The 144,179-nt window shown below is 35.3% G+C and overlaps 6 protein-coding genes across 6 annotated transcripts; 4 read left to right on the top strand and 2 right to left on the bottom strand.

Moving 5' to 3' along the window:
- Window positions 1-30,108: 30,108 nt before the first annotated feature.
- On the top strand, window positions 30,109-58,033 carry Smp_082370 (putative nadp transhydrogenase; the record flags this gene model as incomplete). Its single annotated transcript, XM_018798747.1, has 16 exons — window positions 30,109-30,312; window positions 32,647-32,910; window positions 34,119-34,284; window positions 35,676-35,863; window positions 37,843-37,998; window positions 38,316-38,529; window positions 39,586-39,653; window positions 41,977-42,232; window positions 44,019-44,438; window positions 45,717-45,900; window positions 48,535-48,716; window positions 50,360-50,557; window positions 51,291-51,527; window positions 53,553-53,732; window positions 54,968-55,179; window positions 57,890-58,033. 16 exons carry the CDS (start codon window positions 30,109-30,111, stop codon window positions 58,031-58,033), a joined length of 3,273 nt encoding a protein of 1,090 aa, XP_018653658.1.
- Window positions 58,034-63,856: 5,823 nt separating this feature from the next.
- Smp_166670 (hypothetical protein) lies at window positions 63,857-71,567 on the top strand (the record flags this gene model as incomplete). The annotated part of the gene is made up of 4 exons (XM_018798748.1): window positions 63,857-63,907; window positions 66,397-66,496; window positions 68,868-68,980; window positions 71,394-71,567. The coding sequence occupies 4 exons, from the start codon at window positions 63,857-63,859 to the stop codon at window positions 71,565-71,567; spliced, it is 438 nt and encodes a 145-aa protein (XP_018653659.1).
- Window positions 71,568-76,095: 4,528 nt separating this feature from the next.
- Smp_166680 (putative sorting and assembly machinery (sam50) protein) lies at window positions 76,096-93,896 on the bottom strand. The gene is made up of 8 exons (XM_018798749.1): window positions 93,674-93,896; window positions 93,485-93,634; window positions 92,457-92,626; window positions 91,043-91,137; window positions 84,487-84,665; window positions 82,346-82,531; window positions 77,585-77,894; window positions 76,096-76,512 (listed from the first exon to the last, which is right to left on the bottom strand). Exons 1-8 carry the CDS (start codon window positions 93,776-93,778, stop codon window positions 76,262-76,264), a joined length of 1,446 nt encoding a protein of 481 aa, XP_018653660.1. The 5' UTR covers window positions 93,779-93,896; the 3' UTR covers window positions 76,096-76,261.
- Window positions 93,897-100,967: 7,071 nt separating this feature from the next.
- On the top strand, window positions 100,968-103,167 carry Smp_166690 (hypothetical protein; the record flags this gene model as incomplete). Its single annotated transcript, XM_018798750.1, has 4 exons — window positions 100,968-100,971; window positions 101,515-101,583; window positions 102,330-102,611; window positions 102,896-103,167. The coding sequence occupies 4 exons, from the start codon at window positions 100,968-100,970 to the stop codon at window positions 103,165-103,167; spliced, it is 627 nt and encodes a 208-aa protein (XP_018653661.1).
- Window positions 103,168-115,913: 12,746 nt separating this feature from the next.
- On the bottom strand, window positions 115,914-120,292 carry Smp_166700 (hypothetical protein; the record flags this gene model as incomplete). Its single annotated transcript, XM_018798751.1, has 2 exons — window positions 115,914-116,006; window positions 120,188-120,292. 2 exons carry the CDS (start codon window positions 120,290-120,292, stop codon window positions 115,914-115,916), a joined length of 198 nt encoding a protein of 65 aa, XP_018653662.1.
- A 13,752-nt stretch (window positions 120,293-134,044) lies between these two features.
- Smp_166710 (hypothetical protein) lies at window positions 134,045-140,515 on the top strand (the record flags this gene model as incomplete). The annotated part of the gene is made up of 6 exons (XM_018798752.1): window positions 134,045-134,091; window positions 134,763-134,831; window positions 135,680-135,955; window positions 136,245-136,505; window positions 140,416-140,466; window positions 140,499-140,515. Exons 2-6 carry the CDS (start codon window positions 134,822-134,824, stop codon window positions 140,513-140,515), a joined length of 615 nt encoding a protein of 204 aa, XP_018653663.1. The 5' UTR covers window positions 134,045-134,091; window positions 134,763-134,821.
- Window positions 140,516-144,179: the final 3,664 nt, after the last annotated feature.

Genomic DNA, 144,179 nt, shown 5'->3' on the forward strand with positions numbered 1-144,179 from the left:
CACTTGGTTGTGCAATGGGGTGAAGTATAAATTCACTTAGCATTGCTTTGTTTGAATCTTCCCATTGATGTTTAGGACTGCAACTGGTATATGTGCATATTGTGCGTATTGCCTCGATATAGCCCTAATTCACAGATCAATTTAATTTTAGCTATTTTTTTCTCTTTATTATGTAATACACTTGCATTCGTTTACACATAAACCATGTATTGTTATGTTGATGAACTAAATACCTTTTTTTTCTGTATGAAGCTTAAAGGTGCTAACCACTTTGTTTAATCCCCAAAAAAGTCGAATAAAGAATCATTAGTTTTAAACTTAATCACTAACATAAATCTACATAAGGATTTATTACACTTCACTTTAATCAACAATTATAAAATGGGTAATAAATAATCTATTAGAAATACATAAGAGAACAAATACTACTACAATTGAAGTGGATTCATTCAATGATGATGAAAACATGTTCTCTATGGGGGTATGTATGGGTGTGTGTATGTGTTTAAACCTTTAATGATCAAGTCATTTTAGACTTTACAGATAGTAGAGTAAGTGAATTTGGTAATTGATGATAGATTTTATAGGTTATTTAATTGGAACAACAATAAAAAATAGACTAAAAATGTCAGAGTATTCATTAAAATACAACGAACATCATTAGAGAATGATAATTATAACAAGTAAATAATAATTGATGATGTGGATACAATAAGACACAGCAGATCTATAAATATTCATATAGAAGATGGTATGCAAGGAAAGTAACAAAAAAATACACATTTGAGATATTTAACCTGTCGAATGCATTGGTGGTGTTCTCTCCCAAGGGCGATGGGATTGTGGATGACACGAATGTTATGTGTTAGAATTTAAAGAAAGTTGTATACTGTCTTAATGTTTTTCGTTTTGTGATTGTATTGATTCAAAAGGAACGATTGTTTAGTGACTAAAACCTTACATTTTCAGCCATTAAGTTGTAGGCTCGAATTCCGCTTCACGTGTTTCAGTTTAAGCAACTATGTTGTATCACTAGCTGTCAAATATAAGTGTGATCAGAAACCAAGTACACTAATCTGTGCTTAATAATAAGTGAACAATAATCATAATAAGGAATGTAAAAAAGAAACACTGATTTGGATTAATTAAAAATGGGATAGAGAATGTATGTATTTTGATTCAATAAATTATGTTTATTGAGAATGAAGTATTCTTTGACGATGTTAAATCCATCTAGTCAAGAAAACAGAGTTAAAATTAACAACGATAACAGGAATTCCTTCAGAATGTGTAATTTATTATCGTTATTCTATTGCATTTCATATATGAAACATTATTCAAAGGCAGGAACGTAACTTTTTAAAGAGACAGCCGTCTACAATAAAATAACGGCCATGGAACTTCTAATACTCACAACAGCAGCCAAAATAATATTGTGTGAAAAATATATTGAACGAATTCAGGATATGTATAAATTGAAACAAAGACTAAACATCTGTTCATTACTTCCTTTTCTATGAACAATTTTTAAAAACCAACTCTATCAAATAGTTATCGTATATTTACTAAACTGGTTTTCTGATACTCTAGTGAAAATCTATAACTTCATAAGTGAATGAAGTTGGGGATAAACTAGTTATTCAGCCATACTATGAATAAAAATTACCGTATGCTACAAGTAGACTAATGCTTAAACTACAACGAATCATCTTAGAGATATGATGATCATAGACAAATCTGAAATAACTAAATTTAATCTTACTTAAAGTCATATTTACACACTAGGTAATGAGAACTAATAGGTTAGAATAAGATAGCTATCAGTGTTATCCTAACCCAATTATAATAATTCAGCTGATTTACCTTAGTGAAGAAAATCATTAAATTTATTGACATTAAAAAGTCAGGTCGTTAAGAGGAGAGTATTCTATTAAGAATGTGATTAAATCATTCATACTAATTAGAATTTATCGTAACAACCGGAAATAACAACAATTTAAAAATACTCAACAATCTCCACAACACCATACTGATAATTATCATGTTCTCACTAGTGACTAGCTTTGAGACGAAATTCTCGGAGTTCTACTGAGAAGCCGTAACCAGTGGAGTTCCACTATATCGAGTGTGAAGCAGTTACCCACCGAAGACAATGGATGATAGTCGTACAATAGCGTGTATCGGTTAAAGTTAGCCAATTAATACAGTTAAATACAGACTCAGCGGTCTATAGGTTAAGCGGTCGTACGCCATTCTCAAGTCCTGGGTGTGAGACCATGTATGCGTACTTCTAAGGAGTCCTGTAATAGGACGAAACGGTCATTCAGTGCTTCTAGATAATCAATGGTGATTTAACATTGATCGGTTCATTGTCTCAATGAAAACAATCCCATGTTCACAAAATATTATTTTGATCGTTTAACTGAAAGAAGTAATTTGTTGAATGTCTTGTTATTTTTACAAGACACATACGAAGTTAATGTTAGATATAACTATTGAATCATATTAGAGGATTGGTATCCTACCAAAGAACTAAACAGACAACATTAAACAGCCAATTACAGTAAGGATATTAACAATTAGGGTAGAAAATCTTTATGGTGAAGGCATAAATTAGTACATCGCTGAAAATTACAAAAACAGTATGAAAATATTTCCGTGAAGAATCCCATTCTTAACACTATTTATATGTTTACCGAGCTGGTAACTTTATTATGGAAGGAATACTTTAAACAAAAATTGATGACTACAAAGCATTTATTGAACGAGAATTTGATGAAAACAGTCATTTAATTATATGGTTCAAAAAAGAAGTCAGACAGTCACAACGTAGAACTTTGTACGTACGTACGTACATCAGTTCGAGTTACCATATCACATGGATAACAAGCTTCAATATCAATAAGAATTTGTAGTAAAAGAAAATTTTAATAAGGTTTTTGATTAAGAGTGATCAGTTTTAAAATATCAGTTGAAATATTGAAAGAAGTAATAGGATTTTAGATATAATCAAATGATAAGAAGTTATTGTAAGTTCAAGTTAATTCGTAAGTCTCAGGACTACTTAATTTGTACTCTTATAGTCATAAATAGACTGGTAATAAAGTCACAGAGGAGGCAGTGAACACACTTCAAGGTTATTTTTTGTTTAGAATGAGAATCAAGCACAGAATAATGTACAAGTTAATCGTCATTATATACAAACGGCTTAGCTGTGCACGAGAAATAATTACTACTGTGTATTTCAGATATGATTTGTTATGAATATCCAATAATTGTGTAAAATAGACAAATCGGTGATAGGTTAGGCGAATTCAGATATATTACGTGCCGATTATGCAAATTGTCAAAGTTTATCTCAAATAACTCAGGGATATATTTACAATTGATTGATCACTTGGTGGTGATCAATGTCATGTATGTCAGGTCCTTTTTAATGCAGATCGAATCCTATCGATCAAGTTGCAATGTGGCCACTTGTGTAGGTGACTCGACACAAGGTGCTACATTATTTGATACGATTTCAAGATAAATGTTAGGAAACATGTAAGCAGTAATCTGAATTTAAGTGAAAATGTTGATGTGAAAAATGATTTATGAAATCTTTCCATAACTGATGGATCTTCATTGGTTAAACAGGTTTATTTCATATTTCCCGGACTATATATTATTAATTAGATCAGCATCGAAAAACCGAGAAGCACTAATCATTTTTATCGTTCTAGTACGACATTCCTCTGGAGAGTGCATCCACAGGCCAACAAGGTCTCAAACTAAAGACCTACAAGTCTCATGGCAAGTGCCTGACCTTTAGATCACTGACCCGCTATTCAGTGGTGTACATGTACAACTTTATTCAATTAGCAATATTATGAGTACATTGTGATTGCTGTTATTTGTCTCACTCCAGTCTTGATTGAACACTATTTGTATCTCAGCAGAACTCTGGGAGTCGACTCTAAAAGTAAGTAATCGTTCAACACATAATGATTCTTGTTACAGGATCTTGTGGAACAGACCGACTTTCAATCTTTACAGTAGAAAGTAGGTCAGCATGTAACACAATATAACAGTTCTTCCATATCACTGGTAAATATTTATCTTAGTTGTCAAAGCAGCCGAAATTTCAAACCATATTTTTATCGAAAAGCTTCTAAAAATCTTTGTCTATATCTAGTCTATTAAAGATTCATTTAGATGCCTTAATATATTTCTTAAGTTAGTTCTTTAGATCTTATCATAGAAAAAAAATTCCAAACCACTAAAAAAGATAGAAGCTTATTATGTAAAAACAAATTTGAATCTTTATCAGAAGGGGTTTGGTGGAGATTTTAGTAATTTTATAGAGTTGAGATCAGGAGTCAATTGAAGCTAGACCACCATGAAAAACCTAGCGCGAGACTGGTAGGTCTTGGGTTCGAGTCTAGCGAGGCGGGATCGTGGATGCACACTACTGAGTAGTCTCGCAATAGGACGAAACTGCCATCCAGTGCTTGCAGTTTTCCATGGTGGTCTAGCTTCAATTGACTCATGATCTCAACTCTATAAATTTGAATCTATTTAAGTGATTATAGTAGTGTAAAGTCGATATGTATACACATAAATACACAAAATAATAGAAAATATGAACTATGACAGATAGTCATACTACTTAGATGTTTTTAAGTAAGTATTTTTAATATAAAATAGGGGATAGGAACTATCAATAAAATCAAAGATGGGAAACAAATTTAATTCGCATTGTTACAATTGTGCTTTTGATAGTTCTACATTAGACAAATGTAACAATGAGTGAAAACACAATACCCTATTCACAGTCAGATATACATGAACAATAAAGAATTTCGTACAAACATTCAATCTCTTAAGATGAACATATTTAGTCTTAAATTCTCTTGTTTTTGATATTAAAGTCTCTCTATTGACATATCTGCATCTTGAGAGAATCGTATCAATATTATTTTCAGATTTTAACTTGTTTGGATTAACGAGAGCAGTATGATTGAGGAATCTTCTAATTTCGTTCTATGTAGGATTTCCTCACCTTACAATGTTGGCCTTTACACTAGGACTAGAAGTCAATGCCCATTGCAATAAACAATAACACGTTATCCATCAAAATTCTTTTAGATTACACCTCATTATTAGAATATTTTACCATCTCAGTGAATATCCCTGACACATTAGATACTTTAACTTTGAATAATTAGTTGTGACAATGCAGGTACATCCAGCTGACGAGTCCCGAATAGGACGAAACACGCGTCCTGGATTCCACTGCTAGCCACTATCCATCTTTGTTTACCATGGTTGTGACAATGGTTTAAATAATCTTACAATGATAACGATCTACTTTAAAAAGTAATAGTCATAAAATTAATACCTCTAATTACTTCATAGGTGCATTGTAGCCTTATGTATGATTATTTTTTCGTTCAAAAGAAAACAAACTAAACTGTACTTCTTTTATAATGAAGTAAATTTCTGTACAGATGACCGGTTTACCATATAATTTAGTTATATCAAAATACCTGACTATTTTCAACTATGGTAGAATAAACAAAAGACACCGTTTGGTTGTTAATAATCAGACTACATAAAATAAGACTGATTATGGTGTACTGAATTTTATACACAAATATGAGTATTAAAGTTCAAAACAACAACAGTCATAGTAGGTGAATCAATACAGGAGTGATTTTTATAAAACACCTTCACACCGAAGAAGAAGAATGTTTTTACCTGAAGACAGCTGAACAACAAATGAAAATCAGAGAGCACTGGACAGCTATCTCGTACTTGTTGAAACCTGACGGAAAATGAGTAGCAACTATCTTCAAGCTTTGTATGGCTAGAGGGTTTTTATTCAAATCACTGAATCAGAATCTAGTTTTGCACCGTTCTTAATATATAGATTGACGATCACTCAATATAAATAGGTCGACTACTGCCTCATTCTTGACAAGGTACAATCCCCTCTGTCACAACTTCTTGGGAGACCTCTGTGAATCTAAGTTAGTAAATAGTAATTTGTGTTTCTTTCGAACCGAATCTTCCGATATTATGGATGATTTCAAAAAAAAATTCAGGTCGAACCTTGTGAACAGAGTTCACAAGAAGTTCTAATATTGAACTGCTGATTGATTTACATTCACCTTTCGAAAACCACGTGGGATAATGTTGGGTGATGGATTTTAAAAGCACTTGCTTTGGACGGCCTATCTAAACCTCAATGTCAAACCTCTATCAATCGCTCTATATCCGTTGAACACGTCAGAAGGTACTTGAAATCAATAGCTCACTTGATAACAAGTTAAACACTTGAAATGAAAGGTACTCTGTTCTGGTTCAATGTAAATATCGACACTGAGTTCATTTGACGAGTACTAAATGAGACGAAACAGGCACCCTACATTCTGCTACTGACTGCATTTTGTTCTGAATTTTTTCAAGCAAGCATACATCAAAACAGAATAATCAACTTTATAAATAAGATGAACAGCAGTAAAAAAAAAATATAAAGATCAGTTCTATGAGAGGCTTCAATCAATCGTAGCGAAGTGCCCGAGAAAAAACCTCACTATCCTAATAGGAGACCTAAATGTTAAAGTCGGACTGGACAACACAGGGTATGAAGATATAATTAGATGACATGGACTAGGAGAGAGAAATGAAAATGGGGAGAGACTTGCAAATCTATGTGCATTCAACAAATTGGTTATAGGCGGAAGAATATTCCCACACAAATGCATACGCAAAGCTACTTGGATCTCACCAGACCACACCACAGAGAACTAGATAGATCATATTTGTATCAACAAGAATTCCGAAGGTCAATGGAAGATGTGAGAACCAGGAGAGGAGCTGATATAGCTTCAGATCACCACCTGGTTGTGGCCAAGATGAGACTGAAACTAAAGAAAGACTGGACAACTGGACAAACAGCACTACAAAGGTTCAATATAGAAGGCTTCGGGCCACAAGAAGTATCATCATAAGGGATTGATCTTTATGGCAACCCTGGAAAAGATTGAAGAAAAGAAGAACAAGAAGACTGCAAATAACAGCAGACGATCAAGAACAGCGAAAGCCAACGCACAAGCTGAACACATAGAAGCAAACAAGGAAGTGAAGAAAAGCATTAAGGCCGACAAGCAGAAATACATGGGAGAACTAGCAACGACGGCGGAAAAAGCTGTGAGAGAAGGGAATATGAAACAAACATATGATACAATGAAGAAACTAGCAGGGAGATATAGTAAACCAGAGAGACCAGTCAAGGACAAAGAAGGAAAGACAATCACGGAGATTCAAGAACAGAGGAAAAGATGGGCAGAATATTACGAGGAACTGCTGAATAGGCCAGCTCCATTAAATCCACCGGACATCGAAGCAGCTCACACTGACCATCCTATAGATGTCACTCCACCAACGATCAAAGAAATAAAGATGACCATCAGACAAATCAAAAGCGGGAAAGCAGAGGGAACTGACAATATACCAGCTGAAACAATGAAGTCAGACATAGAAGTAATTGCAAACATGCTTCACCTTCTATTCAAGAAGATTTGGGAAGCAGAACAAATGCCAACAGACTGAAAAGATGGATACCTCATCAAGATACCAAAGAAAGGATATCTAAGCAAATGTGAGAATTACAGAGGCATCAGTTTGTTATCAGTACGACGAAAAGTTTTCAACAGAATATTGCTAAACAGAATAAAAGATTAAGTAGATGCTTAAATTTGCGATCAACAGTCTGGATTCCATTTTAGTTTCATACTTGAGCATCAAATTCAACCAATCTATCATAAACACAAACCTACATATCATTTTTTTTACTCAAATGATAGCTCATTTTTTTTATTAGACAGTAACCTACATGTCTCATGTGGAATTATAAATTATATATATTCAATCTTTAAATAAATGTCAGCGTATAAATGATTAAGAAATTGGTAACATTATACTCTCATCTATTGTCAACTGTCATGCTGTAATCATAAATGATAAGCTTAAACCATAGAAAAACCGTTTTTTTTTAATTAAAAAAACAAACAAAAAACCCACAATTCACGAAAGTAATAATAATGAAAATCTTTTTTTCTCTTTTTGAAAAACTTGCCAATTAATTTTTTAGTTTACATGTATTCAATAAAACAAAATGACCACATGATTGATACTTGAAACAATTAAGTTCAAATTGAAGGTAATACAAGTAATTTGATTTTTTTTTAATTTAGGAGGTATTCTAACTATATATTAATTTCATATCAGAAGGAGTTTGTTTAGTGGATACTATAGTAGTTCCAATAGTTGAGATCATGAACCCTGGATTCGAATCTTGTGAGGTGTGATCGTGGATGAGCACTGTTGAGGAGACCCACAATAGGATGAAATGACCATCTAGTGCTTCCAGGTTTTCTATGGTGATCTAGCTTCAATTAATTCATAATCTCGACGATTGAAATTACTATATTTGCTATCATGAGTCCTGGATTCGAATCTTGTGAGGCGGGACTGTGGGTGCGCACTGCTGAGGAGTTCCACAATAGGACGAAAGGGCATTAAAGTGCTTCCAGGTTTTCTATGGTGGTCTAACTTCAATTGATTCATAATCTCAACGATTGAAATTACTATAATTGTTTATTTATTTGTGAAAACATAATTAGTTTTATGAGAGATCTACGATTGAACTAAATGGTTACATGTATTTATATGTGAACATTTATTAATTACTATATGGGGCATGCATAAACAAGCAAATTGTTTATAACAAAATCCTATTGTTATTGATTTATAGAACAGTACTATAAGGTAACAGTAATCTATAAATGATATACTCAAAAAATATGAGGAAAATTAGTGACCAGATTATTTTATTTTTGTTGTCCTTGTTGTTGTTCAAATGAAATGCGTCGTCATGGTAATTCAAGGTTATCCATTAAAGATTGAATGAATAAATAGGTAAAAAAAAATTGTAACTTTGTCATTAATATTAAAAACAATTTTTTTTACTAAAAGACTGAAAAACAGTTTTAAATCAAATAGTATTGACTAGTCATTCATGCTTCCAAACAGACTATAATCATTATATATATAATTAAACTTGTACAGACACATACTGAGTCAAGCCTTGAAAGTTTTATAGATAATGGCTTGGCAATAAGTAGATTATCAGAAGGGGATTTAGTATGATTTAGTATTTTCAAGGTGGAAAAGTGTGAGTCAATTGAAGCTAGATCACCGTGGAAAACCTGGAAGCACTGTACGGAGTTCAAATCTCGCGAGGGGAGGTCGTGGGTGCGCACTGCTAAAAAGTTCCACAGTTGGGACGAAATGGCCGTCCACTGCTTCCAAGTTTTCCCTGGTGGTCTAGCTTCAATTGACTCACGCTTTCAACTATGAAAATAAGTAGATTATTGATTTCCCATTTTTAATGAATCTACCATAATAGAGAGTATTATCTACTTATAAAAAAATATAAGTAAACACTTGTTGGATTTATATGATGATAACATTAAATCGTTTAGCTTTAAAATTGTTGATTCGATTTCAGATGAATCTATTTAGTCACATATCTATAAATGAATAGCGTTAAGTTACCAATGTGGTGTGGGTTACTTATAAGTAACATATAACGATGGTCAGGCATAGAATGTATTTCAGTAGAAAATCGATAAAGAAAGAACGGGAACGAAATGCATTTGGTATGAAAATGTATGAACAATAAATCTTCTGTGAGGTATCATAGTCTAGTTTACAACTCCTAGACTTGAGATCCGATTGACAATTAGGCCAGAACGTGTAATTTTAAAATTCCAGTCTATTAATCAGCAGTTTAGTGTAGTTTATCATGGAATAATATATTGTATTGAATATGAATTATTATTCAAAGTTTACAACAAACACTATGGAGTTGAGAGCTTATATACAAAAATATCTTTATTATTCAATTAAAATGTACATTAATAGAATATCCGTTTGGTTAACTAAACCATCTGAAAACTGATTACCGTTGTCATAATTCGTAAATACTAGCAAATTCACCTTTCAAGTAGATATCATAACAAAATATCAGCTTTAGATTCCAGAATCAGTACCCATGTAATGTGTGCTACTGATGTCGACAGATATAAGTAGTATATATCATCAATTGAAAGTGAAATATCTGGCGATAGAAGGTTAAGAAGATCGAAGAAAAAAGAACGAGAACAGAGAATAATTGATGCAGAAATGCAGGAAAAATAAAGTCTGAGACAACTGATTAACATTTTGAAAATGAAGTATTTATTGTATGGTTCACAGTTTTTTAATAAGAGATTCTGTAATGTATTACGTTACGTTTGATTGTTCCCACTTGTGTTCTCATTCACTACACTCTCATTAAATACAGTCAATAAGAATACACACATATTACAGCTTAATGTCTTGTTAAACTAATCATCTGAATCAGTTTATCTTTGATACAATATTGAAGAAATTAACTATTATATTGACTAAAATGGCATAGAAATGTTCACCAAGAAGGTTGAAATCAATCCAATTAGTATAACTTCTATATCCAAGAATGGCAGTCATGTGATAAAAGTATAATGTAAACAATATGTACAAACCTTAAAGTAGTTTTATTATTAATGTTTATACAAACAAATATTTTAGAAAATCAGTTAGCTTTTTCATGAAAAGATATATACACAAAGGCAGTACATTCATATATGCATAGTATTACATATTTAGAACAGAACCCATCATATTTGAAACCATCTTATACGATTGTAACGTTCACAACTTTGGTATTTAGCTAAATAAGTTTAGTTCTAGTGAGAAGCAGTGACCAGTGGAGTTCAAACCACGTCTGTTGTAAGATAGGAACTCAATGAAGACAATTGGTGAACGGTTGCTCAACTTCGTGGATCAGTTGAAGTTAGACATTAAAACCATTGGATGCCGGCTCAGTGGTCTATCGGTCAAGTGGTCCGACGCGAGACTGGTAGGTCCCGGGTTCGAATCTCGCGAGGCGTGATCGTGGATGCGCACTGCTTAGAAGTCCCATAATAGAACAAAACGGCCATCCAGTGCTTCCAGGTTTTTTATGGTGGTCTAGCTTCAATTGATTCATGATTTCAACTATAAAAATTACTATAATATCCACAAAACCCCTTCTGATTATAAATGAGTTTAGCTTCTTTTGAAAATGTTAATGCAAATAAATATATAAGTGTTGGATGAGTCATTAGAGGCCAGAATAGTTCACTGGTAAGCTCTCTGAACAAGAATTTGACTAGGATGGCAGCATCAGTTCCCTCAAGATTACTAACGAGTGCCAAACAGTACAAAACTTACGTTCAGCGTTTCCTGTTGATTAACTTTTATCATCAACTTCTATCAAATTATCAAGTGGAAAATTGTATATTGTATACTTTAATACCGAACCAGTTATTTTGATTATTTTAATAAAAAAATGATTTGTATAAATCAGGGAAACTTAATCCAGTAATCCGTATAAAAAATGCACTCACTGTTTACAGTAGTTAGTTCTACTCAAGGAAGGTTAATAATTGACCTCCAACTAAGTGAGCAGTCAAAGGTACACATAAATTACATCACTGTTTATTGTTTCAAATTATTTTGTACTGACTCATTCATCAGGTAATTATCAAAGACTCACGCTTTAAACTATGAAATTATCAAAGAGACAGACTCTAGATAGGAGGAATAATGATACTACCCGGTAGCTCAAACCAAAGTACTGAGCCATCAATTAAAGGGATTAGTTCTACGGGTCTGATTTACAGGGGTAAAACTTAATTCGTTTTTGTAATGGTTTTTGGAATCTTCCCGTTAATGTTTAGGATTGAAATCGATCAGTCACTTATTGGCATATGTGCATCCTACACAGAATGTCTCGATACTGTCTTAAGTAACAAGCCAGATGCCATCCATCTCTCGTTATAATGTTTGTGAGTTAAGACAATATTGAGGCATCACGCGCACGTTGCACATCTGCCAATAAAAGACGGATTGATTGAGGTCCTAAACACCAATGAGAAGATTCAAACAACCAACAAAAAAATGAATTATGATAAATATGGTTTTAGGTCAACAGAATGAACCAGTCATGAGCTAATTCACCAGAAAATTTAATCCGTACAAATGGGCACTTTTAAAACTTCTTTGGCTTTTTCTAAGAATACTTTTCACCTACGAAACAGTTAGAAATTCTGCGTAATTGAATGAAAATCATGTGCTTACTGATGATTAGCTACAAGACGAAATTCACATAATTCTGGTCAGAAGCTGTGACCAATCGAGTTAATCCGAGTTGGGTGTGAAGTAGTTACCCACCAAAGACAATGCAAGATGACTGCACGATATCTTGAATTGATAGAGAATAGACATTACCACCATTGGATTCTGACCGAGGGGTCTAGAGATTAGTTGCTCGCCTGAGAGACCAAAGTTCGTGGGTCGGATTCCCAGTTGTGAGTCGTAGATGCTTACTGTTGATGAGTCTCGTACTAGGACGAAGCGGTCAATCAATGCTTCTAGCTTTCTTTCAGTGGTCTAACAGAAATCGATTCATGATTTCAATGAAAAGTAATTTAATTTTTCTAAACATCTAACACACAATTAATGAAAAAATATTCTGTTTTTTTAAAGAATATTTCAATATCCTATGATGACATCTATGGCTCAAAACTCTTAATTGCACAGAAAATCATATGATATTTCATCATGGTAAATGTCAGTTAACGTAACAATCATACATAAATGTTCCATTCAAAATAAGCAAAGAATTTGAAATAGACAAACATGGATACATAAATCAGTATCTATGTTTATATATAATCTAGAAATGATTTAGATCGGTTTTCGATACGAAAACGCTTACACAAATCATTCATCATCTTTTACATATATAGATATATATACACATACATACTCGCATAGTAAATCAATGACCATAAACTGGGTTACATAAAATACTTATTTTAAAATTATAAATTAGAAACATATAAATCTATTCCCTTATTTATTGATTGTCCCAATTTGGTCAAATGGAAACTATTTACATGTTACGTAATTGTTAATTGTTATGTATATGTACATTTTTTGCTTTTGAATACATATATTCTCAATTTGATATCGTCAATGTTAGTTCATTACGATAGAACCTTAATAATAAAACAGTAAATAGGTTTTTTGTGAATAATTAAAAGTGTTTGTTACATGAGAAAAGATGCTTTGTCGACACGTATACACTTGAATCAATGTACAATGGAAGATTATCGGTTTAAAAACATGTATTATGAGTAACTCTCATCATAGTCATTGTGTTGTTGGATGCAATCGATGGAATAAATTAAGTATACTAGTTGGATCATTAGGGCTAGGTTGAGTAAAACTTAAGTTGCTTTGACGAATTCTTGGTCTATTCAGATAATCAGAGTGAACTCGATTCTCTCTGGAGTATGTTTTGATAATGTTGTACAAATGAATAGTGAAAACTGGACAACTGAACCATCTTGCTTAGACGGCATAACATTTTTTAAATAGCTAATCACTTAAAAATGTCCATCGTATAAAAACACATATATGAACGAATAACATTCTTTTCAATAAACTTCTATCAGGTTTCTACAATCATATATTCTAACTAATACTCTAAAGAGATACATAAATCTAAGACAATTATTCAGTTAAAACAACAGTTTATGGAATTAGCATTGAATGTGCCTGGGTCCCTGAGTCAATGTGTACTCCAGAATTCACCTCGAATCTCAATGGGTTGTCTAATACTGAACTACTAAGTCCATACAGTCACTTACTCGTGCAACCAATATGAATTTTAATCTAACATGTAATAATTTGAATGATCTTATTGTTGATATCTTGACTAGATTTCGGAATGATCCAAACAATTACAATTTTGATCTATTTTTATCAAAATCATTTCTATTGGGATGAGCAGCAAAACTTTATTAAACTTAATTTAACATTACTAGTACTGCGTGAACACATTGAAAATCCATAAAGTATATATTTCTGAGTTGACAACGTTGTATTAGTCACAGACTGATATTTCTTGATTATGAACATTCATTGATCTAACTGAAAAACTATTTTTCTACTTTTAATTTTAGGCATTTCAAAATACACACGTTTGTATCCTCATTACTTGAAAATAAGCATAGAAGTAATGTATAAAGGAATAAACAAATATAAAATAAGAAGGAAACATTTTAAAGATTAAAATAATTTATATAAGCTTCTAGGGAGATCATGACAAGAGATGTACTCAGATGACCAAATCCTTGCTTACTGGTGAACATTTGACGGCATGGTTAGAAACATGAGTCACAAATTCTTTCAACAATACCATGCTTTTTTAATTATTAAGAAGGAGAAAGAAGCATTAAAATAGATGAAGTCTTCTCAGTTTTGTATTAAGTCTTAAACAATCCATTGAAACGAGCAATATTATAGCTGTTCTAGATGGTGGAAGCCATGTGAGTTACTTCAGGAAGCCAAAAATACGTATTCAGAAGAAGCATATTCAACCTTTTTATTTACCATGAAACACGATTACAAACCCTTACACTTCAATCGTTTTTCTTTTCTTTTTCTCTGTTCTATTTTACATTGAATTTGTACATTCTTTTTTTTTCACAAGTCACATGGATTTGTTACTTTAAAGTACTTAAATGACATTTCTGGCATTTCATATTACATTCAAATGTCTGTATTATTAATGTTATTATTATTGTTGTTAGGCTTATTATTATTATTTTAAGTACACCAGCATAACATTACACATGAATTACTTTATCGATTGTAACTCTATGGTGATTTGTCCAACAGTTTTCTTAAAAGGACCAACCTAAATTTAAAAAGTGATACATGCACTTAAGCTGTAACCGATGCAAAATTCGTGAACTATTTCAACAGATAATATATATTCTTATCCATCTGTAACTGATGAGGATATGCAATATCCAATAACTATATTTATGAAGAAATAGATTTTAGAATTCATTCATTGATTCAAGATAAACTACATGGCTTAGTCTAGTGTCAAGGGTGGGATTCGAACCCACGCCCACAGAGTGGACTGAGACCTGAACGCAGCGCCTTGGACCGCTCGGCCATCCTGAACATTGGTTCAAGTTGTCATACTACATGGCTTAAATGAACTATAAGGCCAAGCAAATGATAATCGTGCAAAACGTTTCAAGGTTATGGAGCATATATTTAAATTAATATGCCATCCGTCGATGATAATGTAGGTGAAATAACGAAGGAACTAGTGACAGTTGATTAGAAATTTACTCAAAAAAAACATGACAAGGTATTGAAAAATAGACTAGGACTTTGAGTTTACAGTTTTTTGGATTAGGATGTAGAGTTTATGGTTAGGGTTGAGATTAGGATGTATAGTTAAGGATTTGGTCAGCAGTGAGACGTGAAGGTTAGAATAAGACAATCATGATACAGATCCTTAACTCCGTAGGTCTAAGCTGTAGATCCTAGTTCTGATTCTAAAATCTAATTTATGCATCGTGTTTCTGATCCTTTAAATCATTAACTTCACATTCTAAATCAAAATTCTAGTCATAAAATCATAAACTGCACATACGTATTTGTTGCATTTGATTGGCTGAATGTTTCAACAGCTTTTTAAAGTCATTCATAGATGCACTCGAGCTCGCCCTTATCATTCAGCTCTGTCAACCTTGCTCATTGGCTTGCATCAGTATGAAGTTCATCATTTTATTGTCAATGTATCTCTATTTTATTAATTAACACACTGAAATTTATATTCAGCAATAATTACTGTAGAGTATGATGATGATGATGATGAGATTTTAGTAAACTGTTCTTCACTTAAATATTTCTTGTTTTAAGGTAATATCAATTGAATGTAAGAAAGTACTAACAGAAACGAATATTTCAACAAACAAAAAAAACAAGTAAAAATTATTTAGTTCCTTAGTATGAAACAGCTTCCAGCTAAAGAGGAAATTAGGAAAAGACGTTGGAAGTGGATCGGACATACATCAAGGAAATCACCAATGTGCATCACGAGGCAAGCCCTAACTTGCAATCCGGAAGTGAAAGCGGAAAATGGGAAGTCCAAAGAACACATTACGTTGAGAAATAGAAGCAGATATGAAAAGGATGAATAACAACTGGAAAGAACTAGAAAGGATTGCCCAGGACATAGTTGGATGGAAAATGCTGGTAGGCGGCCTATGCTCCTCCACGAGTAGTAACAGGCGTAAGTAAGTAAGTAAGTAGTATGAAACAGTTAAGAATGCTAATTAACATCTTTAGTCTAAATAATGGACTGATAGTTAGTATATATATATATGTATTATACAAATACTATTTAAGTAAACCAAAGCAGATATGTGGCTAATAAAGTGATACATAAATTAATTGTGAGATTATATTTATTAAAATTAGCTACTGATATACTGATATTATAATTTGTTTAACAGACTGGGTTCGAATAGAGTTAAGCACTTGATTATATCAATCAAAAATGACTATTTGGATGAAATTAAGGAGTTCAGAAAATAAACTCTATACTGGGTAAGTATTATGGTACGCCACATGAAATAATCAAATATTATTATTTTCAATCTTTAAAAAGAAATAAATACCATTGAATTCTAAAAATTAGGTAAACATTATGCTTTCAAATAGACAATGGTTTTCTATAATAAAGTTTTAATTGAAAAGTTATGGTGAATACTATATTATATTTGATGAAAGTGATTGTGCTGTTTTGTTGTCATACAAAGTAATAAATACTTCTATATTTGTGACTTATGAAATTTTAGAGCTACAAATGTAAACACAGATTCTCATCACAAGTTAATTGTTGGAAAAACAGGCACCATATCAAAGTCAGAATCTTCAATGCGAACGTCGAAACAGTTTTACTGTATGGACCTGAAATGTGAAGAACAACTACAACCATCGTCAAGAAGGCACAAGTATTTATAACAGTTGTCTATGCAAAATATTCAACATTCACTGATCGGCTATTATCAGCAAAAGATTTCTGTGGGAGAGGACAAACCAGAATCCAGCTGAAGAGGAAATTAGGAAAAGATGTTGGAAGTGAATAGGACATACATTGAGGAAATCATTAAACTGCATCGCGAGGCAAGCCCTAACTTGAAACCTGGTAGGAAAGCGGAAAAGAGGAAGTCCAAGGAATACATTACGCCGGGAAATAGAAGCAGATATGAAAAGGATGAATGTTAACTGGAAAGAACTGGAAAGAATTGTTGAGGACAGGGTTAGATGGAGAATGCTGGTGGATGGCCTGTGCTCCTCCACGAGGAGTAACAGGCGTAAGTAAGGCGCCATTGTGTACTTGATTCGTTTTCAGTTATTTTCGGTGGGGAAGATTTCCTGGAATGCTGCAATATATGTATTGCAGACTGATATTACATGGGAACTATTGAAAACCGGATAGCATCAAATAGTTGTTCCATTTGGATTTGATACAACTCAGAAGTACAAAGCCATGAATCTATACGAGTTCTAACCGACATCATTCAAAAATCATTGTGATAACTTTAAACTACGTATTCGGAATACTATGATTTAAATTTTAAACCTAATTAGTGATATAACGTGATTAAATTTCGTCGGCAATTCGGTGTCTTATTCATGGCTCGGTTTACATTAACTCTAGAACCTTACGAAATTCTCCTTGAAGCTAGTTAATGATGAACAATTGATTATTATTTAGATAGGTTGTTTTGTAGATCATCGTTAACTTTAACGCAAATATTTCTAACAAGCCAGTTAATGCATGCACGGTTACGAGGTATCTTTGTAATATTGTAAGACTAATAGTTGAGGATCTAAGATGACACAGTGTTCTCCATAATCACATGAGTATTTTCACAAGAGTCAATAGAAATCGAACTGTGACAAAATAATCATAAGAATAATTCAACAACATATACCACTGGACACATTCTAAGCTGGGACTAGGACCTTCATTAAATAAGTTCAAAATATAAATCGATAGATTTAATGTGAAAATTTAACGTGCCCAATCTCATTTAATTTAAATATAATCACATTTTTGTAGCAGCGGACACAGGTATTTAAAAACAGTTGTCTACGCCAGATACTCAATGTCCGTGGGCTGGACGCCATCAAAAACAACCTATGATGAGAAAGAAAAAACTAGCTTCCAACTGAATAGTAAATTAGAAAAAGACGTTGGAGGTGGATAGGAAATACAATGCAGAAGTCATCAGCCTGCATCACGAGGCGGTACCTAACTTGGAATCTGTTTTTCTCTTGGTGAGAAAACACTTTCAATGATACTACAAAACTGACTATTTTTATTTATAGAAATTAAACATTTTTTCAGATTGAAAATACAACAGGGTTAGATTTTCATAGACGATTACAACTGGGTTCAAATCTTGCGAGTGAGGGATCGTGGATGCGCACTTCTGATGAGTACCATAATAGGACAAAACGGCCGTTCAGTGCTTCCTGGTTTTCCATGGTGGCCTAGCTTCAACTGACTCATGATTTCAACTATGAAGATTACAAATACGATTTTTCCAGGTTAAAAATAAAAAAATAACTCATCAAAAAAAGGATAGATAAGGAAAGTTTTTTCAGGATTTAATGTTATGAATGCCTACATTGTTCATGCCATTCTGAATACCGGACAATGAATGAAGATATACTTTATCTACCAATCATCATTTGCATGATAACAATAAACAAATGACCTTGTGTAACACTTTATAAGTAGGGAAATAATAATCCTAAACAGATGAAATCACGTGAATAGTTTTGTTTTTTTAACAAGCACTTTTAAAACTATAACTTCATAGTATTTTGAAGGTAAGAGCTCCGTCTTTTTATAGTAAATAGATAAATACATATGAAGTTAGCTTTCAATGGCTAAATCTGGGTGACTGTCTATAACGACAAAATTTTATACACATATGTTTACAGAAACAATCTCTAAATTAATCACGGTGATCAGAATAACGACAAGTCCTTAGTTAAAATGCGGATAACAAAGTATTTAATATGCAACGATTGAAAAAAAAACAGGGAGTATTTACTGAACCACAAGAATATGCATATATAAACACTTTTCTCCATCCATAGAAATGTTTAAGTCAAAGTGATTTTATTTCATAAAATAGACAACAGTTTGAGGACCAGGGAATGAATAACAACCGTTTTATGAACAATAACTATATCACTAAACGTCGGTATGTTTCAGTGTCAATTTAAGGTGAAATAATTGTTTTGTAATTTAAAATTTACCCTGAGGAATATATATATGTATATATAAGGAAGTATTCATCAAGTGCTTAGTAAATGAAAGTTTATAAGGTTAATATATATTCAATACTAGTTACCAGAATGTTTCATGAAGAGCCTATCTGTTTAGATAGTTATTGTACTGGTTTTTGAATCGTCTCACTGACGTTTATGATTGCAATTGGTCTGTTCACTGCTGGCAACCATCAATCTCTGCTTATAAAGCTTGTGATTTAACGCAATATCGAAACATTCTGTGTAGGATGCACATATTCTAATAAGAAACTGATCAATTTCAGGCCTAAACACAAATTGGAAGTTTCAAACAACCATTACAAAAACGAATTAGTCTTCACCCAATTGCACAGGCTAGTGGATATCAGACCCAATAGCTAAGTGGATAACACGATGGCGTTGGAAATGAATGTTACTCAATTCGAGTGCTGAAGTGAATATCAACTCTAAGATGTAAGTACATTCAACCGACCAGTCTGAAATAGAACGAAATGTGTGTTTTGTGTTCCATTGCTAGCCACCATCCATCTCTGATTATAAAGCTTCACTGTTTGCTTCTATCTATCAATGTGATGCATCAAACTTTCAAGCTGTGCTGTGAGAACTCAGCAAACTACGATTTTACAAGCTCTGTTTTGTTAAGTTGTAGAACTGGGACACAGAAAAACAACCAATCGATTCAAATTCGTCAATATTCTGACCATTAAATAGAGCCAAATAAACCTTTTCAATAACGATAAAACCCAAGAACTAATCTTTCGAGTTTATTAATCTAGTTTTTATCTACGCACAAAATAATAACAGTTTAATCCTTTTAAGCAAGTTAAATCAATTTACCGAAAGCCTTGACATCTTGTTGTGCTGACTAACATTTATGAATAACAAATATCTAAAACTTTTGGAACTATTAGACGTTTTATTGCAGTGCTAAAAGATAATTAGAGAGTACGTTTACAAGTTTTTCAATAATTTTCTATGAGTCGAACAAGAATCTGTCGAAGTGTGGTGTTCCTATGAGATAATAATCGTACTTTAGACAATTGTATATCCTAATGATAATTGCAATGCATTGCATATATTTCACTTCATGATCTTATGTCTTCAAGAATTTATTTATTCGTAACGACTAGAGCACGTTCTAGATAGATTCGAGAATTCCGATATCATGCATTATATACAACACTATTACCTGCCCTAAGTAAACCAGACAGTTAATAATAGCTAATTACTAAAGTTTCAATTATAAAAACTTTATTTAACGACTCATAACTTTAAAAAAGGAACAACTCCTTACTATCCAAATCCAACTTAACTTTTGTTATATTTATCGCACCAAAAGCATGTTCGGTAGACTTTAGATGAAATCGTTTTAGTACGTTTTCGGTAGTAAAACAATCACACAATTCTTTTCGAATGCTGTCCCCTTATATACCATATTTGAATTAATCTTAGGACATTTTAGGTACAAAATAATTTTACAAAACTGTTTACCGAGATTTAAGCACTTTACAACGATGTCTCACTTTTACTCGTTTTATACGGTAATTTTACAAGTGAGTATTTGACACAATTGTTGTGATAAATGCTACCAAAATTGTGTACCAACACAGAACTTGCTGTACAGAAAGTCAAGGTTCAGTTTACTAACGAAACAGCAATATTTTGTGTACGATGTCATTTGTATTACATGAGACCATCTAAATACGTACTTCGCCAAAAAGGTTTTTGTGGAATAAAATAAGGTTTGCAAATGTGATAACTTTGTTGTTGGATTATGGAATCAATAACATTATTGTTGAAATGGGTATTAGCCTAAGGTTGAACAGTCTAGAATAAGGTGAAGAGAATGAAATATCAACTCAACTGGTGCACTATAAGATGGTCATCTCCAACCATGCTGAAGGGTTTAACAGATGCTGTAACAGGTGACTATCTCCCAACAGTTCTGAGACAGAGATTTCTAAAGTAAAGCTACTGATAATTTTATTGTCAATGAAATAAACATACATAAGAGGCGCACTATCGTCATAAAAATAGAAAAAGTTCACCTATAGTCACGCATTAGTCACAGTCTTCATTAAGAGGCTCAAAGCCCCATAAAAATTTTTATTTTCTAATTTGTCCCACTATTTGGAATACACAGAAGACAAAAGCCAAAGCCTTCTCAATAAAGAAATCGTGGTCAAAAGTTAACTGAATTGCTTATTTGTAACAACTAAATGAATAACTTTCAAATAATGCTTCCTTACATCCAAGCCAAGAACGCCCATATTGCTGAAGATTGTGGATACCTCAATCGCACACAGAGCGTCATGCATATCATACTGATATTTCTAGTCCACAAGATAAGTTGTGCGAAATCACAGTGTCCTTAAGAAAGTCGCGTTTTGCTTTTGTAACTGTTACAAAAACGTAGTCTGTTTCAGAACTCGATATAAAGTCAGAGACAACAATAAAGAATCATTTGGGTGGTAATTTAGCTAAAATCTTTAAAAGTTGCAAAGTGGCACAAAGAGGTAAAAACCTACAACTACGACCTTGTAGGTTAGGCGGGTACGAAAATAAAGTAGATAAAGCAGTCGAGAGTATAAATAAGCTCGGTCAAAAACTACTGGTTAAAAGTAGAGCAGGCCGTATATCTGGTCCTGAATGCAATAAGAATGGATTCAGCGTCACTAACACCTTATGCTGAAGAATTTTGTTACATTTCAAGGCCAATTATAGGTATTATCAGAGGGACTGAGTAATACTGTAGGGGCAGTGAAATGTCACCGAGCGCTAGGCAAATCATCCGGCAGCTGGGTCACTGAATATCTAATAGATCATCGATCGCCGTCAAAGTCAAGGACAACCAACGCGCATTGGTTAATCGTATACCATGGACTGCCGCATGCAGCCGTGGCCTCGCTGTCTTCTATGTTCTCATTCTTACCAATATATTTCCATAATAACGTCCCTTGTGTTATACGGTCTTTAAAGCAGCCATAGTACTTTAATAAGTTGAAGGGGTAATCCACGTTAGATGCCGACCACGAGGTGTGACTTCGAAATAAGCTGATTTGTCACACTGTTCCCGTCTAACTCGAGTAGGCCTCCAATCATGCGACAGAGATCACCAACATTAATGGTCTACAATACATTAGACGTAGATCAATCAGCTTCATGATAAATCGCCTCTTCATGCGAGATGTGGCTAGTAATACAGATCGCGGTTACAGGGAACAGTATCCTTTGTTTGATTTTGCAAACTTTAAATAATTATGATATAAATGGTCAAACGACCGAAACACCCTATCCGAACAAGTTGTACCATGGTCATCGGTGAATACTTTAGACAAATAGAGAACTTCTAAAAGAATAGATGCTTTAATGATGAAATAAAAACACCTCGACCACTATCCTTACATTTAAGAACATAATAAAACTTACGATGACTCACAACGTAAAAGCGTTTATGTGAAGCGCACTTCACTAGCTACCAAAACTTTTTTATTACTCTGACATCATGAAAAACATGTGAAGTCATCCGCTGATTTTATTCACGCTGTTCTACTGAAAATGAGCCAAGACATTCAGTTTTTATTTAATCATGGACACGTTCTCATATTGCACTTAAATATTCCCAAGCCAGAAACAACTTGCATGACTCACTCTCCAAATATCAATTAATGAGTGAATTAAAATACGCTTGATCATACTCACTTTTAAAAATCATATCATACTCAATCATCAGATTTATCTGAAGACAGTTGCCTCACTCTTGACACAGTAACAAATAACCTTTCATTTAAATTATGTGCTCAAAAAGAATGCGTAATTGGTTTATTAGAACCAAGTACTTCGAAGTCTGATATATAAAATGGAAAAAAGCATAGAGTTATTCATAATTACCATTAAGCATCGAATAAAATTATTCATGTTCTTATATCCACTGTGAGAAAAATCCGTAAAAGTACAAGAGCCTAAAGATGTCAAAAATTTGTAGGATTTAACAACCCTTTTGTTCTCAACAACTTGGTAGTCAAAAGATATCGTTCCAGTCAGGAATGAAGGAGTCTAAAGGTATGTTTGAAAGTTATCGGCATGTTGAGAAGCGTTTGATCCAAGCTGGCTTGTCGTTGTTAGGGTTGCGTCGCTCGGCGTCCCTAATCATGATTTTGTCCGGCTGCGTGACCGACAACCTTTAGCTAGAGTTTGTCCAACCTTTTGAATTCGACAGTTTCTTATTTGTGACCGCATATATGGACCGTAGCTTATAATATTCGACTTTGATGACGTAAAATATACGTTTCTGAGGAACAACAGCAGTCATGTCCTAAAAGGCTTACCAAAAGTAATGCGATCGCTCCGATACTTTTGACCGGTTGAGTGCGTTTTTGTAAAGTCTTTTCTCAAAGTATCCACTAAGGTGGCTGTGATCTTTTAATCGGGGTGAACTTTTTCGGGGAAATGTGAGAGCGTAACTGGTTGTTATCTCTTCGATGCGTAGTCCTTCGACAGTTGCCTCGACGAACAATTATCGTGACACTTTCAAATCTCCTGAAGCTCAGACAGAGAAGTCTCAGGTGCTGAGATCTGTCAAAGTGAGATTTATGTTTCAAACTTATCGCCCACTCGATTCCCCCTTTCTATACTCAATCCAAGAGATTTATGCTTCTTTTGAAGCCTGGGGGTTCAACAACATTTTGAGCTTCATGGTGGGCCTGTGCTCAGGTTTGGAAAATAGTTAGAGAAAACTGTGTAGTGATACGCGAATTCTGTCTTTACATGAAATAAAGAGTTGCACTTGCCATGGTTTAAAATCCTGTGCAATTGAAGCTGACATCTGGTTTCTCTATAGTTACAAGCTCAAGATCGTTCTAAAAGAAGACAATTATCAGCGGATTTCCATGTGGGTTGTCAGATGATTCAGAATGTTCATTAAATGACGTTTCAACAGCTTATGTTGTAACCTGTTATCTACTGCTCATTCATCCACTGTTGTAAAGTCGTTTTGGAGGATTATCATATTCTTTTGAATTTTTATGAACCTTCAGGTCATTGCATCGTCTTCAAAGATCTGTGTGGCCAAGTTCATTTTATCTAACAGATCGACAATAAAGATTAAAGACAGGAATGAGACCAAGATTTTTTCCGGTAAATTCCCGACATTATAACCTATTGGCCTTCGCACCATACACTGTGTTCTGTAAGTAATTTCGCGGCTAGGATAGAAGTGGTTCAGTGATACTAATCATTGTAATGTAGTGTGGGTTACTTATGTCTACATAAGTCGTGTGTAACGATGGTCAGGCATAGAATGTATTTCAGCAGAAAATCAGTAGGGAGAGAAAGGAAACGAAACGCATTTGGTATGAAAATGCATGAACAATGAAATCTGAGACAACTAACTGATATTTGGAAAAGCAACAGTCAAGTTTGAGACCATAGATTGTTATTTTGCAAATTAACTATTCACTATATGGCTTTCAGATTTTAGTGAGATATTCTGTAATGTTGTGCTCAAATACATTCGATTGTCCCCACTCCTGTTCTTGTTCACTATAGCATTTGTCCCACTGACTTTTATCAAAGGCTGGCCTATTTTCTAATAAGCTATCATCCAACAGTGGAACAGTAAAAAAATCAGAGGGTTTGATGTAAAGTTTTTGTACCTCGTCTTCAGAGCTTTGGTAACTATACTGTTCTACTTCCTCACTCAACGCTCACCCACTGCCTCTCAGATACTGGGGTATTTGTAGCAGTAGGTAATTTCATTGGTGAATAGGAGCGCGTTTGCACCTCACAGCCGCATGCATGGTTAGGCCTATGTTTTGCGAATTTGGTGTACCGGTGGCGACAGTAACAGTTATTTTGGATCTGGTTTCATGCTTCTCTTAAGTTAGTTTCATCGGTGTATTTTCTTAACACTGTGACAATGGTGCCAGAACCATGGAAAGGAGCGGCAAAGCGTGAACCCGTAATACTACATAGATTCAGCAGTATCATAGCGACAATGGACCAAGCCATTGCAAAAATCACATTCAAATGCTTAGCCCCTGGCTCTGGCAGGAGGCGAGCAGTTGCCGTCCATGTGCTGTTCCAGCCTCGCGGCAGTCGGCGATACAGGCAGTTTGGGATGTCATCTTACCTAAGTTCCTTTTTTGGTCACTAGTCTTGCTAGAAGTAGAAGCTTGTTGAGAAGTACGGTCCTAACTACGTGGTGATAAATTCATTTTCGTTGTTTGAATTAAGTAATACTTATTGCGCACATTATTAGAAGATATTTTTTCAGATACCTCCTTGAGATTTACTATGATATTGTCGCTAGAAACGGGGATTTCAGACATGTTATCAACCTCTGAATTAAGACCATCCTCTCTTCTGATAGTCCTTGCAGTTACAGTGTAAACTTTGGTGGCAACGTTATTACTCTGCATGCTATTCAACGGATTGAAAGGTACAATGTGATTAAAGTAAGGAGTAAGTACTCTAGACGGAATTTTCTAAGGAGAAAAATAATTGAGATGGGTGAAAATATGCTACACAAGATTATAAGCTGATCTATACTTAAAACTTCAGCTTTCCGTTTGACCGTTTCGCAAGCAAAGTAGTGTGGACCCCATAACTTATCCATATATCTTTTAGCTGCAAGAAAATTGATGTGTGTATATTACAGTTGAACCAGTCAAGAAAAGAGTTGTTGATCGATACAACTAAACTTATGACACAGGTTTTCAACCTTCGTATGACTGTGGATGTCGTATTTGTTATTGTGGTTGTCTAGGGGTAGGATGAATACTCAGTGTATGTACTTGGAAGCGTTTAAATATTCCAATATTGCGTCGGATATTTCCGGTTATTGTTGAGAGATCAATGAAGTCACATCACCCCAGTAAAGCGAGCAGATTCCCTGTGCTGTGCAATATCTTGGTTTTTTTGAAGGCTACATTAGATACACCTGAAATAACTATGATCAAAACTCTATGGTTCATTCGTGCAAGTGTGGTCATTGTACAAATCGTTCCTTACATATAATCGATTATATGACAATAAGTAGCATTCGCCATGGTGAGACTTTGATGTAAGACTCGTATTTTTCACCCAATGTTGTCTTCGCTATTTTGCCAAGTCGCCCTATCACATGCAGTTTCAGTTGCCTAAGAACAGACCTGCTAGCTGGCATTACATAACAACAATGAAAAGTGGAATAAATGAATGAACACTGTTGATAAAGCAGTGTAAAAAATTGAGGAATTCATGTTACTATTAGCTTTTGGGAATCATTAAACATTTGTCTCGTTTTTCTCACTAACTTTCCTTAAACTGGAGCCTGTTACAGTTCTTCATACACCACTTTTAGCTTAAATGGTTTATCTGAAGTTCTTTAATCGATAGTTTAGTGTTCAGCCTGTTTACACACACACACCTTAACCTCTCCCGTTAGAAAGGCTTATTAACCACGTTTAGCAGCTCGTTCTGCCACTTGTTTTCTCTTGTTCTCAGCCCCACAAATGTAACACCCATTGGTGAAATTTGTGACTGGTGGGTGTTCGCCAAGGTTGCAGTTCGTACGACGTAGCATTTTTAAACAGATTATGATAACTGTGAACTCATCGTACTGTTCCAACCCACAAACCTATTTATTCACTTGTTGATTAATCTGCATGAATACATAGTAGTATAGGACCGTATCCACACAACCAAGAAAGATGAGCATATGATTACAGAAAAGTTTTATATTCAACAATGAACACAAAGTGAGGATTAGAAATGGAGGACGCGGGAATATTTGATTCATTTCAATCAGGTGTCATGGCTCAGCCTTGCAGGCGTGGCCATTCTGTATAACTTGTATTTACCTACATTAAATATGTCATGCTATCTTTAACCTAAATGTGTTCTTCAGAAACTCCAGACATCGTGTTGTTTTGATAAGATGAGTCAGTGTAGAAAATGATGTGACTTTCACCTCAGATCTTATAGATTAGGCAGCCACACCATGACATATCTACAATTTTTGAATCAGATTTATTAATATAATAATACTGATGGCGAGGTAGACCATTATTCTACAAATATCCTACCGGAAGTTTCTATTATTCTTACTTATTCACTTGGATAATATCTTGTATGTAAACCCATGTTCTAAATAGTTACTCATGTCTGTAAAAGTGACTTGAACTTGCTTTTTGTTATGATTAGTCATGACATTGTTCACAGTTCTATGTACTCAAATTTAACCTCTTGCTTTCATGTCACACTACGTATCAGCTTAACTTAGTAACTGATTGCAGTAAGCCCTGTAACGTTTGCGATATTTTGATTTTGTATTTAAGCTTGTATGTCTCTTGCAAAATATAGTTATAAGGAAATAAACTACTACACAAGATGATATGTGTTAGCCAGTCACATATCAAAGCCATAATATCAGATTTGACCTATTATTCTGGTAGCAGAGTTAAACGCACTAATAGTTACTTTGTACCTAAGTTAGCATGTAAACCATTTCTCTTCAGAGACTTCTTAAACCAAACCTTCTAAAATTTCCATGTAGTTGCGTTCGTCAGTGCTAAATGCTGGTGAGATATTTTGATCAATAATCACTTGTCAGAACGCATTGAAACCTAATAATACAATAACGGACATAAAGTAGTACGATTCGCACCTAATGAATGATCTGTCATGGGAATCTTGTGATATATATTGATAACTTATTTGTTCAAGATCTTATTTGACTTCAAAAGCATGACAGGTTGAGATTCCTTGTTTCACTTGAATCCCTGTTTACTTCTAACACATCGATTGCGAGACATATTTAAGTAATAAGACAGCGTAAGTCTATAACGCCCTAACCTCTTGATGAGTCTGTAATTGTTTAAATTAATTGAGCCGTTTATCTAACTTCTTCAGTAGGCATTATCACTGTTGTAGGCAGCAGTTTGTTTACATCATTATGCTATTGTTCGACTTCTATTTATGTTTAATCACATCTTGCAGCCTACAGACATATTCCCCCTGCTAGCTTTAATAATGGATACATAGATGTTCAATCTTTTTCGTATTTGCTAGTATCCTTCATGTTAGACTGTGGCTTCACGATCTACTTTGTACATTTATAAACTGTAGACAACACTTCATATTGTACTTAACTAAAACGTGTTTGAATAGTTGACACTCTGCGGTTTTCTAGTACTGAAACACAACCACTTTTAATTAATGCTTTTTCCATATCATGGTAACATGATGAGTTCTCTGGATGGAATGAAATTTTAGTGTATGCTCAACTCTAAAGCAAACAGCACTCTGTTTTTAGCAAGAAGACATAGTATTATGTAGTGCAATTATCACCGTTGATCTCACGATTAAGATAGTTGACTGATCTCGAAGCTCTGATTCTAAGAGGAATCACTTCAAACTGTATGAGACTACCCGAATGATTGATTGGGGACCTAATTTTCAGCAGCGACGCTGACCGATTTAAATGACTGATAATCAAGGCTGAACGCAATTTTGCCAGCAAATGGTTATACCAGGAATTTAAGGCTTAATGAAAATATATATATGAAAATATGTAGTGGCATGCTTCGTTAATCGATCGTCTCGATAACCGTTATTATATCAATCTGAACGGTGTATAATATCAGAAGACAAAGGGAAGCGGCAACTACATTTTTATTGACAAATAACATAGGCTAGAAGGCAGTGAGCATATGAGCAAGTGTAAGCGAGCGAAGCAAAGATGACATGCATGGGAGATGGCTGTTAAGCCAACTCTCTATGAGCAAGCATTAATCAACATTTATAGTCAGACAAAAATGAATGACAGGCATGTGATAGGTAGGATAAGAAGTGTGCATACACATACGCTCATATAAAAAAGTAGTCAAGGTCAATAAGCGAATAATTAACAAGATCAAAATATGACTCATAACGTTATAGGTGAATTGGATTGTCCAGAAACTAGAATAAGCTATGTAGGTGTAATATAGTACACAACGTCACACTACTCCCCACAAAGTAACTGCTCTGACTTGTAAAGGTCCTGCTTTTCTGCCTTGCTCCATCGCAACAACCTTGGAATCAGGGACATCGAAAGCAAAAACATGAATCAAACTTGACATTTTTGCGTTACTTTACAGTAACTCCACATGATAAAACAATTTCTATTGGTTTTAATAAGTATCGAAGCCCTTAGTCATTAGGTTTTCCATGGTGGCCTAGCTTCAATTGATTCATGAACTCAACTGTTAAGTAACAATAATTACATTCATTTCGATTTTATTTCTGCTTTGTTTCTGTAGCATTCGTTTCATCCCGTAGCAGTAAATAACTCCTCAAAATGGATAGCTGCATAAACTTTCAAAATTATCTGTTGTTGACTAAACCGAACATATCACTAGCTGAATACATTCAATCAAGTATTCATATGGTATCTTACTTCCCATATTCTGTCTTTTGACTTTAAATGCCACACTCTGCAGTACCTCTGCTAACTACTTTATTGGGATTTTCAATATAATATGTAATTGTTATCCTTATATTGTTCTTGGTCTTAATAAAATGTAAGAGTGGTTTGATATAACAATGTTATTCAGTGGTGTTTAATTTGAAACTTACTCAATCCTCATTGGTATTTCTATCCACATTCCTACCTGAAAAGTCAAGGTTGTTAACAAGCATACATGGTATTATACTGGAGTATTGGACATCGGAACATTGTTAGCGCGAGTATGGTTTCTGTATAGCTTTTCGTCCATCTATTCACCTTGTAGTTATATATACATGGCTCCTATATTTTTTGTTTCGCATTTCTCTACGACCATCCAAAGTCATCGACTGATTCAGTTAAAGCCAGTTGGCTTGTTATATCGCTTATACAGTACAAAGGCGGAGTCATCTCAGCTTGGTGTTGCTTATAATACATTGCATATCGGGATCCCCAAAGAATCTTTCATAAATGAAAAACGCGTTTCCGTTACTCCTCATGTAGGTCTGTTACTTATGTTACAAATAATGGGAATTTTTTGCATCAAAATTGTCCTTGTTAGTGTAACCGTAAAATTATATTTTGAATAAAGTCTAAACAACAGTTGAGGCAATATGATATGAATGCACTGTATTTTGTGACTTTTCATCATCAGCTGCATACAACCATAAAAGCATCAATCAGTTTGGATGCCAGAGAATATTGATAATAACAGTATATATATATATAATCTTTCTCATCCCGATTCTTTGACGTATGTGATTCTAAGCGGCTGGTGAAAAGCCACGAAACATGAATTCATGCTATTCTGCTTCAATGGTCGCTTAGATTTCATTCAAACTCGTAAAGGAACCGAGACACATGAAGTTATATTTCCGAGATTAAAGACATTGTGTCTACTGGCTTGCATTACTCTTTGTCTAGATCTCATGGTCGTTTTTGAGAGGTAGTTATGGAATTGTGAGATATTGTGATGAATAAAACTATTCAGATTTATTATACCAACAAGGAATTCCAGAAATTGTTGAATTTACAGCAAATAGAACTAGGTGGGCTTATATGAACGTATTGTATTTGAAATTTAAAATCAGGCAGAGATCAAGTACACAGAAATCATTAGTTTATACAAACACCACAGCTATGCATCAAGTCTTAAATATTACTAGGTAGGTTTTCATTCAGCCTTTCGAATAATTCACTCAGGCCTTACATTTATTAGATCTCACACTTTAAACCATATTTTCACACCCTTTTATACTCGAAATCCTGATTCTAATGTGGTTTGAAGATGCACCAATCAATTTAATTGGATGTTGCTTTGAAAACGTATAAGCAATATAATATGCTCATAAGACCAAACAAAATATTTTTTATTTACTCTTAAGAAGTGGCTTTCACTAAGTCACGAAACCCCAGAAATACAATTATTCTACTCATAGGGATAAGATTAGAACATATATTTATGACAAATATTGCTAGGTTATATCATATATAGAGAAATATGCCGCAACGTTCATCGCAACAAAAGACCATTGGTCTAAGTGGAAATAATGGGTGAATGTTTCTACGTATTTGCAGCTGATTCTGATCCATCTCACTCAATATCTATAACAAGTAATCATCATAATTACATTGACTCTAACTAAACAATCTTCATGTGTCAACAATTCCCTATCAAACAGTTAATGGCTATATGGACTGATATGGTGTCGTAGCAGGTGATGGCTGGGGATACAAAATACACGTCTCAGTCATTTCAATTGGTGAGACTTCTCTACTTCATCAGCTTGCTTTCAACCTCAGTATTCCTCACTCCATAGTTTCTTCATTCGTGGGCAATAGTCTGAGGAAATTTATGTCCAGATATGATTGACCCAAAAATGTGTCCCATTTTTTAAAGGCCGTGTTTCCCAAACAACGTAGCAAATAACAAACTTCTGGCAAGTATATTTACCTCTTAGTTGGCAAACAGATATCTTTCCTGTGCCACAAATGTTTAAAGTTGACAAAAATCAACTGAGTGCTCTAAATGCATGTCTAGGATTTGTCAAATACAAACTCTCCTGGATTGATGAGACTTCTACGATAACTGAAGTGGTTAGCGCGCTTATCTTCGCTATCATTGGCTTAGGATTTGACAAATTAGCGTTGGTAATTGTAATAACGTTTCATCACAAGCTACAACTTGACCAATAGTTTTCCAATAAAGGACCTTCACCATTAATATGTACCTCTTTGATAGGCACTGTCACAAAATCTATCGACGGGCAGGATAGAACGCCGTCTTAATGTAGTGAAATACAATCATTCATCTAGATCCAGGACTGAAACTGGCCTGATTTTCCGGGTTCGCTGTTTATGAGCACCAGTTAGGCGTCATACAATTTTGTCCAATATTTTAGACACTATGTTAGTCAAAATGACTTTTTAAATGTTATAAGAAACTTTTAGTTCTTTCTTAGAAACTCAAGTGACCAACGATTAGGACCAGTTACAAGAGATTACGTCTAATTTTTAGGTTTGAGATAATATCTTAGTCATTCTGACAGCTAAAGTCCGCATACTAGTTTTAAAGATCTCTTGAGGTAATTCGCCGGAACCAGCTCCACCTTACTTTATACCAACTATATCCTTTTCAGCTTCAGTGAGAATCGGAGGCTAATGTTTGTGTTTTATTCAGGTTGTTTATGATGTACATGATTCCTTTGGTTATAAGTTAAGTCCTGACACTTTTTGTTTATCAAAAGAAGTGTTTGCTTATTCATTTGTGTATTATCCATTTTTAACGTCTTTGGTTCTCTTTTATAACCACCATTATTATTACGACTTTTCAGACTGCCAACCTATTTTCCAAATGTGGCTTCACCGTTTTCGTTCAAACTGGTGCCGGTGTTAACTCTAATTTCTTAGATTCTGATTATGTAAAGGCTGGGGCTAAAATAATCACAGACAGTTTAGAAAGTTTGTATGATCAGAGTGACATTATCTTGAAAATACGACCACCTTCACTGGAATCACCTCCTAAACTATCAGATGAAGTCAGTATGATGAAACCTAACAGCACTTTAATTAGTTTAATATACCCTGCCAAAAATCAAGTAAATTCCTTTAAATTGTCTATTTTGTATACTGTAAATTGAAATATTTTGTTTGTATCTAGGTTGTTCAGGCACGTAGATGAAGCTTACTTTTAAAAGGGTAATTTATAGGGCAAAATATATTAAACTAATTAAGTTATGAACTATTGCAAACAGTCGTTTCCAAAAGCTATATTTATCACGTTCTTTATTCCAGTTTGTTCACTTTCCCACTCTTCTCCAGAAAAGAAAATTATGTTAAATTTAGGATTATGGTAGATGAGTACAAATACCGATTTACAAGCATGCGCTGTTTGTAAATCCGAAAATGTTTACCGTCAAATGATTGGTAAGGATTTCAATAGGTGGTAAACTAGATTATTTATTTGTAATCAGTTGCTTTTCTTGCTTAAATGGCCTGATAATGTCAGGGGTGGGGAGAGTCTACTTGTCCTCTTAAAAAGGTCCCATACATTCATGTTTTTGTACGTTCTCCAAGGAAAGTCACACTCAATGTTTTCATGTGACGGGGTGCCTTTCCTAGAAGTTAGAGGGGAAAAGTCTAATGTTTAGTACATTAACCGGGCTGTTGGATGAAGAGGGTTCTTCTATGGAGAAGGAGTAGGAAATTATCTGCTATGGTTAAGTAGTTCACCAGAAAATATCATGGTTAATATTGGTCTTTCGAACTTTAATTTAATGATGACGATTAAAAAAACCCAGCTTGTTTTGTGATCAGAGTTCGTTGTTTAATAGAGTTGACCGACTAGCTATTGTTGTGACAGTTGTATACATTGTAGGAACAATAGGAACATTAAAGGGGCGGACTTGCATGCATATAGCAAACAATTGTCTTTAAACCTAGCACACAACAATATTGTCATGCACTGTCCCATCGCCCTTGGCAGATCAGGCAACCCGAAAGTCACGAGAACATCAGGGCATACTACAGGTGAGGTACCCCGTGTATACTGTATTATTGTACTTAATTAAGTGAAAAGATTTCTATGAGAACAGTGTAAATTATTATGAGAAAGATAATACAAACTGTCTCTCTATATGCTTTAAATCCATAACAACTGCATGTAAACTAATTTCGATGCATAGTCGTATCATTGTTTGACAGTTGTTTACAATTAATGCACTTTCACTCTAATTCGTTATAGTTTGAATTGTTAACTTATGGCTTTCTGATTCATTTTTTCATTTGATCTCTGTCATTTTTTTAGCCGTTAATCGACTCACTAAGTAAGAAAAAAGTTAATTTATTAGCCCTTGACTGTATACCACGGATAAGTCGGGCACAGTCATTTGATGTGTTATCTTCAATGGCTAACATCTCTGGGTATAAAGGTGTAATTGAGGCTGCTGGATTGTTCAATCGATTTTTTGCAGGTATTACCAATGAATTGCTGACATACTTTTGTGGTTTGATTATTTGTTTAGATGAAAGTGGCTATCAGTGGAATCAATGACACGCGTTTCGTCCTATTTAGGACTCATCGTCTGGATTTGCCTGCATCCTATAGTTGATATTCACTCCGGAACTCGAAACTAGTACCGTTCTCTTCAAACGTCATCGCGTTATCCACTTAGCTATTGAGTCCAGTTGGCCACTAGCTTGTATAATAGGTTGAAGTTAAATTCATTTTTGTATTAGTTGCTTGAATCTTCCCATTGGTGTCTAGGAATGCAATTGATCAGTCCCACAATAGGACGAAATGGCCGTTCAGTGCTTCCACGTTTTCCATGGTGGTCTAGCTTCAATTGGCTCGTGATTTCAACTATATAAAATTACTAAAATCTCCACAAAACCCCCTTCTGATATTATGTTTGTTTACACTTTCATCAGATTGTGAATTCTATTTTCTAATAATTTTCTTCTAAAGGCTAATTTATAAAATCTGGATTGACTTAATGAGAAGTTTTTTGATCTGTGATCTGTTTACTTTCATACTATCAATATCATTCTAGGAAAAAAACATAATCATTAAATGATGAACAAAAGGCTCGTGTGTGTGTGTGTTACGGAAATGGAGTAGTTCATTTTCTGAATATTTATTCTTATATAAAATATCTAAGTGTCAAATGGAATTTTTTAAGCTACTTCTTTCATTCGAATAAGAAATACGTTTTTCTTTTATTTACATTATGCATGTTGTCTTTCCATTGGGAGTTCGGAAGATCATTATCAATTAAGACAAGTTCCATTTACATTAGATTATCCAATATGAACTTTTCAGATAGACTTTCGATTTATTTCCGAAATGATTTTTGTTTATAAATTCTAATCATTGTAATTGGTATATAATCGGTTAACTTTACTTTTCCACTTACACTGAGGCCGTCAAAAACTAAGCTTCCGTTACCAAACTGTTCTTCTTTGTCTGATTAACGGTGCTTGGATGAAGAGGCTAGAAGTAGTCGCTTTCATTGCGTTGAAGTTGGATTTTGCGAAATATTAACATAGCTTATGAATGTATCAAAACAACGACAAATATATTTCAGGTTTCACAGTTAATGTGGTTTCATACTATGAACTATTTCGATCTCAGTGGTTCATAACTTTAAAATACATTGTATAATTCAGTTATATGATGGCGGTAATGAACGTCAACCCGACTTCTGACGTGGTTGATTTGGCAGACTAAAACCTTGGTCAAAACTAAGAGTTAAACAAAACCGTCTATCTAGATATGTAAAGGTAGATTTTAGTACAAAAACTGTTAATTATATTCATTCATTATTCGAAATGTCATGATAATCTTGTATGTGTTGGATTATAGGTCAGATTACAGCTGCTGGTAGAATTCCACCTGCGAAAGTATTAGTTATTGGTGGCGGTGTAGCAGGTTTATCAGCTGTTAGTACAGCAAAAAGTCTTGGTGCTATTGTACGAGCTTTTGATACACGTGAAGCAGTTCGTGAACAAGTTGAATCATTTGGTGCAGAATTTTTAACTGTAAATATACAAGTAAGTTGTAAACCATTAAAAATTATTGATATGAATCTTATATTAATAATGAATTGTTTTAATTTGACCCAGACATAGGTTAAAATGTTTATCAAGTCTATATTGTCTAGGTTTTTGACAATTTTCTTATCAAGGTAGGACAAATAGAAAGAGAGATAGAGAGTGACAGTACTGTACTTTGTTAATTTTTATCAAGCGATATATGCATAAATTGAAGATATCAAAACATGTAAACCATCATGATCTATCAATTTTTATCAGAAGGGGTTTTGTGGATATTGTTGAAGCAGTGACCAGTGGAGTTCAGCCGGGTCTGTTGTGAGATAGAAACTCACTGAAGACAATGGTGGATGTGTCGCTTAATTTCGTGGATCGGTTGAAGTTAGACATTAAAACCGTTGGATGCTAGCTTAGTGGTCTAGAGGTTAAGCGCTCGCACGCGAGGCTGATAGGTCCTGGGTTCAAATCTCGCGAGAAAGGATCGTAGATGCGCACTTCTGAGGAGTCTTACAATAGGACGAAACGCTCAGCCAGTGCTTCCAGGTTTTCCATGGTGGTCTAGCTTCAATTGACTCATGATCTCAACTATTGAAATTACTATCAATTTTTATTTGGAGTACAATATAGTAATCAGTAGTAACGATTACTTGAAATGGAAACATTTATCATGCCTTAAGTTTAAACAATGTATATGGTCAGCGTTATGAAGATTGAAAACTATACGATAAAACGTATATTTTCGTGTTGGTTTAAAGTGTATACTACATGTATACTTTTCTATGATATCTTAATTTCAGAAGGGGTTTTGTGGATATTATGGTAATTTCAATAGTTGAGGTCACGAGTCAATTGAAGCTAGACCATCAAGGAACTTTTCATTTTCAAGTAATAATTTAGGACGAAACGGCCGTCCAATGCTCCCAGGTTTTCCATTGTGGTCTAGCTTCAATTGACTCATAATTTCAACTATGAAAGTAATTTATTTCCCCTACTCTCATCTCTCATTAGTAAATCACTGGAAATTTCTCAACATAGGAAAATTTTTAGTAACTGCATTAAAGATTTAGTTCGTAAATTGCTATTATGTTTAATTCATGGAATTTAGCTTACATAAATAATATTGATAGACAGTTTGTCAAAAGTTACAGAGAACCTAAGACAAATATCAACTAGGTCAAGATACCATGCCAAGTCTGTTAAGCCAGATGGCGTTAGGATAATAAGTAGTTGAAAATACTTTTGAAATGATGTATTGACATAATAGTGAGAGAGACCAAGCATTGAGATTATAGTTCGTTAAGACTGAAGGAAAAGGTATGCATGGAGAAATACAAGAACTCAGGATTTGAGGTAAAATAAATGATGCGTGCATCTTTATCATTATGAATGATTCTGATCCATGTAGCCCCGTCTCCAGTCGCTGACTGTAGTTTTCGCGCTAATCTCAACCAGCAGGTAGTTTGTATCTTCCAGTACAGCTCAGACCAACAGTCAATAGCCGCATGGTCTAAGATGGTGGCTGAAGGTAGTCGGCAGGAGACACTTGATCTAGGTCCCATGCTATTCGGCACTCGTCAGAAAGGTGTACTGGTAGTCGTGAGGGAGCTGATGCTCTCTGGCGGATTCGATTCCTTGTAAACCAGTTTTACAGTCGGGAAAGTTATTACTGGGCTATCCTGGTTACGATTGACCGCCTATGGTACTGTGATTTATGTACAACCGATTGATCACTGAGTACTAAGCAATATCATCCATTTTGAATCGTTCTGATGTCTCTTATTGGTCGATAGAAGGAGGACTCGACATACATAATATATGGTCTATTGGGTAATGATGATCACTCTTTCTTGTTTATTTCATTGAAGTAGCTCATTTCATTGTTTACTTTAACTAGAAACATTGTTATTATTTTATCAGTCAGTAGTATCCTAATGTATGAAATACAGTCCATGTATCTTTTTTCCAAACAATTTACTCAGGAGTCTGGGGAAGGAGGAGGTGGATATGCTAAAGAAATGTCTCAAAAATATCTTGAAGCAGAAATGGAATTATTCGCAAAACAAGCCAAAGAAGTAGACATCATTATTACCAGTGCTTTAATCCCAGGAAAACCAGCACCAAAACTTATAACTAAGGTAAGTGTTTTACACTAACATCCACTTCACATATTTCTTGGAGTCAATTAGTCAGTTACCAATAAACAAAATCCCTAGTAAGATTTGTTGATATGTATGCGTACTTTTTTTGTATTCAAAGTGTTCATGAGTAATTTTTCATAGTATTAGCTTTTGTGTGTCTATTTTTTACTACCTAATATAATTGACAGTGCTGTTACTACTTGAAAATTTGAGACTTTATTTTGTTCACTCTTTATCTAACTTGGATTGATTTCAATAGGCTTATTGGTTTTTATATTTATCTTTCTACAAAACAGCTTTTATTTATTGTTTAGGCTATGGTAGAATCAATGCGTCCGGGGTCAGTTATTGTTGACTTGGCTTCAGAGGCTGGAGGAAATGTAGAAACAACAGTACCAGGCAAATTAACATATCATCATAATGTTGCTCATATTGGTTATACTGATCTACCCAGTCGATTACCAGGTCAAGCATCAACTTTATTTTCAAACAATGTAGCAAATTACCTATTATCAATGACTCCTCCTGGTGAGTTATGCTGACTGATCTAAACTACTCTAATTGTTCATTTAATTTTTCGCTATGAAATTGAGATACATGCTAACACACATCATTATATGTATCCATAAATTTTCTGATGACAGGAGACAGAATTCAACAAAGATGTCAGAAGACCAAAATCAGTCTGATTAATATTTTTTGTATATTAGTCGATAAAATTAAACTATTTATGGTTGTAACTTCTCAAGAACTAATATTTTTCCATTTCATTTTTTTGGCTGACTCAAAGTGTTTAGTAGCGATAGTCATGTTAGAAGTTGACTGATAAAATGTAGGATATCTTGACATCTCTTAATCAATAGTTAATTTCATGGTTCAGTGAGTTCGTTCGCATATTCTTTTCGTTAAAGTGTTGTTGGTAAAAGGTTTAAATATTTTAAGTACTTTATTTGTTTGTACGTGCATTTTCTCGATAAAATGACTGCTCAAATAATCTCAGGGTTGAAAAAGAATTATTGGTCAGCGGTTATTAAGTTCATTCAACTTCTATTCATCCCAGTTTGCTACTCAGTTACTCATAAATGAGGCATTTGTTGGGTTGACGCAGATTAAGCCGCAAACACTTCTGCTAGGCTTATGATTTTGGCATAAACATTCTAAACCAGCATTAAGTTGGATGAACTATTTAAGGTGATAAATGTATAAACACAATACTGTCAGACATTGAGCAACATTAGTTTGCTAAGTTTTTGACTAGTGGTATGTAGTTCTCATTGGTTTATATGCTTTATGGTTGGAGTCTGTGGGGTATTGAAAAACACTAGAATTACTCAACAAAGCTCGTTTTTCCTGTTGATTCAGTCTACTTTTTGGAAATTGTCATAATTTCCCGAAAAAAACCTTCAAAACATTCCAGAGATTAGAGTCACTCAATGCAATAATTTAAAGAGTTTAAATTATGCGCAATGTTTTAACCTGTAGTGATGTTATTTAGGCAAGAAAAAATGATATAAATTTAACTAATTGAAGAACATAATTTTCATTCTCTTGTTTAGTTGAGTGACTTATTCTCGTCTATTTTAGGGTCGAAAGATCGATTTTATCTTAACTTAGAGGATGATGTGATTCGTGATAGCCTTATATTGTATAATGTAAGTCTTATATATAATTTATTCGCTAATCAAAAGTCTATAATTTTATTGCTAAGTATTTACTTCTGATCCCGTTCATGGTGTGTATATTCATTTGTCAATGTTAAATTCTTTCTTTTTTTTATCTGGAAGCTTCTAAGAGCTACTCAGTACTATAAACTTTTAGTGAGGTTATAACGAAGAAGTAGTTTCATTGAAATGTATATCACTAGTTAAATAATTTTCCGTAAATTGGCTTCTTAGTACTAGTTCTTCCGGTAGTTTTTATCCTGAAGTTTTTCCAATTACATTTCTTCATTATTTCGTTTCAAATACTTAATGTAACCGTTAAATTCTTACTCACTGCCTTCTCGTGGCACTACTGTTGTTTACGAAATCGAGAGGACGAAAAGAGAATGTCCGGCGCTTGGTGGACACGGCGAGTCCACCTAAGGGAGTTGGAAAACCCTGATTCCAAACCCGTGGTGCACATGGGCTCCAGTATCCTGAAGGAACAAATGGCGAATGAATCAATCGTTGGTCACCGGCTACCATGGGACTGCATCTCCTTATTTTGCTCCACTGCCTTGTGGATCAGACCTTTAGGTCAAAGGCTCCGGTTGTGGTTCCCTAAGTAAACCACCTGCTTCAGTTTGGGCACCTGGGCAGTATCACAGCCCTCACACAAATCTCATTCGATTTGTGTGGTGCATATATATCTGGTGTCCCTTTGTACCAATATTTATGTGTTTAAATAAATAATAATAAATCTTTATGATAATAATTATTATAACTATTTCTATTGGGGTTTTCTGTTGTTGTTCGATACGTACGAATTAAGGAATGGTTGAGTTAATTTCATACAAACGGTTCTATTGTAGACTCAATTTCTATGTTGTTTGAGAGAATTAGTGAACTGTTTGTTCCTTGGCATATGCGTCTAAAATTGTTGATAACGGTAGATAGCATATAGTAATTAACAGCTAATAGGAAAAAGATGAAGTTTCTGGAACACATTAATATTCAAAAAGACAAGAATTAAAATGTTATAACTCAGTGTACTCAGTAATGAAAGCATGACTTTCAAGCATACTCAAGTTTGTAGTAAGACCTTAACATTATTAGCGAGAACCAATAAATCATGTGATTTTTTTAAACAGAATGATTATGATATTCTTCTTGGATAATGTGAGATCTAGATGAACTACATAGATGGAGCGACTAATACAAAAACATACTTGTTTGTTGATGGTTCACATGTAAGCACTAAAAGATTCTTTTGAAACAGTTGCGTTAACTAAATGAATCAACAATACCTTTTATATTGCACGAAATAACCTAAGTAACCAACACCTATAAACAGGCCATAGGTCATATGCGAAAAATTTGATTAGTAAAAAGTCACTCTCATTTATCATTACTAGTAAGACTAGAATGAATATGACAAAAATTAAGTAATATAGAGAGATCACTTTAGCAGTAACACGATTGATAATGATCAGATGTTTTCTTAATCATTGTAGTAATCAGAATCTAATGCACCGCATAATCAAAAGTGAGAATTTATTTTAACAGTTCATGTGTTTTAAATTTTATATAGTTAAGATCATGAGTTAATTGAAGCTAGACCACCGTGGAAAACCTAGAAGCACTAGACGGCCGTTTCGTCCTATTGTGGGACGCCTCGCGAGATTCGAACCCAGGACCTATCAGTCTCATGCGCGAGCACTTGACCGATAGACCACTGAGCCGGCATCCAGCGGTATTAATGTCTAACCAACCCTAATCCACGAAAATTACTGAAATCTCTACAAAACCCCCTTGTGTTTTAAATTTGTTCACCTTTCATAACTTTACATATAACCATTAATTATAAGTTATTAACTTTTTTCCTTGTTGTAGTGATAATACTGAAAGCTTATCAATTCTTATAGGATTATGCTTTATTGTCCTTAGCTGTTAATTAATGAGCCAGACACTTATCAAAAACTTGATAATTCCTAGTGTAAGGTATCTTAGTTTCGTAAACTATCGATGAAAGAGACTGAAACATTCATCATTTAACCATGAAAAAAGTCCAACTTGATTGACATATATCCTTTAATTAGGTTGGATATGCATATCGATTAAGTGGTTATTCATTTCAATTATTCATCATGAATTGGTATTTCACATCAATCGGTAATTGTTAACGACAATTATTGTATATTCAGTTAAATTATCAACTTCATTCTTTTGCATAACTTTTTTCAATCTTCTTTCGAAACATTAAAAAAAATTACTTCCACCTGTACTCATCATTACTGCTCTCACATCCATGTGGCGCATTGTATTTTTGATCAAGGGAGAACTGATGTGGCCTCCACCTGTACGTTCTCAACCGACATCAGCACCAAAATTAAATAATAGTAAACAATTAAGTAAAGCTGGAAGCAATATGACTGTGCAACCTGAAGATTCCTCATCTGTTTTTAAAAATAAACTTCGTTCTGCTATATCTACGTCGGTTTGCTTGAGTGGTTTAGTTGGTCTGGGTCTATATTCACCTTCTCCAGCATTTACCACTATGTTAACAACATTCGGTCTCTCGAGTATTGTAGGTAAGTAACTTATGTTCAATGTTTTATTCATCAATAATTGTTTGTGCCAAAAGATAACAAATAACTGACAGAAGTTTGGTAAACTCTGTATGATAGACATTAAAAGCATATGTTTTAGTTGAAATGCTCGTTTATCGTGTAGAAATAGGATAGAATACTGTTACAGATGGTCAAACCAAAACATGGCACCGGTCCGTAAAACTATTAATCTCTTGGTTTGAGTCGTATTAGTAGACGAAGAGGTCCACCCTACAATCGTGATCAGTGGTTGGAGATTTTGTGTAACATCGCTCAGAATCATTCGCAATGGTAGAATTACATTAATTGCTTACTTACTCCTATTACCCCTCGTGGAGCACAGCGCAGGATTCTTCAACTAATTGTGTCCTGTTTGCTTCTTTCCAGATGTTGCCAACTGCTATTCATTCTTTTGATGCCTGCCTCTGATTTGCGGTGCAATATGTTCTTTAGTCTAACTCTTTTTCTTTTATCTTCAGGATTTTAAGTAAGAGCTTGATTTCTGGTGCAGTGTGGTTGATTACCATCAAAACCTATATAACCCACCTTCAGCGCCTTTCCCGAAATTCCTCCTCAACTGAAAACCGGTTTGTTCATTGCTATAAAAGGTTGTTGCTGATGGTATCTGGTCAATAGATCTGGAGTATCTTTCGTAGACAATTGTTTATAATTACCTGTACTTGTTTGATGATGGTTGTAGTAGTTCTCCAAGATTCATCTCTGTACGAGTGAACTGTATAATTGTTTGTATTGAGAATGATGACCGTGTTGTTAGCTGACAGTTGTTTGGAGTTCCGAATGTTTTTTGATTGCAGAAATTCTAACCTGACTTTACCAGTCCGTTCGTAACGCATCTTCATTTTAATCTTGAGTTTCATCATTTCGTCTTATATGCTTTTCCGTCCTGTCATTTCGAACAATGTTACCAACATCTAATCTTGTTATCATTGTTACTACCACCTTTCGAATATTTTTTGCTATTCATGTTTATAATTTCATCTGGTTGTTTCAATCCCATATAAAAACGTTGACTGAGGTACATTTAAGCAGTCTGTACATTGATAATAATAATAGCAATAGTAACCATGATAATAGTTATCATTATTATTAATCGATTTATTCAATATTATATTTTTGGCACAATACAGAATTCTCAGCACAAAGTATTTCAACAAGTTTCCTTTTCTTATTTCTTGGTCAATCCTGATGATAAATAGTGAGTGATCGCCAGTTACATGTAAACCGTTTAGGAATCTACATCTGAATCATGTTCATTCAAGTCAATGCATATTATCAACAACCACGATGTCTCTGATTGTACCTTGATGTAACTTGTACAGGGAAAGGTTGTAGAAGTTTTACAAACTCACCCGAGTAGGTTATGTGATTAGTAGACATTATGGTGTGTTAAAACAAACAAAAGCAGATAACTTGTTGAAATATGTGGACGGCAGGAACAGGCAGTCTAGATATTCAGACAGGCCTTTGTTCAATATGCATGACTGGTATTTTTTCATTTTATTTATCCTGTTTCCTACATACAGCTTTTTGTTTTCGCCGTCATTTATTTTCCTGATGATTCCCATTTTGAGTAGTTTAGTAAAAAATATAAAATTGATAGAACTATATTTCGAATTTTTACTGTCACCAGTTCAGTTCATAGTATCTAGTTCTTTACTTGAGTTTACCACTAAATTTTCTATAGCTATGGTAGTTATTTCCCTAGATTAATTGGTAATCAATCTTTTTCTTACTACAAATTAATTAGGTTATCATACAGTGTGGGGAGTTACTCCAGCACTTCATTCTCCACTGATGTCTGTTACTAATGCTATATCCGGTATTACAGCAGTTGGAGGTTTACTTCTAATGGGTGGTGGTTTCTATCCATCTAGTGTGCCTGAGAGTTTAGCAGCATCAGCTACTCTTTTGTCAGCGATCAATATTGGTGGTGGTTTTGTTGTTACTCAAAGAATGTTGAATATGTTCAAACGTCCCACTGATCTACCAGAATACAATTATGTACTTACCATTCCAGCTACTGGACTATTAGGCGTTTATGGATATGCTCTTTTAACTTTACCTCCATCGTTATTAACTGATATGCATCAAACTACATACTTGGCCTCTTCACTTTGTTGCATTGGTGCATTGACTGCTTTATCCAGTCAAAAACGTAGTCGTGTCGGTATGTTTTCTATTTTATGTTAAAGATAAATCCTGATAACTGATGAATTATGAAATTTAAGGATTAGTTGTCTTTCAACATTGTTAGGATATTAAGAACTATAACTGTCGTAGCTTTTCAGAAATTTGTAGTAAATTTTAGGATCATTTACATTGCTAGTATTCACTTAGATGTTCTTTAATCAAGTTTTGTATTCATGATTGACTCAATGGCTTAATTATATCGATTAAAAACCAGTCAATACTGGATAATAATTATGACCTATCCTGAAATTCTTCAGTAACTTACGTTTTAACTCCTTAAAAATAAACTGAATTCTTATATGTTCTCTAATTATGATGTTCCGTTGGTTTTAGGAAAAAGAATTCGCAAGTAATTCACCAATCAGCTCAAAAAATTGATTACAAAATGTCAGGTTTTGTAATTTGTCATATCAAACTGTTACCTAGTATTTTCAACTGTTCTGTTTTCGTTTAATATTGATCAGTATACAAATAGATATCTGAAGGAAAACATCTGTATGTAACAGTCTAATTGTAGAAAATGAAGACATTCGTACTCTTTACCGCAAGTTTAAAAGTGTATCATAGGAACCCATTTCATTCCTTAATTGCCTATAGAGGTCCTTGACAATTCTAAAGAAATGGGAGGAGCCCATTTATTCATTCTTTTTAATAAATCCATGTGTTTCTTTCGTTCTTTTAAATTCAGTTACTATATATCCAATTGTGAACTTGTGTTTATTCATGAAAGCAAAACTGGAAGCTTCCAAATAGTATGATTCTTATTGTTTTTTGGTGGATCTTCAGTCAGTGCCCATTCATTTCTACTTTTTAAATAGATTTTACAACAATTATGCTTTTATAATGATTATGTTATATTGTTTAATTATGTTTTCTCAATGATTACGGTCATAGAGATAGGCTTTATCAGTATGAAGAACGAAATTTCAATTGTTGGAATAAATGGAAAGAATCCTGTTTGATAAATGAACTCAGTCATGTGAATTATGACCGAGTAATAAGTTTACATGACACTGTTTTATTGAATAAAGTACTCAAATGATTTTAAATAAAAATATCAAGATCGATAGACTGGAAAAACATGGTAAAATGTCAAAGGAGATTAGAGGAGATCAGTTTATAGATCACACTCTCTAATCAGTTAAGAAGATCTGATTATTATGACTAATTGTTAGTCATCGTATCAGTTACCAGTATGCTCACCTTAACTAGTTTTTTTTGGTTAACTTATGCATATGTTTCGTTACTTTTCTAGGTAATGCTTTGGGTATGATTGGTGTAACAAGTGGACTAATATCTACTCTAGGACTTATACAACCAAATTTAGAATTACTTACTCAAATGGGAGCATGTTTAACTGGCGGGTTATTAATAGGTTCCATTGCTGCTAAACGTATTCAAGTTACAGATCTACCACAGATGGTTGCTTTATTTCATAGGTAATTTAATATTTAGACAGAACTCTTAAAATAATCGCAAATGATCATTCTTTTGAAATTCACTGTACAAATACAAATCTAGTTTAAGTGCATTCAGTTATTTATGTTACTGTGATTAATCTAAAAGATTCAGCTTCATTATCTAAACTGCTCTTAAGAACTTAAGCACACACAAGAGAGGTAGATGTTAACTCAAATTGTCTCGTGAATATCTTAGAACTAATCGATAAAAATGTTGAATTATATTTCACACTATGACTATGTTCAGTGTGAAGTAATGAAATTTGATCTGGAAAGTTTTGTGTATAATAGATTAGTACGAGTTGATTTCTTTAACTGCATCTCCTCTGATTAGTGTTATCATCTTGATCTCCAACATCTGATAAAAACTAATATCGCTTCATGATCATAATTAAAGTTTAGAGAATTGTGGATAAGGTAGTAGCTGATTTTCTCTAGTGTTTCGTCTTATGGTAGCTGGTACCATGTCAAGTGCACATAGGTTATTCTCGCTTCTGAATAGACCAATCTATTCATTATTCTCAAGCCACATTTTAATCTTATTGATTAGTCGCTTAATAACTCTGGCTGCTTTCGTATGATCGTACGTGTATCAATTGTTCACTCGATATCCATTAGGTGTCTGTAACTATTTTTGGTCTGACTATATATATTGAGTCACGCTTGATCAAAACGAGTTGACCCACTCGCCTTCTCCTCTGTGTATCACTTCGTTCTATCTCGTTTCGCTTTTTCCGCTTTGTTTCTCTGATTGTCTGTTTGGGTCAGTAAGTGTATGAAATATACGTATTCAAGGTTCATTCTCGTATTTGACTTATTCTGTCCCGTTATTCTCTAATGCTAATGAAGTTTATAAAAACATACAAGGGTTGATGACATGTATATTTCGATAAAAATCATCATACGATCTAACTGGAGTCAGATAGTGGACCACTAAAATCTTTATACATTTTTCGATTCTGCAACCGCCGACTGGCCGGAATAACTGAACTTAAATGGTCAAAGATGTTTTTTTCATAATGTTTGTTTACATTAGTAATAAGATTTCATATTTTATCATCATATTGACGATGTTCAATTTTACTCTAAATCGAATTTTTCTTTATGATCTTATCTTGCCTAATGCACTACATTTAAGATTAGCATAGTAGTCTGAGGGTTTAGACTAACATTCTTGTTTACATAATTTATGTACATATTTATTGAAATTTTAAAGTTCAAGTCATCTTGCGGAAATACTTATTCAGTAAAGTTGTTTGCTTGCAACTCGTTATCGACGAATCTGTGTATCTGACTTCAAATGGCACTCTAAATATATAGGGGCTGATGATACTATCTGACTGTCCAAATCTAATTAGATGGAACGAATTTTGAGCCTACAACTTAGTAACTGAAAGGTAGATAGACGCCTTAGTCCCTAAGCGACCTCTCCAAACTGTAAAAACTTACTGATTTGGTATACCTTTTCTGACACAACCCGAAGATCTGACAGATCATTATTTTTTGTGGTAGTCAATAGTAAAAATTTTAGACAATTCAATTAATTGGTTTAAAGGTAAGAGACTGATGACGAAGAATGGAGTTCATGTATTTAATCTTTGGTAAGGTCATGGGAATACTTTGTTACGGTATCTCATACTACAAAAAATAGCTATCAAGTGATTTCTAGTTCTCTGCTCTGAAGTTTAGTTGAAGTCAGTCCGGAGTGTAGAACATCGTTTGGGTGTTAATCTCCAAATAAAACTTAGGGGAAGATGAACTTTTGTTGCATAAATTTATCAGTGTGAATTCTGTTCATGAACTTTCAATGCTTTTTTCACTATAATCTGCGTTTATTGGAAATTGCTCAGGTCCTATAATATCGTCGTTGTAATCGACAATATAACTAAATATAATAGATGTATTTGTCAGTCTACTGAGTCTTGATCAGCAAGCGTCGATATAACAACTGATTCTTTACTCTAGTAAGAGAGGAAAAGAAGTACAGTTTAATAATAATCTCATTCACTGTGTTGAAGTTTATACTTTCTAATTATATCTGTTGATCTTAAATTATTTTTAAACACTACTTTCTTCTCTACTCCTACGATGCATATTCATGTGAACTTGATGGAATCGAGTACGCAAGATATGTCTAGTCTAGTCTAGTTATTTTTAAAATAAGTTGTATTTCAATGGTGCAGACAATCTATTTACAAATATTAAACCTTTATTAAAAGCATTAATAAGAAGTAACAACTTGATTTATAACATAATGCATGTTTTGTTTTCATTGAAATTGCCAGTCTGACATCTGGAGACAAATCTTAATGACTTGTTTGATGAGTTTGATGTGTAGCTGTAATTCCATATAGTTATGGTTTCTTTCTGAATAATTTATTTTAACTCGGATGTCACCCCAGTGTCCTGTAGGTTAAGTGTCCACTAGCGAGACCGAAAATCCTGGGTTCGATTCCCGCTTGCAGAGTCGTGGATGTGCACTGGCGATAGGGAGTCTCATACTAGGATGGAACGGCCCTTCAGTGCTCTCAGGTTTTAATGATGGTCCAACTTAGATCGGCTCATGATTTAAATGAAGTTTTAACATTTTATTTTAATATTGGAATGTTACAGTTTAGTCGGTGCCGCTGCTGTACTTACATGTATTGCAAATTATATGGTTGAAATGCCTCATTTAATTTTGGATCCGGATTGTTATGGTGCATTGCAACTTATGAAAACTGTGGCATATTTAGGCACGTATATTGGAGGCATTACATTAACTGGGTCATTGATAGCTTTTGGTAAACTACAAGGTTAGTGATATTTTTTTTTGCATAATTATGAAGTTCTTAAATTGAAAATTGAAATAGGTCAGAAAATGTAATTTCATTTACATGTTTGATTTATATTTCACCCATTATTCTAAGTTTGTTTGTGTTTTCATTTGATCTGGGTAACCTGCGAAAGGATAAAAAAATATTACAAAATAATGTTTAACTAGCTGTTGTGACTTGCTCCAGTCGGTTAGTTGAAAAATAATGTAGAACCTGGTACATATATGGATCAGTTAAAGTTATCACAATTTATCCACACAACGAGATCAATTTTTTTCAATAAATGCCATGCTAGCAACGGTAGTAATGGGGTGTATGCTACATATGCTTGGAGATATAATTAGTATGTAACACCACTCTGAAGTGTCATGTGTGCGAGCAGGCGGTTGAGGAGATTAAAATGGAGAGAAGAGAGAAGGAAACTGAAAACAGTCATGATAACACCAGGAATGAAGGGACAATGAAGCTTGTAAGAAAGTATTCAAAGAAAGTGTTCAAATGATGTATTTGATGTACAATTTTCCCATTTTACTAAAGCACTGTGTAATCGTGCATTAAACAATAAATTAGTTTTCTCTCACTATATTAACAGTATCGGTAGTAGTGGTAGTAGGAATTTTCTGGCCTAGATAAAATGATTCGACTAGAAAAACTGAATATTTTAGATAAATGGCAATTTTAAAGTTAAGGAAAGACAAAGAATGAATCCACTTGTGCCATTGAGAATGGTTCTGAACCATGTTACTTAAAGACTTCAACCATTGATCACAACCACAGTGCATATACTAACTAACTAGACGGTACCTACTAATATGACTCAGGCCAACAAAGAATTTATTTATGATCTGATACCATGTTTTGGTTTGGTCACCCCTAACTTCCGACATACTTCTACCTCAGGAAATATGCGTTGGTTGGTTAGTGGTTGAACATTTGAAGTACATTACCAGTCACCTTAGTCGATGAAGCTCATTCTCTCATCTTTTTTAATTTATTCACTATCTCTATATACAAAGAAGTTGTTTACTTACTATAAAAATGTCAGTCAGTTAGTTTGGAACCCGATAAGCCATCCACTTGTTAGACTTGTATTCCTTCTAACCTTATTGTAATGAAGATGTTTGGCTCCGTGTTACGATTACTTTTAGTAATAAATTACTGTACTAGATATTTTTAATTAGATCAACTCTGTGAATTCTTTATTTAAAAGTCATTCAGTGGTTCGAAAATAATCGACCAAGTTTTGAAAATAAGCCTGTACCATAATGTTGTCTTTGTAGTCGGAGTATTGATGAATTCTTTTGAACTATCCAAACTAACTATCTAGTTTTGAAATATTTATTATTCACTTCACTTGTACTACAATATGACATGACTTATTTGAAAGATATTTAACGATATACATGGATTAATTTAATATATTTGATTGTTTGTGGTTAGATAAACTGGTTACGACAATTTTCCTTGGGAACTTTTGTACTGGACGAAGAGAAATTCATTATTAGATAAATCATTAAAATATTTTCATGGATATAGATTTCTTTTGAATGCTTTCGGAGATATTGTGAATTCATTCCGAATATTATGATTATTATCCCTGTACATTTCGTTTCTATACTCAGGTATCTTAAAATCAACTCCACTGCTGTTACCGATGAGAAATACGTTGAATGCTAGTTTAGTAGCATTGTCTGGTGGATGTCTTGTTGGTCTTCTTTCACTTGGTCCTGAGTCTGTTCTACCTGGGCTTGGATTACTTATTGGGGGTGCTGGTGTAGCTGGTGGAATTTCTGGTCTGACTTTAACAGCTGCTATTGGAGGTGATTTACTTGATCACTATTATTTTTTTAACCACTTAGTTATATTATATGTGTTTTTTATCGTTCGCGTAGTTTGATAGTAATGTAATGTATTTTATTGAGTAGGATTATATATAAATCGGAGACTTCACAAGTGTCTTCTCACTCCACTTCGACCATCTTGAAAGTATCATTATTTTCCACTAAGCTCATTTTACTATGTGCTGAATATACAAACCTTTAATTTGATACTGAGTCATTTTATATACCTTTATTATTAGAGTGTGTTTGTGATTTCAAGTAAACCTATGCTCTTAACTTTTAAAGCATATAATTATATATTCTTGTAATATTGTTCCATTTACCACTTAAGTATACACAATTACTGAAGGCATCCTGCTCGAATTTCTGAGTTACCTGTTCCTGCCGTCTAGATATTTCAACAAGTTACCTGTTTTTGTTTGTTTTAACACACTATTATGTCTACTAATCATATAACTTATTCAGGTGCGTTTATAAAACGTTTACAACTTTTCCCTGTACAAGTTATTCAGATGTAGATTCATGAACTGCTTACATGTAACTGGCGATCACTCAGTATTTATCGACAGAATCGATCAAGAAATAAGAAAAGGAAACTTGTTGAAATACTTTGTGCTGAGAATTCTGTATTGTACCAAAAATATAATATTGAATAAATCGATTAATAATAATAATAACTATCATTATTGATTTTATGATTGAAAAAATTTAGGTGCAGATATGCCCGTTGTAATAACTGTATTAAATAGTTATTCCGGTTGGGCATTATGTGCTGAAGGTTTTATGCTGAATAATAGTTTAATGACTGTAGTTGGTGCATTGATTGGTTCAAGTGGTGCAATTCTCTCTTATATTATGTGTAAAGCAATGAATCGTTCATTGCCCAATGTGATATTGGGAGGTTATGGAACCACTTCATATTCTGGTGGAAAATCCATGGTTATTAAAGGTAAGTCACCATTAGTACATCTGGCTTATTGAGCATATGAAATTAGATTAAAAGATTTTGATTTTTGCATCGAACCATTATTTTTGTTTGAAGAATAGGGATATAACTTTAATGATATACGTCTGATTAAATAAGATGGAGTCTAAACTTGCTACTCAACAGTTGTTGATCATTTTTGGGTTCAAGTCAATGAACTGGATGTTTTACAATCTCCGAAATTTTATCGTGCACTTATATATGATATACGTCACATGTGTGTATTTAATAGTGAGTGAACAATGATGAGACCTAGGGTACTTCACAAAGGCTGGAAACCAGTTAGTGAGTCTTCACTGACTGAAGTAATGAAAACGTATGTTAAGTATGCCGAACTTTCGTCTACCTAAACGAGGGATGCTTACTAGTGTTGGAGAATGTTGGAAGAAATTTAGGAGCGACCACAAAGTCATTGACTGTTGGTCTAAGCCAAGTGAGTAGATGCTGACCAACTGGCTGGGATCCGTGTGATAACTGAAACCCGTGGTTGCAGACTTTGTGTGACTTGTCTCGGAGTTGTTCGCAGTGGTGCAGGTGCACTCACTTCTTATATTCCCTCCCCTTCCATTATTTCTTCGTATACGCCTCTTCACTCTGTCTTCTGACATCACATTCTCGCGATTTATTCTTTCTTTTCTATCACTTCTATGTTGTTCCGATCTCTTGTATTATTTCCATCTCGTCATGTTAAACCGGTATAATAAATTTGGTTATCGTATGTCTGTACCAGGCTCTACATTGATAATCTGTGTCTGTCTAAGAGAAAAACTAAAGCAATAAATTAATTTTCCCATGAACTAAATGGTTGGTCTGATAGATATAATTATTGGTTGATACGGTGTTGTATCTCAGTAATCTCACATGTTACCAAACTGCTAACATACGAATGTGCCTATGTACCGTTATTTTTTGTTTATAGACATTTGTTTACCTACGTGTCATCTTGTGTATAACTTCAACAATACATTGATGATGAATACAACCTGATATTGCATTAAACTTTTAGATTACCATCTAATTCGTTAGTTTGGGTCTTGATAGTATCACGAATTGGAATACCCGAAGTAATTGAGATCAAATGAGAAGTGGACAGGTACCTAAATTTGGTAAGTGGATTAATGTTGCAGTCAAACCTCATCGGCTGAGATAGGTATGACATGTGTAACACATGCCGGATCATTGCTTGCCACAAGAACAATTGGAGATTAGAGTAAAGTTGGCGAACGTAAGATTTAAAGATCATTCCCTAAGGTTACTAATTGGTGTTCCAAGCCATCTCTAAAGATCCAGTGTTCCTAGTTGATATCCGCTCGATTACAATAGTTAATGACCGAAGACTTCCGGTGACATGATTGAAAATCTGTTGGGCTGTAGCAGATCCATATATACCTGGCCTCTTTAATCTTGAGTTGTAACTCTCTTTGGTATACATTGTTCATTGATTTCATACGTTCATCTGAAACATTTTCTGTTTGGCTGTCAGTACAGCTAATATAACAAACTTTTTTTCACTTCTTCACTGTACCAATGCGAAATGTGCCCAACCTACTTCGATGTATATTTGTACAAGTTTCTATGTTGCTTATGACTAATAGTTAAGCATACAACTGATTTATTATAATAACCAGTATTCCAAACTGTTTTCTGTGAATCAGTTTGTATTAGATCCTATAAGTTAGTTTTATAGGTCCTGTATACTGAAACTATTTTTATTTTTTAAATAGAATAGTTGTGGTTATCCAAGAACCACCAATGTACTTATTGTTCAAATCATATAGTTTATTCCTCGTATTTATCCTTCTATCATTATGTCGATGTGAAAACTTCCATTGTGACTAGCTATACTACTAGATAGTATTTAATACATCCATTATTAATAATATCATAATCATAATTATCACTATTATTATTGTTATGGTCATCACCGTGAATCGTTTTAAGTTGTAATCGAATTAGTTCCCAACTATTATTTAATATACATATCTCTAGGTGTTCATCATCAGACCAATGTTTCATCAGTTGCTAATTATTTAAATGATTTTAATGAAATTATCATTACACCTGGTTATGGTTTATGTGTTGCTAAAGCACAATATCCATTGGCAGAATTAACTAAAGAATTAATCAAACGTGGTAAACATGTCCGGTTTGCTATACATCCTGTTGCTGGTAAGTTTATTTAATAAAAAAAGTTTTTAAATATTTTACTAGATCAACCATTACTTATTTTGACGATTTGGCCAGTGCAGAGGTAGGTTGAGAGGAAGCTGTCAGGGGTCGAAAAGTAGTTTCAAATCATGAAGTCACCGATAATTCCACTGAACTATTTAGGCAGACACAGACTATCTGATTGAGGTTGTAAACTATGGTTGACGTCGTTAGCTTGCACTTGTCAGAATCGGTTAAAATGGTCCACGTCCGTTCACTCTTTGTCCTTTTATTATTTTAAACTTCCAAATTATTTTGTACTTTTTATCTCATGAATTTATTTTCCTTGGATTATACTGTCTATGCTTAATATATTTCTACCACGCACACTACTGATAACGTCCTACTTCTTTTATTCTTTCGTTTGTCTTGAAAAATTCATCTCGTTATGGTGATGAAATGTGACCTATCGAACCCATAATCATAAGTGTCAGGTCCAACTTTGCATATGACTGGCTGGCTGACTGACCAACTCATTTTAATGGCATATTCGTGAAATATATATATATATATATATATATATATATATATATATATATATTGGTTTGCTCCCCTTGTCTCAGTAACATTTTTTGACGTAAACATGTAGATTGTGCAGACAACAAGAGGAATAAACTAATATCTAGTAGTCAGCTACTTACATATAACTAGCATACTATTTCCTGGCGGTGGATATATTGGTTTACTTCATAGCAAAAAATATATGGTTCAGATAAGAGTAAAACAACTTAAGTAGTAAGAAAAGATTCGTAAAAGAATTATGTAGTCATTTTAAAAGCAGAGCTGAATAGTAACTACTAGTGGAATCAAAGACACTAGTCGTTTCATCCTATCTTCAACTCGTCAGCTGGATATATCTGCTTCTCTGTGTTAATGTTCACACTAAGACTTTAATCTAGTCAGTACCTTTCGCTTCAAACTTTAAATACATTATCCATTAAGCTACTGAGTTCAGATAACCCTTACCTTGTGCAACCGTAGTGAACTTCAATTCACTTATTAAAGTTGATTTAAACCGTCGGCGTGTTGATCTGTACAAGATGCACGTATGCGAAAATGGATTGATCAATTGCAATACTTAACATTAATAACAGGATGATTCAAACTCACCTTATCATGTTGTACAGATATTATTAGATAATATCATTTCAAGCTATTAAAACATTATGATGTTTAGATTATTTTAAACTTTAAAGGAAGAATGCCAGGACAGTTAAATGTTCTTCTAGCTGAAGCTGGTGTACCATATGATATTGTTCATGAAATGGATGAAATTAATGCTGATTTCCCAAAAACTGATTTAGTACTAGTGATTGGAGCAAATGATACTGTTAATTCTGCAGCTGAAGAAGATCCAAATTCTATAATAGCTGGTATGCCTGTATTACGTGTATGGTTAGCTAAAAAGGTCTGTTATTATTATTAATATTGTTTGTTGAATAAGTTATTTAACGTTGATAGATTTATAGTACTTTGTTCAAGTGACAGGGACTTAAATCTGTTTTATCTACTTCATTGCAGGTACTTTTTTGTCGTGTGTAGATCTTGGATTATAAGTTCGATTGAGTTTTCGGTTTATTGAGTAATTTTCTGAATTGTTTAGAAGTTTATTAAACAGATTGATGTCTGGTATTCTTTGTATTCTTAGAGAGTTATCTAGCCATACATTAGTTTTAATGGGGCTTGGAGAGATATACATAGTGAAGATTCCTATAGTAAAAATGGCAAGTATGCAGGGAAAAAAGCTGGAGATATCAATCACGCGTAAAAACCTCTATTCTTAAAACTACGGTTCAACGAGAATCTGGCTAGTGATATTCTACATGATAGGTTAGCAAGAGTGGTTTATAGGACATTCTGTGCAGCCGATCTTACGATGATACTTTATGATGATACTAGTAAACCAAAGATATTTACTTAAACAAAGTATAAGTTACTTGAGTTGGCCTCCTCAATGTGAATCTACAAATTAATTGCTCCTGTGGATATAGCTATATTAGGAGCACTACCACGTTGCTTGGCCAACGAATGAGTGGATATCTTCCAGTTTGGTTTGGAAGGGGCCAGGCAAAGATAATACATAGTTCTATCTTAACACACTTAGTTGACGGAAACAAGATTGCAGGTAATATCAAATCATTTCGGGTGATCTGTCGTATTTATCAATAAATGTTAACCAATTACACTTACAATGTACATTTTACCAGAATAAATAAGTGGTTGTCGTTTGACTGACAATAAGTGATTCAACTGTAAATGTGATGTTCTCAATATTTTAGAAAATGATTCAACATATTTAATCTAATTTACTGATAAAATTGCAGTAGTTTCAGTGAATAACGTCATTTTATCGAAATTCGAAACTTCCTTTAATGCAATCCATAGATATTGACTATGATTCTTATTGAAATTCTATTTATTATAATAGTAGTAGTGTGGTGTATGCTACTTATGTCTTTTAACATAGCATGTAGCACCAGTCAGAAGAGGAGTGTCTGGAAGTTGAAAGCTAATAAGGTCAAGTTGCAGAAAACAGAAAGGGTAATAGAAAAGAATTATGAAGTGGAAGGATCATACAGAATGTGCAGGACAACTAATGGAAGATATGAAAATGAAGTATTTATTGTATGGTTCTCATAAATTACACTCTAATCTCTACGACTAACCTTTCTCACGTTCTTTTATACCCTCGCGCCGCTAATATAAACGATTCGAGTACGCGGAACGTTATCCCTGGTCTCCTGAAACTACGCTCTTAACTACATGTAGTAGCTTTTAACATCCGAACACTGTGCCAAATAGGACAACTCGCTTCCATAGCTATCGATGTATGCTGCGTCTCCGAAAGGCCTCACCACATCAAAATAATGAACCAACTCGATTCACGCTCTGTCTATCGAAAAGCCATGATTCTTCTTCTTATGTGCTCGTTCTGGAGCATGTGCTTAGGTTCAGGTCATGTTCTAGTGAGAACGCGTATTTGTCTGAGTCTTAGTGGACGGAGGAAAGACGCTGCAAAGAAACCTCTTAGGGTTCTACTTCATGACAGCCGAGCTAAGAATATATTTCAAGAACAACTAGAAAATCAGTTAGGCAGCTATGTAACTGATGCCCACCCCAAGGCAGCTTGGAATGATGTCCGAAAAGCTGTGAAAACAGTAGCGATTTTTGCCAGTAGGGTAAACCATAAGGTTAGGGAGAAATACTTGATCTCGACAGCATCTGCCTCACTGGTAAATGCTAGAAAACTCATCCCATCTGTCTCTGAACATGACGAAGGGCGGAGTCAGCTTAAACACAGGCTGATAAGAAGCCTGCACAATGATCGCAAACAGTGGTGGATAGCGAAAGCAAGAGAGATGGAAAAGGCAGCGGCAATAGGTAACAGCAGACAACTGTCCAGACCTATCAAGGAAACCCGTATTAGGAATCCAACTGTTAACGAAACTTCGAAAAAGATGGACATATTATTCACTCTCAATCCAGGAGATTGGATCAGTGGGCAGAACACTTTAAGGATTAGTTCAGCTGACTTTCGGTCACACTTCGGTTTCCCACGATCTCCATTCGACCTGAATGACAAGTCGATGTAAGTTCCCCAACTCTTTACGAGGTTGAAAAAGCTATAGAAAATCTGAAGCGACGGAGAGCAGCAGGCTCTGATAGGTTTATCACTGAGAGTTTAAGGGATGGTTGTCCAGTATTAGCAGTGACATTGACTGAGGTCTTGTGTAGAATGTGAGAAATTGACTTGATCCCATCTGACTGCTCTCAGTCACTAATTATGGCAGTTTATAAGGAAGGACAAATGTCCTATTGTGACAGTCAGAGGAATCAGTTTGGTAAAATGGAAAATCTATACTCCAATGCTTCATTTGCAAAATGTTCAATAATTGTCCCAGGCTTCATTGTTCCTGCATTTCTATACCAATCGCTTTTTGTTTCTGTTCTTTCCTTCTCGTTCTTCTCATTCTTCTACTGCCAGGTATTCTATTCTTGACTCACGATATATACTACTTATGTCGATATAAGTAACCCACATCACACTACTAATTATGTTACAAATAACCAAATTGTCACTTATTTTTCCTTGTTTTATGAAATTAAAATTTTTCTAGGTTATCGTTGTCAAGCGAACATTAGGCGTTGGCTATGCAGCAGTTGATAATCCAATATTCTTTAAAGAAAATACTGAAATGCTATTAGGCGATGCAAAAACTATTTGTGATGATCTATTAAATGCATGCCGAAATTCATCATGAAGAAAACTCAATTGTATTTTAATAAAAAACCAATAATATTTTGCATATAACATTTTAAAAAAAAAGATGAAAATGTGTTTTCTGTTTGTTTCTTTCTTGAAGTTGAACGTTTTGTTCCTATTCCTCATTGGTTAGTTCTTCCATATCCATATGGATTGTTTTTGATTCACTTGTTTATTATTTTTAAAATATTTAATTATTAATTGTGTTTAATATTATGGTTGGGAGTTTATTACTCTCATATATCTCTTATTATACAAATTAATTATTCAATAATAGGGTCTTATTAATTTCATTAGGTAAACATTTGGCTTTTTTGATTACGTCTGCTCTGTTAGTAATTAAGGTAGCATGAAGTTCTGCTTATTTCAGTCGATATCTAGTTTCAGCGTTTAAACTTCTTGTTTGTTTGATATATGTATTTGCTGAGTTGTATTCTATATGGTTAAAAAATTCAATGGTTGGACTGATCATGTAGAATTGCTCTAACTTAATTTAGCGATTACGCATTATGTCCGGATCTTCAGTAAATAGTTTGAGAGTGAGTATATCGAATGTAAACAATAAAATGGCGTTTATCATCACCAATATGTTAAAATGTACTGTTCATCATTCTGATACTGTCTTGACACTCTAACTTAGTCACTAATTTAAATGCCGAAATCTTGTTCCTGCATAGCTGATAGGGGATATAGATGAGTTGTTTTGTTAATCTCAAGTAGCGTAAAAGATGAAATATGTGTGGGAGATGAAATTATCAAGATGTAAACCTGTCTGATAGAAATAGTAACAGCACAACCGATAGTGGAACAAGATTGGCCTTCAGATGCCGTAGGACGGTCAATGGTTTTGAGAGTCCGCTCTTTCTGGAAACGCCGTCACATGGTCACGTGTATACATCCACTGCCTTCTCGCAACGGGGGTGTTGTTCACAAAATTAATGCGACAAAAAGCGAATGTCTGGCGCTTCAACTGGGTTGGTGGATATGGCGAGGCCACATAAAGGAGTTGTAAAACCCTGAATTAAAACTAATGGTTCACACGGGCTCAATGATCCTAAAAGAGCAAATGGCGTATAAACCCATTGTTAGCCACCGGCTTACGTAAGACCCCATCTCCTGAAGTCGCTTCACTGCTCTATGGATGCGACCTCTATGTCAATGGAGTGACCCCACAAGAAAACCATCTGCTTTGTTTTGGGCAACCGGGAAGTATACTTCTTTTTTTTAACTTAGTCGGCAGCTTGCCTATGGTGAAAACCCTATCCCATCTAAACCACTTCATTTCACTAACTGGTCGGAATTTGAGTGCTACCACGAACTATGAATACTTAACCAGCTTTTCTGAAACCATGTATATCATTAAAACTGCCTTCCTTCGACGTTTGTACAATAATGAAGATCGCAGAACAGATAGGGCTGGCTATGTCTTTATAAAGTCTGAACATTAATGTCTGTTGTCTATCCGAGACCCGTATTCAAGATACTAGTGAATTACTACAAATTCACTCTCCATCTGTGTCTTCGAAAAGCTTGTTTCATGTGCGGTTATCCGAGGACTCTTTGGCATCTTCGTTTGGTTTTCGTGACGTTGGTGTCTCACTAAGCGCTAGAGTTGAGGTAGCACTTATCTATTGGATCCCTATGAACAGTTGGTTATGTGCTATTAGATTAGAAAGTTCCATCAATGTGAGAAGAAATCGGCATGAGAAACGATGTCTTTTCGCCGTCTCCGCTTATGCTCTGACGGATTGCATTCCGGATGCGATCAAGGATTATTTTTACAATCAGTTAAGTGTTTTACAGAAAGTGTATTCGACAAATATTGTAGTCCTAGCCGGAGTCTTGAGTGGACTGGTCAGCGTCCAGACATAAAAGAGAGTTGGTTCAGGTGGCCATTTCGGACTTGTTGGTTGCAGATCTAATAACAGTGACCATCTACTGCAACAGTGCGCAGACCACAACATGTTTCTGGTTAGCACTAACTACCGACACAGTCATCGCCGATGTGTTACCTGATGTCCTCCTTCTCAATCTTAATCCTGAACTCAGATTGATCACATCATGGTCGTCTACCTCGGGCGTGGTTGTGTAAAAGACTGCTGCTCCTTTTGGAGTACCTATCTCGACTCTGAAAATGCGCTAATCTTACTTTACGTTTCAGTAGCCAACGAATTCACTATCCTAAATGGGTCGATTTCAGCATATTGGTCACAGCTTCTGTTGCAGCTAAATCTCAAACACCATCATACTTATCACAAGCCAACAGTCGTAGTGTTTCTTGATATCAGAACTGCCTTCGATTCGTTGGATAGGACTGTTCTCTGCGATTGTATGTTGAAGTAGGGTGTGCCTGAGAAGTTTATTAACATCTCGGAAGCCCTATGTACTAGCACCTCAGGCGGAGTAAGAGTATACAACCACCTTTTCATTATTCCATTCATGCAGTGGAGCTAGACAGGGTTGCTCAGTCTTACCATTCCTCTACAACTTTGCCATCGATGACTTTCGGGAAACAGGTCTGATGTATTTAGGTGATTGTAGTGTTAACCTATTGCCTGGAGAAAGACTTCTCGACCTTGAGTATGCGGATGATATTGTCAGTTGGTAATTAGTGTCTGTAGGTATGGTGTGTTCTTCGAAGTGCAAAGTACTTTTACAAGACTAGTAGGACCTTGACCCTGCACTCATTCTAGATAGTGAGCAGATAGAAGTAGTCGAGAAGTTCATGTATTCGAGTAGCTGATAGTGATGAGATCAATTTATGCATAGTAAAAGTCAGAGCGGTCCATGTCAATCTGTTCCATTCTTAGCGCCTTCGCTTTGTCAGTCGCGATATAAAACGCGACGGTAAGAGCACCCGTACTTTGTGCTTGTGAAACCTGGTCTCTAAGTTGAGAGTGTTAAGCGACTCTTTGTGTTTGATTATCATTGTCTCTGACGGATTGCTGACATCCAGTAGCAACACTATGTTGGAAATGCAGAAGTTCAATAACTTGTATTTGGGCACAGCGACTATAATTCATTTGGTGTCACCATCTTGAATCACCGACTTTGATGGCTTGGACATGTCCTACGAATGTCAGATTGTGTATTATTTGCCTACTCTCGGATTGTTTGGAGAAAGCGGAGAGGTGGTCACTGCACGGCATGGTATCGTGGTATGAAAGAAAGCTGTTCAGGACTGACTCCTGTTGCACCTTCACGACTCCCTAATTGAGGTCCTAAAGATAGATCAATGCAGTGGTTGAGACGTTATCAGGAATGACTCAGAATAGAACCTGGCAGTGATCCTCTGTAACATTTTTCATATCATTGAACGTAATTTTGCTATGAAAAGTAAGCTTATATCAGTATCTCATTCATTAATTTTTGTTTCTAAGCATATATTATTGCGAACATTACACGAATACAATTAAAATGCTCAGTGGTCTTTTAAAATTTGTCTAAGTCATGTCAAACATGGTCATTTTCAAAATCTGAAGTATTCCCGACCAAGTTTTAAGGTATGATTTACGCATGTTCAAAGTGAGTTCACTCTAACAAGAAATCACTACATTCTTCTCGGTTTATTTTTTAATTCTTTTCCTACAAATGCATTTACTAGTGAATAATAAGTTAAACATGTAGTACTTCTTTTCAAGCAACTCTTTATCATGAATCTCCATCCAAGATTTTGATTCATTAGTTGAATGTAAAATCAAAACCAATATAAAATTCTTATGAGTCAGTTAGCATTGTATGTATTATGACGTCCGACTATAAACGTACTTCTTGATCTTAAGGTAACACTCGATTGTGTTAGTAGTGAGGTATTGTAACAGTAACTGACATTGAGATGGATACCATGGAAAAACATCAATCTTAAACAGGCTAGCTACTTCAACACTGCTGGTCGAGTCAGAGCTTATGGCAAACTGTCATCGAGATCGGTAACTTCAGTTGGTGTTCATCAGGATTGTCCTTATTCCACAGTGTTATTTTACTTTGTCATAGACATCGTCTGAATTTTCAGGAGTTGATCTTCTATCAGGAGATTCACTTATTGACTTAGAATACTCAGATGATGTAGTTATGTTTGACAATGAAGCTGAGAAAACGAATGTCTTCTGATAACGATAAGCAACAAAGCAGGGATATTTTTGATGTTAGTTTCTTCCTCCAAATTCAGGATGTTGCTTCAGGACTGGCATGCTTCGTTGCTTGAATTAATGATGAGTGATGTAGTTGGACGTATCAACTGTCTAACTTATTTTAGGAGTTTCACTGGTCTTGATGGTCTGGAGTCTGGTGAAATGGTATAGATTCAGAAAGCTCATTTAATTTTTCAATTCGTGTCAATTGTGACGTAGGCAATATATCTATCTGCTTGTAGTGCCATGCTTCGCTAATCGTTCACCTCGATAACCGTTATAATATAAATCTTAACGGTGCATAAAATCAGAAGGCAAAGAGAAGCGTCAGCTACAGTTTTATTGACAAATGATGCAGGCCAGAAAGTTATAAGCATATGAGTATGACACGCATCGGAAATGGTGGGTAAGCCAACTTACTTTTACTAAGCGTTAATCAATAGCCAGACATGAATAAATGATAGACATGTGATGAATAGGTTAAGAAGGGTACACACACCTAAGCTCATATAAAATTGGTCAGGGTTAATAAATGAGTAATTACCAGGGTGAAAACATGACTCATGATGGATAAGTGAATTGACTTGTCCAGAAGTTCGAATAAGGCATATGGGCTTAACATAACAACCGATACTACATGCTAACCAAAGGACAAACTAAATGTACAGACGCTATCACTGTTCTACTTTATGAGTGTGAAACATGGCCAGTATGAATAGGAGATGCTAGTATTTGGTCACAGTTGTCTTCGAAGCATTCCTCGTACATTTTGGGACCGCTTAGTAGACAGTGCTGAGGTTAGGCATAGGGTTCTTGTCAAAGGTGGCAAGTCGCTTGATGAAACAGTGAATCTTCAATTCAGAGAAGTGGTACATGAGCCTGTCCCTCTCCTACCTCGACAGGCGATGTCTCAAGTAGGGGTAGGTTGGAAGAAAGGTAGCGGCCAAACCAGGAAATGATATCAGTCTTTGAAGTTATTGGCAATTGGACTGAATCATGATTACAAGTGTAATTTACCTGGTAAAATCCACGAAGTTAAAATAACGGAAAGTCAGAAACTTTGGATAACATGGCTCAAAATTGTCTCTAGTGGCTCCGGTGTATCCATTCTTTATCTTTCGTTAGATCCTGAATTCATAAATCCCTCATTATTTCTTTATTTTACCAATTTATTGTTTTCGAATAGTATCTCCGATACCCGATCGTCAACGCTGGGTACGTTTACTGACAATTTCGAATTATTTCAATATTTCCATGTTCAAACACCTAGAGAGTTTTTGTTGAAGGTGTATTTATAAATCTAAATCTCTTGTTGTGTTCTTTATTTATATCGTTAATGTCTTTGACTGTGATAATCATTCAAACTCCTGGAGATCACAGATAAGCCTTGCTAATTTAAGTGACTTAGGTTAATACATTACTGCAGATTGTCTCCAACTACCTACAGCAAAAGAAGGATCAAGCACATCTAGTTGTCATTATTTTCGTGGAACGTCCCTATTAACTTCATTATGCTCTTTTTCAAGAAATCTGCGAATCTGTTGGTTGATAAGGAAAGTCACGAGTTTGACAACTGTAACATCAATGGCCATGACCTTAAATTAAATCACTTCAATCGATAAGTATCTGTTGACAAATCGATTCATTTATACTTAATAAATGGTGAGAGAATAAAATATCAACGTCTAGAAATGGAAGATTTTCTTTCAGACCCTTCGTTAACAGATAACTCTTCATTTATAGTAAGTGATATATTGTATATTCTCATTATTGTTCTAGATTAGATAGATTGATCTTTGATTAGGATAAAGGTAGAGAGTTAGGTACTTGAATTAATGGCTAAGTCGAAATGTATAAACTGTATCAAACACGTGTATAGCACGTTGGAATACAGACTCAATGATTAGTCTAGTCACAGAGGATTCGAATGAATGTCCTAACCTGAAAACACTGGACGGCCATTTCGTCCTATTGTGGATGCGCACCGCTGAGAAGTCCCACAATAGAACAAAACGGCCGTCCAGTGCTTCCAGATTTTCCATGGTGGTCTAGCTTCAATTGACTCAGGATTTCAACAAATATTTCAACTTCATATTTGCTTGATATAAACAATATTGTGTTCCATATTTAAAATACAAAATTGTCAAGAAAACATGGAAAGCCAGATTTGTGAATACATGATTAGCTCATTTATTGATTTCACTGTACTTTGCTTTTCTACGCCTGTTACCATTCATGAAGAAGCATAGGCCGCTTACCAGCACTCTCCAAATCTGTCCTGGAAAGCACTTTCCAGTTGCTATTTATCCTTTTGATGCCTGCTTCCGATTCTCATCTCAATGTGTTCAGTGGTCATTCTATCTTCCTTCCCCATTCAAAGTTTGAGTTTAGGTCTTCGCTCATGATGCCGTTTGGTGATTTCCGTAATGTATTTCCTATCGAATCCCAGCGTCTTTTTCTAATTTCCTACTCAGCTGGAACCTGGTTTGTTCTCTTTCACAGTAGGCTGTTTCTGATGCTATTCGGCCAATGGACATTCAGTATCTTACATAGATAATTGTTTAGAAATACTTGTACCATTTTGATGAAGGTTGTGGTAGTTCTCCATATTTCACATCCGTACAGTGGGACAGTGTTAACGTTCGTATTGAAAACTTTCACTTTGATATTGGTTGATAGTTGTTTTTGGTTTCATATATTCTTCAACCGTAGAAAGGCGGTCCTTGCTTTGCCAATCCTCGCTTTTAAATCTTCATCAGATCCTCTTTGTTCATCAATGATGTTTTCCTAGTATGTGAAGGTCTCCACCTCATCCACAACTTCTCAATCAAGTGTTATTGGGTTAGTGTTTTATGTATTATATTTGAGGATCTTGGTTTTTCCCTTGTGTATGTTGGGATCCACTTCTGCAGAGGCTACTATTTTACTGGTTGTCTTCACCTGCATTTGTTCGTGTGTATAGGATAGAAGAGTTAGGTTATCTACGAAGTCCAAATAGTCTGTCTTCGGTATACAATTATTTCGATGAACGCTGAAAGTTACGATTATAAGTTCAGACCCCATTAGTAATTATAGACCAAATAAAGACAACGAATTTCTGTAAGATCTTTTTGATAAATAGGTTTTAAATGTTAGTAACGACTAGATAACCAAAATAGGATGTACGTCACCAGTAATATTGTTCTGCCTTGTCAAGTTGAACGGGAATAATACTACCTCCTGACTTGAGTTAAAGTCACACTCTATAGTAATATCCAGGCGATATGGCTTCTTTTGTGACCACAGAACAAATGGAATATTATAAAAGTTGTTTATTTTATCAAAATGAACAGATTAGATAAATATGTAATCATTTCTTGGTGTACGTAACTATGACATGCAAATGATCAATTCGGGTTAGTTACTATTAACCTTGACGATATTCTGTGAACTGTTCAACGTTTATTGATGTCATCCAACGCAGTAATGGTTTGTCTTGATGGAGGACTTAGACAGGGTTGAGAGACATTTCCCTGGCTTTACAATTACAATAAATCTGCTGTTGTTTAGTGATAACGGTCTCCATTGTTAAAAGTGGTAAAATGGATTATAAGACCTAAGTGGAAACTAATGTTAAGTCGTGCCCACGAGCGTAGAAATAAGAACAGCTCAATAAACAACTGCATTAAATTCAAAACATGTTATAAATGTGTGAAAGAACGATGTTTTTACAATCATTACTTTTTACAAAGATGAATAATTACGCTATTTATGGTTTTTAAAAAAAATAAAAAGCTAGTTTTGTTGTAATTAAAGAGGGTTTGAAGTATCCAGTTGTTAATAATCTTAGATACATTTTAATGAGTTTTCGTGAGTATATATGAAACCTGGTCGGGTTACATCGAGACAACCGTCTTCTAATGAATTATAGAGTAGTGGCTAGTTGTGAAAGCCAGGACTTGGGTTTTACCAGCTAGATTCAAATTTATTCCAATGTTGATCTTCATGCTGGGTCTCGATGGATAGGTGGATTACGCACTAGACATCTGGAACGAAAGGTATTAGGTCTGAGGCCCAGGTTTCAATATCAACATATATGCCGTTACAGTCATCTGAGAACTATCAAACAGAACATTATTCATATCCTCAATCTCAATCCCAAACACAATACGTTAACTTTATTTGAAAGAAAGTCGTTGTAATGAAAGAATTGTGAAAAGTTATTCTATTATTTTCTACTTGAACTTCACAGATCTATCCAAGAAAAGAAGTTTATTATGATTTTCATGATACTACAAATTATCAAGATAGTTTTTGGTTTAGTCTCCCATCAGATTTACGAATACTTGAAAGTAAGCTAACAGTTTTTTTTAAAGTAATGGAATTATTATATATTAGAATATTTGTACGATTGTTAAGTGTTGTTCAAACATAACTTGATATCTGTGTTAATGATCAGATTGTTTTGAACTATGAAACATTTTATGATATAATGATTGAATTTGAAAAGAAGATTTCGCTACAATAGTGTTTCAACCGAAGTCAGCCGAATAGATTAGTCCTACACAACTATTAAATTAAAGATTCACTCACTGATAGAAACATTGAAATAAAGTTATAAGTTGGAATGCTTTACTGATACATAAGATGTTGAAAACCAGTTGTTTTATCAATAATATTCACCAACTTCAACGACTACTCTAAACTGACAATATTCTTGTTTTCACAAGTGGCTAACTTTAAGAGGTCATTCCAGGAGTTCAAAAGTGTAGCTCCGATCCATAGAGTCCAGCCATGTCTGATGTGCGACAAATGTCGCTGGTGTTACTGGATGATGACCAGACAAACTTGTGAATTGACAGAAGTTTAATTTATAAAACATGTATTGCGACATAACTCCGCCTGTAGCTCCTCCGGGGGCTACTGCCGGCCCCAAGCCCGGGTAAAAGAGGAGGGTTGGGCATGGGGTTAGCGACCTCATCCCGTAGAAAACCAACTCGTTAAAAATCGCTAACCAGAAAAAAAAAATTATTCAAGTAATTGCGACATAGTGGTTGAAAGACAAAGGCTCTTTAGGAGTTCGTTGATACATATTTCTGAATAGTACAATACTAGAACAAAAATGTTATCTAGTGCTTAAAAGTTTTTGGTATGGTGAACCAGTGAAAATTAGCCAAATGAGAAGGTCAATTTATGGCAATTAAAGGTGACCTGAAGGACAAGCGCATATCATCGGTTAAGAAATGGAATGATTTTCTATGAGGTAGAGATGCATTTATATCAATGAGTGTTTGTGTGTTTTATTTGGTAGGCCAATGTACTTTCTTGTTCCTAGTTTTCAAAGGTCGTCTAATTTACATTGCTTCGTAATATCAGTAGAACTCAACAGTATCTTTAACATCATACTGTTATGATTTACTTTCCATAAATGGATTTAAAGACAGGTTTTATTGTATGCAAATGGAGGCATTTAGGATCTTAACATGACTGATTATTCATTGTCATTGTTTTCCAAATCTTCGGAACCCTTAGTTTAAATCTATATAAACATAATATGATATATTTATGAATATACTTTGTATTTATTGAATTGATAGAGATTAGATGAATATGAATTACACACTAATGACAGATAATCGTTAATTTTATCTCTAAATCTTAAACATTATCCCATATTGACACTTCACTGTATCGCATTTACATTACCAAGCAACATGTCAATTGATTATCTATTGAATAAAATATAACGGTCAATATTTTTCAACCTCACGAATCTAGTTATCAACTGTTCAGTATTTACCAATTTGTTTTTAGTATATATTTCTATGTGTTGTTGTACTACCTAATAATAGTTAGTAGTTTGAATGGTGTTGTCGATAAAGAAAAGACACCAGCTTTGATGTTGGTTTGTTCTCTGAGCTGGATGGTTTGGTCGTGGAGCTTTCATCGTCCTTCTGAACGACATCATCAGCAAAAACGTCGGGTAGAAGTGAAGTGTTTGAAATTCTCCACATGTGATTCACAGCTTGTCCTCTGCACCTCGATGTTGATTGGTCCTTGTTGACCTTAAATCTGTCATTGTTTATTTCTTTGTTTTGGTTGTATCTCCTATTGGTTTGATTTTTGTTCCAATGTTCCTGCATAATTTTCTTGATTGATTGATAGATTGGATTGATTTCAATGTTTGTTTATTGCTGATTGACCTGAGTGCCAAGCTTCTAAAAATTCTCTGGTATTTTTGGAATTGCCTCTGTCCAAAATCTGCACATTTTCCCAGTCGAATGTATGTCCGTAGTTGTCCATGTGTATTGATATGAGTGAAGAAATGTCGTGGCGTTTGACTGCTAATTGGTGTTCATGTAGGCGAAGATGCAGGGGGCGTCCACTTTGTCCAATATAGTGTTTGTTGCAGTTGGTACAATTTATCTTGTAGATGATGTTTGTTTTGTCCTCTTTTGCCATTTCATCTTTTGGTTTGCATAAGATTGAGTGGAGGGACTTTGTTGGTTTGTGGGCTACACCCATTCCGAAAGTTTTGAGCAGCCTTGTTGTCGTTTCCGATATGCCCTTTATGTATGGTAGGGTGATCCTTTTGTTGATTTTTATACTTGATTTCGTTTCTGATGGTAATGAATGGTAATGAAATGATAAGCTACTTTATGAAGTTCTATATTGTTCCATTCTTATACTACATTATCGCAATTTTTATTACTCTTCATTCAGATATGTCAGTTATAGATTATCTAAGACAATTTGCACATCTTTCATCTAGAAAGCATGATTTATACCGACGTATATATAATCATTGGTGTCAAGGCACTAAACTTTCTATTGATGTAAGTACTACTTGTTTGTGGTAATAAACCTTCAGTTACTTTTGAGATGTTTTTATTTTTATTTTTAGGCGAAACTATAATTTATAAGTTTGTCGACCCCATACTTAACCCTCTTCCTTTACCCGGGTTCGGAACCGGCAGTAACTCTAGAAAAGCTACAGGTGGAGTTAAGGTACTTGACTATCAGCTAGAAAATCTTTAGCCAATAAAGGTATCATTAGATTTCGCAACAAGTAAAATGAAGCAAAATTAGAGCGGGTGTTTAGTTTCACAGGATTCTTGAGATACTTCTACATTATAAGTAGCCGGTGATTAATAATAGGTTCACACGCCATTTGTTCCCTCAGGATCCGGGAGCTTAATATGCACCATTGGTTTGGAATCAGGGTTTTCTAACACCTCCGTACCCATCAGCGGTCAGTAGTGGAACCCAGGAGGCAAGTTTCGTCACATTTCGAACTCATCAGCAGGATGTGCTGTATACCAAACTATGCTGTCTCAAGAATATACATAAAAAATCCTTTATTCTGATAATAGAGAAAGTATTTTCAATCTATTGTATAATAAGACTATAATGAATAAAACAATGTAATGAGTCATTCATAGTGAAGAAACAGTATTCTGGGTTAACAATAAAATGTTAAAAAGGGACTGGAAGTAAAACTAAGTGTTCATAAGTATAAAATAACTTGAATACTAATGTTCTTCATACGGAATCGGACTACATGGAGTTGTGTCATATCAACAAATCACAAAATGGTGAATAGAAAATACGTAAATAATGAAACGATCATCCAGTACTATTGATTACAAATGTTGTATGTTCGACATGTCCAGAGCTACAGATTTATAGATAAGCTTTATTAACGTCTAGAATTTCGATCCCTGCCGAATTCTTGTACGTATATGGCAGAATCACATACTAACAAGAATCATTTAACTAGTGCTCACCGGTTTTGTAAGAATACATCGATTGAGGTCAGTTTTTGACAAATACAATCTACGAGTTAAAATGATCTTGACAAAACTACTTCAAGTTAATAAATAATATTTCTAAATGCATAATTTGGTCACATCACATTCACACATCATAAAGGCACACAAATGTGTCTCAACAGTAAACGAGTTATAGAAGTTAAATTCTATACTCTTTACTTCATAACTAAAACCAAGCATGATATATTTTTGAACTGGAATTAACACAATATAAGGAAGACGATTTGAAGTTGTAGGAAATAAAGATTTTATTTGATAATCATTTTCAACTAAATATTACATTTTATTACACATTTCGTTGCTGGTATTCAATGAATAGTCCATAAATATCATATTTCAAAAGGGGTTTGGTGGAGATTTTAGTAATTTTATAGTTGAAATCATGAGTCAATTGAAGCTAGACCACTATGAAAAACCTGGATTCACTGGATGCCGGCTCAGTGGTTAACCGCTCGCGCGCGTGCGCACGTGACTAATAGGTACTGGGTTCGAATCTCGCGAGGCAGGTTCGTGGTTGCGCACTGTGGAGGAGTTCCACAATAGGACGAAACGGCCATCCAGTGCTTCCAGGTTTTCCATGTTTGTCTAGCTTCAACTGACTCATGATTTCAACCATAAATATCATATATGTTAGCAATAGTGAATATGCTAAAAATCAATCTTACAATGGTTTTACATAAACTGAATACAGGATTTTATACTGAATAAATATCACATTGAATTACCACATAATTTTGAGTTTTTTTTATCCCATCATGACACTCTGAATTAATTGGTTTAACGAAAGTTAGTAGTTGGCTACTCTTAGAAAACAGACAGAAACTGAACATGATTAAGCTAACATTAGAGAAGTTGCAATCCAAAAAGAAAAGATTAATAACATGTTTGTTGAAAGCATATTTTCAGAAGTCTACCAGAAATTATTTTCTACTTTAGGTGGAATGAAACTGTATACAGGTAAAGTAATGTATCATAACGAACAGTTCTATAATCTGAATGCGTTTATTCACTATAGATTGACACGCATTATACTGAGTGTTAAATAGATTAAAGTTATTTGAATAGTTGAGATCATGAGTCAGTTGAAGCTAGACCACCATGGAAAACCTGAAAGCACTGGACGGTCGTTTCATCCTATTGTGGGACTCCTCAGAAGTGCGCATCCACGATCCCACCTCTCCAGATTCGAACTCAGGACCTATCAGTCTCACGTGCGAGTGCTTAACCTCTAGACCACTGATCCGGCATCCAACGGTGTTAATATCTAACTTCAACCGATCCACGAAATTGAGCGACATATCCACCATTGTCTTCAGTGAGTTACTATCTCATAACAGATTGAAGTTAGTTGAAATCATTTCAATTACTTAATTCTTGATAAAATCATCTGTTTTTATGTTGTTTTTTTTAAAATTAGAAACTAAATAATGCATTTGAAGATATTGTACCAGTACAAATACCAAATAATTGTTATACATTAGTATTCAATTTAATTGGATTACAAACTATTGATTATCGATATATTGATTTTGAAACATTCTGTTGTATATGTGTTACTGCTGAACGTCTTGTATTCTTCAAAATTATGTGAGTTCAGTTTTTTTAATAGTCAAATTAGTATGTACTTTTCACGATTGTATATTTGTCTACATCATGAAGGTATATCAAATTGATTTATCAATACAGTAGGCACAGTTAATCAGGCATCGCTTCAAAGTAACATGATAATCGAAGGATGTTGACAGGTTTTGCTTAATTACTCGGAGACAGATAAATGCTATCAGCTAATAATCTGGATCAATTTTTTGAGTAAAACATATCTTGATTAAAGAATGTATTTATGCATATCTATATTTGGATTAGTCGATTAAAGCTTTCTATTCACTTTTGATTTCTTCGTTGGTGTAGACGGCTGATATCGTATATAGGAAGGGTATATATTAGTAACAGACCTAAGCAGCTACTTGGCACAATAACCTACTTATTAGGTAGAGAGTCATATACTCATTTTTAAGATACATTGTGTATGAGGCGGTTAGTAATAGCATACGACTGCCCAGATCAAAATAAATGAAACACGATTAGAACTTGAAAGTTGAACAACCATACTAATAAACTACCACTCAACATATTGTAGTGTCGGATGCTATGTTAAGCCCATATACCTTATTCTAACTTCTGAATAGGCAAATTTACCCATTCTTCTTGTGTTACGTTTCGACTTTGATAATTATTCACTTATCAACCCTGACTATTTTTACATGAGCGTATGTATGTGTACACTTCCCATTCTATTCATCACATGTCTGCAATGTATTTTTATTTGACTACAAATTTCGATTAACGCTTGGTTAAATGGAGTTGGCTAACGCGCCTTCTCCACAGTGTGTCATTTCGCTCTGCTCTCATTGCTTCGTCCCTCTGATTGCCTGTACAGATCAATGATTGTACAAACATACGTACTCAAATATCCATTCTCGTATTTGACTTATTTAACTCCGTTATTCATCAACACGGATTAAGTCATGTATTACATACATTATTTTAAAGGTTGGTCACTTTTGATGGAGTTTTGTTCTCTGAGCTGGATGGTTCGGTCGTGGAGCTTTCGTCGCCCTTCTGAACGACATCATCAGCACAAACTTCGGGTGGAAGTGAAGTGTTTGAATTTCTCCACATGTGATTCACGGCTTGTCCTCAGCACCTCGATGTTGATTGGTTCTTGTTGATCTTAAACCTGCCATTCTTTATTTCTTTGTTTTGGTTGTATCTCCCAATGCTTTGATTTTTTCAAACACACCACTTCTACCCGAAGTTTGCGCTGATGATGTCATTCAGAAGGACGATGAAAGCTCTACGACCAAACCATCCAGCTCAGAGAACAAAAGTTCATCAAAATCATCCACCCGAGCTACAAATCTTCTTCACCATCTCAAAGTTCAAACACATTTTATCGAATATCATTATTGATACAATTTATGACATAAACTGAAAAAGTTATACTACACTGGTGTCCTTGAATAGACCAATCAGAATCAAGATAGTATCTCATAGATTCTAGGTCATTAAAGGCTCAATAAAAGAAGGTTTGAATGAACTATGTAAACATTGGCAACAGTTGATTCTTTACATGTTTGGAGTTGACAAAAGAACATTTATTATAAAGATTAAAAGGGAATATAACATGATGATTAAGTTAAATTACAAGAAATACTTGCTCCTAATCTAGATTTTGTGTTAGATTTGATGTGATACAATGCACAATAAATGATATTTATGTAGTTAAACAATGTACTTCTACTTTAAATCGCATTCTTAACTTTCATAAGTTTGTAAATAAGGAAAAGTGACAGATCATCGTTACATTTTAGCTGATGTAAATTAGTGACCAACACTCCATAAGGTTTAATCCTAACTGAAAGCATTAGTTCAAATTCTTAATATGTAAATTTAACCCATTTTTTCTCTCACTGTAATGAATCATTCAACATTACAGGGTTAGTAATTCATATCAAAGCCATTATTCTACAGTAATTTTATGGCCAATTATTGTTAGTCGTTTTCTAACTAAATACTATCTTCTAAATAGTTAAGATCATGAGTCAATTGAAGCTAGACCACCATGGAAAACCTGGAAGCACTGGACTGCCGTTTCGTCCTACTATGGGACTCCTCAGCAGTGCGCATCCACGATCCCGCGTTGCGAATCCACTACCTACCAGCACTTAACCTCTAGACCACTGAGCCGGCATCCAGCGGTGTTAATGTCTAACCTGAACAAATCCACGAAATTTCGCGACCAACTTCCATTGTACTGAGGTAGATACCGGTCTGTCGCGCAATTTCGTGGATTGGTTGAGGTTAGACATTTACACCGCTTTATGCCATCTCAGTGGTTAAGTGCTGGTAGGTACTGGATTCGCATCTCGCAAGGCGGCATCAGGGACGCTCAGTGCTGAGGAGTCCCACAATAGGACGAAACGGTCGTCCAGCGCTTCCAGGTTTTCCATGGTGGTCTAGTTTCGATTGACTCATGTTAACTATATGAAATTACTAAACTCTTCACAAAACCCCCTTGTGATAAATACTGTCTTGTAGTTGATTGCTTCAAGTTGTCAGTGTAACATGTCCCCAAGGAAAGTTGCCGTCTTTATACTTTTTCAATGTTTTTTTAAAAAAAAATTAAAAACGTTAAGGGAAGAGGAATTCGTATTTTATTTATTACCTCTGTGTAACATCAATCCTTGATTGTATGACATTAAGCATCAGCTTTGTTTCAAGCAATCTCAACTGTTATTAGTTATATGAAGTTATCAATTTTTTATTTATGATTTCAGGAAGGATTCGAATATATCTATACCATCAAAGAATATTTTAGAAATGATAGAAATCCAACGTCTACAATGTCAATATACACAACTTAATCTGAATAAGAATATAAGACATTTTCTTGATTTAATACTTCTCTAATATAGTGAGTTGTATAATATTTAAGTTTATAGCGATTTCATTGTGTACAAAATACAAGTATACTGTCTTATATTATGAATTCTACACGTAGATAACCTCAGAGTGTGATTGATAATTCGATGTTCTTTATGTCTATGTAAGAACGTTTCAAAACTGAACTGGATGCCATGATTGACATTCTCAAAAGTGTTTTTACTTTGGTTACAATTTATGCAGAAATAATTACTGTTACTGGGCTAATATTGAATAAAGCTGATATTTCGAAGCTGTTCTACTGGGAATAATTGTCTGAATTTTGTGAAACAATCATTAAATTGGACTATTTAAATCATTGTACTCCTCTGCTTCCAAACTTTTGTTGAGGTGCTAAATATTGTTCTGTTTTACCGTTCTTGAGTTATGAGAAATTATTGTGGACCTATTACTTAATATCCCTTTTGTTTATGACACAGTTATCCCTATATCGTGATTTCTTATTTGTACTGATGTGTGGTGAAGTAATTAACCTTTATTATCACATAGATTTGAGTTGTAAACTGAACAGTAAAATTAATCTGCTTGTTATGTTTACGCAATCGGACAGACAAAGACTGTGCCCTGAACTAATGGGCGTTGAACACCGATGTACATAAGTACAGGTTCTACGCTGTGACTGACTAGAGACAGACCAATCACCTATAAACTGCTCATCAAATAATCTCACAGGAACCACTAACGCCTTCAATCACTACATACTAGTATCGATAAGGATCGTATAGTGTGAAAGCCATTTAGGAAGGAAGGAGGTGAAAGTAAGGGTTCGCTCCCTTTTATTAACCTGTCACTTTATGTTAATAAGGTAGTTGTAATCCGTAAATTAAACAGAACATGATTTTCAATAGAGTTAAAAAAATACATAATCCAGTTTTGATAGAGAATTTCATGAATTCTGCCTTACTACTTATTCTTATAAAGCTATTAGTACTAAGTGGTGAAACGCCAATGAGAACTGTTATAAGATACAATTTAACTATGAGGTCAAAACCTTCGAAGCTATTTTCCTCTGATTTTATTTATATACATATTGATTGCATGTTTGTTGAGTATTTTTGGCATTATTAGTTTCTTAATACCTTAGTATTAAGCTTTTATTTGAACTGTAATTTGCTGCTATAATATTTTCCACTCATAAGCTAGAACCGATTAATTGTGTACCCGGTATTCAATTTTCCTAATACCAATGTTGTTGTACTGTGTTAATACCGATACTCAAATAGTCTGCTTAGTGGTTTGCTCTTGTATGTATATAAATGAATGTCCGAAATATAATAGCGATTATGGACTGATGAACATTGGTCTTGCGTTCAGGACTAGTTAGTATTAGGTAAACCTTCAGACATAAAGTATCCGTTTTCTTGGTCCTTGATGATCATTGATTACTTAAGTTCGTCTACGCGTATTGGTTGGTTGTAGAACATAACAAGAACTATCTTTGTTTTGTTTTTTACACCCATTGGAAAACATGGATTCCTGATAATAGTGAGTATAAAAGTATCAAACTGTTACACAGACAGAAGGCGAATGTACTGAAATATGTATTTATTTCCTAATAGATTTATACATGAAATGTGTGTACAGTATCCGTTTAGGTAATCTAAAGTAAGACGAAAATGCAACAAAGAAGAAACCACTGTAAATCTAAACTGCTAATAACAACAATAAAGTCACTATTGGGATCAACCTCCGTCGATTTGACTGTTTTGTACACACACACATACACAAAAGATATTCTGCAGTGGAAAATTAAAACAACACAACTACAGATTGATCTATGAATCACATGTAATACATTCCAAATCCAAAAGCGAATCCAGGCTTTACTTGATCACCAGGTTGATATGTCATTGGGAAACAATAATTCAATTCAACGCGTAAAATTCCAGCGAAACGAAATACTATACCCATACCAATTACGGTACGAGGTCGACCTTTTAGTTCATTCAAGAAATACTGACTAAATTCATTAACAGTTCTACATGTAGAAGGTGAATCAATCAATTTTTGAATAGGTCTTTCCAGTGTAGAACCTATATTATTCAAATGAAATAGTAAATTAAGATACAAAACAAAATATATCGTAGAGAAGAGAAGGATTTGTACTATTTTATTGGGTTGTAGCTTATATTAATTAAAACTATTTCAAAACGAATATATATGGAGGAGGTCATATATATCTGCAAAATAACAGACGTATCAATAACACAATAAATGTAAACAAATGTTTTAAAAGATGTTTTGGTGAGGTGACTACCTCAGTCCTTGACCCATGAATCTAATCCACAAGTCAGGGGATGCAGTTTAGAATCAAATTTTGCTGACTCCTCTGACAGTGACCACAACCCTGTGGCCATATGAAGTCATTTTGAGAGACAGAACTGTCTCTACTACCGATCGTAACACGGCGTTTGAGGGAACTAAATAAAATTCCAACGAAGTTGTTATGGTTAGATTTAAGCCTTTAATTTAATTTGCAATGGCTTGGAATTATAGAGTGAACACAAACTCAGGAATCCAGACAGATCCTTCTGACGAGTACCCAAACAGGATTGCAATTGATCAATCTTTTCTGGCATATGTGGGTCCTCTGCAAATTGTTTCGATATCACAAGCATTTTATGGACAGAGTTCGATAGTCACCAACAGTGGAGCCCAAAACACACGTTAAATCCCATTTGGCACTTATAAGCTGGATGTATCTGAACAGTCCGGTCCCCAAATGCCCTGGGTACAGCCGAGGAAAGGGAGAGTCTCCCTCCCTCTGGAAATGCTCTCACATGGTTACGCGTATACAGACACTGCCAGGGAAGTCCTACTCACTGCCTTCTTGCGACGTGGGTATTGTTTACAAAATTGGTGCCTCTTTGTACCCATGTTTGTGTTTAAATAAAAAAAATATGCACACTCCAGAGTTGACGTTCACAACGTGACTCGAAACCAGTAACGTTCGCTTCAGTTACTTGTGAATAACTGAATTACTTAAACTGGGTTAATTAGATTAAATAAGTTCTAAAATAAATTACTAAACATTTCATTCAATAAAATATGTGATATGATATTCATTTAACTAGTTCTCAATAGTAACAAACTTAATTAATTTACCCGCAAGAAGGAATCCATGTAGACGTAATTGTGCAGCTAATGAACCTTCTTCAGCGCCCCAATATGGCAATGGAGTGTATAAATGAGCTCCAGTTAACCAGAAAGCATCAGCACCAACAGGTGATGATGGTGAGTTAACAGACACAGGTGTTGATAATGATTGTTGATCGTTATTATCAAGTGTTGCTTTATAACTGTCTAACGTTCCAACAGTTGGTACTAGTAATGGCTCTGATGGACTTACAGTACGCCATTGAAATCCTCTAAGTTCTAAAGGTCCACCCAAAAAAAATCGATCAGAAATATGAACCTATAATATAATATTTTTTAAATGAATAAACAATTAACGAAAGCAAAATAAATACTAAACAATAAAGACTATTTACAATAGGATATAGAATTTGAAAAAAAAGTGAGAATGTTTTATTAACAAAAAGGTCCACAGTTAGTTTACTAGGTGTCTTTAAAGATTTTTATTTCAACACATATACATTGGTACAACGAGGCACCAAATAGATATGAGCCATGTAAATCATTCGATTTGTGTGAGGGATGGAATACTGATCAGGTGACCAGACCGAAGAAAGTGGTTTTTTTAGGTCACATCCAGTCTGATTTACAAGGCAGTGGAGTAACGTCAGGAGATGCAGTCCCATAATAGTTGGTGACCAACGATTGGTTCATACCCCATATGTTCCTAAAGGATACTGGAGCCCATATGCACCGTTGGTTTGGAATCAGGGTTTTTTAACTCCCTTAGATGGACTCTCCATATCCACCGATTCTGTTAAATCATCGGACATTCGCTTTTTGTCCTCTCATGTTCGTAAACAACACCCCCCGAGGCGAGACATCGGGTAGTACTTGCCTGGCAGTGGTTGTATGCACAGGGCCATGTGAGAGTATTTATAGAGGAGGAGCTGATTCTCTCCACTCTCAGTCGTACCGGGGCATTTGGGCGCGGTGTCTTTAAAAAAAATTATAAACTGTTAAGCGTTGACAATTATGATGAGATATTAATTCTTTATTGTTTTTTCTTTTTCTGTGGAAGATTGTGATAGTGTTTCTACGTAATAATGGCTAAAAAACAAAAGTATGTTTAAGTAGTAAGAGTTTTTGTTTTAAACAAACTTTTAAATTTTTATAAGACCATTCATTTGGAACATAATTGTGATGAGGTCTACTTATATCTACATAAGTAGTATATGGTGATGGTCAGACATAGAATGTATTTTAGCAGAAGATCGATAAGGAAAGAACAGGAATGAAGCGCAATCGGTATGAAAATGAATGAACAATGAAATCAGAGAAGACGGACTGATATTTGCAGAAGAAACAGTTAAGATTGAGACAATTGATAGTTATTTTGCAAACTAATTGTTCATTGTATGGTTATCAGAATTTAATGAGATAATCTGTAATTTGTGCATAAATACATTCGATTGTCTCCACCCGTGTTCTTGTTCCCTACATAATCATTTCACAATAGTTAGGCACTACATGTGTATGGAAAATATGAAAAAGGAAATTATATATTTGTAAGATATATCTCAGTGATTGATTTATTTTATTTACTTATTTGAACACATAAATATTGGTACAAGGAGGCACCAGATATATATGCTCCACATAAAACAATGAGCATGGGAAGAGAAAAAGAGGGTAAGGTGCATATAAGAAAAAAAGAGAAGAGAAAAGAAAAGAACAAAAACAACAACAGATTAGTGTATGTTAGTGTAATAAGAAGAATGATAATCGGGGAAACAGAAATGTACAACCAGAAGAACTCTTTCATTTAAGGAAGTTATAATCACTTTTTATGAAGAAAGTAGAAGGAAGTTACAGCAGGATCGCCACTGGCTTTTATTCTGAGCCATATCTGATAACATCTTTAGCCACTGTGTTGCACCATCTCTCGGACCCTAGCCAGACCAACAGAAGCCAGCTCTTTGCAGCTTTCTTTCATACCACGACACCATGTCATACACTGACCACCTCTCTGCTTTTTCCAACCAGTGTAAAGCACATACCGTACCTATGGACACTGATTACCAACTGATTAAGTGTGGATTGCATGGCTTGGGCAATATCGCACAGTAAAACAATATCATCCGCATACTCAAGGTCGAGAAGTCTTTCTCCAGGCAACAGATCCATACCGCCATTACTTACATCCATCAGAGCTGTTTCCAGAATGTCGTCGATGGCAAAGTTGAAGAGGAATGGTGAGATTGGGCAACCCTGTTAAACCCCACTGCTTGGATGGGATTATGGAGAAAGGTGGTTGTATGTCTTCACTCTGCCTGAGGTGTTTGTACATAGGGCCTTTAAGATGTTTTTTTGCCCCCAAATGCCCTCGTACGGCCAAGAGTGGTTACGGGCTGCCCTCCCTCTCGAAATACTCTCAAACGGCTACGCATATACAGCCTCTGCCAGGGAAGTACTACTCAATGCCCTCTCATGACGGGGGTATTGTTTACGAAATTGAGGAGACGAAAAGCGAATGTCCGGCGCTTTAATTGGGCCGGTGGACACGGCGAGTCCACCTAGGGGAGTCGGAAAAGTGGTTCCGAACCAATGGTGCACATGGGCTCCAGGATCCCGAGGGAACAAATGGCGTATGAACCAACTGTTGGTCACCGGCTACCATAGGGATGCATCTCCCGACGTTGCCCCACTGCCTTGTGGGTTAGACCTTTAGGTCATAGGCTCCGGGTGTGGCCCTCTAAGAAAACCACCTGCTTCGGTCTAGGCACCTGGGCAGTACCACAGCCCTCACACAAATCTATTGAAATTACAATTACTTCAGTGATTGAAGTTTAGGAGAGAAAAACTCCAATGTTTCGATCAAGTCTGATTCAAGCTACTTCAAAAGGACAATAATCCAATGTCAAGGTTCTTGAATCGAAGGTGTTTTTCGGATGCTGAATTTGCAAATCCAAAATATTTAATTGAGAAATAAACCATTACTTCTAATTCATATACTGATTTCAAGTGAAGTCTGTTCATTAACTTTCAGTGTATTAATTCATTTGTGTTGACTCACTAAGTATGAAGTTAGTTAATTAAGTTTCATAGCCTACCATTGGCTCAGTTAATAATCATTGTAATTAATCGATATGCTATCGAATTAAACTGGATGTAAATTTGTACGAAGCCAAAACTTGGAGAACTGTTCCAACATCATCAAAAGGATACAGGTACTTATAAACCATTTTCTATACAAGATACTCAAAATTAGTTGGCCAGACACCATCAGTAGCAACCTATTATGGCAATGAACAAACCAGTTTCCAACTCAAAAGGAAATCCGAAAAATAAACTAAATGTTTAAAGGACAAACATTTCGGAAATCATCAAAATGCATCACAACGCAAGCACCAACTTGGAAAACAGAGAGAGGGACCGAAGAACACATTGCACCGCGAATTGGAAGCAGGTTTCAAAGGAGTGGATCGCAGTTGCCAATAAATGGAAAGGAGACGCAAGGGCAGAGTTGATTGGAGAATCCTGATCTGCAGGCTTCGCCCCACGAGAGGTAACAGGCGTATATATGTAATCAAGTAAATATATTGATAACTTATTTACCGATTCTACACAAAATTTAGTCACTTTAAGATAGTAGCCCACTATATAAACTCTATGTGCTTGATCCCAACACTATTCATTGAATGTATCTCACAAATATCAAGACACGTTTTGGTTATCATAGTGACTGAATAGATCAAACCTTTATAATGATCATAACATACAGCCATTTCCCAGAAAGAAGTACGACCAATGGGGCAAAATCTCGAAAGAAGAGGACTTACTCTAAAGGCTATTCCCTCCTTATATCAATACGTGATCAGTTAGTTGTACACAGATCGACAGAGTAGGTGCATATTCAAAACGCGTAGACCTAATGATATGGGCAGGGATTGGTGACTGAGCAAAAATAGATACATTTCGCTGTAACTGGTAATATAAATGACTACTACTATATTGTAACTCTGTTGGGGATGATAGATCCTTATAAATCACTTGGTAAACGTCTTATTTTGTAATTTTATTTTGAAAACTTGAATCGCTCATTTTCGCACCAAAAGCGACCATTTTTCCTTCAGATTGTATTTCCCACTTGGAAGGACCTTATTGTCATTGATCCGTTCCCTCTTTTGATACGCTATGTTGTGACGTCTCCCAGGGAAATTTTTATACTGTATCTATATGCTGGAGTTGTGTGCTTCCGACTGCTTGTGAAATCTACTTCGTCCCTCAAATGGATCTGGTCTTCTCCCTCTAGTTAAGAGGGCTAGAGAGCAGTGAATAGTTTAGCTTTTCCTGTTGTTGTGTTGCTGGCTTCGTTCCATTTGTCGGTTTAGGTGATATCGTGATCTCCTCGAACGCAGAAAGCTCTGATTTGCTTGGGATTTCTATTAAGATTAAACTGTGGTTGACTGCTTATATTGAACTGGTTCTCTCATGTTAGTAAGTGATTAGTAAAATTATATTACACTCATTCACCAGTTTATTTAGGTCTAAGTTGCAAAGCAAGTGTGAGGGAACTGATGCGATCTGGTTATCTAAACGGAAGTGGGACAAGGGGTTCGAACGGAGAACTTAATAGGACTGTGCATTTGTGTATCATGTGAATTATATGCTGGTTTGGTTATCCACTGTATCGATAAAGTGCGCGCTCTATTATATATATATATATATATATATATATATATATATATATATATATATATATATATAATATATATATATAGCACTTACCGGATGTTTACTCAAAGAATGAATCAATCCAGAAGAAAATGTCACTTCTCCAACAAGCCAGTCACATAAACGAAATGGTTTTTGAAGCAATCCCTCCAATTTCAATTGCAATGCACGATCGACTAAAGAACCTGAATCACTGAAGAAAAGAGTACAATCTTTAGTTTTAAGTAGTCGATAATTACACTGCGATGTAATTAATACCTTTTAAAGATTTATATGGTATCTGTAACCAACACTCGATGAGTAAAAAGTTTTATGTTTACATTGACTGAACATTGAGTACCGCTTCCTGATGAGTGTCAACCCAGAACGACAGAACCATTGACTTGACAAACATCACAGAATGTAAGGTTAGGTGATGGGGATTTGAGTCCGAAAAGAAGAATCCGTTCACCGTCGACTGTAGGCATGAATGTTAACTAGTACCAGGACCTAGGATCAGAATTTCTCTTAACGACTACTTTTAAACACATAAACTTCAAAAATGGAAAGAACGAAGTTAATCAAAGAGTGAGCAAACATAAACATACTTTAGTATGCTATTTTTTGTCTGTCGAAGATAGCATATATATGTATATATGATACACACTTAGTGGTATATAGATTGGATTAAAGCACGTTGCATGCAGGATTATGTTAGGGCACGCTAATTGGTTATTTCTTAACCGATCACAGTTAACGGATACTTGGAGAAGACTGTAGAATCTTCTCGAGAAAAAATTATAAATATTACTAACGTTTTTCTTATTGTGCTTCCTACTTTCATATACTCGTGTTCTGATCTGGGGACTTGTCGAGTGAATTAGTGTCCAAGAATACTAAGCAATAGGAGTAGGTGGGTCGTAATAAGAGAAATTATAACACATTCAGCACTTCGACTAAAAACCTACTGCGAAGGTTTCTAACTTGAACATTGTTTGCCAGGCCACAGAGAAATGCAACCGGAAGTGACTACGGCAAGTGGAGTTCGTAAGGATTGTCCACCTTATCTTAAATTTAATTTGTCGCAGGACGAAACGGCTGTCCAGTGCTTCCAGGTTTTTGGTGGTGGTGCTCTGAAGAAGTAGCTGACACTGAGTCACCAAAACATCAGAAAATTTAAAAGTCTTAATTTTCATCCAACGGGATATTACAAATACATCATATTTATTTATAACAATCTACTCAATTTATTTGAAATTATAGAGACCTTGATAATGACATCAATATTTCTGATGTTTAGCTTTTCACTGGAGTTCGTATTATTTTCTATTTCGCTGTGCCAATTCGAGACACAGCAACTTGCACTGAAATACATTCATGATAGATCCTACTTTGTCAATAATTAAATGGACATTACAACTAGAAACAACCTATCCGATTGCAAATTAGTTTGAAATTACCTCGTTACATCTTTGTGTCAGCATTCGGTATTAAAATTTCACTTATGTGCTTTCTATTATCTATCTACTTTTACCATACACTTACTGGATTTTTTTCGCAGCTATATTCTCGAATGTTTAAAACTAATAGTAACCATTCGACAATAATAACGCATCTGTAATGCAGAGTCATTTCAGTAAAATGTATTCAACGAGTTCCTGAAGTACAACTCGGTATCTACAGAAATGTTATTGAATCAGGTACTATTGTGATATGTGCTACTGATGTCGACAGATAGAAGTAGTATGTATCATCAATTGAAAGTGAAATGCTTGGAGGTAGAAGGTTAAGAAGATCAAGGGAAAGAGAATGAAAACAGAAAGTGATTGTTGTGGAAACGAAGGAATAATGAAGTCTGATACGATTGATTGATATTTTGCAAATAGAGTATTTACTGTATGGTTCTCGGATCTTAATAAAATGTTCTGTAATTTTGTATTCAACTACATTCAATTGTCCCCACTTGTGTTCTCGTTTACTACATTATCCTAGATTATTCTGTAAATCTATACTATCAATCAACTTTACCATAAAAGAATGGGTATTCTTCCTAAACTATCAAGCAAAAACTATTGTACATGAAAACAGCCGGTTAAAATTAATTTCAACCATTAAATAATCCGTTGTGTTGATAAGTTTTATGGAAATATTCACTGCAATGATATAGAATATTAAAATAACATTCATTCATTTTACCTAGAAGAAATATTACTAACATTAGGCTGTCCTGTTTGACTACCAGGAGTAATGGAGGCAATTTCTTGGCTTATTTTACAGAGATAACCAGAATCTGGAAAGACTAAATCAGGACGAGCATCTGATTCGAAAACATGACGAAGACTAGATTTCACTGCTGATCCGCATTCTTTGAGGACGCCTAACGGTGCAGTAGGATCTAGAAAAAAGAAAATATAATCACTTACAATACATTACAAGATTATTAAAGGTCTCTTCTTAATAAAATACTACATTTTACAAAGTTCTGTTGCAATGAAGCTTACCAACTACGAAAACCGATGTTAGAGACAGTAGAAATATATTACACGTCACAGAATAAGAGACGATTGTTATCTGAGTTGCTCGTAATATGAAAAAAATTCATTACGTTTGGGATAATCTTTTCATAGTTATCTAACTGTACCCTGAACTCCGTGAAGACTATCAGTTCTCATGTAAGGATAGTGTACTGATCTGCACATTAGTCAAGTTCATATATTGGTGTTTGGGATATTTTCTTTTCTAAGCGGAAAAAAGTTCATCAGTATGATACATTAAAGATTGACATACAGTACCATACACCACCAAACTCACTAATGTTAGCAACAGTGAGATGGATTATACAATGTCCCAGTGACAATAACCCTTGAAAACGTTGAAAAGCAACCAACTAGGTCACTGAAATCCGTAATATCCAGCGAACCATTTTAGATATGAGTAATCAGCGAAACCTGCTAAGACAATGCCAACCCATCTACAACATATTCATAGGGAACTTTTGATTTTCATGGAAATCCTCCGGCACCACACATTAATATATATATATATATATATATATATATATATACAAACTACAAGGTATATTTATTTACGTCAATCAAGCTTTCTACGCAAACACTTGGGTTGAATTAAATATTTGAATTGGAGACAAAATGAAACTTATTTTCTTCCAATATATAATACGATCTTGTTTATTTCAAATAAATATACCAATAATTGATTGATCCCGACCGTTGCTGCTACCTTGACGTGGTGGTCGGGCTTGCCTATCGTGATGAAGCAATCGAGCTATGCTGGCTGGAACAATCGTTCCTCAAGGTTCTACCATGCCAGACAGGTAGGTTGAAGAGCGGTGAGACTAAAAGCAGCAAACCCAAGGTCCGAAGGCGAAGTCGTACTGCTGACTGTACAGAGGTGTGACAGCAGTAAGGTGTTTCCTTCAGACAACCAGCATGACAGCGATGCTGCCTTCCCACAAGGAGGGGTGGGGTTAGAAAAGGTCGACCCTAAAAATGCACACCTCGCCTTATCCCACGGATATCCGTCTCCGGCGGTAAGGTCCTTTGAAGAACGGAGCTAACACAAAAACTACCCACAATAAGGTCGTGTGTGACCGACCTCAAGCAGTTGTCCCTTGGGCACTGCGGTCACGCTCTCAGGTCATTAAGACCACTTCTAACCCAATTTCCTTTTCAGGTACCTCTAGAAGAACCCTTCCACGGTGTGGGCAACCGGGAAGTGATAACTGCCCTCATACCTCTAACAGCACTCAAGACCACTGTATTCATAATCAATCTCCTTCTTCAATTCCTACTATTCCTTCTACCTTGACTTTCAACACTAAACTTCCTCTCTCGGTTTCCTCCTCAAGTGTCACCATGGCCAACGATTCTAGTGCGCGAAACGCTGTCCCAGGTCTACTAAAACCTCGCTCCAAACTACACATTGGAGCCTTCAACGTACGTACCCTATGCCGAATCGGTCAACAGGCCTCCTTAGCTAAAACCCTAGAGTCTCGTACCATTGATGTATGCTGTGTCTCCGAAACACGCATACAGGATCCCAGTGTGGTCATTCACTTGACCTCACCTCGCCAAAATGGACAGCCAACGAAATACACCCTCCGTGTATCTGGCGACCCGTTGGCTAGTTCTCGCGGACTTGCAGGTGTAGGCATAGCACTAAGTACAAGGGCAGAACAGGCACTATTAGAATGGATCCCTGTTAACAGTCGCCTGTGTGCTGTCCGGCTAAATGGCTCCGTAAGAACTCGGAAGGATAGGGACACACGTCGTTGCCTTTTCGTCGTCTCTGCCTACGCTCCCACTGACTGCAGCCCGGATGAAGTAAAAGATGACTTTTACAGAAAACTCTCTGAGCTTCTTCAGAAAGCTAAGCGCTCAGACATGGTAGTCGTAGCGGGTGACTTTAATGCCCAGGTAGGCAGCTTAAATCAAACAGAAAGACATTTAGGTGGTTTTTTTAGTATTCCGGCTCAACGAACCGATAATGGTGATCGTCTGTTGCAACTATGCTCAGGCAATCGTTTATTTTTAGCAAGCACTAATTTTAAACATAAGGGGAGACATCGTCTAACATGGCGACCACCTGCACCAAACCAACGATGGACTCAAATAGACCATATTGTCATCAGTCATCGTTGGAGAGGCTCAATAGAAGATTGTCGCTCGTATTGGAATACTTGTTTAGACTCTGATCACGCTTTAATACGAGCGCGCATTTGTCTGCGCCTCAATGGACGCAGGAAACGTACACTAAGAAGACCCATTAGGATTGAACTGGAGGACGAGAAAGCCAAATGCGAATTCCAGAAACAACTGAGTTCACATCTAGGCAGTTCTGTAAACGAGACTGACCCAGATGCTGCTTGGAAAGACATACGAACAGCTGTGGAAACAGCAGTAACATATATTAGTCATTTAAACCATAGGGCTCCAAAAAACCAGTGGATTTCCTCTAAGTCTATTTCACTGATGGATTCGCGTAAACTCATCCCATCAGGCTCTGAACATGACGAAGAGCGTAAACAAATTAGATCTAGGTTAACTAAAAGTCTAAGGAACGATCGTGAGCAGTGGTGGGCAACGAAAGCAAAAGAGATGGAAAAGGCAGCGGCTGTAGGGAACACCAGGCAACTATTCAGACTAATAAAAGAAACCGGAATTAAGAAGTCAAGTGTAAGTGAGACAATCTCGGAAAAAGACGGAACCCTTATCTGCTCTCAACCCAAACGTTTAGAACGATGGGCGGAACACTTTAAGGAGCAGTTTAGCTGGCCTTCAGCTACTGCACAATTACCCACTATTCCTAGAAAACCTGAATGGAATATCGAAGTAGGCCCCCCGACCCTACTTGAAGTTCAAAAGGCTATAGGTAATCTGAAACGAGGAAGAGCAGCTGGTCCAGATGGATTGGCTCCAGAGGTCTTTAAATATGGTGGCCCAATTTTAGCGACTAGGTTGACTAATATTCTGACTAAAATCTGGGAGTTGGACGTAATCCCATCCGACTGGTCACAATCACTTATTGTTCCAATATATAAGAAGGGGTGCAAATCATCCTGCGATAACCATAGAGGGATTAGTCTGACTAACATAGCATCTAAAATACTAGCCTCAATAATTATCGGGCGCCTAACTAAGACTCGTGAACTGCAAACACGAGAAAATCAGGCTGGCTTCAGACCTGGTCGTGGCTGTATCGACCACATATTCACCATTCGTCAAGTTTTAGAGCACAGACACGCCTATCGGCGTCCGACAATGATAGTTTTTCTTGACTTGAAAGCAGCATTTGACTCTGTAGACCGAGAGGTTCTGTGGCAGTGTCTGTCATTGAAAGGTGTACCTGAGAAGTACATAAACCTTGTGAAGGCTCTTTACTCGAACACTACCAGTCGAGTGAGAGCTTATGGCGAACTGTCATATGATTTTACAACCTCAAGTGGTGTCCGTCAAGGCTGTCCACTATCCCCATTTTTGTTTAACTTCATTATAGACCTGTTGCTGGAAATAACACTCCATTCGACTGAATTTACAGGAATTGATCTCCTACAGGGGGGACCACTAAGCGACTTAGAATACGCAGATGACATAGTCCTGTCTGGTGAAGACGCTGGCAAAATGCAGAGTCTTCTGTTGGAACTCAGTAATAATGCCAGGATGTTTGGGATGCGTTTCTCCCCATCCAAATGTAAATTGTTACTCCAGGACTGGCCTGCGTCAACACCCGAACTAAGGATAGGGAGTGAAGTAGTCGAACGCGTCGACAACTCCACTTATCTTGGAAGTCTGATCAGCCCTAATGGGTTGGTGTCTGACGAAATCTCAGCACGGATTCAAAAGGCTCGTTTGGCTTTTGCCAACTTACGTCACCTATGGCGAAGACGAGATATCCGTCTATCAATTAAGAGACGAGTATACTGCGCATCAGTTCGCTCTGTTCTACTTTACGGCTGTGAAACATGGCCATTAAGAGTAGAAGATACTCGTAAGTTATTAGTATTTGACCACAGATGCCTTAGAAATATTGCTCGCATCTGCTGGGATAACCGGGTAAGTAATAGTGAGGTTAGACGCAGGGTATTAGGGAACGATGGTAAATCAGTTGATGAGGTGATGAATCTTCATCGACTGAGATGGTTGGGCCACGTGTTACGTATGTCTGAACACCGGTTATCACGTTGCGCAATGCTTACTAGTGTAGAGGATGGTTGGAAGAGAGTTAGGGGCGGCCAAACCAAAACATGGCATCAGTGTTTGAAGTCACTAACTTCTAGTCTGAGCCATGTTGGCAGATGCAGACTACCTGGTTGGGGTCCGCGTGACTATCGTAACCAATGGTTGGAGACTCTAGGTGACATGGCTCAGAATCGATCACAATGGCGTGGGTGTATACACTCTTTATCTTCCCTTAAACCTTGAAACTAAAATTGCTTCATATCTCTCTTCCTTCCTGTACTATATCCTTATATACAACCTATAATTTATATACTACTACCAACACTAAATTAACTACTATGAATCCGGTGTTCATCTTGTTGTGCTAACGAGGTATGGCAACTTGGACCGATGCATATATGTGCCTGGTCCTACGTTGTAGCTGACTGACTGATAATTGATTGATCACTGAGTGGTGATCAATGTCATGTATGTCAGGTCCTTCTTAGTGCAGATCGAATCATATAGATCAAAATGGAATGTGGCCACTAGTCTAGGTGACTCGACATTGTGTGCACTTTGTTGAGATAAGATGGTGGTTAGAGGTAGTCAAAAGTAGTATACCAGCGCCAAGAGGAAATAACACTCATTAATGATAGACACTGACAGCGAGTATCATGAAACATTGCGAAAATATATGAGGACATGACAATGCTCCGATATTTTACTAAAGAATCTAGATTTCACACAATTATTCAGTTCTGTGTGACAATACTTTTCAACAGGGTTTAATAGAAAACAGAGTGTACATAGATCCAGTGATTAATAGGATTTGGACAAGGACTGGTTCACAGCAAAAATATTGTTGAAATCAATGTATCAAAACTGATAATTTATGAAAAATAAGAGCGAATTGACTAGAAACACTTACAATTGGAAGGAAGTGAAGAATTTCTATCTAACTACCTTTTTATATGCTATCCATAAATACACTTAACCTACCCTTAACTTCTGTTTCTCGCCACACTGCATCCCATTGAAATTTGTGCAATCCAACGGAGGATTCTGCTTGAGCTTCTGTAAAAACTGAACGTTCATGTCGCAGAAATTTAGCCCAATAGTGATCCCAATTCCCTTCTGTCCCACCAATACTAACACGAACGTATGGGTTATTCTCCAATGGCTTTGAAATAGTTGCAAACCTTTGAATGAGTAAAGAGAACAAGAGAAACGAAATGTATCCATATTACCGTAGAAATCGATTTCACTAGAGAACATGAATAAAAAAAAGTACTCGCTATTATATCCTAACGAAGAATATGTGAACCGTAGCTGTTAGGAGTTACTTATTATAAGCTTCCATATGACCCATTGACTACTACTATAGAATTTACTATTCTTATGTTATTCCTGATTTATTACTTACAGTCTATCACACTCACAGCCAGTCTGGGTTGATATTGTATAATTGTTATTACCTATTTGATGGTATGATGAAGTCCTGCGCTTTAACCGGGCTGGTGGACGCGGAAAGTCCACCTCGGGGAGTTGGAAAACCCTCATTCAAAACCAATGGGCTCCAGTACCCTGAGGGAACAAATGGCGTATGAACCAATTGTTGATCACCGGCTACCGTGGGACTGCATCTCCTCACGGTGCTCTACTGCCTTGTGAGTTAGACCTTTAGGTCAAAGGTTCGGGGTGTGGCCCCCTAAGAAAACCACCTGCTTCGGTTTGGGCACCCGAGCAGTATCACAGCCCACATACAAATCAAGTGACTTGTTTGACACATATCTATTCGTTGCCCTTTTGTACTAATATTTATGTGTTCAAATAAATAAATAAAATATATGATGCGGTTTGATTTGCTTGTATATAAACCAAGTATGTCTGAAATATATGATTCACAGTGGAGGATGAGATTGTGTTCCCGACTCAAATGGGCAGGGGCGGAAAAAGCCAATAAGGGTTCAGAATTCACTCTCGGTGGTCCGTACTGGTTAACGCGTCATTGGTTTGGCACAGTGCCAAGGTCATTTAAGTCGGTGTTCTAACGGGCGCTTTTATCACGTGATATATAGACAGGATACAATACTTGCAAAACCGATTTCACACAATAAATAAGAAGTATGATAAGGAAACCTTCCAATTACAGATCCAGTAGTTAGTTCGTAAGATGCAAATAAGCACCTACATGATTTAAAGAGCACATGTTTTAAATTCACTACACTGGGCTTTATGAAGTATAACGTTTGATAGACTCTTATCCATTTTGCTTTCAAGACACACAACTTTTAGCATTTTTTTAAAGAGGCGAAGGCAGAATTACTGGATGCATATTGGGAGTGAAAAACCAGCTACTGTTACATCTGGTTTTCTAAATCCTTTGTCATGATGTGAGTTAGTGTTAGCTAATTGAAGGAAGAGGAGTTCCACATATTTTGCATCACAAGTGTTTATTTCCTGCAAAAACATTTCGGGGATATGGAATCCTCAAAGATAATATTCATAAACAAATCAACTCTAGAATTCACATACTGACTGATAGAGAACCTTGTCCACTGACTTATTTAGTATGAAGTTCAGTATTCTATTTTCGATGTATCTTCACCAAAATTAATTTGTGTCCTGTGATTTATCCGTATTGATTAACAATTACTCTGTTAATAAACTATAATCATTTAAATCTAAATGTGGAAGGTTAACTTTGCTTCTTGCCTTTGAGTGAAGTGTTTTCAAGGATGCTAGACAGTGGAAAGCTTAATAATAACAGACGTAAGACCAATTATATAAATGCAAAGACGCATACTTAAAGTATCAAAATCAGGGAAAGTAAGGCACATGAAATACATATTATGGCAAGAGACAATACGGTTGAGGAGAAAACGAAGAGTTGGAGTAATAATAAAAAGTATATACATCATGTAGAAAACTCGAGGAAGTTTACCACTTAAGCATATTTGACAAGGGAAATATCATATGGTTATATAATATTTGGCTCAAAAAGTGTATGCCAAAAAAAAACTAACCATTTCGTGGGACTACATCAAGTTCGAAGTTTCCCAAACAGTAATGGCGCTTAAAAGACTATCCGAACTACTAAAGTACTGATATGATGGAAATCTTAAAATATATGTCCAAATTTTTTCTCGCCTATCAGAACAAAGATTAAACTTCGTTTAAGCACACAGTATCGATATTCAGTGATAATACTTTTACTGAATGTGAAAAACTACAGAAATAACAAGGGTTCAACATAAAGCTTTTCTTGACGTATAGTAACCAATTTCGTGTAATAAACTCTTACACGATTAGTGGTCCAGATAGCATAAAAAATAAAGACTAATGACATTCCCGGTAATCCACGAAATCGCTTTGTGTCGTATAACACAGGACCACTGGATTTCATGGAGTTGGTTCTTATTATTAATAACGATAAAGCGCTTGTAGAAAAGTATGGAACGAAAAGCTACACATTGTACGATGAGTTTATCAGGAGTAAAAATTACTTGGAAACCATCTGGTTTGAACCGATCTCAACATCAATATCAGCGCATTCAGCACGGCGAGCAAAATTATTGAGACGAACGTTTCCACATGCTTTTGTAATTCCATCAGTTCCATAAGTCATTGACATTCGGGCAGTAACGAAGCGTTTTTCCTCAACTTTGAAGGTAATCTGGTCAAGACAAACAAAAAAATGTAACTGAGAATCAAAACTGTTAAACACATGTTAAAACCGTCATTAAACTAGCAAAATTACAGACGAAACAAGGTAGATGATTTAAAATTAAGTAGACAAGTCAGTTCACGTCCTCTACTAAGCATAGTGTAATGCCAATCCCCAAACAAAAAGTAACGCCTGTATCAGATCAAGATCTTGAAAAATATTAGGCTAAGATAAAGTAAGAGTCAAACTGAATATCATACGTTAACATCAACCATAGGATTTAATTTGAATAACATTTAAGAACTGATCCCATAATGTAACTTATGAAAAAACTGGAACGAGACTAGACAATTGAGTTGCCCAGAATAACTTTACTCATATTTCAGACAAAATCGACAATATATTTTCACTTGAGCACAGTTCCACAATCTTTCAAGATACCTCTCTCAAAAAGGTAGTTTTAGAGCACACTATTTAAAGACAAATCGGATGCAGCCATAACATCAAGAAGCGCAACACTTGCTGTGTTAAATTAAGACATTTCAGCATTTGGCACATGTTGTTAATGAGGCTTTCATTTGAAAGGCAGTATTTCATTGGCTCTACACAGCCTCTTCGATGAAAGTTGATTCTTAGAATTTGACTTTTTCGGGAAAGAGATCATCCTTTATCACCTAAAATGGCACATAAACCATATGAAGCTCTTAGTTTCTTTTTAACAAACAAATGCTTTTGGTGATCGATGCTTGACGACTTATAACGGGTACTATTACCATTGTGTACATTTGCAATTCACACAATATTGAGATACAAAGCATATTAAGTACCGAAAATACCTTTCAAATGTTGTTTTTTAAACAAGATTACTTTATATGCATCCGGCTTTGAATGATCTTCAGACACATCCACAACAGCGAAAATAGTTTTGAACACTCCAAGTTTTGCGAGCTTTTCTTTGGCAACCCTCACATTCTCAAAAAGGTCCCGCAAATTCTGAGATTTCACCAATGTCACAAACTTATTGAATTAAAGTTCAAATCAAAGATTATCAACTACTTGTTTTTTGACAATTGAATCGTGTGTCCTGTCCAATCCAGAAACAACAACTTCATCGACGGTAGCAGGTATGGACTCCAAATTATAATAAGTATCCGTAGGCATGTTGACAAAAATGAAAGACGACTCAAAAGCACTTAAGTTATTGAACAACTCTACTTTAGAGTCAAAATAGGAGATCGGGAATACAGCAGATTAAGTAACGAACAGCTTTCTACAAGCCGCCTTCACAGCTGGAGTCACAAAATTGTCCAACTCCTCAATATCCAATGTCTCCCCCAACCAGTAAAAAGTGATAAGTCGTTTAGTACTTGAACGATTATTTTATGTGATCGTTTAATCTGAGAGATATATTAAGAAGGAGCGCAGAATAAACGTGTTGTAAATTTTTACTGTAACTTTGTATATTATTCGTATAAACTTGGAATTAATTTCAACAATATTCAGGGCTTTGTTAGTGATTCTAGTATTAACAATTCCTTTTCCTTGACTTTTATCTCCTAATATTAAGTTCCTCTTCATACGTAGCTATCAGAGGACACTGGACAAATAACTAAACTGCATTTATGGCATGATTGTGTGAGTAATAAATTGATGTCTTCATATGAATAATATGAAAAAGTTTAAAAAAAAAAGAGATAACTCGTTCGTCCTTTATATGTGTCAAACGGAATAAAACACGAAGTTGAGTAGGCCAAATCATAACGAAAACCGTAAATTAGTCATAGATATTCGGTGTTTTCGGGGTTAATTTAATGCAACAAAACTTTTCTGTGCCGATACAGTTCATGGATAAAGAATAGGTAGGCGTGAAAATGTTGTAATAAGCCACAGTGGAGTAATATCGTCGATAAGCGATCTATGGTTTTCCATTTACACCTCATGGAAATTCTGTATGTCGGATATGAATAATCAAGCCGTCCGACGGATGGTTTTAGTAGAATGACCAGATGGATGGATCAGTCACTGTAAAGAACTGATACACGGAGTCTGATGTGGTTTTTCTGATTTGGGAAGAATTCAATCGACCTGGTTTGTCATGAAATTGTGTCAATGCATTAGGAAAAAACTAACGCATACGGATGTGTACGACGGGCGAATAAACTGAGTGTCTACTTGAGGGACTGATTCTTAACTTCATGCTCTGAATTGTAGTGTAATGGGAATAGCATGTTAGTTTCAGGAGTTAGATAATGCTTAAGAGCAATGAATGATACGGCTATAGTTATATATGTGGACAAATAGTTAAGATGAACACATTACTTACCAATCGGGTGGTAATTTGATGCATATAAGGATATCATACTAAGGTTATCGATTAAACAAAAAGTGGTTGCAGACATATGCAAGAAACCTGGCGTCGTCTAAAAATTGAAGATTACGTTTGCTGAGTACAGATTTCATGAGTGGATATTAGTTGAATATGTGGAACAAAATTTGATAGTCTGATCACTCCAGGCTTACATCAATAGTGGTTCTTTGATTTGAATCAAATTCGAAGGAACAAATTAATACTTCATTAGTATAAATCTTCCATCTTATTTCATATATACAGCTAGGAAAACCCCATTGAATCAACGGCTGCAAGAAGAAGTATCTTATAGATTAAATGCAGGCACTAGTTCACGCAGACAGACGTTGAAAGGGAGGAGTCATTTTGATTCACTGTTCCCACGTTCGCTATTGTTACGTGTTGAACGCAGATCTCAGCAATAATACACCCAGCTTCGAAGATCTTGTGGTTAGAAACCGACACCATTACAGGCTCACACAAGCTAGATGAGATAACATACTTGATGCGATCACAAAGGCCAACATCTAGTGTATTTTATGCTAACTAACAGAAAACATTATTGTTGTTTGTTCTTACTCACTTTGAAGACACTAAGAGTTTATGCATCTTGAAAGTTCATCAATTTTGTACTGTTGATAGAGCATCAATGTTCGTGTTTTTGAAGGCCGTTTCCCCAAATCTTTAATACTTCATTTTATATTTTATGACTGTGATTTAGTGTAGAGTGAATGGACTTCATATTAGATGATGTCAGCTTTATTCTCTAAACAGTAGTTTTCTGTTCCGGTGGTTTTCGCTAATCATTAAACCGAAGTTGATATGTGCTCCTTTTGTCAATTGTTACCCTGCTTTCAAATTTATCCATTTTCGCTGGAACATATTTGTTGCGCCTATTCTAAGGAACGAAGATTTAACGGCCATGTATGTAATTTTACACTCACAATACCAGCCGATACGTGGAGCCCAGAATACTGAGTAACTGTCAACACCATGTTGAAAAATAGTAAGGTATCCGTTGGTAAGTTTTACAATTTAATAAACACTACAATACTAAACTGCTGATAACAATTCAATGAGTATGTCGAGGATTATACAAGCGTCAACCTATTGTTGAGATATTAAGAAGTCTGGATAATAGCATTATGAACAGGAAGTGTAATGGGGACTGTCTTGCTCGTCGTTAACCTATCCAACTACGACGAGCGTGCTGGCGCCCGATCGATGGAGTCTTAAAATGATCAGATAAACAATAATAAAAATAGTTTATTCTGGAATAACATTAAAAACTGTGTTGTCTTTGAACCACTTGATCACTCGCTTAATCTACTTCAAGGTTTTTGATTGAAATATTGACAAAGCGACTATTTTGCCTACATTATCTATGAATTGAATAGTCGTAAATCATGGCTTTTTGAAGTCGGATCATTTAACTTTACCTACTACATGTTGTATTAATACCTGGTAAATAAACTTAAGATGATTGTTTCTCCGATTGGATACTTAGAGTCTGTAAGGACAATGCAATGTTCAGAATGATAGTGAACATGAAAGACAGATCATTCAGAGATTTAGGAGAATTATATTATTTTGAGTACCTGAAGAAAAGCAGCTCTATGAACGGCTAGTAGATAATATGTCTACTGTGAAACGAAGCATTGTTTGCTAATATGGGACACTTTTCCATGATCTAAGTCGTTTTATCATCAACTTCAAGGGACAAAATCGCGATCTAAGATAAGATACTTGTGTGGTGATGTAGTAGAGAACAGCTGATTTGTATGTTGCAACAAGACTGCATTGATGTTCAAAACTCCGTGGTCGCTTTTATCACACAATCGTCAGGATGCTAAGCCACCAGTGATGCAGTATACTCAACAAAACTAACACCGTCTGCCTTGTATACTTAGCTGATATAATTAATAACTATTATTGTAGCTGTGATATTATCTCTGTTTTTGACTCTGCATGGATTTGTGTGGATTTTTGTGCACCATAAACTTATTATCAGGCACATCAACAACTATTCACCTTTAGAATTCTCGATTTTGATCAAAACTAATGTTAATTTCTGTATCAGGTTTTTGGTAAGAAGAGCTGTATCAGAATTATAAAGTAAACCGTATCACAACCCGCCAACTTCGGGGAGATTCCGTAAGATCTAGGTTGGTGCGCCTTAATATAAGTTCGTTTCACATCCATGGCATGCCGGTGAGATCAACAGCGTAGGCGGCGTTTACTCATGACGGTGTTGATTGCTGATAGGAGCTAACTTTGTTAATTAATTGCTTATCAACCTTGACTGTTTTTATATGAGCATATGTGTATGCATTTCTTATCCCATTCATTACATATCTGTAACTTTTGTGTGACTCAAAATATAGATTAACGCTTGGCCTAACTGAGTTGACTCATACGCCTTATCCACTGCACGTCGCTTCGCTTTGCTCCCTTCTCTTCGCTTTGTCCTTCTGTTTGTCTGTTCAAACCAATGAGTGTGCAAAGCATACTTATTAAAAACTCCATTATTGCATTTAGCTTATTTAATTCCCTTATTCACTGATTCAATTTAAGTCGATAATTATATACAAGAATGGGCGACATGTATATTTCAATACCAATCAGAAACGATCCAAATGAAGTCAGATGTAGGTACACTAAGGCGATGAACTCGTCAACACATAGTTGTTTGATCTTATTAGCGTCAGAATACTGAGGCATCAAAGACTTGATCCGCTCTCCACTCCTTGCCTTTGAAATTTGCAGCAGTTATAAAATTGATGGTGGTTTTGTTGATGTTTTTCAACTTATAGTGATCAGGACTATTCTATGATTAGGATGAAGACCCTTATACTTTCAGACGTTATTTCTTTATAAACAAAATTTGTTAAAGCAGGTTGATTGTTAATTCAACTTTATGATCTTTGAAGTTCATAGATAGTGTGAATATTCAGACTGTATATCTGGAAACAAAGAGAAAAGTCCTAGAAAAGTAGATCGATCCGTGAAAAATAAGTCAGGCGAACTGCCTGAAAATGTCATAGTGTACTTAAATGAGTGATTTTACCCAACCATAACAGTTGAATGATTGTTCAACTGTGATGATTACTTGAGTCATTTCGTTGTTAATGTTAAGAAATAAAATTGCTTGGAAATAACTGTAGCCTGATGATAACAACAAAGAAGCCCACTTAAAATGCCCATGAACCTAATGCAACTGACGAATTACAGTTTATAAGGTCAATAAGAAGGTGATTCAAATAAGTACTGTTTATTAGTTAGACTTTCATCATTACATCCAATGATCAATTTTATTCCAAGTTTATTTATGGCAAAAAACTAAGATCCAAAATATAACAACATAAAATGTCTCACTATGTATATACATTACAAATATGGCCACTTCACTAAAATAGAAAGTTTGTGACTGTCAGTTTTTAATTTTCAAATGCATCAAGGTTTCATTATATCGCGTTCCTAGGATTACGAAAATTACTCAATCATTAACTGATTAATCTTTCACAGAGTAAGTGTTTTCAGGTGATCAGAGCTAATCAATAGAAAGCCGCGATTCACCTTAATTTCTTAACAGTCAGAAGACCTCAACATGTTGCACAATCGATCTTGATAGTAATGATGCTTCTTGTGAGAATCAAATTCATGTCATCTAGTTCACAATCCAAAACGTAACCATTGAGTTGTTCGGGATTGCATGAACGTCATATAAGGTTAACAAATATGGAACAGATGTATTTCGTTTATTAGTTTATCTTTATCAGTGATCCGAAGTTGTTTTGAAATTTATTTTCAGTTCTTACTTCTATTTCATGTTCATCATAGATGCTCACATAGTCACTATTTCTATATTGTGTACACAGTTATAAACTGTAGAAAGGTAAAATAATACTATTCAATTAGGTTGAACGATATGTATTAGTGCCTTTTTAATTTTCTGATAAACACAATAATTGTCATCTAATTATTTCTCTTTTGTATTTTTGTTTAAATAGCTCTCATCAGGCTATCATCTTTTTTAATCTTACAAATCTAAAATAAAATTTATCGTGGAATCATTCAGCAATCCCATTATAAGTATTTCAGTTGCTATCTATGTGAAATTAGTAAGTGATGTTTTTGTGAAGGAAAACATAAGTGGGGGAAAACCAACGTATTTTGGTTTGAAACTATAGAGTATCTTGGTAAAATATAAGTATCAAACACTGAATACATCATTTACCAACTGATTGTACTCCATTTTATCATTACCCCTTGGTAATGTTGAGTCGCAGATCACTATGACCACCACCACAGATCGATCACGTGCCAACTAACAGGTTAAATCCCTCAGTAGGATAAATATCAGAAGGAAAGGTATAGATTGTAGTTAGAATATATTTGTTGGTGTTCTTGTGGTATCGAAATAATGCCGTAATCGTGCCAAAGTTTACAGGCGAGACTACCGTGCATACGGGAGTAAGTTCAAGGTAACAAACAATGGAAGAAATGTGTTTTCGATACAATTAAAAAAAGGTACAGTAAAACAATCACCGGTACATTTGGTTATAATAATAAATGTTTCCATTACACAAACCTCGTTCTCTTCATAAAAGTGGATCACTACAATCTTAATCTCATTGTGTGTTCAATAGCTCACGAACTATGTAGATGCACACTACTGAGGAGTTTAATACTAGGACAAATCGGCCGTCCAGTGCTTACAGGATTTCCATGTTGGTCTAGTTTCAACTGATTGATGATTTAAACTATGAACCTACAGAATTATTAAATGAAATATATATATGGAGTACGGTTAATTCAATGAGTATAAAGTAGAAATCACCATTGAAATAATGCAAAAATGTAATTGACTTAATTGAAAATGAGAGAAACCTACGTCCCTACAAATAATAGGAAAGTCTAGTCAATCAAATATTAATTAAGATTTAATTAAAATAACTCATAATGTCATTGAATAAGAAGAAGAGAATTCAGCGAAGAAAATTGTTTTGGACAAAATAGTCCGTACAAGTATTTATAAACAATTGTCTTCGCAACATATTCAACATTCCATGGCCAGATACTATCAGCAACATTGTCTTTTGGGAGAGGACAAACAAGCCTTCAGATGAAGAGGAAATTAGGAAAAAACGTTGAAAGTAGATTGGACGTACATTAAGGAAATCAACAAACTGCATCAGCAGGCAAGCTCAACTTGGAATCCAGAAAAGAAGCGGAAAAGAGGAAGGCTAGAGAACACATTGCGCCGGGAAATAGAAGCAGATATGAAAAAGATGAATGAAAACTGGAAAGAATCGCCCAGGACAGGGTTCCTGCTCCACGAGGAGTAACAGGCGTAAGTAAGTAATGACTCGATAAATTTGATGTTATTTTCACTTATTGATCTACCATCAAGTGAGACGATTGACAGCAGGTGATAAGGCCTATGGTTCCCAACTATTTCAAAAATATGTGCTCACAGTCTCATTCCATGCAATTATAGTCACAAACAGTTACGTGTAAATCTTAAGAGAAATGGAGTGAATTGGTATAAACATTGTTCCGATATTCACAAAAACGTTTGAAGGTCAATTTTTATTGTAAAATAGAATCATCATACGTTCGTTAACCATCCGATATTGAAATAAACAAAAATGATCTGAGTTTACAATGAACAAGCCACACATTTTGTGACCTTCATTATTGTGATTATCAATTTGTCCTAAACTATCGCATGATTATTTAATTCAGTCTTTCGACAACGTGAGATATGGAACAGAAAGTGAAAAAAATTTCAATTACTTACTCAGGTGACCTTATAGAAAGGCAGCCCACAGACTGTCTGTCTCATTCAACTAGTTCAGTTACCCAATTGTTGAGTGTTTTTTTGTCTACAATTTTCAAAACACATATAAATACGTTCGGTATACTCGCTGATTACTAGTCGTAAGGAGCTGAAACATGGTGCAGCCTGCTGGTCACATATCCATTTTGTTAGCATTGATGATGAGTGAGTTAAATATTTACGAGATGTACATTTGTTTTCTCTGTGGTAAATACAAACACCAGGGAGATAATATTCAGTTAATCCATTCAATGTGTTTTCACTGACAAATTCGAATGCCGTCAGTGCTTGATCACACATTGTCAGCAATAGGTTAAACAGAACAGTATTTATACTATTATTAATTGATGACGACAAAAGCGTCTGTATTGGTTAATAGGGTTGTAACAATCTTTTTATTTCAATGAGTTCGTAAATGATCATCTTGGTAAGAAATGCGTCTGTTTACGTATCCCACTTTTTTATCATAAATAATGTGGAATATCAACAATATTGTGGGGAGATATTGGTCTCACAGCATCATCATTCGTTCAGACGATTATGTGAATTTTACAATTGAGTGATGTTTTCGAGATCACAGCATCAAAAGAATTTTGTCATAGAAACTGAAATCAATAAACTTGATTTTACAAAATACATATCATTGTTGAATGGCATGCAAATATGCATGCATGTTTGATGTTTGTATTTTTTTACTGATCACTTCAGCACTCTTATTAACAAAGACGGTGATCGGGACGTATCAGCCAGCATATTTGAAGACGAATTTGGTTGGAAGTAGGTGAAGTTGTTTTTCAGATGTGTCGATAATAATAATTTATCATTTCCAAAGTAATAATATTCATAATTATTTGCTTCGTTTCACTGCAATCTCTCTCCTCTTCTAACGATGATTAGTAAAATTGTGATAGGTTGACTAGTAAAAGACGAGCGACTGTTTGTTTTGTTAACAAGAAATAACTTGCCACCTAATAATTAAATCATGGCTATAATTAATCCAACTTGTTGGTGGTTGAAAAGCTACTCAAGGAAATCGATGTTGTATTTATCAACTGCAAAAGGACATAGATTCCTAATAACTGTTACAAATGGAAATCGATGGTCACCGCAGGCGCATTTACTCAGTGAAAGCAAGTGAAGTAGTCTTATGAAACCACTTTCTAGAGACTGACGATCCTAGTTACTGGACAGACAACAATGGAGCCCATCTAGTCAAAACAACCGGTCACACCTGTGCATGTGTCTGGTACCTTAAACAGTGTAGTCTAATGTGTTCTGATCATGTCACTTCGTTACGCCTGCCAAATGTGAAAGGTTTTGAGGCTTACTCAGGAAATACGAGGATATACGTACATTGTCACAGTTGTGTGTTTGTGCACAGTAAAGTAAAGCTATCTAAGAACATAAATAAACCAGACGAATCAGGCGACGGATGAGTTCTCTTGATAATATAGGATTGACCATAAGTAACAGATTTATACTCCTTTGTATAGTGAACGCAAAATATTTGTATCCTTTTACAGAAAACCCAAGCACAAATACTTTACGTGTAATCCAAGAACAGACGGAAGCACTGGCGTTTGAATGGAAATCAATAACGCACAATTCGTTGAAATATGTCTATTTGATACAACCCACAAGCTACTTTCAGCAGACTGTGGAATATATTTATACCGGAGATATTGGAAAATTGCCCACTATTGGAAAACCGTGTGAAGCAACACCTTATGAAGCTAGAGGTTACTATAGCTGGGGTCTGGGGTTTTCTTCATTGTTTATAACCTATGCCATTGAATATGAACGAGGTGAGCTTGTTATTATACTGCAGTTGCTCATTAATATATTTTGTCTCTGTATTCATGCATTTCGCGATGAAAGCAGTAAGGAATCTGCTTAGAAGTTTCCACAAGTAATATACTTGAAAGAATATTTGTCTGGAATTCTAATAGTGGATGCAGTGTTATCAATAGTCAGCTATTTAAATGTGCTTTAGCGAATTCAGGTTGAAACATAATAGTGTACGTATTAGTTGATAGTGGCTATGTGCATTTATTTTGCCTTTCATGTTTTATTGTTTTCTTACTCACAGTTCCGAGGATCGAAAATGTTCGGATACAAAAACACTCTGGTTCGTCTTCACGTATGACATGGGGAAGAGAAAAGTCACCATGTGAATCCAACACCACAATTATATTTAGGGGATATTCAACACATACACTGGAGATGTTTGTCATACCAAGAAATGAAGTTGAATATTATGTGGACCACGCAAAACTGAAGGAAAGAAGAGCAGAAGTGTTCATTCTATTCAACAAACATGGGGATCGTTTCTCTCTACCAACAATCGGTAACATTATCTGAATGTTTGTCATTGTTTGCCACATTTTTCGAACTTACAAAGTTTCACGAATAAGATAATAAGCATATTTGTAAGTTTAATGCTTACATTTAACGGTCGAAAAATACAGGCTAATTATCAATATTGCCACTTAGTAACAGCATGGTCCACGGACGTAGTCCCAAATATTATGTTTTCACACAGACGAAAAATTGGCATAATTGTTCGTAATTATAGGGTAGTACCTGACTTTTGCTGAATTATCAAGTTCACAGTCCACATTACAAGTTCAATCTGATCATAATTGTAAACATCAGAGAAATCGATATCGAGAAAGTGAGGCCGACTTTGGTTTGACACGACACCACCCCAGATTCTTGAATTCTCGCATATGACGGAGTTTAATAGTCATGAAAATGTAGTGTCAACCATAACATAACACGTACTTAAGCTCCGGTAACAGCTTTTGAAATTGGACATATATTTTACTGAGTTTCTGACAGTACCTCATCTCACTTTGACTACGCATGACACGCCTATGTTTCCGAATAAATCACCATAGATAAATGATGATCACCTACTTTGCTGCAGCCATGATCAAGCAATTAAATGGCGTGAATCGTTGCTAAGTGCCGCGGATATGATGAACCATTGATTCACATATACGTCCTGCAGTCACAAGGCCTGATATTTGTCTGATGGAAAGAAGTGTGACAGGGGTAATCGTACACAGTGAGGTCTTAAGTACTGCAAGACTGAAATCGCAGTCGAGATACTTAGATCGGTGAGCTGTGTTATTATTCTTTGCACAGCATACTTTTCTTCGTTTGATGTGTTTGTTTTCAAACTTTTTTCTTTTTCACCGGAATGAAAATGGAAACGTCATGAATGTGAGTTTACAGACTGAACTGTCAAACGATTGAAATACTTCGTTTCTGTAATGCATTTCTAGTAGTAAGATGAACGAAAGACATTGAATTACGTCTGACCAATATTCAGGGTTACGATATATTGAAAAAATATTCGACGAGTCAGTGTGATTTGTAGCAAAATATTTTTATTGTTTTTCAGGAAACAAAAGTTAAATGTAAGTTACCAAAACATGTCACTATTCGTAAAGTTCAACGTTGTGGACTGAAATTTTCAAATATTGACCGCATGAATTTTGACAATTTGAAGCCGGATAAATAATTTTTGGAATTCATATATAAATTTGCATAATACGTCAGATCCTTAACACCACAGAGCTCACTCACATTTGAAGTTAATTTTTTTAAATAACAAACAAAAATTCCAACACAATCAAATTAAAAGAAACGTAGATGTGTTTCTTTAAGGAACAAGTCATAAAAACACCCACGTTACAACATTGATTACTCAACCAAATGAAAGTTGTCTTGGGGAGGACTTGTGAGAATTCACGAAATTGCTTTCAATAACTCCTCCACCACGTGGAACCATCAATATTTTCACGTATATTTATTGCGTGTATTTTGCAGATGAATTATTAGACAAGAAGGTGAACGAAGAACGATCGACAATTCAAACGGAATGTAAGTTAACCACATAATCAGAAATCTATTGACCGTAATGTAAACACGGCACAATTGTGTATAGTATCTACACATTCACGTTTATTGACTTGATTGTCAATACACTATTTAGCTTCATTTGTTTGTTTTATTAATGTAACAGCTGCAAGTGTGACGGTGGGGATCAAGGAGGAAACGGCAACTCTCAATACATGTGAGTTTCTTACCAAACACGTGTTTTACAAATGTTTTCCTTGTCTACCAGTTATTCGTTGTTGAGGAATTTTCAAGTTTTATGTTATCTCGATCGACGAATCATACGAAGTATTTTACAGAAATGCTACAAATGAAATGTGTTTTTTTTTATAAATACAGTTAGGCTTGAGTTATGGTAGTTGGATAAATTTATCTCGTATAACTGATGCAATTGGACTTAAATATTTCTAGTGGGCGTCCACTGTATCAAGCATTTTGTTAACAACCACCGAATGTATTTCTTTTCATCAATATCGAGTATGACAGAAATCATGCTACAAAACCTCGGTCGTATCAACGTTTACATTCTCAATGTTTATTTCAAAAGAAAGCGTGTGTTTTCACATGAACAGTGCGAAGTTTTTGAAATTTTCAAACATCACAAAAGTTCATGAGAATCTGAATAAACAAACAACTAACTTTTTATTTCGTGATTCAAGTGTGAAGGTTTGTAAATCACCTAATTTTCAGTAGTGTATTTTTCCGCATATCAAATAAATGATCCAGGTGACAGTGACATTTATTTCTTTACGCGTGGCAAATACAAGACACGCATCCTCAATGAAATAGGCCGTTATCCCACTCACGTTACAACATTGATTACTCAACCAAATGAAAGTTGTATTGAGCACGACCTATTTCAACAGCAATGATTAAAGTTATGTCATTGTGAGAATTCATAAGATTGCTTTCACTAACTCATCCACCTGGCGGAACAGTCAATATTTTCACGTAAATTTATTGCGTGTATTTCGCAGATGAATTACCAGACAAGAAGATGAAAGAAGAACGACCGATAATTCGAACGGAATGTAAGTTAACTACATAACCAGAAATCTATCGATCGTTATGTAAATTTGGCTTAATTGTTGACAGTGTCTACACAATCATGTTTGTTGATTCGATTGTCGAGTTGGATATCATGTAACATGGTACAGCTCTTTCATCAATGTTCTATCACGAGTTTGAGATTTGTGTATATTCTGTTTGTTGACTCGATTGTCGATAAAATATTTAGCTTCATTTGTTTGTTTTATTAATGTAACAGCTATAAATGTGACGGTGGGGATCAAGGAGGACGCGACAACTCTCAATACATGTGAGTCTCCTACCAAACACGTGTTTTGCAAACATTTTCATTATCAATCAATTATTCGTTGTTGTTATTGGTCTGAGATAGTCTTAGTGATGTGTTTGTACTTTTCCGAGTGCTTTTGTTTGGCCAGTTATTATTTCAATGTTTGTTTCCGTCTTACAGATGTTTGCGTTCCTCTTCCATCACTGATGTTATTTTGATTTCCACACGTGTGTTTGTGTGATTTAATCCTAAGTGCGTCCGCACTATATTCCGCTGTTGCAAAAGTATCCTTGAAATGTCATCCTCCGATATTCTGAGCAACGTTCTATTCAAAGTGTCATCCACCAAACCATTGTTCGACTTAGGCAGTGACGAATCAGAAATCATTAGGAAACACTGTGTTTCTCCTTCATTTGTAACTTCAGCTTCTCTCAATTCTTCATCTGTTAACAATACGCCTACTTTCAGTGTGTTGAAAATCGGCTTCCATGTTGCGTCCCATATTTGTCAGATTTTATTGATCAACAAATATTTCCATTCTTTAATTTATGTCAGATTATATATCACTGCGACCATTGGTGTTTTTACTTGCAGTTTTAATACGTGTCAGTTTCCAGCGAAACTCTATTATTTTAGTTGAGTATATCTACGAAAATCTTTTTTTTCGTGGGTTTGAATATTTTACTAGTTTTATCCATATTCATTATTAGATTCAATTGCTTGTTTGAGTGTAACTGCTGAAATTCTTTGTACTTTACTTGTGTCCACGTCACATCCACAGCATCAAGTGTTCTATATTCATCAGTTTTCCAAAATATTGGTTCTTCAAGTAAGTGTGCTATTTACTGAGACTTTTGTTTTAATGTTGACTTAACTTGTGATTTCTCATGTTCTTATAGACCATCTGAAGGTGTGCATATTACTAGAGTTAGTAGATTTAGCCTAAATTATACATAAAATATGACTACTCGGTTGACTTTGTGAAATATCAAATTTTATCTTGTCTTTATTGAGACCAGTTGAGTCTGAATACCTGATACGACGTTTTAGTGTGAATCGGATAAGTTCATACGATGAAAATTTTATGAGTATATCTACGCAAGATAAATCAGGTTTTCTTGTAATGACGAACAAAGACATTATATCAATTAATCAAATAATGGTAAAAATACTGTACGAAACAATTACGTCGAATGAATATATATTAAAACACTTATTCCCATCGCTCTGATAATCTACGTCCCACAAATTGATATCTTGTATTTTATATGCATACTCTCCTTTACAATTTACACTTGCTCTCACACAAACTACTCCCAGCTCACACTCATGGATTTTCAAAGCAATGGTACTTAGATTATCCTAATCACTTATTGAAAGAATTGTATTAGGGCTCGGTTTGTTAATGGATTTCAGAATGTTACGATTTGTCAATTTATATCAAATGGTGGTGCATCCGCTTTGTGCTACAAATCACAAGGTTGTTTTATTTATGTATTTGTTAGTGCATTTCTTTTTATCTTCCATTATAACTTATGTCTGATAGTTTAATTGATTTTCACATCAGTAAAGAAGTGTTACTTCTCAGTTATTACACTTTTCTCTCACAGATATCCTTATACCAATATTGGTTGTGGTAGTTTTTGTGGTCAGCATAGTTTTGTTTCTTCTTATCAAAGTGTTCTAACAACAACTCTGTCGTGTATTCGTACATTTGTGTGCAACATGTTTATTACTGATCAACTGTCGGTTTCATATTCATAAATATAATTTATTGTCTTAAAATTGGTTTTGATTTTTAAAGTAACTAAATCCAGTAATGTTATCGATGCAAATCAAAAGACATGTGGGCAGATGAAGAGGGACGAGGAATAATTGAGTAGACAGCTGTTTTCAATAACTTTGTCATCATGCTCCATCGTTATAAATTTTTTATTCACGTTTATCAGTTGCACGAACGCATTAATCATCTGGCTTTAACCACCAACGCATCAATCACTGAAATACTCAGATTAGACAGACAACAAGGTCAACAGTCTCTTGAATCACACAACGGCAACTACAAATGGATTCGGATACGAGTAACTACAACCTAAGAAATCAGTTTTTCCCACAATAATTCATTTAACACGGGTAATTTCACCTGAATTTGAACTATATTCACTGGTTTACATTTTATTTCGACAATTTTGAGGAGCTGCAATATGGAAAGCTCAGACTTAGAAGAAACTTAGAAGAACTACACAATTCCGGGTAGAGTGCTTTTTCGCTTAGTGACATGGGACGACTGATATCTGCATATATTGCACAAACAAAGGCAATTTTGCAGAAATATTAGTTGGCTTTTGAAAATTCCAGTTAGTTACAACTAATTACTGATCATAGGTTACTTGACAGTATGAAATATATTTCCGTTTGAAAAGTATTGTAAGATCACTAAATGCAACTACAAATTCACTGTAATATTGACACCACATTTTGTTTGTAAACTGCGGATGCGGAGTTTCAATTCAGAATCGAACAAGTTTTGCATAGTGTTACATTTCCAACGTTTTGTACATTGTCATCAGTTTGTGTCGAGAGATTTATAGAAGTCTCCTAATCGAATAGGCTTGTGCGCATCAACCTAGTTAAGGAATACAAACGTGCTTGTTTGTCATGTGAAAATTGTGTATTTAATTCTCAGTAGATCTCGCACGTCTTCGAATCAATAGCCTTCATTTGTGTATGCGATGAAACGAATCTGTTCATTTTAATCAGTGTGTCTGAGGATAGACATTGATGTGACGCATCTGGATAAAAGTATTCGGGCCTTCAATGCTTCTTGGCTAACGATAGTTGTCGAGACAATTACAATCTGGTGGATTGGTCGACAAAAAAAGGACTAAAAAAAGAAGACGTAATAGGACTGGACTATCATATATCATTCATGAAAAGTACACCTTACCGCTTTTCTGAGTTGCTTGCAATCGAAAGAGATTGATTTCCCTCTTCCCCCACATGAACTAGTATCCACCAAATGTATATTAGTCATACAGGGAAAAGTAAAATTACAAGATTCTACTTCTCCATACAACGATTGGCTGATTCATGTATGATAAGCTGTGCATGCATGTGCAAACGCACAGAATTAGGCAGTATAGATCTCATTGACCAGTTTGAATTAAACATGATAGGTGTAAATCATAAAGGATAAGAGTTACTTCGGTAAATTATTCATGATATGAAGGAGATGAAACTGAAATTGAATAATGAATCAACGTCTTATATCCTCACATGAATATGATATACAACAAAAATAGTGTAATTGAAATGATATACTTTTTTCTTGAATCTGCGAGAGGTTCCAGCTCTCTCAAAGTGGTTTGAACGTTGTGTATCTGATCTTCATAGAAATAGCCAATGTTATTTGTCATGAGTATTTAAACTTCTGGAGTGAGGCAAATATTCTATGCATCGTAATTTCTTTCAGTTATCTAACTAAGCTTGGTTAGTGTTGAATGCTATGAAATCTATATGGTTTTAAAATAAAACGTGTTATGCAAGCCGTTAATAGTGAGGTGATTGAAAACTGCTTTGAATGGACAGGATGAAGATATATCTGGTCAAAAGAAGGCTATGGTAATTTGTACACCTTATTGATCAAAGTTTACCAGATAATCAGACGAAAAAAATGGTACATTATATGTTTATGTTTAGCGATGATATTTATATTTGTTGTGTGTTCGCTAGTCGGGCTAACCAGTTATGTTGCGGCGTAAATCTGATTCCGTCTATACTCGTATATAATAATTGACCTAATCCGCGTTGGTGAACAACGGAGTTAAATACGCCAAATACGAGAATGGAATTAGAATACATATATTTTCTACACTCATTGATCTGATCAGGGTGATGAAGCGAATAAAAGCGAACGGAGCGAAAATGATATGCAGTGGAGATGGCTGGGAAGCCAACTCGAGAGCGGAGCGAAAGATGATGCGTATTGGAGATGGTGGGGAAGCCAACTCATTTTAAGCAAGCGTTAGTCAACATTTATAATCAGACAAAAATGAATGACAGACATATGATGAATAGGATACGAAGGGTACACATATATACGCTCATATAAAAATATAGTCAAGGTTAATAAGCGAATGATTAACAAGATCAAAAGATGACTCAATGTATAGGTGAATTGGCTTGGCCAGTAGCTAGAATAAAGTATATGGGCTTAACATATAAACTGATACTACATATTCACTCGAGGGAATAATGTGTAGTCGGAGACACAGTAATGTTCCTTACTGTAGGGGTGAACGAGAACACCAGTCGGGAAAACCAATTATTTTTTCAATACAACATTACAAAATATCCCGGTGAAAACGGAGAACCATACGTTTGTCTGAAGGTTGAGTGTCTGATCTTCATAGGTATATTAGATGTTCATTGTCATTGTGATTTAGGTTTCGGAAGTTAAGCAACTCCTATATGCGCTACAATCTTCACTATTGATTTCATTTAGAGCAGTCCATGATGATGTTGTATCTAGAGCTTAGGTTCTCGATATACTGCGGCTTACTAGAGCACTGAAACACCGGAACCATCTAGGTTTCAGATAAGAAGACAGACGACGAGTGACTAAGAGTGTTTTTCAGAACAGTGTCACATATGGTGTGAACCTCACAGTTATCTGTAAGTTTATTAAGCCTCAAATCATCATTATAGTCATTCATTCCGCATGCAATGGCTCTTACCATTTGTCCAATGCGGAGTCTACACGTTGAGGTTCTAAAATGTTCTTCCAAAAGATAATTGTTTGGAATATCTTCCACTATTCCTTACATTCTTAGATCTTTATTGATTTCTTCAACGGCCGACATAACAGATGAAATTTACGAAATCTATTCGGGTTTAAGGCATAAGGACTTATGAAAGTTGTAAATACTGTGATTTTTGAAAGCTGCTTTAAATGAACAATATGAAGGTACATTTGATCAAAAGTAAGCATCTGGAATTTGAATGCTTTATTGATCACAGTTTATCAAACAATTACTTTGAAACAATAGTATTTTTTATGTCTGTGTCCATTGATTCTTGCATCAACTGTACTCATGATCATTTACCAACCAAAATCACAAGTATGATAACATATGTGCATCAGATTTCACCCTTGAATATGTTGATTTACCAGGACAAGTGATTTGCACTAGAGTTAACAAGTGATATAGAATTATTTACCCTATTCGCGAAATTCGTAGTGATGAGAATTTATGGTATTTGACGGATTTTAAATATCTGGCACATGTCACTAGTATTCGCTGTCTAATTATTTGGTGATTCGGTGTACATTGAATTGATCACCATGGTAAATAATAACATACGTAGATATTATTAGCACAAATGACACTGTAAAATGATTTGGAGGATGATGAAACTGATCCTGCCAAACAAAATGCTGATGTAAAGAAATTACATCCCTGGGCATTTGATAAGTAGAGATATTGAAACTAAAATGTTGTGCATGGTAAGACAAAGGAATCACAACCACAGTTATGCGTATGGAAGTACTTCATCAAACCGGAATAACACGACACAAATTAAAACGTACTCACCTTATTCATGGAACGTGTTTTAGGTAACGACTAACAAAACGTAATCCAGTTAGCTGGCAATATAATGTTGTAAACTCAGTTTTTATTATATTACAATTGGAACAATAATCAGAACACCACGGTATAACTTCGAGATGCACTAAGAAGTTAAGGTACAATGAGCGATTTTGATGCCAGAAATTAGCTCAAGATGGTTAGTAACTTGACGTCTACAAAATCGCAGTCATGTGACCGCATCGCAAGCAGCACCGTTTTATCCTTGAGTTTCTTGTGTGCGTGGCTTCAATTGTGTGGTGTCAGTACTGTTTGTACATGTCGGGTGATATGGTCTGTTAGTTGATTATCGTTTACTCACCATCAGAGCGACCATTTGTGTATATCCTCTTGGTTGATTGCTCATCAGTATCATTCATCCTTCGTTGATTATTAAATTTGTGTGAAAGTTGAGAAGGTTACAGCAAAGTAGGAAGAGTAGAAAGCCATCATATGAAGTGAGTCTTTTAAAAAACCACTTCTTTGTCGGTACATTCACTTCAACGTTATTTCATTTACATGTTTCCTCCATAAACTGCTTTAATATGCTTGGCCAGTTAATCCCATTTACTTTCTTTTGAGAGCTTTCTGTAATTTGTCTATTCTTCTGTAATTGATATCGTTCTATTTGTGACTTTAATTTTATATGTTCTACAACAATCTGACTTTTATTTGTTATTAGCTTCACTTTCCTTACCTAATTTTGATTATCATTTTTGCGTTTCAATATAAATTACCCACAATGACCGTCACTCATTTTCGTTCGTGTTAATTTTATGTTGATTATGCTGTCATCTTTGAATAAATTTGTTTTAACCACATAATTTCAGTATGTAATTTTGATTTTCTTGTTACTTGCAACGGGATTTATTCTGTTTAAATTTTGATAATCTTTGTCTATTATATCCCATTGTTTCGACAGCTTAACTTAATGTCGCCCAACGTTTGTGATTATTCTACACCTTTATTCATCTTCGAAATCATTATCACTCCGGATTATTAATTTTTTATTGAGGTCGTTTATCTGGTACATTTGTACAGACTTCAGTACTGCATTTATGCAACATAATGACGTGGAATTCGTTTAAGGTGTTCAAAGACATTATACAATAGTTAATTAAATACTGCTTCAATTGATTTTCATGATTATCACATTTTCTCCAAAATATTTTAGTGTTGAAAAATTAGAAATCTGCAATTCTATTTGTCTTCGAGAACGTACTGTCTTGATGAGTTTACTCAAACAAAATGATCTAATATTCAAAAAAGAACGCCGCTTCTCAAACATCAGATGGTTTTATAAGTGGAATAGATTTTTTCGAAGAAAAATTCGAAGATACTAGATATTGACTGCACTTATAAACGTTTGCGTATTCAATTGATCTCCAGAATGTACATGAAATTGTTAAATCAACTTTATTTATCCAAGATGTGTGTGTTAATCTGCTCTCGATCATGACATTTCATCAAAATTAAAGGTTCATTCGAGAAACATCAATACACTGTCCCTATTTCCAGCTTAAAATACTGACTGTATTTAAACTTAACTTGATTTTTTCATCGTGACAGTCTACTAAGCGAGCAAACAAAATGAAGCGGGAATCATTGTTACCACCATCTTTGTAAGCAGTGGCCGTCCGGTTACTGTGCTGTGTGTTTTCAGCTATTTCTTTTATGTAGCTGCATAGTTGAATGTTTCAGTATGCTTAAATTCTGTAGTTAATGTAAAACTAAATGTTGGCGCAAATGTCCTTTGATTCAGCTTTGTATTCTGAGATTTTGATGCTGCTTTTCAAGTCAGTGTACACCTTAAGGTAATAGGTTTTGTTTTGGATATTGTTTTGCAGATACTGAAAGTCAAATTTGTTTTTTTCCATATAAATAATTATTGTTGCGTTGAGGACTCTAAATCTCCGCATGTTTGTTCCTATAGGAACAGTTTCAACTCATGCTATGGGGAAAAATGAAAGGAAACAACCTATGGTTTTTTTTGTTTTCTTCATTATTATTGACATTCCAACCTATCAACTAGTCAAAATAATACTTAGTTCTCAGTAGTAGTGAACATGAGTGCTGTTTTCGAGAATATTGTGAGGCCCAGACACCTAAAAGCTCTAGATGTAGCCAGAGACACTTTTGATCTATTTCAGAAGCTTTGTTATTAAACAGTATGCCATATAGCAGTAATAGACGAGCCGAGCACTTACACCAGGTTTGCATTTGAAACTTGCATTGAGAATGTCAAGCTGTAGTCCTTGCTATTTTTTTAAAAAGTAAAGCATGCTTTTATTCAGTATCGGAGAAGCTGCTGTTGGTTGAGTCTTGCGTAAGCAGATTCTTAGAGCCATAGTTTTAACGACGAAACAGTTTGTGAAATATGTGTAGGCTAACTCCTGTTGCATTCTAAATGCAAATAATAGCATTGACTTTGGTCAAAAATGTGGAATGATTAAAAAAACGGATAGCATGTTTTTATGCCAAAAATTTACCCCGAGTTCATGATTGCTAGCTTAAGATTTGGTAAGCTACTACACGTTGTGCAAAGCATTGTTCATGCTTAGTACCGTTTTGTACAGTTTTTATTATTTTTCTCCTATTGAAATATTTCAATGCCTCTGCTTCTGATTTTACTGGGAAACATACAAGTGAAGTTAGATTCTGACAAACTGAATTTTCCTGTTTTTTTAAAAGATTTTGAATGTATGTCCACAACAGGCTGTATTGAATCAAGACGCAGAAGACTCCCCCTCCATGACTATACACTACCATTTCACAGGAAAGCTGAAACACAGACTCGTAGCTATCCTGCTATGGATGTCAGCGCCATTAAAATTTCTAATGACAGTGTCTTGAAATATGGTCAGAGCTCGATGTATGGTTTGCAAATAAACATCAAACATCACTTTTTTCAAAATGAGCGCTATCTCATAAGACATGACAACAACAGTATCCAAAATATTTTCTTCAATTAGCAAACCTACTGATTTAAATTAACACGTCCATTAAAAGCAGGCTGATATGGGAGACACTGCAGCTTCTCTGTAATTTTTCACGAAGGCTGAGTTCGTTGCAATAAGTCCTGATCACTGCCATGTTACGTGTAACTTATTAACACAACGAATTAGAGATATGCCAGGTCTACTGATAGTATAATAAATATGATACATCAATATAACATCCTCATGATACCTCCTGTTCTGCACAAATCCTAAGCTCGTAACTTCAGCTTCCTGTAGCTTTATATGCTGTAATGTATGTACATAATTTCACACTAACTGCTTTCTAGTTGTGACGATTAGGCATGCTAACAGAAATAAGAAAGCAGCTCCATTTATTAAACTAATCTGCTTCATTACATGCCTCGAGCGCTATGCCTTAATACAGTATAATTAACTAAACTTAATTATACAATAGCCAAGAATACTAAGCAAAGCAGATGTCATAACTACCGTTTCATTTGCACTCGAAGTAGTTAAATGTAGACACATAAACCTATAAACTCAAAACACGAACTTTAAATTAGTAAGACTTACCTAACAGAAGAAAAACAATATTGTTTTCAGATTGAAAACAACGGCCACATACTCATAAAAATATAGTTTACAGAACAACAAACTTCTCTATAGTATCGTTTTCATTGGCGGTCAACTCGAAAAAAATCAACGACGTGATGAAACTTACTGTGGCTTAGGAAATCATTCCAACATGCAATGCACGTCTGGCGTAACGCAGTAGGACTTGACAAATAAAAATTACAACCAGAGCAAATTTCAAAGCATCATGTAGTTGCTTAATACAGAGTACATCATAATATGACGATTTCAATTAATACATGAACGTAAACTTGGCTGTTATTACACTAGGCAATATATTGCCTTTACGTTGAAACGAGTTTGAATTTACCCGAAATAACTGAAATATTACATCAATTGATAACCAAAATTGGTTAGAACAATCAAGAATATAATAAATAGCTTTGAAAATTAAAAAAACACTGTCTACACCTAATATGAACAAAATATCTAAGTATCCCGTTTCAATGATTGAATTTTGAATTGACCTTATTATCAATTTGGTATGGATTGTGAATAAAGGAATTAAGACGTTCGAATGAGCAATTGAAAATACCGTAAACACATATCGTTTATCGTTTACGGATTGAAATACTTTAATAATTAGGATAGGAAACAACAGAAATCGGTTAGTGATGTCGACAGAATAGAAGGTTAAAGATAAGGAGACTATGAACATCATCATAAGTACTTCAAGTTAGCTTATCATTCACTAGAATTGAAGTAGCCAGGTATATTTGGAGCTGTAAATATCTTCTCTACATGCTTTAGTGCCGATTGAATTTCGCATGACACATGCTGATTGATTTGAAAACAAATTGTTTAACTTGGCTTGAATTCATGAACGTGCGAATAACAAAATTTCGTAATTTAAATAAACATGGTTGTTGCTTTCAAGCTAAACTGAATACGCTTAGCAACAATTCAACCATATACAATGTCAGATATGCCCATAAGATATGATGAGTTCATGATTTGGAAATTGATTCAACAATAAAACTGGTTATTTAAATTTTAGATCAGTGACATAGATAATTCATTTGGTCTTATTTTAAACGGACTTCCAATAATCTTCATTGGCACAAATTTGTCCAGTATAGAATGTCAGTTTGCACAAGATGTGAAGTGCTTTTCGTTTTATTTGAAGTAGCCTCATAAACGTTATGCATCTAGCTATTCTCAGTAGAGTGTGCTATTACTCATAACCCGCCTGGTAGTCAATAATGATTAGGAAATACATTGTAAGTTTGTTTAATCATAATGACATATTTCAGTCAGAGCAAACAAACATCACTTTTATAGAGATGACATTTGAGTAACATTATTGATTTGCATGTATGATGACTACAAAGTAGGGTTGGTAAATAGATGAAATCAATAAAAAGTGGCAGTACATTCGCGATGATGTCACATGGAGTTATTAACGTAGTTTACGATACTAATCGTAATTTGAGTACGGAATTTGTGTTTTGTTTGAAGAAAATGCCATCGTGGCCACTTTGCGACCATGTTAAACACACTTCAAGTCGAAACTCGGCATTATTGAGTTTTATTCACTGTCCTACAACGTATTAAGGCGATATAATGCTTAATAAGTTTATAATCTTTAAAAGTACATATAAAGCGGATTTTTCATGACTTTCGACCTTGAAAAGCGTCTGCATTTCAGTAGTAAGGTGAAGATCTATAGCCTCGCAATGAGAACATAATGCTGAATAGGATAGAAACATGGAAAAAGTAAAGTACTTGTATATAAACCACCAACAATGTTCAACGGTTTGTAGTCAAAGGGACAATGGTATGAGAAATTAATCGATAAGACTCTTAATAGCTGCTTTGTTACATTGAAAAGCTGCTTGAACTCTCAGGAAACACAGTAATAAAGATTAATGAGCTGCAATAACCAACAACATGGAGTGGGTTCAAATAATGGAAGTAAAGTTTGGGTGAGAATCAGGAAGGCTGTCTAATAGAATTGAAAGAAAATCAAAAGGGGGCAAAGTGTTCAAAGAAACCAATATCTATTTCTTTGGTCGTCTGTTTTTCTTCATGCTTTTCTCTTTATATACAGTGCTAGCCACTAAGTCATAGTGTAAAAGTTTAAGTTAGAATGTTCTAAGTTATCTTGGCGGAAAAGCGAGTTCAACATAAAATCGGAAATATGAGTCAAAGTAGCGAGAGTAAAAAAAACCTTAGTATCACTGACCGATTACTGTGTTCTGATTCATAGGAAGCCTGCAACAAACAAAATGTTCTCCACACAATCATGGGTAGATTCAAGTCAACAACCTTACTGTCAGTGCTTGACTCCACTCTGACTCTTTTTGTTATATGAGATGCATTAAGGCTTTCTTTTAAATAAAACATTCTATCTCACAATCTTCTCTGTTTCACATCCTGATAGGAAACACCACTTCTATATAAACCATTTTAAAGGCCTATCAGATGTTTACAAATTATGAAGGGTAACTAAGGGATCGATGCAACGCTTCAAGCAACCAGAGTTTAATTCGAAGGAATATAAAGAATGTATAAGCAATAGTAAAGGAATACTAGAGATCAAATGTTTACGGAAGCAGGAATAAATGAGTGAGAATATAGAAGTCATGAATAAGGCAATGAATAATGAAATAAAATTAAGTCAACAAAGATTAGGAATCTGGTGAAAAATAAACAAGAGGGAATCCACATGATTTCGGTCCTAGGAGGCTTTTGTGCTGTTCTAAACGTTTATAGGTTACTGGCTCCATAGATGCAAGACATTTTACTCTAGGAAAGAGAGTTTGAGAACCTCATTGAATTTGTATTCATGCGGCAAGAATATGCAGAGTGATCATAGGTATTTCTGAAAAGATTTATCCTTCGTGATTTCAAGAGCAAATAATCCGTTCTCTTATAATAAGGCATTTTTGTGTTTGATGGTTGTTCTTATGGAGGGTGTATGGTGTGTGTCAAAAGAAGACAAACAAAAAGGAAAGAACATCCTTATGCACAAAATTCGCCTGAAAATAATTTTCTATATAACTGTACAAAACTCAGCACTCTCTTATGAACGCTAACAACAGTCGGTTTGACAAACTAGAAGCCTGCATGCACCGCACATAAAAACGCTACATTCACTGCATGGTACAAGGAATGCACATTCTAGATTTATGTCTCATCTGAGATGCACAGAGTAATATTCAGTCTTAATTGTTGAAGAATCAGCCGATAGTAAGTGGTCATATTCAATCAATACACTTTACACATGTGCACAAGAGTAGAATTAATTTCAGCGACCTACTTCATTTGACAAAGAATGTCTTTATTTTAGTGACGTTATAAAACAGCGATCTGTGAGAAGAAATATCGACGAAGTATTCTATGACTAATCAGCTACTTCATCTATCAACGTGAATCTCACTTGTCAGTAACTAGTCTCATGTAGTACATGACAGTCACCTCAGTCCGCAAAGGTTTTATTTTGACATACATTTCACCAGAACACCACTACATATTAAATAGAATTCAGTCATTCCGACATGACGTCACTGATAACATGCAGGCTGATTTCAGAATTAGACGCTTAGTGTGGTATGTATGCAGTCTCACACTGTGGATTCACAGAACGGATACACAAGAAATATGTATTATTTGGTCAACATCAGACAGATTGCTAAAAATTACAAATAGAAATAAAAAACATTACCTCACCATAGTTTCATTTCATGGAACTGCATGCATTTTGATTAACATTCATTTTATTTACAGGTATTGAAAACGAAATCTATCAATCATTTGTGGCGCTGACTTCATGTGATCATAAGTAGTAAGTATTATATCGTTACATCTACATTATCAAAATGTTTGTGTTTCATTCAGACTACTTACGAGTCCCAGATGCCTAGGCATCATTTCGTTTCATCAGAGAAGTGTGTGGTGAGTTCTAATAATCGGCGACAATCGACCGGTCATTGAGTCATTTGATCACGATATAGAGCAATAATAGAAACCCATCACTCTTACGAATCTTACTTTATTTCAGTCGATCCGCTTCTAAAAATTAACGCATTATGCAAACTCTTTTAGCATAACAGTTGTCAACGTGATTTATTACTGACTGTGAAACAAGAGCGGACAACGAAGCTGATCTGTCTTTGTGAACTGTTTACGTCGCTTTCCTCAAACCAGCACCCATTCACCATGTGACTGAAATCAAAATCTAATCATGGAATATAATGTGCTATACTTCAGGTGTCGATATGCTTTAAAAAGCATACAAGATACACACTAACATCAAATTATCAAAGACAGTCAATCTTGGGGACTGGAAGACTGTTATTGAATATAATTTTAGACAAAATTATGTTTGTTCGTTCTGCTCAGATTGCTCGGAATTTTCTCTTTCTAGAAGCCTATTAAAACACTCAGTGGTGGTAAATTAACGACAGTTATTACTTCTAGAAGACACTCCGGCAATTGCGATAGAGCCTAAGGCACTCAATCTGTCAACCGAAAGCAGAAATCTGATACCCCTGTACCGACAAGAAAATCATGAGACGAATCTTTGACTACATATAGACGTTTCTCAATAAAGTGTTAATCAGTAGAAATGTTAAAAACGGATGACAGTTAGTCTTTGCAATGACTTGAGCAAAACGCTTTCACTAGGATTGAATCACAATACAGCACGAAGAAAATTCAGTTTGCTATAAAATGCATGGTTTACAAACTCACATACGATTTGTGATTCCGATTTTCAATTATTAATTGATGATTTGCTCATACTCTTATCAACACACCTCACATTCTTCAAAGGCGTAGCGAAAATCGTCCAGTGAATATTGCCTCTCCATCGGAGGTCATGTTTCTCTATCAAATATTTACTTTTTCTGGCATTTTCTTCTGAACGTCCGTGTTACTTGATGCTGGACATCCACAACACGAAGTTTTAACATGTGACATTTATATCTTTCATTTCATAGTTCTTTTGTCATTACTTTGCGATTCTTTTGCAGCTGCATTGCAGCTAATATACCTGTTGTGGACTTATTTAATTTCTTCTCTTCAGCGACCTGATCTTGTGTTAGGCAATTGATGACCATTGTTCGTCCTTTTAAAGGATATTGGTCGTTGCACTAGTATCCATGTGCAAAAACGAGATTGAAGTTTGGTGTTTTTATCTGTCGTCAATCACCTTAAACACACTTTTTGAACGAATAACTCGTTTACTGAACAAATACAGAAAGTCCAATCACTGCTACAGAAATTTCAGGCCGGTGTCAATTTTATCTCTCTAATAAATCAGATTGAGCATAAATGTCATCCTTACATTCGTTAAACCTTCTGACTGAGTCGGACTTCCAACTACGTACTGTGAGCCTGAAGGACAATAAAAAGAAGAAACAAGATGAGAACATGGAAATTCTGGTGTCAGCTACCGAGATGTTGTCACGATCAAACAAGATAATTGCTGCCAGCATCTTGACTTTCCTGTGACTCGTCCAACTAGAAGGGAGGTGTGGCGTTCTGCTTTTACAATCGGCAAAACTAAATCGTAGATAAGAAATACACCTAAACAAACGTGGCAGTGAAAGGCGCCGAATAACGCACTTAAAACTGCAACTAATATGTCAAGCCTGTAAACATTAATAACCTGATTTTATAGACCGTGTGACTGGTCATGTGCCAACTTCTCTTTGAGTCAAATGAAGTTAGGCTTTTTGAGGAAGAATAATACAAGTGTGGGCGTTCCACTGTAAGCCTAGAAAAAAGCGACAATGCTTCTCTAAACCGATAAAAGAGATGGAAATGTCTAGTGAATCATAGTGTTATGCGTCACATTCCCACTCAATAATTATCTACTCAGTGACTGAGTATTTTGCTTTCAAAACACTCAAGTACTGCTTCTTCATTAGCATAATGAAACTGTGCTGTTCATCTTTTCAAACAGATCTACCGGCATAACAACGGACTATATTGTACGATTACTATGCTTGGTAAGTTAGCAAATGCTGTGTAAAACGGACAATCTCTGCGAAAGAATTTCCTTAGAAGTAGTATCTTCAACGATATGTCATTACTTCAGCTTACTGAAGGATTTGGTCTATCAGACAACATGAATGGGACGAATAAAGTCAGTTATTTTGTTCCATCTTTTAAAAAGCATCTCGAAAAACATGTTCTGCTACTGCGCTTTCATTTGATAAAATTTAAACGAATAATGTTCAAAAGGCATGAGAGAAACAAAAAATAATGATTTAAATAGTGTTTGTATGTCCCCGATAAGAATCACGATTTTTTTATTAAACGTCCAATGATCCAACAAACGAGAAAATAATTCAGAAAAAATTGGTGGACCGCATACCTTGTGAATTCCAACAAAGCAAAAATCAGTTCATTTCATAATAACATAACATAATTTTACATAAATCTGACGACAGGCCAAGCAATGAAGATTAAAGTGAAAGACAAATTTTTAAATTAATTAATGAAGTGACCTTACTGAAAAACAGATTTCTCATTGTCAATAACATTACTTTTACTTCTTTATGTGACTATGGAATGTGTTTGGTCGATATTTTTGTTTTTCTCTCTCACTATGTATAGGTCTATTCAATACAACTATCGACAAACTTTTGCAAATAGGTGTAAACGTAATAGAGTCAGATGAACACATATCCTTTTTCTTTGCAGTGGTGATCGATGAGTCTTCTGCTTTTATATATATATGCTTTTAATAATATTCGCTCCAATTTGTATAAATGAGATCTATTTGTAACCCATGGGAATGTAATAATCTCGGGACAAGATCTTGTGTTCTGGAGAATAGATATATATTTCTGAAGCTGGCAACTAAACAGTTCGATGAAGGTGAAGTTGTATTATGAATTTCATCTATCCCACTTCTGTATAACAGTTATATAATTTAAACCGATTGGTGAATGATGTATCATTTTTCACAACTCTGCTGTCAGTACGTTGTAAGTGGTAGATAATTGTGACTCGTTTTTTGTAAGGATGTGTCACATTTTCAAATGCGGATAAAACTGATATTTGCGACACATAATTGGTAGTGTGTGGACATGAAAGCTGTACATAGTAGATAAAAGATTTTGTCGTCATCTCCACAACTCAATTCGTTCATCGATGAACATATTGGAAAGACATCCGTGAGGGTACTAATTGTGTATTGTAGATTAGATGAGAGATGAACACTAAATAAACGTTATTAATTTGGCAGCACGAGCGTTGGTTCCGGCAAAATAATATATGTATTGCATTAAGGTACTTACGGCGTGAGAGCGAATGGCAAAGATGAATGAAAGCTTTTTCCGTAACGCGGTGATGCGTACAAGTAGATTAAAAGCAATTGAATAAACAAAACCAATACACTAGCTCACATGTGCGAATTTTTGGTGAGTTGTCTCAAAGGTACTTGATATTGTGGTATAACTATCATTATGGTCTCGTCTAAATTGGCTGAAAATTAATATCGGTAAGTCCGCTAATTAGGCTTTGTCCTATAGTTGAACCTTTTTCAAGCTCACTCCGAGAATAATGGTAATCAGTGTCTTTCAATATGTAGGAAAAGAGCTCTCCGGAAACATATTTGAAATCAGTTAAATCAGTTGAGGGATTAACTGTTATGATGTTTATTACTCCTTCGAACAATTGAAGTTGTTGGTGAAGTTGGATACACTGTGTTTTTTTCTCACAGTTCATTGTCTTACATGATTTCATTCATTGAGAAATATGTATGTATGCTGGTCAGCGTGCATTTACAGTGTACATGTGTATGTTATTTGTTGTCTACTACAAGCAGTACTCGATAGCCGCTGAATAACTTTGAAGTACATTATGTGTGATGTGGAAGTCCAGTGCAGGTTTTTGAGTAGTGTCATGTTTGAGGCAATTGGTAATCCACAATGAGAATGGTAAGTGAGACGTTGGTTCAAATGTACCATTGTTCATATTTCTGGTACAGCTGATTTGTGTTCATTTGTCCATCTGTGGATTAGACCAAAATGATCAGACCAACAACAATGATCTCTGGCTAGCTCTTCTTGAGATCATTTTTGTTTTCTTCAATTTATATAAACGAAATCTGATATGCATCGTAAGTTGCAGTAACTGATCCACTATAGTTATAATATAATGCTGTCCAATAAAGACCGTTCATTCTGTAAAACATACTTCGTATCAACTTGCTCAAATAGTTACACAAAAGAAAAAATCTTTGATATTAAATGACCATCAGTTAATGGAGTACAGAATATCGATTATCAGTGTTATGAATGTAATCCCATTGGATTAGCAGTCATACCTAATAAATATGCAGAGTTACCTGAGACGCTACAGTGTTAAAATACAGATAGTGAGATCATAGGAACTAAGCTGAAGAAATAGTTGATGTCAACCGATCCGACGAGCAAACTATTTCATTGAGCTCTGTTGAGCGCAAATTTTTCAATTCCACTTTCCTTTCTCTACTAATAAACAAACTCCCTGTTTTCAATTTTTCTATTTCTCAACGTCATTGAAAAAATTTCACGATGATAAGTTTACTGATAACATGTTCAATAACGTGAAAACACTTTTTTGACCAAACATTTTACCGTCAATTCGCTAGGTGTAAAACAAGTAGTTCTATCACAAACATATACTGAGTGACACTGCAAACAAATTGTAATTTATGAAGGACTTCAAATGATTTTGCATGATGTGCGTCGTTTCGAATGCTTCGATTGTTGTCACATAATGTTTTGTGTGCGTCTTTCACCACAGAAATGTGTTTGTTTCGCGCACAATACATTCCACTCGCCAGACATATCCATCAAGTTTTTCTCTAGTTTACGCAATTGATTTTCCATTTCGTTTACTTCTATCCATTGAACTCTTTTATGTTTTGAATAAATTATTCAGATATTTCTGTTTTACGCACAAACGTCAGTTGTTTGACATCTGATCATGTTCATGCGTTCTCGGTCTTACTAATTCTGCTTAGTTAAGCTAAACAACTCCCGATTGTTTATATGTTGATTGCGAAAGCTAGTTTTACTGAATAAATGTGACGTTTATGGTTGGTATTATTGGTAGATGTCATGCAGTCCAGTTAGTTGAAATTTCGGCAGTGTTTCAATCCGAAATCACTCGTAAGGTAACTTGGACCGATGTACATATATGTTAGGCTCTACGTTCCACATGACTGACCAATGGAAATACGATTTGTCTATTCGCTCTAAACTGAGATGTGTCACATTTTATAAAGAACTGAACAGCGATCTTACATCGATGACTACTTTTACGAAGTATAATCCATCATCCCAAAACGTTCAGTATATAATCTATAAGTTGTTGGAACGTCCATTTATGTTCAACAAAAAGAAATTTCACGGCATTAATTCTTCTTTTGTCTGTTCATCAGTATGAATTATCATCATGTATGAAAATTTTCTCTCACATTTAACTCTATTGCTTCCAATCATACATTTTAGGAACATAAATTTTACTCTTTGAAAACGCTGTTTATCAGATTGTAGACTATTTTTGATTTTGTCTATTTTTTTAATAGTAAACGTATATTTTCAGTTTTATTAGTGGTCTATGTCATGATGAACTTTGAAGCTAGTGAGAATAGAGCTGATCTCATAACCTTTTTTTATTCTACTTATATATGTTCTATGGCTCATGGCTCCTAACTCATAGTTTGTGATATTAACATAGACAATCTGCTGTTTGTGATATTAACATAGACAATCTGCTGTTTGAACCAAAAACCAATAAGACAGTTTTGTTTTATTTCATCATCTGTCTAACACATGTCAATCATAAAAACGGAAAATAATCATAACTGAAAAGAGAGCACTTCAATGTACCACTCTTATTACATGTCAGTCAACTAATCATAAACATTACAGAATCGGGCAAAGGTGTATATCAGCCTGCGATTCCACAGTTCTTACCAGAATAGCCATATTCCTTTATGACCATATGCTTAGTCAGGCTTCATATCTTACTGTTTAAACATTTCGTATATTTTGCAAATAGTTCTTGGTTTTAATTGATCTTAAAGAACCAACACGGTGGCAACAGCTGAAAAAGTGACTGATATAGTGGAGTATTTAAGCATGACTGATATCAATTTAGCATATATATTTAGATCAACTTACTAAACAGTAGTTTTTTTTGAATAGTCTCATCATAACGGGACAAGTGAATCAAATACACTTGTACCTGAGGTGGCTTAACGGACAGTTTGTTTACCTAACCAATCCCTGGAGAATTCTGATGAGATTACAGGGTAAGAGTTGACGAGCTGTTCAAAAATGGTATTTTGATTGTTTTGAATTTACATTTTTACGACCATGGAAGATGATGCTAGAAAATAAAGAGGATTCTCAACAGAAAATAAGGGGTGAACAATAAATCAATGGCTTTATTTGGTTTATATGATTTGTTAACTTCAGGTCTATGATTTAGTCCAAAGTCTAAACGTCAATAGTAGTGAATTTCATTATAAATGAAAGCTTTTAATAAAACTTAGTAGTCAAAACTTGGTAGTCAAAGCTTGAAACAACAAGTGTATCACAAACCATGATCAAAATCTTTTTTTTTCTAAGACAAAACTAATATCCTGCCTAATGCCTGTGAATATTGTTTATTTACGTGATAAGACCAGACTAGTTTAATTTAAAAACATCTATACAAACAAACTAATATGAACTGAAGAATAATTAAAAAGAAAGAGATATTAGACAACTACTTAATTGTAATCTCAATCTCCCAACAGCTCAATCTGTTACATTCTTGAATTAACATTATTCTTATTTGATTTTGGAAGTTTTGTTTTGCTTCTGATGTGTGGGCGAGAATGACAATGATTGGTTGTCAGATATGTAGATAGTGTGGCAGGTGTTATATGTGTTATATATTCCCCTATCCTTATTATTATTGATTGACTGTTCCTTGTTGTTGGATTGTGTCGGATTTTGGTGTGGAAATATATTGACCTTACAGTCGGGCTAATCTCGTGTTCTTGATCTGACTTGTGTTGAAGTCCTGTAGAATAGACACTGGGAGGGAATCTAGTGTAGATATTCGTCTAAGGTATATCAACGTCCCACATACCTGCAAAAAGTAAGAGGACTGCTATAACAAGGAACCCTCATGTTATAACCGCCTTTTGTCAGTTGCGCAGAATTCCTATTCGAACCTTATGAGGCAAATAAGAAACCGAAGTTCAGCCTTGAGAACCGCAGCTTTTCTTAACAAGCCTTCTTTTATACTTCTCACTGAAACATGGCGCTATCAAGTAGTATTTGATTCAGAATGAAATATCCAGAACTATGGACTCTGTGACAGTGAAAATAAGCGGAGGGCTGGTTGTCTTATATATACCCTAACAAATAGTAAAGTTGAAGACAGCGTCCTGTAAAGTTTACCATAAATGGTCTGGATAAAAATGAGTACCCTGAATCATAGTCTACCGCTAGGATGTATATGCAGAGCTCATGTTAGTTTGGATAATGTGAACGATCTTATTATCAATGCATTTATACATGCATCTAATCTAGACTTCAAAGTTAAGGTTATCACTAGCGATTTTGGTTATCCTGGGATAAGCTAAGGTACTGGTAGTTGTCAGTCAAGTGATGATGACTGTCCAGCGAAATTCAACCCTAACCGCTGGTCATAGTGGTTTTGTACTTCAACAAAAGGTGATAATATACTTGATCTAATATTGAGTATAGATGTCATCTCATTATCTGTACAAGTATACAATGAATTTGAGAGCAGTGAACAATACGTAGTAGCTTGTGCTCTCAGTATCTATCCGTCTTATAACCGGCCGATTCGAAAAACCTGTCAATAAAGAGACTATGTGTATGCTGACTGTGACTCCTTGCACTCACTGATTAAACTCTGAGACTGAGACAAATACCCACAGGAAGGTTATTTTGGGTAAAACGACTTCATGGCATTCGCACAGATAACGATAACACTAATTAGGAATAATGCATATGTAAAATCTCAGCGAATGAATTTGTAGTAAATCCAACGTTTTGCCTGACAATCTGGTCCAGGCTTTTTCAAGAAATGCTTGGACCAGATTACTACAAATTCATTCGCTGGGATTTAACAAATACATTATTCCTAATCAATATCTTACACCAACTGGGAGCTCAAATACTGTGAAACTATTCGCTCTAATTTGGATGAAAGTTCTTATAAATAACGATAACGTCAGTTCGTTTATCTTTTTTGGTATGCTATATCATGACGATTGTCACTGATATTTCTACTCTGCGTAGGAACGCTTGAGTTGTGTGCGTAATTATTCGTACTCATGAGTCCTTGCAAAATTTAATTTTACCTCGACTATACCTGGTCTTCTTCATCTAGATGGCAGATCCGCCTGTCGTTGTTTCGCAGACCTGTGTTCCGTTCGCCTGTTTTCAGTGATATGGTAATTTTTCAAACAAACTAATGAGGATTTATGTAATCATCACTTAATATGCTTCTCCGGGTGAATATATATGCTAAATTTTGAACTGACATCATGTTGAACAATGTTCTGAAATATGTAAATTAGTCATCGCTTGACCTTGTGAAAGAATAGTGTTGTGAGTTATAATACACTGTGACAATCGATTAATGATTCATACATTTGATTACGATGTAGAAGGATTATCGAAACACACAACTCTTATTGATCATACTTCATTGCAATCAATCCTATTCTAGAAATAAACGCATTATGCAAACTATTTTAGCATAACAGTTGTCAACGTGATTTATTACTGACTACGAAACGAGAGCGAATAACGATGCTGATTTCTCTTTGTGAACTGCTCGAGTCACTGTCGTCAAACCAGCACTCATTCGCTGTGTGATGGAAATGGGAACGAAATCATAGAATATAATATGCTATATTTTAGATGTCGATATGCTTTGAAAAGCATACACAATACACACTGACATCAACCTGTCAATGACAGTCAAGTTTATTTAAAGTCTGGTGATGAATGATGGTCGTCTGTAGACTGGAAAACTGCAGCTGAATATTTTTCTGGACAAAATCATTTCCAAATCGAGAATGAATAATGAGGGATTCTGCATGAAATTTCCGGATCGAAGAACTCTTTTCCTGGAAATCAAGATAGTCCCATAAGTATTTTTGACCCTGTTGGCTCGTCAGTCGTCACCAGCAGGACTTTTATGGAAACTGTACAAAATGTTAGCATTCGAACACACGATATTTCGGGCGAAACATCAGTGAACGCTAACAATTCAATATTGTTGACTGTTTAACAAAATTGTAGTCGAATTTAGTGAATGGAGAATACAGGTGCCCGTGAGACTGACAGAAATCTGAATGCATGAGTGGCGTAATAATGTTTAGGTTTCAAAACGTCCATCCGATGTATACCGTCACTTTACCGACCATATATATGATTTTGTGTAAAATTAGATTCCAAGAGGGAAAAACAACAAAGAAAGCACATACATATGCACACAGTCCACCAAAAATCATTTTCTATATACCTATGCAAACCTCAGCGTTATCCTCTTAAAGTTATTTTTAATAAAAAAGATTATGCTGTGGTTTATTTTTTGCGGAACTGCATGTTGACTAATAAATAAACGCAGAGAAACAAAGAGTATTTGAGTGACCATTTTTGTTCAGTAGCTACGTCATCACACGCTACGTTGATCATTCAGCAATTACGGTGTTATTCAACAAAGGCCAAAATAACGCTTTATAAGGAGAATGATACCATGTGACATGTAAAAAATGGCGAACTGTTACGGCATGAATACTTCAAAATTGTCAGTGATAATTTGGAAATCTTGTTCATCTCAGTGTTCATATAGCGCACATAAAAACGCGCCATTTAGTGCATGGTTGATTTGTGTTTCATCTGGGATTCACAGAGTAATATTCAGTTTAAATTGTTGAATAATCAGTCGATAACGAGTGATAATATTTAGTCAATACACTTTCCATATATATGCACAACAGCAACCTACTTCATTTGACAAAGAATGTCTTCATTATAGTGACGTTATGAAATCGTGACAACAATGGTTAATTCTAGTGATTCCTATCTCGTCCAGCATCAATTCAGACTGGCTGAACGCAATCCTCCTATTCCTAGACCATTTCACTCGAGTACTTTTCAACTAACGTAGACTATACCGCCAACTATCTGATGCGTGACACGTTGCACAAACCTGTGTTTTTTCAAACAACATTTGTGTACGAAATCTCAATCCATTGGACACGAAAATTGATTTCATCCAAACACTGATCAAAATCGAACGTCATGATTTTTCATATGTATTGAAAGGCTTGCTTCCGAATGAACATGTTTTTTGGCCGATCAGTTTCCTACCGGAGCATAAAGCAGGTGAGAAAACGCTTATTACATTTAATATTATTGAGCATTCATTTACACAGCAAATTGTTACTGCATCAGAGATTATTATTTTTTCACGTAAATCCCGGATAATAATGTGTAGCGCTCGCATGAGGCTAACAACACAGGAGGCTAAAACATGTAGCGGTTGTCTGGTAAGGTTTCTCTTGATGAATAGATGTTCAGAGAGGTAGATTACCCTAACTGAATAACATTAACTTGATTTAGAATGGTACAAAGAAATTTATCTACACGATGTAATGGTAAGTACCTTATGTCATGTGTCGAGAAAACCATCTTAACCGGACGCATTCTTTCAATTTTTTTCCGGCCAGTTTTGTATGCGCTGTACCACAAGCGTCGTGAGTGTTGGTTTTACAGATGACTATAAAGTTATCTACGGGAACGTCTGTCCTGCCTGTACTCAAGCTCCAGAATATAAAAAGTTGACTTGGATTGTAGAAAGCTGAAGATCCAGTTCATAAGCTTGCACAACATCACTGAATATTGATCGATGTAAAGTTGTTATAGAGTTTACTTAACTTAAAAACCGCTCGTCAGAAAGATATACTACATTTCAATTGACAGATAGAAATTCCGACTGACTGATTTTTGTTGGTTGAGAAATTACGAGACACATGAACACAGTTTTCACAACATAAAAATAAACAACATAATTACTATTTGATTTCTGTGACGTATGCGAGTCATTTCATTGAAGAAATTGATCAGACATGGAGAGCAAAGCACTGTTTTAACGAGGCTGTTTCAACAGGTCGAGCAGGCCTTTTTCAAGTGTGATAGGATAATTGATCTTGTAATACGTTTCGAAAATTAATTGTAAATCTGGGATACGTACCTGCCACTAAGGATGTTGGGAATATTTTGAGTAATATTGTTCGTATTTGTGGTACTGCCATTTCGTAGAACTTTCATAGGATACGGTCTGCAGCAGAATTATCATTCAGCCTAAGAGGCTCGATGGCGGTGTATACATTTTTGGTTTCAGAGCCCATGACGCTAGCTTTAAACCTGCAAACGCAATGGGTACTAATGCTCGGAGCATGAAATTTATTTGTTTTATAAGAAGATCGTCCATCTGGTGGTTCACATATGACAGTTTGATCACACTTTCTCACATTATGGCACAGTACGAAGCAAATGTGTTTTGGATTACACCTATTCTAAGGGGACGACAACAGCTTGAAGATCAAATGTCATGGTGAGCACAGTAACTTCTTCTGCTTGCTTTCGCACTTCGTGAAGACTTCACACGTTCTCCTAACACGTGCAGAATATTTTTGCACAGAACACCAACGTTCCTTGATGTACAATACATCATACTCCGTTTTAGTACCTGATCCCCGGTTCGTGAGTTGGTATGAAGTGATTGTTTTGAAATCCATTGAGGAAGGTACATTATGAAATTCGTGACGACACTGAACATTTCTGCAGATGCTCAATGCTTATCACGAGTAAGGAGAACACCTTAGTTATAGTGCATTTTTAGTAGGTGAACCTTTTTTCTAGTCAGAGTATGTATAAGGAGGCATTTTCAGCATATAAAACGCTTATTGAAGGTAAAAATTTGAGACATATTTGTACTACTTGAATAGGTAACTTTATATAGAACCTAATCACTTTTGATTACTCTGTTACTAGAAGTCAAAACACCGTCTAACGGAAGCGAGTCCACTTTGCATCAATCTATTTCTACAGGAATCGGAGAGAGTAGACCTACTTTTCTATCGGAGAGGTAGTGGTTTCCAACTGCGTACACTCAGCGACGAATCATCCATGTGTGATGCACAACCATGATCATTTTATTTTGATGCCTGCTAAGCTGATCAGAAAATACGTAACGACCAAACAAGATGAACTATTCGACACCACATCTAGTTTGAAGATAGCTTCATCAGATGATAATTAGTCTTTCTTCTACTGAAGAAATCTTTTTTCACTTTGCAAAAATACTATTAATTTGAAATAGTCATTCAAATGTCGGCCAACTAAAGCTCTGAAATCTGCTTTACAACAATTCCTTTCGTCTCGAAACAACGTCAGCGGAATAGATTTAGTAATCCACAGGCCCATTATTCCCAACGTAATAACAGCCTAGAAAATATCAACGACTATATAAACGACGATTCGGTCTAATAAAAGTTGAAGTTTTCACTCCATCACCCACAAAAAGATAGCTGTATTGCAATCATTTGAAAGTAGGCTCAACGAAAATCGAAATCGGTCAAGCATTCTTCAAATTGTCTGGTTGGATGGATTTCAAGTGTGATATGACGAAAATTATCACTGTCGAGGGACTTCAGTTGCACATCTTCACGTGTTTCGAGCACAACTCAAACCTTGTCAATCAGAAGCAGACAGCACTTACTCCAGAAATTCAGGATCGCACAGGATCTCTGTTTTTAGAAACCTCATATTGAGAATTACTTTTTGGCCCCACGCGATTGATGCCATCAATAGTTTAGGAGCATGTCCTAGTGATATGAAGTAAACTCAAATAATGTCGGTATATTTGATGATTCGGAGAACAGAATACGAAGCAAATGATCAAGAAAAAGCGAATCAAGAACGTTTGATAGCTGAACTGAAATTAATGAATTGGCTAAGCGGTAACTGAGCATATTGTGAGGATAAACTAAGTATAGTTGGCCAGCTTTCTTTGTAGTATTACTGGCTCTTTAAGTACACCTGTTTTTTTCGAGTGGCTCAGCGAATGCTTCAGTATGTGTGAAATCACGAAATGCATTTCATTTAAGAGACTGCTTTCTAAGTTAGCGACTATATAATTTAGCCAGGAATAGTAATGAAGAAAGATTGAAGATTTGTTTCAAATGTGAATTCTTTGTATTGGGGGTACTTGTGTTTGAAAAGCTATCGAACTGCAGACTGCAGATAGACACATGAACCGCGATACGCAACTTACTAAGAAACTTTGTTTACAGAGTATCGAACCGCAAACACTCTATAAAGTCTCCATTTTGTCTACAGTTTCTATCTAATTGAGTGTTCATTGAGAATTCTCAGGCTAGCAGCAGGCCTCTGTTAATAGAATGAAGCGCGTATAGACGAACCTTGCTAGAGATCGAAGGAAGACCATAAAGTAAAGATATACAGCGGTGGTTGAATAAAGTTATAGACAGCTTCGCAAGGATAATCCCATAGGACAAATTGCCAGCTAACGTTGCTTGTTCAATGTTATTTTACTCGACGTACAGTCAGTTATGTTTAAGAGACGACTCTTAACAACTGACCAATAACACTCGGCAAATGGAACTGATTATCATTGATGAGTAGGGCGTTGATTTATTTCAAAGATTCACAGGATTGCCTGCAATCAATGATGCATCTGGAGGTTGATCAGAAGAGTCGAATGTAAATCCACAACAGCTAAGATGGATTGTTTTCGATGGATCTTATTTGTCCCTCATCTCACTAGAGCGTGAAGCGGTATTGCTTCGAAAATAAGAATATCAGGTTCACGAATGATGAATCATGGAAAGCCCAAATTTTCTTCTGTGAAGTTGTATTTCAAAATAATAAGAAGAGTAAGGAGCTACCTATGGTAACTCAATCGATCCACCCCATGGTGCAGAGGACAGAACAAAATTTGTCTTCCGCCATATGGCGTTAATATACCTGGCAAATCAACCTACTATTCATCACATTCCCACTGGTTGCTCAGTTGCTCAGTGACTGAATTTTTTTTTCAGCAGTTCAAGGAAATTGTTGTCCTATTTCGTCGTCAGTATCAGCAATTTTGTGGGAAATCCTCGCATTGTGATCCTTCAAGATGGCTTGACACATTAGCAAATGTGGTGTGGAACATATATTCTCAGCAGACGTATTTCACTCGAAGTAGTGTCAAAAACGATATAATATTACTGTCGTTGATTCGGCCATTTAATTTGTGAGACTATAATCGTGAAACGACTGAAGCCTGTAATTTTTGTTCATACTTATATATGCACCATGAAAACCATGTTCTGCTACTGCGATTGTATTCGGTGTAATTCAAACGAGAAACGTGATTTAATCACGATTAAGGGAATGGAAAACACTAAACATGATCAATGCTTATATATTCTTGATGTTTATTACGACTTCACCCTTTAATATTTCAAGCAATCAATATTTATTGAATAACCATCCGATAATACAACAGACAAGAATATAATCTAGAATGAACTTGTAAAGTGGCATAGCTTGTGATTAGTATTGTAGTAAATATTTGTTAGTTTCGCAGTATAATAAAATTATTAATGAAATGACCTTAATTCTCATTGTTATTCACATTAATTTTACTGCATTATAGGACTATGGAATGTGTTTGGTCGACATTTTTGCGCTCTCTCTTCAAACGTATATATATTCAATGAAACTGCGGCCAACGTTTCTGCAAATAGCTTTAGACATGATACAGTCAAATGAACACATCTTCGTTTTCTTTGCAGTAGTGATCGGTGAGTCTTATTCTTTTATAATAATATTCGCTTCATTTTGTACAAATGAGACGTATTTGTAACCCATGGGAATGTAATAATCTCGAGACAAGACCTTGTGTTCTGGCGTATAGATATATATTTCTGAAGCTGATTACTAAGCAGTTTGATGTAGGTGAAGTTGTATTATGACTTCGGTATATCAGTGATATAATTTAAACCGATTGTTTAGTGATATGTCACTTTTCACATCACTGCCGTCAGTTTGTTGTAAGTGGTAGTAAATCGTGACTCGTTTTTTGTAAGAATGTGTCTCGTTGACAAATACGGATAAAACTGATATTTTGCGACACATAATTGGTAGTGTGTTGACATGAAAGCTGTACATAGTAGATAAAAGATTTTGTCGTCATCTCCACAACTCAATTCGTTCATCGATGAACATATTGGAAGGACATCCGTGAGGGTACTAATTGGGTATTGTAGATTAGATGAGAGATGAACACTAAATAAACGTTATTAATTTGGCAGCACGAGCGTTGGTTCCGGAAAAGTAATATACGCATTGCAACCAGTAACATTAGGTATTTCCATTACGTTGAAGTTATTACTAGTCTTTCAGAATGGAAATTTAAATGAACAGATCACATATCGCAATGTATTTCTCTCCGTGTTTTACAAATTGTTTATAGCATTAGCATTACTACACACCGTAAATGGACAGTATACACCCGCATACTTGCAAACAAATATGGTTGAAAGTGAGTGTGATTATTATGACCATGAATTGTTGTTTGAGCATAATTTTCTTAGTATCAGCATTTGCTTCAATTCTCTTTAAATTACCACAATTTTCGAGCGTTCATTTTCTATACGTATCATAATACATTTGTGGTAATCGTATGATAATGAAGACAAACGAAATTATTAATGTTGATTGTGAGTTCACAAAAGGCAATGAAATACGCATTGTCTACTCGATCCGGCGTTCGGACGGTATTCGACTATATTTGACCCATTCGATATATAATTCCAATATTGATTTCTCATATGCATCATACTTCGCAGCAACTGTTGCATCATAGGTTTATAATGGAGTTTTGTTCTCTGAGCTGGATGATTTGGTCGTTAAGCTTTCATCGTCCTTCTTACCGGTCAATAAGAAACAATCAACATCAAGGTGCACAGGACAAGCTGTGAATCATATGTGGAGAAATGTACACTTCACTTCTGCCCGACGTTTGTGCTGGTGATGTCGTTCAGGAGGACCTTGAAAGCTACACAATCAAGCCATCTAGCTCAGAGTACAAAACTCCATCAAAATCACCCACCTGATCTACAAATCTTCTCCACTAACTCACTAAAAGTTTATCCTAATTTTGTCCAACCAAAACTGTCTACTCTGTAAAACGGAGTTTGTATCAGCCTGTTCAGATAACTATACAAAGATAAAACATCTTTGATGTAAGCTGTCCATCATTTATTCGAGTACAGAAATTCGAGTGCCCGAGTCATGAATGTCACCATACTGGACTAGCGGTCATACTTAATAAATTAACTGCCTCATCCTCAATTTCTAAATTCGAAGTGATTTTTCATTTTCAAACAGACGATACAAATAAAAATACTTTCCGCGTAATTCATGAACAGACGGCAGCCATGGCTTTCGAATGGAATCCAATGACGCACGAGAATTTCGGTTATGTCTATTTGGTGCAAGAAGTGAAGTATTGGACTGATACAACAGCGAAAGTTGGTGAAGGGAATATAGGTTTATTGGAAGCTATTGGCAAACCATGTGAAGCTTCGAACTATCGTGCGGAGGGCCACAGCAAAAATTTTTTTAATTCTAACTTTCAGACCTATCACATGACATACAAAAGAGGTGAGTAGTTTCAAAATTCTTTTCACACTACCATATTTTCAATTTTGTTCCACTTTCATCATAATTGTGAGCGTTTCGAATACGTTATTTAAATTTCTAACGATTAATCGTTCAGGGAAGTATTTGAATACATTGATTGTGATGGATGGCAGCCTCTAAATACTTTATAACAAAGTCACAGTACTGCTCCGTTTGATTGATTGACCACCCGATATGTGTGTTCATCAGCAGTAACAATGTCATAATGCATTCACCTAATTCTAACATTGCTCATTTCATTATTTCCTAGTTCCGAGAATCAAGAATGTTCAAATTCAGTTCTTGTTGAATATGTATACATATGTATCGTGGGAAACAGAAAGATCAGCATGTGAATCAACTGACTCGGTCATCGTATTCAGGGGATATTCATCAGAACCTCTGCAGATGTCAATAATCTCGAGCGACCAAGTTGAGTATAATATGAACGACTTCAAAGCAACGGAAGGGATGGAAGGAGTGTTCATTCTGTTCAACAAACATGGAAATCATTTCTCTCTACCGACGATGGGTAACATTTTCTTTATACTTCTTTTGCATCGCATGATTTTTCTACCAAACGGGGTTTTGGGAGTAGAAAACTAACATAGCTTCCAATCGAATTTTAAGACGGAATATCTTTCAAGATTGTTGTTGTTTATCTTCGTATCTGATTCATGGAGATGTGATTCAGTTGTACAGCTCAAACAATGTTATTTCACCATCAACTCACAATGCGTGGCATAACAGAGATATCGAGGTTATAAACTAACAGTTATTTGCATAGTGTCGCAAAGCAGCGAACCACTGGTCGGTGTGATCTGATTATAACGGTCGACATATATATATATATATATATATATATATATATATACAGAGAGAGAGATAGAATGAAAGCTCTGGTCTGATTGACCGAAATATGGCATCAAATTTCGACTTTACGTGTTGAAGCAATGTTGTCATGACAGTATTATGGAATCCCCAAGTAAACCTTTACTTTGAATTTAGTTCATGCCTTCAACGTCGCCCATCATGTTATTTGAGATTTAAACCTTTTCCACACAAACTTCTCTAAGAGTTTCATGATATCATGACTAGAGTCGTTCGATGTTGATCTACACCGATGACGTCATTATCGTAATGATGATTGACGTGAATCAATGCAAATGTTCATATATACAATAAACAATGGTCCACATAAATGTCGTACTGACTCTGGACATCGAAACACAAGAAATTTGCGGAGTTACTGAGACGCCAGGATGTGAAAATAAAAAATAGTGAGATCCCAACGACTAAGCTGAAGAAATAGTAGATTGAAACCGATCATTGAGATACGTTAAGCACTATTTCGTGAATACCACTTTCCTTTCTGTACTTATGAATAAACTCTTTGTCTTCAATTTCTCTATTTCTCAACGGCATGGAAATGAAATTGTCACGATTGTGAGTTTACTCATAATATTTACAATGATACGAAAATATTTTGTTGAGTTGACACCTTCTTGTTAGTTCGTGGAGTGTGAAATAACTAGTTCATTCTGTTTACATACTAGGTGACACTCTACCGGAAATGTGTTCTGTGGATCAATTTGTTGTGTTTGTGATGTAGGTTCGTCCTGAAGACAGATGTCATTTGATGATGAGGAGAGACTGTGTCAAAATTTCTCTAGTTGAACGTTCAGAGTACTAGTAAACATTCGGAAAGATTTGAGAATGAATAACGTCGCTTTCCATGTATTGTGCTTCGGCGCCAACGAATTTCCGAAATTTTACACACGTGGTCACGATATTGTTTTCATTGTTTTGTAGTAAGCAAAAGCAAAATGTGAGTTCATGGAATGTTTCTGTATGTATGTACGATAAATGTTCAAATTCACTTATTTTCAAATGTTGAATACTTGACAGATCACAGCAGCTGTCATCTTAACATTTTCTTAACATTCTCATTATTGACTCAATCGCTTCAACGGATCATCAATATATTCATGTGTATTCATTGTTCTCTTACCAGATAAAAAACAAGTGGGGAAAGTGAACAATGAACGACCAACAATCCGTACAAAACGTGAGAATAATACATGAAGTATAGTCCTTTTTTTAATGTTAATCTGACTAGACTGTGATAAGTTTCGAATTATTCATGAAGAAAGAGATGCTCTACATTAACTAAAGTTATGGTTTAATAACAATGAAATATTGATACAAATTGCACACGAGAAACTATTGTGGTAACCAATGAAGCTCTTTAAAGATGCATTCACTTTGTTCACGTGATGTGGATCTTAAATACTAAGCTGTCGAATTCAACTGTCAATGACAAAAACAAGAAATGCAAAAACTGGAAAGGATAGGATGTTCCATAGCCGAAACCAAGAGTTAGGATGAATCAACAGTCGGCAATCAAACATGTCTTTTGTGACACGTTTGTGTGCGTGATGTAGATTGGATTGATGTATCAGTGGTATTTGTGCATGCTGAACAGTGATATTAGTGAAGAAAGTCTTGCTTCACACTACCGATCTAGCATGAATTGATCATTTGCGTATGTTCTGTTGATTGACTCGTTCATCGATACATAATTTAGCTTTCTATGTTCATTGTATTTTTGTAGCAGCTGTGAGTGTCCCGAGGAAGAATGAGGACAGAGTCAATCTCATGACATGTGAGTCTCCCAGCAAAGTCGTTTTCTCAGTGCATTTTTTCTGAATCTGTTATTTGTTGTTAACGCTCTTTTGAAACAGCTTCACTGGCGTGTTCATTGCATGCTTCCGAAAGCTACTGCATAATGTGTGTGGTTTCAAATGCTTTGATTGTTGTCATATAGTGTTTTGTATGCGTCTCTCACCACAGGAATGTGTTTATCCTGCGAATAATACATTCCATCCATCAGACATATCAATCAAGTTTCGCTCTAATTTACGTCATTCCATTTCCACTTCGTTTACTTCCATCCATTCAACTCCAGCAATTATTGTTTTTAGTTATTGAATATATTATTCACATATTTCTGCTTTACGCACAAACTCCACTTGTTTGACATATGATCATGTTCATGCGTTCTTGGTCTTATCAACTCTGCGTAGTTAAGCTATTCAACACCCTATAATTCATAAAATCATTTCGAAAGCTGATCGTACTGAATAAATGTGACGTTTATGGTTGGTATTATTGGTAGACGTCAGGCAGTTCAGTTAGCTGAAATTTTGGCAGTGTTTCAATACAAAATCGGTCATCTGGTCACATTGAACACTCAAACGTGTCACGAATGACACGTTTGAGTGCGTGGCGTAGATTGGATGGATGCGTCGATGGTATTTGTGTGTGCGGAACGGTGATATTATTGAAGGTGTTCTCGGTCTTGGAGGAAAACTCACCGACTCATCCGACGTAAAGACCGGTGACAGACAAGTTTGCTTATTCTCACCTTTCCTCTTTCTCCTAGTGATCGACTGCATCATGAAGACGTCAATTTCTGGAGGAAAGCACTGGATACAGTAGACAGTTAGGATGCAGCTGGACGATTTAGACTTCGCAGATGATTTGGCTCCTCTATCAAAAACGCAACAACAAATGCAGGAGAAAACGACCAGTGTAGCAGCAGCCTCAGCAGCAGTAGGTCTCAATATAAACAAAGGGAAAAACAAGACTCTCCGATACAAAACAGCATGCACCAATCGAATTACACTTGACGGAGCAGCTTTGGAGGATGTGGAAACCTCTACGTATCTAAGCAGCATCATTGATGAACACGGTGGATCAGATGCAGATGTGAGGGTGAGGATCGGCAAAGCAAGAGCAGCATATTTACAACTGAAGAACATCTGGAACTCAAAACAATTGTCAACCAACACCAAGGTCAGAATTGTCGATACAAATGTCAAGATAGTTCTGCTGTATGTGGCGGAGACGTGGAGAACTACGAAAGTAATCATCCGGATGGTACAAGTGCTTATTAACAGTTGTCTGCGCGAAATACTTTGAATCCGTTGTCCAGACTCTACCTGCAACAAGTTACTGTGGTAGACAACAAACTTGATACCTGCGGAGGAAGAAATCAGGAAGAAGAGCTGGAAGTGGATACGGCACACTTTGAGGAAATCACACAATTGCGTCACAAGACAAGCCCTCACATGGAATCTTGAAGGTCAAAAAAGAAGAGGAAAACCAAAGAACACATTAGGCCGAGAAATGGAGACGGACATGAGAAGAATGAACAAAAACTGGATAGAACTAGAAAAGAAGGCCCAGGACAGAGTGGATTAGATAACACTGGTCGGCGGCCTATACTCCATTGAGAGTAACAGGCGTATGTAAGTAAGTAATTAAGGACCCGCTACACATTGGCCATCTAACATGAACTGGTCATTTGTGTATGTTCTTTTGATTGACACGTTCATCGGTACATAATTTAGCTTTCTATGTTCATTGTATTTTTGTAGCAGCTGTAAACGTCACGTCGAAGAATGAGAATTCAGCTGATAATATGACAGGTATGTGTCTCACTTAACTTGCATTTCTCCAGGTGTTTTCTTTAAATGATTACTTGATTGTGTTTGTTAACTAATGTACGCTCTGAACTTCTTTCTGATGTTTTATTTACTATATGCTTGAAAAATAATTATCAATAGACCTATTGTTTGTTTTGGTAAGCATCAATTCGGTGATCATGCGACAATTTTATGTTTCTACTGCACAATATTGTTAACTTCTCTTAATTCGTCAGCCATCGAAAATTAGAATACAATTGTGAAGTTCAATATCCGTTTTCTTTTCAGCAGGTAATTTGGTTACATTCATGAAGATTCAAATTAACAACAACGAACTAACGATATCATCTGATGCAACATCTTTATTCGACTTAGTTCGAAAAATTGCGGCATAGAAGTTTCTTCCCTTGCATCTCAACAACCACAAAAACCTTGAACACTTACTAAGCTTTAAAATCTATCATGAATAATCGAGCAATGCACATCATATCACTAAATAAAAATAACATGTCAGAAATTGCGACGAAATTTTTGAGGTCGTTTCCAATAAGTGTATAACACAATCCAGCAAAATCATCTGTATCGATCACATGTGAATCGATGAACGGAATGTCTAAAACTGAGATTCAAGCATCACCTACAAGGCGAGTTAATCCTACTGAGGAAATTCTTTGTCAAAACAGCATGCAAAAAATTCATGTTCACCTGGACGAACAATATACATTGAACAAACACCACGTCATTTGTTCGCCTTTATAAGGCAACGTAGACAAGTGTGTATACATCGCACTGTAGAAAAAGTTGAGAGGCAAATCTTTAAGGAGCATAGAATTCTTGGAAATTTGGCACTCAGATAAATAAGGAATCAACAATCTTATTTAAATTGATTAAGTCCATCTATCATTCACAAAAATTGAGGACAAATATCGGACGAAGAGTCAAATTGATGAGAGATTAGATCGAAATATAGAAGTCGACAGTGATAAGTTAAGAGTAAAGAGGAACCAACCAGGGTTCAGGTCAGCAGAACGAAATGTAAGTCATAGATGGAGAAATGTAAACACTTCACATCTACGTGAAATTGCTATTGGTGACAATGTTGGGAAGAACTATGAAAGCTACACAACTGAACCATTCAGGTCTGGGAATCGACCTCTTAACAAATCATATATCTGCGCCGCAAATCTTTCTCACTATCTCTCCACTGAATATCGATAGTGTGTTCGAGCATTGAATTTTCCAAAGATTTCGGATAATGAACATCGAGTTCCTACTAATGTCGATGGAATCCAAAAACCAGCTTCGGCAAACTACTTGGCGTTAAGAGCTTGAATTTCAATCAGTATCGACATAAAAAATTTGTTTTCCAATCAGTAACATGACATTATTTTCTCTGTCCATTTGCTTTGATAAGACTATTGATCTGAATAACTATTATTACACTTGTGTTTATTTTCCACTTACAGCATCGGAAATCACACATCCGACATTACAAGAAAATATCAGTACTTCTTGTGAGTATGGTGTCCACTGACGTATTTCTGTTCATGCTGATATTATTTGAAAATTCCCCCACACATTCAACCTGTCCAAACGTATTCGTACACAATAAGTGTTGCTTTTCACATACAAGGATTTTGAGTGATATCACGTCAACTTAAGTCATTTCTTACGATTTACGTCATAAAAATGTGAACACTTGATGAATTCACTTATGTAGATGGCGTTCGTTTGAAAGACGTTGGACTATTTATGTCAATTCAGATGTGTCGACTTCATATTGCGAATCCAAATAATGTTTATTTTAGTATATGTAGGCCACGAATCATCTCACTTTTTCACTGAAAGTCTTGAATGATCACTGATTCAATCACAAACTGATAAATAAATGTGGCTTTTTTGTTATTGATCTTCTCTTTTTCAGATGTTTTCATAGCTACATTGATTGTGGTAATTTTCGTGACCAGCATAGCCTTGTTCTTTCTAGTGAAGAAGTTATAATAACAAACGTGACATGTATTTATATATGTGAAATCTGTTTGTGCGTTTCCGTCAAACTGTTAATTTTTTGTTCAAAAACATTTAAGACTTTCGTTAAGTTATTTACAATAAAAAAATTATGCTGTGGTTTATTTTTTGCGGAACTGCATGTTAACTAATAAATAAACGCAAAGAAACAAAGAGTATTTGAGTGACCATTTTTGTTCAATAGCTACGTCATCACACGCTACGTTGATCATTCAGCAATTACGGTGTTATTCAACAAAGGCCAAAATAACGCTTTATAAGGAGAATGATACCATGTGACATGTAAAAAATGGCGAACTGTTACGGCATGAATACTTCAAAATTGTCAGTGATAATTTGGAAATCTTGTTCATCTCAGTGTTCATATAGCGCACATAAAAACGCGCCATTTAGTGCATGGTTGATTTGTGTTTCATCTGGGATTCACAGAGTAATATTCAGTTTAAATTGTTGAAGAATCAGTCGAAAGTGAGTGGTAATATTTATTCAGTAGAGTTTACATATGTGCACAAGAGTAGAGATGATAACAGCAACATACTCCATTGCACAAAGAATGAGTATTCTATGACTAAATTGCTACTTCATCTATCAGAGTGGGTCTAACTTGTCAGTAACTAGTCTCATGTAGTACATGAGAGTCATCTCAGCCCGTGAAGGTATTATTTGACACAGATTTCACCACGACACCACCATATCATAACACGAAATTAATCGTTACGTCATGAGGTCACTAACAACATGTAGGTTGATTTTCAAGTTACGCACTGACAGAAGTGTGTATGCTGTCTTGCACTCTATAGAGTGGAGTAAAGGAACTGATATATAATAAATATGTATTATTATTGCTAGTAATGAAAGGATTATGGAAAATGAGAATAGAAGTTAACAGGATAAATTTAATTTTGAGTTATGCTTATAAGCATGCTATATTATGGCGATTCTCATTGACATTTCTATTCTGAATATGTTCGCTTGAGTTATGTGCGTGACCATTCGTACTCATGAGTCCTTGCAGATTATAATTTTACTTGGACTTGGCCTGGTCTTCCTCATCTAGACGGCAGATCCGCCTGTTGTTGTTTTCCAGACCTGTGTTCTGTTCGTCGGTTTTCAGTGATATGGTATTTTTTAAACCAATTACAAACGATGACGAAATTATTCAGCTGAATGTATGTGAGATTTAGTGGATATAGCAAGCAATGTCAAATGTATTGTGAAACCCAAAAAATGGGAGGAAACAGGATAAAACTCACCTAAGTGTCATTTCTTGGAAATATATGCCTTTCAACCAATTTCCATTTTATCTGAACTGGTCTATAACAGATGCAGGTAAAGATGGAATCTACTTGCTGTTTGTGGTATCAAGTTTACGTAGTCCTCAGTGATGAGCATCTCGAACTAAAGAGATGCAAGATAGTGACCACTTGTTATGCTTCTCTGGGTGAATATATGCTGAATATTGGACTGATAAACTTCTACTTTACATTCATCATGTTGAACAATGTTCTGAAATATGAAAATTAGTCATCGCTTGATCTTGTATTGAGTTCTAATACTCAGCGACAACCCATTGGATTACGATTTAGAAAGGATATCGAAACAAACAACTCTTATTGATCATGCTTTATTGCAGTCGATCATCATTTAGAATTAAACGCATTATGCAAACTATTTTAGCATAACAGTTG

Source organism: Schistosoma mansoni, chromosome 7 (genome assembly GCF_000237925.1).
Source record: "Schistosoma mansoni strain Puerto Rico chromosome 7, complete genome".
Classification (NCBI taxonomy): domain Eukaryota; kingdom Metazoa; phylum Platyhelminthes; class Trematoda; order Strigeidida; family Schistosomatidae; genus Schistosoma; species Schistosoma mansoni.

Bases quoted from the DNA above. Each gene is read 5' to 3' on its own strand.
- Smp_166680 (XM_018798749.1), bottom strand. From the start codon at position 93,778: ATGCCTACGGATACTTATTATAATTTGGAGTCCATACCTGCTACCGTC. The intron at 92,627-93,484 runs GTAATCTTGTTT...TGTCTTGACCAG, and splicing joins CAAAGCCGGATGCATATAAA to ATTACCTTCAAAGTTGAGGA. The intron at 91,138-92,456 runs GTAATTTTTACT...TAAATCATGTAG, and splicing joins TCAAACCAGATGGTTTCCAA to GTGCTTATTTGCATCTTACG.